Source organism: Strix aluco, chromosome 2 (genome assembly GCF_031877795.1).
Source record: "Strix aluco isolate bStrAlu1 chromosome 2, bStrAlu1.hap1, whole genome shotgun sequence".
Lineage (NCBI taxonomy): Eukaryota > Metazoa > Chordata > Aves > Strigiformes > Strigidae > Strix > Strix aluco.
Window position 1 is genome coordinate 137,737,094 of NC_133932.1, and position 138,808 is coordinate 137,875,901.

The window sequence follows — 138,808 nt, forward strand, 5'->3', positions numbered from 1 at the left end:
ATTCTATAACAGATAGTGGGGCTCTGCAGCCACCCTTGAGAAAGCAAATGCTTTTCTGCAATTGGGATAGTAAAAATAAAAAATAAAAATGCACTAGTTAAATTTATTACAGCGTACCAAGTTCCTGGATGTTTCTGAACTTCTTTTATTAAAGTGACAGTGTCTGGCACAGCTGCTGCAAGCGGTGCAGTATGTTTGTTTACTTCTCTAAAATCCACTGTCATTCTCTAGGATCCATCACTTTTCTTGACAGGCCACACCGGACTGCCACCTCAAAACTTCTACATCTAATAAATTTCTAATTGTCTGTGATATCTCTTCATGTCCTCCCAGAATTCTATATTGCCTCATTGTAACTAACTTAGTTGCAGCCAGGATCTGCTCAGGAGGCTTTTTTTTTTTTTTTTTTTTTTACTTTGCTGACCGTAACAGGTCTGGTAGTAATACAGGGTTTAACTCCAAATTGATACTGACTATCAGAAAGATTTAAAGTTAGTCTTCTTAGAATGTCTATATTGATTTTATATTCAGGAATGGGGACAATCATGACAGAATATAATAATTTTGGGAGGTTTCCTGTTTTCGTTTCCATTTGTGTTTGTACAGTTTTAATTTATTTTTCTCCCAAACCTGTAATAATTACAGGTTGTCTTTTAGATTTCCTGGGATTCCCATATATTAAGGAGGCCTCTGCTCCATCCTCAATTAGGGTATTTACAGTTTGTGGGAACTGGTTGTTCTAGATAAAAAACAAACAAACAACAACAAAAGAAAAAAAAAAAAATAAAAAAACCAAAACTTTAAGTTCTACATGGGGCCATCGGTCCTTCTGCACTCACTGCCCTAGAGCTTGGCCATTAATTCATATGTGCTGATTATAACATTGATTCCCCTCCCTTGCCTCCTGCAAAGGGTACAAGTCAGAAAATGCTGCCCAATCCTCTTTCACCCCCGGAACCAGTGATCCACTCACGGGGGGCCCTCCGTGGGCAGATGGAGGGTCCCGTTGAGGTTCGAGAAGGGGTGCCATAGGTTGAGTTGTCCCTGGATCCTTAGTTTTAGCACTCTGCACTCTCTTGCTAGGTTTATTCAGCCCTCTCTGTGTATATATTCGCCACGGCTCGTTAGTTGGAATACCATAAATTTTTTCATGAGACATGCTGTCTTTTAACAAAGCCGTAAACATTTCCGTACGAGAAATCCTGTTTTCACTGCCTTTAGGGCTGTCTCGAGTATCTCGATTCCCTGCACTCCCTCGGGGGCTCCACTCTTTAAGGTCACGTAACTGTTGCACTTTTTCTATTACTTCATCGAGGGGATCCCCCATTTCATTAATGCAAAGGGGCATAATTACATTTTTATATGCCAGTGGAATGGTTTTAATCACTCTGTTTCTCATAGTGACCGGCAAAGGATGCCACATCATAAAGTCAGCGTCTCCTACAAAAATAGCTGCTTTTATCCCTTCCTCTTTCATTTGCTGTATACAATCTCGCAAAGTATACCACTGACGGTCAGATGCCAGCCAGTCATTCTCTGTAGGATATTTGGTATTACATCCCAGAGCAGCCAGTGCTAACAAATTAATATCCTGAGTGTTGTTTTGAAATGCATCCTGCACAAAAGAATCTGAACTTAAAATCAAAAACTTTTTAGAATCTCCTGCGTCTAGGGTTACCCCTGCCACTCCCTGATCCTGCAAATGCACCATCCAAGAGAGCAAGGATTCCCCCGGTCTCTGCTTAAATCTTTCAATTATATCATTTACTTGATACTGTGTATAATCCTCTATCATATCCTTCCTCACAGCTTGCCCAATATTAGGATCTCTACCAGGATCCCACTGCACACTCGCTTCTGCAATCACTGCATGAACTTTCTTACACTTTCTCCTTTTCCTATACTTATATTGTGCTACTCGCACCGCAGCTTTCTCTGCCACTGTCTGATAAGTATCCAGCTTATCAGCAAACAACTTATTCTGGCATTGCAACATCACTATTTGACTCTTCAAATCACATATCTGTCGCTCCATCTGGGAGCGCTCTAACAACAGCCTCTCTTTACTCTGGTGTTGTTTTCTACATGCAGTTAACAAAATCCACCCTCGTTTACTTGAATTTGTAGTTTCTTTTCCTTTTTCAATAGGTACCTTTTCATACAATTTAAAACATCCAATGGTTACTTTAAATAATGGCATTTTTGTCGGATCCCACTTCTGACACCAATTTATGTTTTGCTGATCAGGGATATCAATTAAACTCAGACACCAGAGTGAAAAGAGCAGGCATATTTTACTAGAAATAACTAAATAATGTAACAGAATAATACAGAAAACATACAGTAAGAAAAGACAGAATAGTGCACTTAAACAAATAGGAAAATACAGGGTAATGCATCAAATCATTACTACTTGAGAGAGAAAGAGAATAGTGATTAAGAAAGATACATCACCACTTGCATACTTTACCATCATCCAGATCCGCAGTCGCTGGGGAGCCCCGGTTACAGCGAGGATTTGGAGAACCTTTCCCTGCAAGTGGGAAATCCTACGCGGTGCGTCCACCCGTAGGTGAGGCTTCCAAAGTCGCTGTGAGCGGGCCCAGCCTTATATACCTAAAAATCAGTAAGCCAGAATAGCTGACACCTTTGTTTTAAGCGGAAATATCTGGTTTTCATCTCAGTTAGGTTCCCCCCAGAGCCTGGCCAGGGCTTAAGGGAGAAGCTAAGGGAGTTTCCCTGCTTATCTAGTTAATTTATGAGCAAGGTCACAAGGCCAGACAACTGTTTCCGTGGCCTTGTTATCTTGCTCACACATAAAGAAATATAAGGATACATTCAGGATAGACATGTTTTATGCTGTTTAAACTACATCTTCTATGCATATTTCACTAATGACTACATACAGAGTTAGCAGTTTCAGTTCAGGGCCTGTTGCTCAGGCTTCAGTATTCCCACCTTTTACATCAGAACAGTTGGTTTGCTATAACTTAGTATAATACCTAATAGCACAATGGTTATCAGTTATAAAATGTACAGGATTCATCTATAGGTCAACTCTGGCTTGGGCTTATTGTCCAAGCCTTAGCACTTCAAGCTGCCTTTTCAGTTCTGATTGTCCTCGTGTGACTTGGACGCGATTTCTGTTGCCTGAGTTATTTATTGATGTGCTAAGCTGCCGTAGATCTGATTCATAGATCAGCACTGAAACACATCACAAAAAAAGAATGAAGTCCATAATATTTCTACTGAATTAATGTATCTACTTCCTTTATTTTCTCCAAGCCTTAAAATGAGAAATGTGTTTTGCTGCATAGCTGGCATATTTATAAAGCTGGACTATTACAAAAGGAGATGCCTATTCAGAGAGTCTCATGAATTTATGTGGCACACGAACAAAGTCTATTTTACTAGTCCATCTGTAGCTGTTGCATTCCTGACCTGGCTTTTGCAATCGCAGCCCAGCAGGTGAGACAGCCCCACATCCAGCCAGCTCATGCTGTATGCGGTGGCTCATCGCCCACATTCCCATGAGGGTCACAGGGTCTTGTGGGGTCTCTGCTTGCGTCCCCCAGGCTGTTCCCAGCGGTTCTACTGATCAGAGCTCTAGGGAAGGATGTGAATTGGGGTGTTATGAAGCTTTTTATGAAACAGTTATACCCAAAGTAGTAGAGATGAGGGATTAGGGATGAGGGATTATGCACTGGTGAGGCCACACCTGGAGGGTTGTGTCCAGTTTTGGGCACCTCAATACGAGAGAGATCTCGAGGGGCTGGAGCGAGTGCAGAGGAGGGCAACGAGCTGGGGAAGGGCCTGGAGAATAAATCCTGTGAGGAGCGATGGAAGGAGCTGGGGCTGTTCAGTGTGAGGAGGAGAAGGGGAGGGGAGACCTCATCACTCTCTACAGCTCCCTGAAAGGACGTTGTAGAGAGGTTGGTGCTGGTCTCTTCTCCCAGGGAATTAGTGACAGAACAAGAGGGAACGGCTTTAAACTGCAACAGGGGAGGTTCAGACTGGACAGGAGGAAAAAATGTTTCCCAGCAAGAGTGGTCAGAGAGTGGAATAGGCTGCCCAGGGAGGGGGTGGAGTCCCCATCCCTGGGTGTGTTTAAGGGCCGTTTGGATGAGCTGTGGGGGGATGTGGGGTAGGGGAGAACTTTGTAGAGTCGGGCTGAGGGTTGGACTCGATGATCCCGAGGGGCTTTTCCAACCTGAAGGATTCTGGGATTCTGTGAGAACTTCGCAAAGCTGAGTGATGAAGTGATTAACTGGACAGGAAAGTTCAGTACAGATTCATTAAAACTGAGGTGCTCTGGCAAAACACAGCCCTGGTTTTGCATTGACAATGTTGTGTTCCGAGCTATCCATCCCTGCTCAGAAATAGACATCTTGGGGCTATGACTGATGACTCCTCGAAAACATCAGTGGTACCATCACATCTTCAGTCCAGACTCCTCTCCTCGTTATCACCACAGGTTTCACTCGGTCCCCTCAGCGAGGGGGAGCTCAGGGCTGGTACGCAGCCGTTTCTTCCTTCTCACTCATTTCCAGTGCTCCAGTGTGGGCTGATCCATGGGCTGCAGTCTCTTTGGGGGTATCCGCTCTGGTGGGGCTCCTTCATGGGCCACAGTCCCTTCGGGGGCAGAGCTCCTACCACTGTGGAGCACCTCCTACTGCTCTGACTTTGCCATTCCCCTTGATGTTTCTCACTCTTTTTGTTCACTCCTCCTCTCTGCCTGGTATTTTCTGCCCTTTCTTAAATATGTTTTCACAGAGGCACCACAAACTCCCCTGGCTGGCTCAGCTTTGGTGCATGATGGGTCTGATCCAGCTGGAACCGTCGGCTCTGGCACTGGGCAGTGCTGGTCCTCCCTCCTGGCCACCCCTGCAGCCCACTCCAATACCCAAACCTTACCAGCTACACCCAGTACACTCGTCACAAATATCTTGAGCTGCCAGTTACAAATACTGGTTTGCTTTGTGCTGTGTGGATAACGAGTTATTTTTTTCCTAATTCAGGAATTGAAGCTCTTAATAAGATTTTTGCTAGAAATTCCTGCTTCCACAAAGTGGTATGTATCTGTTCCTACCAAACATATTTTTCTAAATTATAGCCAGTAAATAAATGCAAGAAAAAGAAGACACAGTGAAAAAGTTAATATTGGATGAAAATGTTTTATTCTGTCTGTCTCACTGCCCTTCTTGGACGTGCTGGGATGTGCTGCAAGGAAAGGAACAAGTCCCAGCTAAATGTTAACTCCTGAAGGGCTCTGACTACATCCATAAAGCCATCAACCTGCTGAGCTTGTGTAGCCTTTTATTACAGCACTAGTGCTTGTTGCACAAAGTATATTTGCTCGACAATTTGCAGTCATAAATTATTGTTATTTGTGTTGTGATAGTGACTGAGAGCCTGCCAAGGGCTCAGGCAGCACGCTGCATAGTCAGAGAAGAGGAGCACATTCCCCATCCCCAAAGCTAAGCTGAGAAAATACAAGAAAAGTCGAGCTGGGTGCAGTTAAGTGGGCAGGCCTGTCATTGGAAATTTAAATTGAAATCAGGATCCTCCTCTGTATCTGCTTGGTCCTCACCCCGTAGATGATGGGGTTGAGCACAGCGGGCACCAGGATGTAGATGTTGCCCATGATGATATGGACCAGTGGAGCCAGGTCCTTCCCAAACCTGTGCACCACGGACAGCCCAATCAGGGGCACGTAGAAGGCCAGGACCACGCAGATATGGGCAACGCAGGTGCTGAACACCTTGAGCCTCTCCTTCCACAACGCCAGCCGCAAGACAGCCTTGAGGATCAGGCGTAGGAGAGGCAGATGAGGATGGCGTCCAAGCCCATGACCAGCAGGATGGCGGTGAGGCCGTACACCACGCTGGGGGTGGTGTTGGCACAGGCCAGGTTCATCACGTCCTGGTGCAGGCAGAAGGAGTGTGACAGCACCCGGGAGCTGCAGAAGGGAAGGGGCAGAGCAGGACTTGGTTCTGTCCCTCCTCTGGAGCCAGGTGGTGTTCTGGCAGTCTTAGAATGTTAAGTGTGTTTATTTTTCATACTGAAAATATGTTACTAGCACAAGAGCTGCACTGTAGTACCACCAGAGCAGTGCTTTCAGTGTGAAACGTGCTACCCAGAGACAGAGTCACTGGGGCTGAGCAGGTTGCCCAGTACCGTGTACACCTCAGTTTTGTGTATCTCCAAGGATGGAGACTCTACAGCCTCTCCAGGCAGTCTGTGCTAGTGTTTGATTAACCTCATCATTAAAAAAAAAAAAAAGGTATTTGTTAGGTTTAAATGGAATTTCCTGGGTTTTCTAGTTTGTGCTCACTACCTCTTGTCCTTTCACTGGATACCACTAAGAACATGGTTTTGTCTTCTTTACTCCATCCCATCAGGTATTTACACACTTGGAGAAGACACACGCACAAAGAGAATCTCTTTGCCAAGGGAAATGTTCCTTCAACAGGGACAACGCCTCCCTTAAGGGGCTTGAGACTCAAAAATGACAATAGTTGGTGTTGGTAACTATTGATGCAGTATTGACTCACCTGTGGGACCACCAGCTGCCTGGGGCACCGAGCTGGGTCCTCACCCCTGTGCCCTGGGGGGACGTCAGTGATGTGGAGCCCAGACCCACCGCACCGGTGTGGAGCAGTGGGTGCATGCCTGCTTTTGAGGACTCATAAAGAGAAAGGAAAGGAAAGGAAAGGAAAGGAAAGGAAAGGAAAGGAAAGGAAAGGAAAGGAAAGGAAAGGAAAGGAAAGGAAAGGAAAGGAAAGGAAAGGAAAGGAAAGGAAAGGAAAGGAAAGGAAAGGAAAGGAAAGGAAAGGAAAGGAAAGGAAAGGAAAGGAAAGGAAAGGAAAGGAAAGGAAAGGAAAGGAAAGGAAAGGAAAGGAAAGGAAAGGAAAGGAAAGGAAAGGAAAGGAAAGGAAAGGAAAGAAGTTTCTGATTATGAAGCTATTGTCTGGTTCTTCTGGTTTGTGCTCTTTTTTTGGTAACCTTTTGGGGATTTTTGTTACTGTCCTTATTTCCTTGTATTTAACCTGTCTATCTATTTAAATGCAATATAAGTGCACATATTCACTTTATATATGTATATATAAATGCAATTCCTTGTATTTAACCTGCCTATTTAAATGCAATATGCACACATATACAAATATCCCTATATAAAGTGTAGCTATGTATAATGGGGGAGCTGCATGGAGGCACCCGGGGAGGTGGAAGATACAAGAGCTGGGTCTCTTCACATTCCAGAATGCAACAGTTGCACAGAGCAGGGTGAAACTGGGGAATTTTCTGAATACTCACTTTTTCTCATTTATTTTTCCACAGGCTGCCTTCACTCCCCTTTTTGCACTCTGCCATTTTTTTTTTCAGAGAAGACAGAAAAAAATCTACATGTGCACAGCCCTGTGGTGCTCACAGCCCCTGAGGAGCAAAGAAATCAGCTGTGAGTCCCTGGGCGAGACCCGTGGGGTTTGTTCCGTTTGGGTTAAATGCAGCTTCCCAGGTCTCTGCCCAGCGCCTGCCTGCAGCTCCCCAGCCCCGTCCCCTGCTGCCACCTGGGGTAAGTACAGGGGGGGTTGCCTGGGGATGACAGACTAGAGACGCTCTTCCCCCGCCAGGACAATTTGTTTGAGGGTTTGCACCAAAACAAGGATTTACAAAAGTCTCTGGCAGGAACAACAAAGCAGCATGTTAGAAAAGTGCTAAGATGGCAAATTGCTTCGCTAAATATTAGTTTTGATCTGATATATACAGATGGACTTTATATGAAAAGCCACCCTAAAAATTGATCTTGATCAATGATTAAAAAATGTCCTCATTCTCTCAAGTACTACACGAATGGGATGTGTAAGTTTATTTCTGTGATGACTTTGTTCCCCACAGGAGCTCCTCGGCTTTAGGTTCTTTACCCTCTCAGTTCCCTCTGTCGCTGTCCCAGTTCTCACTCTCCCACGTTGCTCGGGTCAGTCTCAGAGCTTTGTCCCCTCCACCCAGGGACAGTCAGCTCCATCTTTTGTCCCCGGGTGGCTCTTTCCCCTCCTGAGGGCAGCGGGTGTTTGAGGAGCAGCACCGCCCTGACCTGTGCTATTTGTGGGCACGACCGTTCTCCCACCGCCTGACCCTTTGGCCATGTGAAATCTTCGTTTATTTTTTTTTTTTTTTCCTGATAGCAGATGAGGTCTCAGCATGCACATGGGTGCGCAGACACAATCCGGGACAAATCTTAATCAGTTTGTGCTCTTCAGTTATGCAAAACGTATTTGTTTCCAGCTGAATAGAGACATTTTCCCTGCTCAGCCCTGGCAAGAGCTGAGGCTGTGCTGCTGTGGCCACCAGCTGTTCAGCTGGCGCTTTTAAGATGCGCTAGATTTAACTGCCTTTGCAGAGAAACCTGTCTGGAATATTTCTCTGGAAATCTGCCCCAGCCTCCCGTCTCTGAGCATCGCAGCTGATGGCCGTGAGGCTGCCCAGGAGAGCTGGCAGCTTCCAGAGCGCTAAATGGAGACCTGGTGTTTGCTCTTGGGTTTTCTAACGGCCTCAGGTAGACGAAACACCACTTCAGGTTCTCTGTCTTATTTGAGCCTCTGAATTTCTTCCTTTCCATTTAACCTTTTTGGCAGCTATAAAGCACAAATCCATTTTCCTTCCATCAGGGTCGGTTTGGTTAATTGACTTGCAGCTTTAGCTGATAAAGCTCCCTAAAACGTTATACATTTTGCCATACTTAAACAAAAAGGGAGGAAATCAATAGAGAGTCACATATAATGGGGCTACTTCTCAACTCAGAGTGAGCTGTTATCTCTTGTGGTCTGACCGCATTTGGTTCAGCACAAACACTGACCTTTCTCTGACTCTCTCCCCCTCCATCTCCCCTCTCCCGTCCGGGTGCTTCGGCCTCGCCGGGACCAACACGGCTAAGGCTGCCCTCCGGCTGCTGCCCTGGTCCCAGGGCTGACCTCCAGGTCCTGAGCCCACCTCTCCTCCTTCCCCAGGCAGGAGCAACCCAACCCCAGGCTGTCGTCCTGCCTGTGCTGCTGAGAAGCTTTAGGTGCCTCCCAAAGGGCTGAGCACCAAATATCCTGAAACTCTGGGTATTTAAAGGTTGGGGAGACACATTAAATGCCACACTGCTCTTTCCTTGTTATCTGCACAGCCCAGACAGTGACCCTGGGACTGGTCCCCTGGGTCGATGTGATGGTTATTCCTGAGGGCAGCTGCATGGGGGTTTTTTGGCCCATCCTCCCAAGACCATTGCAGCTGGGGTGCACGGGGTGTCTCACAGCAGGGCTTTTATTCCAAGACACTATTATTTCCAGACCCTCGGACCATCAGTGTGTGAGATGTCATCTTCCAATAGGACTGGGTCCAGTCCTCTGACCTTCATCCTCACCGGCATTCCCGGCCTGCCTGTGAGCAGCTACTGGCTGGCGTTGCCTCTCTGCTGCCTGTACCTCCTCATGCTCCTGGGGAACTGCTCCTTGCTGTGGATGATAGTGACAGACCACAGCCTCCATACCCCGATGTACTATTTCCTCTCCATGCTGTCCATGGCAGACCTGGGCTTGTCTCTCTCCACCCTGCCCACCATGTTGGCAATTTTCTGGTTCAAGTCCACCTCCCTCCGATTTGAGGCATGCGTTGCCCAGATGTACTTCATCCACTCCTTCTCTGCCATTGAGTCTGGGGTCCTGGTGGCCATGGCTTTTGACCGCTTCGTTGCTATTTGCTACCCTTTGCGCTACGCCTCTGTCCTGACGAGATCCCTGGTAATGAAGGTGGGGGGGGTGATCTTCACACGGGGCGTCTGTGTGGTGCTACCCGTCGCCATCCTTATTAAGAAGATGCCTTTTTGCAGGCCCCGTGTCCTGTCTCACTCATTCTGCCTGCACCAGGACATGCTGAGGCTGGTTTGTGGCGATGTCAGGGTCAACAGCTTGTACGGGCTGACTGCGGTGATCCTCACCAAGGGGCTGGACTCCCTGACCATCCTCCTGTCTTACATGATGATCATCAGGGCCATCTTGAGCAGCGTCTCCCAGGAAGCACGAGCCAAAGCCTTTAGCACGTGCATCTCCCACCTCTGTGCCGTCCTGATCTTCTACATCCCGCTCATTGGTTTGTCCATCATCCACAGGTTTGGGAAGCACCTGCCCCCCCTCACCCACACGCTCCTGGCCGATGCCTACCTCCTCGTGCCGCCTGTCCTGAACCCACTCGTGTACAGCTGGAAAACAACGCGGATCCGCAGGCGGATCCTCATCCTGCTCCGCCAGAGAGGGACCCAGCAGCGGGTCTAGGCCCAGAGCAGCAACGCCCCAAAGATCGTCTCCGTCCTTTCCTCTCCGGACTGGTTGCTCATGGGCAATATCATCTCCTGGAGAAAATCACTCATGCTCCTTCACTTCCCAGGAGAAACCTGTCACCTCTTCCACAGCACAGCTCTTTTCCTCTCCACGGAGGGGTGGATTATGGCAATTCACAGTATTCCACTTCCCATTTTGGGATGCCCGACTTCCCAGAAAGTCTGCAGGAGGGCAGAGCTGGTGTGGCAGGAAGGCAGAGCTGTCCTCCCTGCAGGTGGGAGAGAGAAGACAGCTGAGAGCAGACTTTTGTCAAAGAATTCACAGCTAACAGCCGTTTTGGTCTCTGAAGAAATATAAACAGTGTTGCCAGGCTTGTGCTTTTAATTACAATATCTCTATATTGGTTTATTATATGAAAATGTCAGCTCCCAGAGTTATGTGATTATATGAGACTCCTCAGCTTTCATTATACAAACAATGTGATTCACATCTTTACAGTTATGGAGACAGGAACTAGTGGCCTATGGACTGTGACCGAAGGACACAAACCCAGAAAACCAAGTCCCGTCTTGCTGCAGCGTCTGCAAAGGGAGTGTATGGTTTTACTGTCTCATGATACCATCTGCCCGGCCTATAACTCTGCTGGGAACGTCACAAAAATCTCTCCCCACCTCCCAGGTTAGGGTTCAAATGAGGGCAGGTTGGTCTGGTGTGGAGGCACAGGGTGTGATGGGTGTGCGACGGGTGTGCGATGCGATCTGAACTCACCCTGAGACTCCTGGTGCCGTTTCTATACTGCCACGGGTCCTTGTATAAGTGACATGTTCCATACGGGCGGGCTGAGCTGCCCCTCTTAGAGCATCAAGGCTGTCATTAGTGGAGCCTCCACCCCGTCCCAAGGCAATTCACCTCCTGACTAACACCCCCTGCAAGCCAAATCCTTGTGACTCTGTCACATCCGCAGGGTCATACCACACCTTTTGCTCCTTTCTGCCCCCAAATCAGTGCCTTGGGTCTTTTTCACGGGCTGGTCTCCTCCTCTGGGCTCCCTCAGCCCAGCCTTTGCCTCATCCCAGTAGCTGAGCGGTCAAGAAGGAGGGAGCAGGGTGAAAAGGAGAAAGAGAAGCCGCGACCTTGCACGTGAGAGCCCCCAGCTCATGGGAGAGAGCGTGCTGCAGGGATGCTGCGAGCAGCACTCGTGCCGGGGAGGGATGAAGGCAGAGGAAACCACCTATTTCAGTGCAGGCTCTTGGCAGGGTCAGTGTCCAGCCATGTGAAGAAGAGGCACAAGGTCAAGACTGGAGCTTGGGATGCCCTGGCCATCTGTCAGCAGGTTCCAGCAAACTGGGAGATGCTGCACGTAGCAGGGATGTGCTGGAGAGCTTTGCTAGGGAGAAAAAAAAAATGGTGTTTCTCTTTAGCTTTTTATTTGTTTCCCATCCACCCCACCCAGCTCCAAAAGCTGCTTTGGGAATTGCACTGAGAGCTTCCCCCAGCTCTCCTTGGTGCTGCTGTGGAGCATCCAAATGGCAAGGATCAGTGCCATGAAAGGGAGTTAGGTCCTTTTTTTTGGCAAGTGTGAGAGAGTTACAGGAAAATTGTACCTGGGTTTTTCTTTTTCATCAGGAGGAGGACATGCTCTGTCTCTTCCAGAGTCTGTTGGGTACCATCACTGGGAGGTGCCCAGCAGTAAATCCAGCAGGAACACATGGCTGCTGCTGTGCATGCTGCTTCCCAGATGCTGGGAAGGGACCAGTGTCTGCAGGAGGAAAGATGCACTCCGTGCAAAAATAAAGGTGGATGCAAGGCAAATGCCATTGTTTAACACGGAATCTCTGGGCTCGTGGCTGGGAAGTTGCCAGAAGTCTCTCCTGTGTTTTTCCAAGTGTCTGTAAAGTAGATGTCTGAAGACAGGGCATCTGTGTATGTCCGTGCTGAAACTGCTGGGCAGCTTCGATCTGCCAACAAGAGGTCAGAAGCCGGGGACCTCACCACGGCGACCTGAGCGCTCGGCGCTGTTACACCCTGCCGTGACCACAGGCGTGTCGCTGTGTGAGCTCAAGAAGGAGAAGTTTATTTCGTGCTTGAATGTTTTGCTAAATCCAGTGAGTCAGACTGAGCAAGCCCTGGGGAAGAGCAAGTGTTGCTGGAATCAGCTTGTGGACGGGAGAGAGCAGCTCCCTGAGGCGCAGAGCAGCTCCCCAGGAGGATAATGCAGCTGATGCATGTCAGCCACTGACAAATCTGGTGGCTGGTTTGGACTAGTTGCCTCACAGGCAAAGTCCACAACTGGGTTAAACCACCAGCACTTCACCCATTTGAGCCCAGCAGTGCTGACCAACCCCAGGCTCTGAGTCACCCAGTCCCAGAGAGCATCTCGCAGCCCCAGACAGCATCTCCTTCCAGGGACAGACGTGACATGACAGTTTGTCCATCTGGTGCTAATGGGGCTTCCCAGCCCTCCTGGAGGCGACTCTCACTCAGGAATAGAGCGCAGCTAATGCACTGCACTCCTGAAGGGCCTGTGTGATGCCGAGGAATGAAATTCATAGTAATTTTAGTTGGTATTTTACCTAAAAACACCTCCCCCACTTTACGGAGTAACGAGACCGGGTGCTGTGCTGGCTGTTGATTTAGGTTTGCAATCTGAAATCACAGAATCACAGAAATGTGCTGCCCTGAGGCCTGCAAGCATTCTCCGAACCTGCAGCTCCCGCTGAACCCGGCTGTTCTCCAGCTGTCTCCGAGTCACGGCGATTTGCCGGCTTCATTTAATAATTGACAGGACCGCGCGGCTTCCTAACGCTCGCTGTTTGCTTTTCTATGTTTGACTTTCCATCGACGGCGCCAAAAGCAATAATGTACATACCAATTTTTCTACAAGTGCTTTCCACCTGTCGATCCCTTTCTCTTATCTGCCTTTGCTCGGCCCTGTACCTACATCATACATTTGCCATCACAAAATTCCCTTTTGCCAGCAAACAGTGTAAGTTGTCAGCTTCTCCTTCCCACCAGCACCTGCACAGCCGGGTAAGCACAGTGGCTCTGATGATGCTACACAGGGATGTGAAAATAAACGAAGTCCAGACGCCGCCTCGCTTGCTTCTTATTCTGGTCAACATTTGTGTTTTGTACCAGTCTCACATTTCAGTCGTGTGTGCAACTTTCCTCCTGAAATAGCTGATCACACACAGCCCTCGCGACAGATTCGGCTGGTTTTGTCTTAACAGATTTCACAGGGTTTCTCTTCCAAGGAAGGGGGAAGGCTCCCTGCAGCAGCCCAGCTTTCTTACTGCTAAAACTTCATCTGCTCTGCAAGACATAAAAACCAGGCCCTAGCTATGAAGTTAAGGGAGTCTATAGACAAGCTCTGAAACTGGGTCAGATCTGGGATAATCTGATGCATACCACTGAGATGTTTTTTTCTGTTTATTATTTTTAGTAGCAACCATCCAACTCCTTATGCATCTTGGGATTTATCTGTTACAAAGTCCTGTTAAACTCCAGGGAACTTTGTAGTAAATCAACATGAATGAAGGTCCGAGAAGAGTTACATGTTCATTGGGAAAGTTTGTTTTATCTTTGGAATTGGACGTGGACTAATGTTCTGACCTACTTCAAGACCACAAAATCCTCTGTTTATGCCTCCATATCCGTATGTTTGCACATCTCCAGAAAGAGCGGCTTTTAGCTCCATGTAAACAGATTTCATACATTAATCTCAACCTTGAGAATGAAGTAGATCACGGTTGAGGCCAAAATGAATTGGACGTTTCAAGCAGACAAAGTGGAACACCATAAAAGGGTGTAGAGCTTTTCAAAGCACTGAGGTAAAACTCCAAAATCCAGCTTCTGGGTTTCCCTAGATGCAGTTCTGCATTCAGTGTCCCAAATTTGGGACTACGTGTGGGCCTGGGGTCCACAGTCCTGTGGGGTGGTGAGTCAGTGCAGCCGTGGAGCTGTGGAGCACATCTGCTCTAAGGCGAGCTGAGATGCTCTGTAGGTTCAAACAAGGAAAATTCAAACTAAAATCTACCCTTGAAACCACATCCTAGGTAACAAGCACTTCATCTTAAATCTCACCTGGTGGGTGTGACCCACTGGAGGTGTTTACAGCTCTGTAGGTCATGCATGAATAAACCCTCAGCTTTTTCCCCACAAGTGTCTTTGGAGAAGCTCAGGGTGGGTTACGTTGGGTGGGTTTCAGGATTTGCAGAATGATCCTGGTCTCCAGCTGTGGGAGAAAAATGAGGCATTGTGGCTGCAGAGGCTGATCTCATTGGATCATGCGAGGACCTGGCCAGCCCATGCCTGGGAGCTGCTGCCCGCTGTCACCAGGGGATGGCTCTCCAGTGTCCTCCTCCTCCTCCTCTTCCTCTCAGCACCTTGGTTAAGCAGGGTTAGTCTTGTGGCTCTCAGCCCTACTGTTGTGTTTCTTCTTGCAGAGAGAGAGAGTTTGTCCAGCCTCATTTAGAAATCCATGAACTCACTTCAGTGTGAGGGATGGACCAGATGACCTCTTCAAGCCCATTTTGATCGAACTGTCTATGATTTCTAGGATTAGGACAGAACGGACAGCACAAAACTGTACCATCATGGCTTTGATGGTGCTAAGGGCTCCTGGTTAGGTTTTCATCCCTGCTTCTGCTGTGGAGTGCTGCATTACTGACTTTGGCCTACGGTGTCCAGAAACCATCGCCCAACAACAGTGACATCTTTAATCACCAGACATCCATCCTGGTGGCTGGCAGTGACATTTCTGTCCAGCCTCTGTGCTCTAATCTCCTTGTACCCGCTAGAAACTATGCACCCTGTATTGCAAAGGTGAAGAGAAGCCTCCATGCACCCAGATATATTTTGTGTTTTGCGCAAGTCCTCACAGATCCAGTCCTACCCTTTCTGATACTGCCAGCCACACCGAGCCTGATTTGGTCTAATTTCATGGAAATTGCCTTCAATGCCTGCCCTCTCCATACCTTCTTCCTCAGTGAGGTTAGGCTGGGTGTGTGTCCCTATTGCAGTGCTCTCAGAGAAATACCTCATTCTTCCTAAACTTGATAATGGAGGAGGTAGGAGTCGTGTCTTTATCCAGAGATACTGCATTGTCCTCTCTTTGTTAAATACTTTTAAAAGCCTGAGGGCTGAGAAGATGGGGTCTCCAGGCATAAAGGCCAACAAGCTGTGGGACCTGAGTACGGTACCCTGTGGCTGGCTCTACAGTTCTTGGCTCATCTTCTGACCCCTGTGATGATGCTGGACATCACTGGACAAGTGCCTCAGACCCCTGAAATCAGCACCTCTCCCGTCATCCTTCCCAGATTCCCCCCTTCCTGCAGGGACTCGTGCTCGTGCACAACCTGGGGAATCACCTCCGTGTGCCCGGGGCTGCCAGCAGCAACACCAGGCAGCTCTGCAGGAGATCTGTAAACCAGTCTGCCCAAAAAGCAGAATTCTGGTCATAAAATTGCTTCCCAAGGGGACTTTATTCTCAAAGGAACTGGAAAATTCATAAGTGCAAATTCTAATGGAAAATTTCCCTGCAATCCTTCGAACGGCACCTCTGCTTACACTGGTATTTCTCCTTTGGCTGTTTGCTCTGCTCCCACCCCTCCTCTTTGAGACACCATTTCAGACATAAAACCCGTCTCTGAAACAAGAAAAAAAACCCTTGTGTATGCAGGAGCAGCAACAAGATTCTGACTTCACTCAACGTCAGAGTTACTCCTACGTCAATCACCAAATCCCCTTGATTCCTCACTTGGCCCCTTTCCAAAGCAGAGTCATCTGATAACATTTTCTCAATTCCTAGATTGAATTTCGACCATTTTGATGATGTCACAGTGATTTATTTTGAAGAAATCATTGCAGATGAGCAACGTAACCTCGTTACTGTCTCTCCTCACAGCTCTGCTCTCATTTTCTTGCTGCTGTTACTGAGATGCCCGTTGCGATATCTTAAAATTATGACATTATAAGAGACTGATAAAGGTGAATGGACACATCTGGCCTTACCAGTATGAAACTACTTTAGCCTACAGAATACAAAAATTAATATCCAAAGTATTTTCAACCTTTTCAAAATTATATTCTGGAATTTCAGTCTCTTTAAACCTTGCGAAACAGGGTGAAGACAAACATGAAATTCTTCCAGCCTGCGTGTGGCATGTATGCACCACGATCCGGCCACCTTGATCTGGATGGAGCCAGACAACCTGGAAACACTTCGGATTAATTAATTGGTGCCATTCTTCTCTTTCATTCTAAGCAGGAAATCCTCCCGCCTTGCAGACCACGGATTTTCCTGCCCCCAGCAAGCATTTGACCCCATTTTAGGTCTCTCAGGGATGCACGTGCATTTTTTTTTTGTCTTTTGCAAAACAGTGGTCTCTCTACAGCTAATGCCATTCCTGGTGGAGCTGTGCTGTGGACGGCGAGCACAAGGAGGTAGAAACCATGGAAAGAAGTCCCTAAGGAACGATGCTTGTCCAAGAGTCACGGCACACACCGCTGAGTTTGGGGATCTGGCACCGCTCTCACTGAGATCACACATCAGCAGCAAGTTTCACTGCTTTGTCTCGACATTCCTTCACCATCAGGGTAAATTTTTTGCATCCCAGCTGTTATTTACAGACTTTGGACAATGTTATCCTGGTGGTGGAGGTCTGGGACATGCTGTACATGATGTGCTTTGCGTTCATATTTTAGCAAATTAGAGACAGGTTGTGTTGACCTGCGTTCCCCTCTCAGTTGCCTCTGAATCACCTCTATCTACCAGCTTCACTTAATACAGGAAAATGAAATACAGGGGTTTTGCAATGTTTGCAGATTTCTCTGGGATTGTTTGATTTTCCAGCCCACACACTAAAAGCAGAGAGTCTGCTGCCTTCGTGAGAGGACTCCCTGTCCTTTCTGCATTTTCTGAATCCTCCCATTGTATTATTTACCTGATGTACCAAGTCAGGCATTAAATATGTCAATGTTTGCCCGTGAGCTCTTGTGAGCTCGTTCATTTCTGTAGGATGAAGCGCTGGTGACCGAGGATCTCCTGCGTGTCGCTCAGGGCAGCACAGGAAATTGGTTGACACCACTTCACTTTACCCAGGGTTTTTGTGATGATTTCAATTAAAGACACTATTTTTCTGCTGAAACAATCCAGGTGGGTTGGCCTCTGAACCAGCTGCAGCTGTACAGGCTTAAAAGTGCTCCACACAGGTTTAACTGCCCTGCTCCCTGCAGAAGACCTGCTGGAGTGGTATCTGCTTCTATAATTTCATCCGAGCCCTGTGTTGAGGTCACCATGTCATTCATAAAGTGGTGAAGTTAAAGTGGACCCACTTAGGCACAGGACCAGAGCCAGAGAGGGTTTCTGCAGGTTTGGAAGTTGCCCAGACGCCCAGCACAGGAATACATGAATGGAGTCACATCCGGGCTTCACCACAGCTTGATCCCACCTTTGACAGTTCAGACTACAAAAAGTCTTGCAGCCAGCTTAGATACCTCAGACAGAGTGCAGGAGAACCACTGTCGACATGAGGCACAGCAGCAGAAGGGAGGGACCTCCTGTCGACTTTCAAAGCTATTTCAACTTCCAGGGCTGAAGTGGTCGCAGTTGCAGAGGTTTCTGCAGCAGACGTTATTTCCAGGTCCAGACCTGGATCCAGGGCACTTGTCCATCCTCCCCTTTTCTGTGCACACGTACATCTGCCCCTGACTCCAGTCCTGCCCCATGAAAGTCCCTCACACACTTACTGCAACCCCAAACTGGTGCCAGACCAAAGCCTCCCTTCTCCAGCCCCCCTTCTTTATCCTTCCCCAGGACTTAGGGACATGGTTTAGTGGTGGACCTGGTAGTGTTAGGTTAATGGTTAGACTCGATGATCTTAAGGGCTTATTCCAACCTGATGACTCTATGCTTCTATGACGTCCCACTGCAATCAAAGCCTGGCCCATGTCACCAACCCCACCAGTTCCACCATCTTCAACCACAGCCCTCAACACACACCCGCCCCCCAGGGACACGCTACAACTGCCGCCTGCCAGGAGCTGCTGGATCTTGGGTGTCTGACCCATCACACCCTCCCCTGGGTCGTCAGCTGGTGCTACCAGCTCATCCCCAGAGCTCAGTGGGGAGGATTCCCCCTCACGCTAAGGCCCAAGGGATCCCAAAGCGGGAGAGCTGCCCAGCTCCAGGGTTATGTGGTCCTTTGGGGAATCTGTCATCAGAGCAGCTGGTGCCTGTCCAGGTTCTCCCGAGCTCTTTTCCTCGGTGTTATTTTTGAGCCTCGGTTGATGGCTGACTGGGAAAACTGTTGCGTCACTGCTGGTGACGTCAGAGCTGCTGCTGCCAATGTGGTCATCTGCTCCTTCGGTAGCAAGTGGGAGGGACGGCCTGCCAAGGAGAAGACATCCCTTCTGGTCTGCAATGTCTCCTTCCAGGCAGCTGGGATATTTTTGTCCAGCTCAACACAGCCGCTGCAGCCAAAGAAAACTGTGTATGATCAAACAGCCTTTGCATTTCTGAAACTTTTTGAAGGAGAGAAGGATGGGGGACGTGGCTGCCTTCCTCCCCTCTCCAAACTCTGGAGCAACCCTGAGGGACATGGCTGGGCCAGTGGGAAGTGAAACCTCCACAGCAGCCGCCTTTGAGTCTCACCTTTCAGTTCAGACCTTTGTGTGGACACACAGATGGTGGAAAAGAAAGAAGCCGGAATTGGTGCCAATGTGATGATTTCAGGTAGCAACGGTGGTCCTGTTCTCCTGGATCTTCCTAAACCCTTTCCTATTTGCATATGTCCAAGGAGCATTACCTTCCTAAAAGTTGTGAGCGTCCTCATTTTGAACTGGGTCTTGTAAAAGCTTTTACATGGGAAGACCAAGTCCCCCCTGCCCTTCCCTCCTCACCATCCCTTCTCACACTCCTATCAGTACTCACACAGTGAACTCTGGCCTGTACAGTAAATATGATTAGGACTGGCTTATGTTCAATTTATAAACATTTACACCAGACTGATGTGTGCCAAGTCGTGGCTGTGTTCCTCCTCAGCTGTGGTTCTGGGAAAGCTTTTTTTTTTAAGATGGGAAAATAGATTAACAGATCCTCACACTCCTTCCCATATACATGCAATACCTGTGCTTCTGGGAAAAGGGATTAAGCAGAAAACCATCAAGAATGACTTGGTGGGAACATCACTGCAGGAAGCTCAGTGCATGTGGGTGAGCCTTGAGACACAAATCAGAGGGAATTGTAAGATTTTGAGCATGTCTGGTACAAGATGAAATTATCTCACATTATACAATAGGTGTGGGGGTCATTCAGGCAAGATCGACATTTTATAGTGGCTGCTGGAAGCCTGAGCCCTTTTTCTCATTCAGCCATGGGCCTGCTGGATAACCCTGAGCAGACACTTTCACCTCCAAGCCATTCCCTTGCTCCAGCAGACCCTATGCAACCCCTCTCTGGGCCAAGCCTACAACCAGGTTGCTCGGCACGCTGGTCTTGAGAGGACCTCAAGCACGACACTCAGGCTAGAAATAGGTTATGATTTCAGCAGATGCCAGATAAGTAACCAGGGGGAAATTTTCTCTCTGGCGGTTCCTAGGGGTCATGCTGCAAGTTTGTAAACCAGATCGTTGCTCCCAGCTGCACAGACGCAGATTTGTCTGCAGCGTCTCAGTGCAGGAGCCTGGACAAGTGACGCTGGGAACTGCCTGATACGTAGAGGAAAATGGTGGCAGAGACACCCAGGGAAAAGAAACTTAATGTGCGTGAAAAATGAGCGTGTGCAGGCAGCTGGGCTGAGCAGAGCAGGGAAGGAGAGACCACGTCATTTCCACAGATGACGAGTCCAAAAAGATTCAAGGTTATACCTTTTCTGCAGATCTGTGGAAAAACAGGTCTGGAAGGGGCCTGGAGAAGGTGTTTATCTTGCCTGTGCCTTTGCCCTGAGACAGGATCAGCTCAGCTGAAACTGCCACAGAAAAACATACAGGAAAAATGTTCAGGAAAACCATCTGTGGTGGCCACTCCATGACCATGCCAACCTGCTCCCCGGCTTCACTGCCCACCCCTTGCCTAACCTCAGGTTTCCTTCCTGCCAGTTCAGCCCATGACACTTTGCCTTCGCCCCCCAGTCTGGTTATTCCCACCTCTGCAGCATCCTTCAGGACACTTTCCTCTCCCTGCTGCCTCCGAGGCCCTCTCCCATTTTCGCTCTGCACCGTGGCATCTCAGCTGCTCTAAACCCATCACACCACGTTTAAGTTTTGTGCTCGTCATGGCCAGCTGTGATGCAGCTTTCACTTCCAACGTAAAGACGTTGTTCTCCAGCTAAAGCTTGTTTGCTCTGAAGACCCTAAGAACTGTTCTACTAGACCAAACTAAAGGTCCATCCATCCTTCCATCCTGCCTTGAAGAGTGGCTATTAATGGCCATTTAGGAAGGTAATTCAGTTTATCCTTCCCTTGGCACATGTCCCAGCACCTAGCAATCAATTTAGAGGCTTCCTGAACAGAAGGCAGTGCCTTGGCCATTATGTTTAATAGAAATCAATTAATCTCTCACCTATGGGTTTGTCTAATACTTTCTTGAACTTATATATGTACTTTGGGGTCCCACAACAGCCAGCAGCAATGAGTACCATAATTCCATTATAAACTCTTTAAAAAAATGCTTTTTTATTTGTTTTAAATCTGCTTGATATTTTCAGGGTGTGTCCTCCCCCTCCTAGTGCACATGGTGTGAGGAAAGGTGAATAATCATTCCATACGTATTCTCTCCTCCCCACTCATTATCTTATTGACCTTTCCTGCACTGCTTTACTGTCTCTTCTTAAGGCTGAAGAGTCCTTTTATGATAATCCCCACCTCTACAAGAGCTTCCCTGAAGTGGTCAGGCTGTTGAACTAGATGATCGTTGTAGGTTCCTTCCAACTGAATTTTCCCTTCCCTTCCCTTCCCTTCCCTTCCCTTCCCTTCCCTTCCCTTCCCTTCCCTTCCCTTCCCTTCCCTTCCCTTCCCTTCCCTTCCCTTCCCTTCCCTTCCCTTCCCTTCCCTTCCCTTCCCTTCCCTTCCCTTCCCTTCCCTTCCCTTCCCTTCCCTTCCCTTCCCTTCCCTTCCCTTCCCTTCCCTCACTTTTGAGCATGTTTGCTCCAGGCCATTTGCTAGCTTCAGTGGTTCTTCTTCCTCTGTTTTTTTCACATCTGGCAGGTCTACAGATAAGAAACCTCTGCCAGGACCCTTCAGATGAGTGTCACCAAGGCTCAGTGTATTCAGCCATAAGCCTGGCTGTGAGGTTTAACAACCAGGTAGGAGCCGACAGCTGCCTTACTTAAAATTAATGCTTGTAAATTAATTGTTCTTTGGCTCTGGGGCCACCCAGCACCAGGTGGTCCAGGATCGTGCCAACAAACCCTTCAGCCTCTGAACTGAGGCAGCGACATCATTCAGGCTCCTGAGCCCCTGCCTGGGAGTTGCCGAGGGGCCAGTTGGCTCCGGTCAGCAACGTGCCAGGGGCCCTGATAACAATGTCCTGGTGTCCATTGTGGACAGCACCCCGGCACAGCCCGGTTTATGACTACAGAAATATCTCTGTATTTACTACAGACACCTCATGCGAGAATGGGCAAACCCATTGTCTTGGTTTGGCAGCCACAGAAATAGGGGTTAATAGCAATTTCCATGCCACAGCTGAGGTAGCAAAGATAAAATTATTACCATGAGACATCTAGGTACAACAGGCTTCTGGGCCATCTGAGAGGATATCCGCTAATGTGTCTGTGTTTGGCTTCGAAATATTTAGTTTGTTTTTATTGTGCAATATATTATGATTTTAATTAAACATTTTGTGTCTCACTGGTCACAGGGGGATAGCCAGAACTTCACCTCTGTTATTCCCTCAGAGAGATACAGCAAACACTCTTCTTGCAAAATTTATTATTATTTGCATTACGGATCCATTCTCACAATAAAAATTATGTGCATTGACAGCATGCTGCAGCATTGCCAGCCATAAATCACAGGGAGCTATAAACATGTCGCCCAATAAACTATCAGGAGAAAATCATGCCTGCTGGGGGAGCATCATAAATGGAAAAGATCGTTTACTTCACACACTGTTTTCACCGCTACGCCTCACGCTGTTTACGCATGGGGAGCTTGGGCTCCACACGGCTCCCGGGTGATTGGACGGGGTCAGTCCTCAGGGTGCGTTATAAGCACTGCCCTCCTGACACTGGGATGCGGATGCACGTTCTTCCTCCGCATCACAACGGGGTTGTGCTGTCTGCGCAGGTCGTAAAGCCCCTGGGCCTCCGCCGCCGCGCTCGGTAAGTACCTGGGGCAATTATCAGCCTCTCCATCCTTGCACTCCCGTTTACTGGTGCAGTGGCTGTGGTTTATGGAGCTGGACACCAACATGGGTGGGGACGTGCATCTCCAAAGCCCTGCTCAGGAGGTCCACGCCGCTCCACGGGACGCGCTGGGTTGGATGGACCAGAGGGAGTGGGCGGCTGTAATTTCAGGCACCGCCGGCACTGTGCTACAGCCGGGGAAGATCCAGCCGTCGTGGTGCCGACTGCTGTTGTGCTGTGAATTTTGTGCAAGAGTCAGCCTGCTCTTCCACCATCTGCTGGCCTGGCTCAGCTGGTGGGAATGGCACCTTCCTGTCCTTGCCTGGAAAGTCAACAAAAATTCATCTCTGTGGGTGCTGCATCTCCAGAGCTCCCTTGCTAATCTTCCTCCCTTCGCTGAGCGGCTGAGCCCTCGCTTGGATGCTTGAGTTGGCAGCGATGTAGTTGTGAAAATAACAAAACCTCCTCTTGGGAAAAAAGCAGATCTCTTGGTCTCATCCTTCACCAGTCCCTGCTCTTGCCTACGCTGAGAAGAACTCTTAAAGCACCAGTACTTTTCTTAAGTTATTGCTGAAAATCAAAGTCAGGGACAGGCAAGAAATCAGGAGGTGGCTTTTGAGGGCTGCAGAAGGAGGGATGTCACCGTGTCCTCCATGAGGCATCTGCATTCATGCCTGACCCCTTCCCCCAGGTGTCCAGGGTAGCTCCTGGGGAGCAGAAATGCCCTGGGCACTGATCGGGTGGATGGTTTTCTCTCTCTGAGGTAGGATGCTTTTCTAGGCTGGCAGCAAATGCTGCCCAGGTGCTGCCATTAATCTTTAAATTGATATCCTCCACTAACTGGGGGTTTGTTTCCTCGTCAGGGCTTGGCTGCAATGGGAAAGGTGTAACTGCTGTCCCAGTCAGCTGGGAGGTGTAACATATATATGTGTGTTATATATGCACATACATATGTATGTAAACATAAAAAAAATGCATGGGTGTTTATATATTTTTATAAATATATATATATTTTAAAAAATATATATTTTATATAGTCTATGTATTTTATATATTTTTTATATGTTATTTATAGACACACACATACATATATACACACACACATAAAACATGGAGAGGAAAAAGACCAGCTGGGAGTGGGATTCATATCTGTAACGTGTAGGAGCACACAACAAACCAGAGTAGCTCAGAGGGAAGCAGAGCTGGTAAAGCCCCTTCCTAAATAACTCACACAGAGTGGTAGGAGTTGCTTGTGTCTAACAGAGTCAGGTTTGCATGAAGGTTTTCTTGTAGGAGGAGCATCCCTTACAGACCCCAGTGAGTTCTCACCAGTCCTTTCTTTCCCACTGTGCTCTAACAGTCTCTCTTCTTTATCCACCTCCATATTCCTAAAAACCTCTTGAATCTCAGTACCTTTGAGAGTTGTGGATATCTGCCAGACGTGGCAGTAAGGGACGCCGTTAGACAGGCGAGCAGGCACGCACGCACTTGGTTTGTTCAGTTTTTTTAACCCATCCTCCAGATGAGAGTGAATCGCAGGAGTCTGCAGCTGAATGCTCACTGCCCGGATGCTGTTGGATTGACAGCTCTTACCTTTGGGGGGCTCCGAGCTGCTGTTTAGGACCAGAGGTACCTCCGGACAGTTTCCTTTTGCCAACGTCAACCACTGTCGATGTCTCAGGGAAGGCGCTGGCTGCCCATCCACATCTGTGCCATCTCACGGGCCAGCGAGGCTCCCAAAGAAGGGCTGTGACTTGTCCCTTCAGCAACTGACACCGGCCAAGGTGATTCCTGATACTAACATGCAACTTTGTAAGGAAGATAAAGTGGCCCTGCCTGGAGGAAATAAAATGACTTTGGGTCTTCCCCAGTGTTGCCCTGGAGCAGGAAGATGTTTATCCCGGCTAAGCCTGGGGATTTATTGCCACATTAGACTCTCAAGCAGGCTGAGAGTCTAATGGAGCAAAGTCATATTAGGAACATAAATACATCATGGAAGATACGTGTGTTTACTCAAAAATGAACTGTGTTGTAGTAAACCCTCTTGCTCACAATTCAGGCAGTCGTCAACCTGCTTGTTTTGTATCCCACAGAAAGTGCATTAAGACTTAAACCACAAGTATTTCTTTTCCTTTAACCAGCTCTTGTTCTGTACATTCCCTGCTTTCCCCCATCCACCCAGCCAGTTGTTCTGTCCCAGAAGGCACAGAGAGAGCTTGGGGACCCCGTCAGCCTCTCCAGCCTCTCTGCCAGGGCACATTGTCACGTGCCATGTAGGAATCTGGGTTGTGCTGAGGTGGCTGAATCCTCCAAGAGGACTGAAGCCGATGGTAAGATCACAGGCTCATAGGTTCATCGCATGATTCAGGTTGGAGAGACTTCAGAAGATCTCTAGTCCAACCTCCTGCTCAAAACAGGGCCAGCTATGAGGTCAGACAAGGCAGCTCACAGCTTTATCCAGTTGGGTCTTGAAAACTTCTGAGGATGGAGATGCACAACTTCTCTGGGCAACCTGCTCCAATGCTTGGTGGTGCTCATGGGGAACCATTTCTCATTATATCCAGTCTAAACCTCCCTTGTTTCAACGTATACCTGTTATCTCATCCTCCCACCAGGGACTGCTGTGAAGAGCTGGGCTCAGCCTTCTGGATGGCCTCCCTGTAGGTAGGGGCAGGCTGCTCTTGGGTCCCTGCAAAGCCACCTCTTCACCAGGCTGAACAAGCCTCTTTCCTTGCTCCCTTACCCTGGGGCACTTCTCCAACTCCCATCCATCTCAATGACCTTCTGCTGACCTCATGAGAGTAGACATCTGCTAGGTTTCTGGAAAGGCCTCACTCACCTGGTACTCTTGACCCCACCTGTGCCCCTCCCCCCTGATTCAGACCCAGAGACTTTCCGTGGATGCCTCCTCGGTGCTTCTAAACCTGCAACCTCTTGTGCTTTGGCTTGCATTTCCCTGTTATTAATAAAAGTCACAGGCACCACACCAGTGGGGTTTTGCTCATTTATTTCCCTTCACCTGATAGTAAGGTAGATTATGAAATGAGCCACAACTTGGCTGTGAGAGCCGCTGAAAATCCACCTTACCGTGGTGGCCATCTGAGGTGAGAGCAGTGGCATCTAAGTGCCTGATTCTCTGTTACATTTTGCATTATTTCCAATGTTGATTTCTTATCTAAGAAGTCAGAGTTAAACTTGCCCCATTTTCCTGTCCTTTGATCTCCAGTTAGCATCAAAAAGAAGCCAGCTGCTTAGCAAGTCTTGGTTGGGTTGGCTGTAGAAAAAGCATTTGCTCATTCAATTGAGCGTCTCAACCTGTGGAATTTGGGGAGAACTGTAAAACAGTAGTACTCACCAGGAATGTTTTGTCTTTCATTTTAAGAAAAAAATTTTTTTTTTCTTTTTTTTTTCTTTTTTAAGAAAAATTGTCCATTCTTTTCCTTCACTTCATAGTTTGATGGATAAACAAGAGTGGTAGTCATACGTGACATTATGGTTATTAGAGCGGTGTCCTAAACAGGATGGGGGCATCTGCACAGGTTGTTGGGGAGGTGGAGGGATGTGGCGCTTGTCGTTACCCACTTCTCTGTTCAGTGCAGAGTCCAACTACGTGGAGTTTCTGTTGATTTGTTTTAGGTAGAGGTCATGTGAGAGCTGAGCTGGGATGGAGCATGACTCACATACCACGTGGGAATTCAATGGCTCCTTCTATCAGCCTTCAGCTTTCCTCATGAGGGGCATCCCAGGCCTGGAAGCCCTTCACCACTGGATCTCCATCCCTTTCTGTGCACTGTACCTTATTGCTCTCTCGGGAAACTGCATGATCCTCTTCATCATAAAGAAGACCCAAAGTCTTCATGAACCAATGTATTACTTCCTCTCCATGCTGGCAGTCACTGACCTGGGCTTGGTTCTATGTACACTGCCTACCACTCTGGGCCTTTTTTGGTTTAATATGCGAAGGATTGGGTTCGATGCTTGCCTCACTCAGATGTATTTCATCCACATACTGTCCTTCATTGAATCCTCTGTGCTCCTGGCAATGGCATTTGACCGCTTCATTGCCATCTCCCACCCACTGAGACACCCATCCATACTGACCAAGACGACTGTCATAAAGATAGGTCTGGCAATTATACTGAGAGGGATGGTCTCCCTCCTCCCCATACCCTTCTTGCTCAAGAGACTAACCTATTGCGGGAAGACTGAGCTTTCTCATTCTTTTTGCTTCCATCCTGATATCATGAAACTAGCATGTGCAGATATAAAAGTCAATGTCTTCTACGGTATGATTATTCTCTTATCAACGGTGGGGATGGACTTCATCTTCATTGTGTTGTCCTACATCCTGATCATTAAAACTGTTATCAGTCTTGCAACCAAGGAGGAGTGTCTCAAGGCTTTGAATACGTGTGTCTCTCACATCTGTGCTGTTCTAGTGTTCTTCATCCCAATGATCGGACTGTCCATGATGCATCGTTTTGGAAAGAACGTTCCTCCTCTGGTTAACACTTTAGTGGCCTACACCTACCTTATAATCCCCCCTGCTCTCAACCCCATTATCTACAGCATAAAATCCAGCCACATCCGTGAGGCTTTGCTCAGGGCATTGCGGAGGAAGAGTGACTCTGACTGGTAGCTTTCTCCACCAGTTCTGCCAGAAAGTGCTAGTGGACTGGTTTCTTGGTCAGAGCTAGTGGACTGGTTTCTTGGCGCTCCATCCACATGAGTCACTGCCAGATGAAAGAACTGCAGATCCACTCGCAGGCTGTTCCTCAACCCAGAGCTGTTATCTTCCATGTTTTGTCCTAGCATGATGCTTTCGTCCCTTCCAGCAGCCTGTGAACACCCCAAGCATTAATGCAGTGATATATACAGATGGAAGCCCCAATTAGAGGGAGACAATTAAAGAAAAATGGGCTGCATGACTTTTTCTTTTCAAGTCATGCGATGAGGTGCATCAAGGAACCTCTGCAACGCATCTTATGTAAACCCTAGTAGCCACATAACAGTGTTTAAGCTTCACTCAGATTCCCTTGCATGGGGTCATCGGTCCCTTTCTGCATGTTACAGCACAGCTAAGCTCACCAGGACAGGGCTTGGGCCAAGGGTCTGGAGTCACTCTGAATATCCCAGGCATTAGTTATTCAACTGGAAACATCCCACAAGATGGAGCTCAGCTCCAGAGGCTGAGCACAGAGCATTTTCTGAAGATTAAGTCCTGTTAAGTGGGCCCACAGCACTCTCAGTCCTTTTAAAGAAAAGGCTCAGCCTTCATCTGTGTTTCTAAAGTGCCATACACATCTACAGCGATGGAACCACTCCTGCCTTTGCATCGCTCTTTGATGTCATTCAGTCTTACCATCCTGCCGAGTCTAATGTTCCAGCCATTGTTTTGCATTGAATGTAACGTATGTGTGCAATATTCTCAATAAAAGACATCTATTCGTCGTAAAAGGTCAAAAGACTTGATGAAGCCATTTTTTTTCTGTTTCTATGATGCCGAGATATTAGGTTGGAGTTTCTTAAAATCTTCAGGATTTGCTGTAGATGAGCACAGGATTGCATGAATTAGGTATGCATCAGGATGGTGCTTGGGGGTCTGGTGTGCCTAGCTCTCTTGCTGAAAAAAAAGAGGTTTAAAAATATAATAGGGATGGCTAAACTTCCTGACACTAAGGGCCACGTACTACAATCTTCCAGCTGAGATCTGCCCGGTAGTGACCGTACCCCTCAGAGGGATGGGAGGAGGAGATCTCCAGGGACAGTCCACAGATGGGGGGTGACAGTGTCTCCCAGCATCTTATTGCTCTGCTGTAGGAGGGGTCTCAGCCAGGCACGCAGAAAGGTTTCATGATTCTCCTGGCTTGCGTCCAGAATAAAATAGCCCAAAACCTTTCATGCCTTCAAATTATGGAGCTGTATTTTTGGTCGTAAGCCATATTTTGATTAGTCTTGACCATGGTGGAGAATAGGAAGAAATGGTCAATGTTCACCTCGGAAAGGTGAGGCAGCAGAAGGTGTTGGGACAGGATTACACTCCAGAACTGGCCTGTTCCTGCCTGCTGCTAAGCACTTCACACTTCAGACTAACCCAGGAGTAGTCTCCTTCTGTTCTGCTCTACACACGACGGTACGTGGAATAGAGAGAAAAGAGCAATGAGGGAACATCTCCATAATAAAATGCAAAGGGAGAAAGGAAGATTCCTGAGGGGAGGATTCGCAGGCCGTTGTTTGTTTTGTGCTGTGCTAGTTGTCTTGCTGAGGGTCTCTGTGGGCCCTTGCACAGGGTGAAATACTGTTCAGCAGACCACCCCCAGAACCTCTGCTTGAGCGCTGGCGCAGCGGGCCTGGGGGTGGGGGGCCCGTTTGCACTGAGGTAGCACCCAGTGGGAGCATTCTTTGCTTGAAATATCGAAGGTCTAACCCAGTGCCTGCAGCCAGCTACCATCAGAGGAAAGATTAACATAAGGGAACAAACACAACTTTCAGCAGAAAAGCCTTGAAAAGAGCTTTGCTGGAGAGACTCTTAGCTTGCAGTATCCTCCCATTCTGAAAACTTCCAGAGTTTGTCCCTGGACATCTGTGCTTCATCTGTGCTCCAGCCATTCTCCGAAACAGCAAAAGCCCAAGGAGCCTTTGCCACAGCAAGCAAACTTTCGGGGGGGAGGGCCAGGGAGGAAATGTGTGGGAGATTTATTAGTGTATTTATTAGCACAGCTGGAGACCACAGTGGAGCGAGACTCGCGGTGAGTTGGTGCATCTCCACCAGCCAGTCCAGCAGAGCTTCGTGTGCCGCCCTGTTTGCTTCCCAACCTGCGGAGCTGGAGGGTGCCAGGCAGACACTCAAGGTCTGGGAGCCTCTGTATAAGGTACTGTCTTTTAGGAACATCTCTTCAAAAACCTTCGTGGCTGCTTCTGGGAATGGGAAACTTAATTGTGGTTTAACATCTGCACGAGAAAAAAAGAGATGGATGTGTCACTTAAAGCTGCTAATTCCTGTTCTGTGGTGCCCTGAACTCTCTGCTTTGTACCATGGGATCACTTACAGTGCTTGCCTGTGGATTTATTTTCTATGAGGCACAGGAGGAGCAGTTTGAGACATATCAGAGGCATTTCTGGAGAGCAGAGGAGAAGGAGGAGAGAAGAATAGGAAGGGGAAGGGGAAGGGAAAGGAGGGAATAGGAGATAGAAAGAGGGAGAGACAAAGAGAGGGAGAGGGGGAAGGGGAAGGGGAAGAGGTAGGAGGAGAAAAAGAGAAGGAGAAGAGAAGAAGGAAGGAGAAAGAGAAAGAAGGAAGGAGAAGGAGAAGGAGAAAGAAGGAGAAGGAGAAGGAGAAGGAGAAGGAGAAGGAGAAGGAGAAGGAGAAGGAGAAGGAGAAGGAGAAGGAGAAGGAGAAGGAGAAGGAGAAGGAGAAGGAGAAGGAGAAGGAGAAGGAGAAGGAGAAGGAGAAGGAGAAGGAGAAGGAGAAGGAGAAGGAGAAGGAGAAGGAGAAGGAGAAGGAGAAGGAGAAGCTTCTCCTATCCTGAGCCCTCCCTGAGCCCTGCATTGTGCATCTCCTCTGCCCTGGGAAACTCTCCCGTTACCTCCTGCATGCAGAACCACACCACAGTCCCTGCTGCACTCTGTGGCTTTGTCCACATGATAATTAAAAGAGGGATAAGGACAGTTCTCTGTCCTGGAGACACCTGGTGCTTCTTGGCCACATCCATATCTACCCTTTTGTCCTTTCCTAACCAGGATGGCTTTAGTCCACAGCCCAGTGGCCATCATCCCCTGGCTAGTGCTACCCCTCACTCCTGCCTGGGCACTGCCTGAGGGCTGGCAGCAGCCAGGACTGTCCCTGGAAGCAAGGAATGGGTTAATGGTGTGGCTGGTGGTGGGGTGAGGCTCCAGCCATGTCCCGCTCACTTTCCTACAGGCGTAGCTTCTGTGACTCCAGATGCAGCAAGGGCCTGTCCACAGCAACTGACCTAGGCAGGACCTGGGCGCATTTATAAAATTTATAAAATAGCAGCAGGGTGACACGCAGATACAGCTTTTCTGCTTACAAGTGATGACAAACAGTTAGAGAAAAAAAACCACAAAAGGCATTTGATCAAGGCATCGATTAAGATGAAATTTAAGTATGGTTCCAAAATGCTTTGGATTTGAGCTTTGCCTTGTGTTTTTAATTTTTCTTTTCTCTTTTCCCTCTGAAGTAATATTTTGGCTTGATGTATACTTTTTTTTTTTCTGGTGAGATGGTATGGATAAATGGCTACATATTCAAAATGACTTAGAGGGCTTTTGAGTGGGTATATTTTATATATATATATATATATTCCCCTCTCACTGCCACATCGCAGGAGGGAGCAGTGGAGATGGATGCGGATGGTCCCATTGCCTGCTCCATCCTGGCAAGTTGGGCTCATACCAGTTTTGGGTCCATGGGGCAAGTCTGGTCAATGTTTATGAGCCTTTACTGCTGTGGCTGCTGCGAGTGGTCCTCCAGCTTGGATGGTTTTAGTGTCTGAATGTGCTTACCTCTTCTTGAATGCAGCTACTGGGGCTTGCTGGTGGCAGGATCATGCCAGGAAAATGCATTTACTGGTGTTTTTAAAGACAGGGATCCAGTTTTCATCTCGACAGAAAGCAAGGTCCTCGCAGTACCTGGTCTTCATCCCAGTAGCAAACCAAAATCATTAGTCACTTCTGAAAACGCCGGTGCATTTACTGACATCAAAAAACTAAAGATGGACTGAGGATTAATAATAATAATTAATGATAATCCAGGGATTATTTACTTTGTGTGTCTGTCTCTCGCAGTCACAATCTCTCAAAAGAAATGAATAGTGTGGCAGATATCTTACAGTGAGACTCACACTGTAATTACACCTCAGTGGCTGGCAGGTAACTTGGCTCAGATACTTGTTGGCAATTACTGAAGCGCCTTGTTCGTTCAGCTCGTGTCTCAATGCCAGCGGTTTGCTGAGGATCTCATCAGTAGAACAGCTTTTAGGCAACTCGACAGTAACAGTCCACCTACGCTGTTTGTAAATTGTGTATAAAAAGCTACAGTGTGGGTCTTATTTGTTATCAATTCAAGATGGAAAAACCCCACATCAGGAAAATAAATCGTGATTGCTATTTTAGGATAAGGACTTCACCACAGATGTGCAGTAAAAAACCCCACGTTTTCACAACTGCACGTTACTTGTAAAATAACTGTATTAACAGCCTGCAGAGCTTGCCACAAAACCATTTTGCATCCTTGTTTTGCATGGATAGGGCATGAAAGAGATACCGAGGCAGCTCAGTAACGCTGCGGATCGCTAATCCCTCTCTTCGGTCAGGGCTGGGGGCTGCGGGCGGGCAGGGGCTGCACCCCCGTCCCAAGCCCTCCCGCGCCGGGCTGGGCTGTGCAGCGCTGGGGCTCGCACCTTGCCCCTGCCCCAGCCTTTGGCACTCGCCCCAGCGCTTTTAAAATCTCAATATTTTAAAAAAATCTGTTCCCTGAGAATAGAAAGGCACCAAAAGCAAAGGCTTTTATGTATCTTCCTGGCCATTCTCCTTGGCTCACAGCACTCCTGGAAAGTTTACAGTGACAGAATAAGCTGACTAATCCGAATTCTTTTCTCTACAGATACTCTGGTATTTCCATATGTGTATTCAAGCAGAATGGATGCAAATCCAATTTGTGTGTGCAAACAAATAAACATGAGCGTCTCACTGTGCGTGTCTGCAGCACTTGGGAGTGGTGGATGGTGGGAGGCAGCACAGCCAGTTTCACAGAGCACGTTTCTGACAGGGCAGCACAGCACATATGGAAAAACTCAAAGAGAACTGAAGTTTAACAGGAAGCACTAAAAATCTGTTTGGGTTTTTTTAATTTTGCCCTTTAAAAATAAAAGGAAACAAGTTCAGCTGTTGGGTTTATAATTTAAAATGTTGATTTTACAGTGTTCTGCACTGAAGAGAACTCAAGCAATCCCTGTTCAAATTCAAATGCCACCATTCTGTGGCTGCATATGCTATTGTACGTAGCCATGGTGGGCTAAAGAAATGAGAGAGGGTCTCTCTGCATCAGTATGGCAGCTCTAAGATCCCTTTGCATTTCACAGCCGCAGCCCCATGGGATTCAGAGTCATGGGAAAGGATTCATAAAGCTGCTGTTTCTCTTTCCCTTACAGCAGGGGACGTGCCATGGCATAGCATGACTGCTCTCCAGCCCACATGCCATGCCCTTCCCCAACAGCTCTGACCTCAGCCCACCCTCCTTCATCCTGGCCAGCATCCCGGGGCTGGAGGCGGCCCATTTCTGGATGGCGATCCTTCTCTGCTCCATGTACATCTTGGCAGTCACAGGCAATTGCGCGGTGCTGTTCATTGTGAAGACGGAGCCCAGCCTGCACGCTCCCATGTACTTCTTCCTCTGCATGCTGGCTGCCATCGACCTGGCCTTGTCCACATCCACGGTGCCGCGTGCCCTCTCCTTCTACTGGTTCAACACCAGCGAGATCAGCTTCAGCGCTTGCCTTGTCCAGATGTTCCTCATCCACACCCTCTCGGCCATCGAGTCCACCATCCTCCTGGCCATGGCTGTGGACCGGTACGTGGCCATCTGCCACCCGTTGAGACACCCTGCCATCCTCACCAACGCCGCCACAGCGAAAATAGGGCTGGTAGCCATGGCCAGGGGAGTTCTCTTCTTCCTGCCTTTGCCTTTACTCCTCCTGCCCCTTCCCTTCTGCAGCTCCCGGATGCTGTCACACTCCTTCTGCCTGCACCAGGACGTGATGAACCTGGCCTGTGCCAACACCACCCCCAGCGTGGTGTACGGCCTCACCGCCATCCTGCTGGTCATGGGCTTGGACGCCATCCTCATCTGCCTCTCCTACGTCCTGATCCTCAAGGCTGTCTTGCGGCTGGCGTCGTGGAAGGAGAGGCTCAAGGTGTTCAGCACCTGCGTTGCCCATATCTGCGTGGTCCTGGCCTTCTACGTGCCCCTGATTGGGCTGTCCGTGGTGCACAGGTTTGGGAAGGACCTGGCTCCACTGGTCCATATCATCATGGGCAACATCTACATCCTGGTGCCCGCTGTGCTCAACCCCATCATCTACGGGGTGAGGACCAAGCAGATACAGAGGAGGATCCTGAATTTAATTCATATATACAGCGACAGAACTGCCCAGTGACCCATACTCAGCCGCTGCCTCCTGTATCCTGACACCAGCTCATCTTGTTTTACACTTAAAGTCTTTGGTGCAGGACTATTCCCCATGAAACAGACCACCTAACAGCCTTTCTTCTCTTTATTCTCATGAATCTTCTACTAGTGGGACACTACTACAAAACTCTTTTAATACAATGAAAGCCACCAAGCGTTTGGGCCAACCAAGAAGGTCTGAAAGCAAATTGTGTTTGCTTTCACACCATTGCAGGATCACAGAATGGTTGAGGCTGGAGGCACCTCTGAAGGACATCTTGTCCAGACCCCAGCTCAAGCAGGCCCAGCTAGAGCGGGCTGCCCAGGACTGTGTCCAGACAGCTTTTGAATGTCTGCACAGGTGGAAACACCACTTCATATTTTGGAAAAGGTTAAAGATCCTGGGAAAGGATGTACAATAGGATTTACAAAGAAACATACAGATTTGAAGAGTGTTCACTTCTAGTTTTTTTCCTAATGTTCTTTGCCTTTTTAAAAATAAATCTGTTTCTTTATAAATAGAAAGAAGCAACCTCTTCTTTTTCCTCCCAGTTTAAACTCTAACCTTGCTGTTGGTTGCCATGAATGGTCTTCATCCTTGAGGTGGCTGCACTGCCATGCACAGGGACATGTTGGTTGTTCCCACTGCAACAGCCCCTGGGATTCCTCCAGTGAGAGGTGCCAGGGGGTGTGATCTCTGCTTTGAACACTGGCTTTCACTCCACAAGGGAGTAGTGCACAAAGCCTCGCACAGCAGGACCCTCCACGGGACTAGAGCAGCACCAGATACTACTAAGAAGGCTGATCTATGCTCCATCAGGAGGCCCAGGTGCTCTTGAACACCGGTGTCTCCATCAGTAGGTGATTATCACAGAATCATGGGGTAATTCAGGTTGGAAGTGACCTCGGGACATCTCTAACCCAGCCTCCTGCTCAAAGCAGGGGCAGCTCCAGGGTCAGGCAAGGTTGCTCAGGACTTTATCCAGTTCGGTGTTGAAAGCTTGCAGGGATGGATGTTGCACAACTTCTCTGGGTCTCTATTACAGTGCTTGATTGTTCTTACTCTGAAAAAGCTTCTCTTTATACTCAGTTTAAACCTCTCTTGGTTCAACTTACACTTGTTTTCTCTCATTCTCCCACCATGCCACACTGTGAGGAACTTGGCTCCATCTTCTGGATAAGGGTAGAGGAAGGCTGATCTTCTGCTGTGGGCCCTCCCAAAACCTTTTCTTTTCCAGGCTGAACAAGCCCATTTTCCTAAGCCTCTCCTCATGGAACGTTGCTCCAACGCCAGCCACCCTGGGAGCCATCAGCTGAGCTTTGCTGATGCCTTTTTTGCGTGGGGGCCCAAACCCAGACGCAGTATCTAGGTGCGGTTTAGCAAGTGCTGAGTAGACTGTGGGATAATCCTTTGGGGGCATAGAACTCATTCTCCAGAAAGGTCAACCGAGAGCCCAAACCAGTGAATATCAGCAGGAACTGCTAGAGAAGGAGGGAAGAGAAAAATAAAAATTACAGAGCACATAAATTTACACTGATTCACACCATGCTTGCTGATCTGAGATTTGTAGGGAGGAATTTCAGTTAATTTTAGGCCAGTTTGCTGAGGGTTTATCCAGCTGGGTCCTAAACACCTTCAAGGATAGAAGCAGCACAGCCCCTCTGGGCAACGTTCCCTTGCTTGGCACGTGCTCCTGTTGCCCCTGTACACGCTGGCGAAAATATTGCAAGCCTAGCTGTGAAAAAGAAATAAATTATTTGAGAAAAACAGGGAAACGCATGGAAAGCAGGCAATGAACGATGAGCTCCATCAGGGAGGATAGAAGATAGGTCTAAGGGCTGCACTCAGGGGCTCTTGCATCTTGCCCAGAAGTTCTAGGAGCGCTGAAAGAGGTGTCTTAGCAAAGACACACGCTGCCTTGTATCGGGGCCTTCAAATGGCAGCAATATTTGCTGGAGTTGGGTGCAGCTTCCTTCAACTGCCAGCTAACGCTGAGAGTAAAATGGGGGTCCTTTTTGTAGTCTGTGCTTGCATAGCTTCAGTCTCCCTGAAACACTTCTTGTTATAATCTTTTCTGCTAAATTAAAGCACATTTTATTTCAAAATAAATACTTTCATTTAAGTGAGTTACAAGTAGTTTCCATCTGGGACTTAGAGGCAGTTTTGCCCCCTGCCATTTTGGTCATATTCTGTTTTATTACAGCTTAGAAGGGTAAAAAATTTTCATAAAAATGAAAACACTCTGTACCTGCCTAATGTGATTTGGGAAGCGTGAATGAATTTTTCAGAGGCATACTACGGATCTGAACTCTTTTCAGAGGGCTGTGACATTGAGAAATGACTCCTGCTCATTCTCCATATGTTCCTTTGTTGTTGGGTTGTGGTTTTTTTTCCTTTTGTGCTAGGAGAAAAATTAATAAAGAAAAATGAATGAACCATCCTGAAAATGCTCTATTATATTTCCCAGCCGCCTATTTCTCAGAAAGACAGTTATTAGAGCCTCAGAGCAGGGAGGCGTGATGAATTTCTCCCGGGTACAGATGAAAACTGTGTGGGATTCTCACTCTCCATCTTGTTTTCCAAACTTTAGTCCCAGAGCGTGGCTTTGCTGGGGAAGAGAGGAATCTGCCTTCCTCCTCAACGTGCACCCTTGCAACTGCTTGCCCGCTGAAATGTCCCTTGCTGAGGCCCCGGGTCACTTCTGTCCTGCAGCTGAAGGAAAACCCCAACCCGAGGATGGGGCGCCTGGACCCCCCCGCTCCTCCCTGAGGTTTGGAAAGCACTTCCTAATTCATGCTGCTGCAGTTTTAATTACAAACCCAGCCCTGTGAACAAACACGCTGCAAGCAAACAGACGCAAAGCTGGGCAAAATGCAGCTCTGTGTGCGAGGTCATCGGCACTGAGGGGGTTAAAACCTGCCTATTTGTCTCCCTCTAATTACCCGTTAAATAGCGGGGGGATGCCAAGCTCCCTGCTGGGGTTTATCTCCCGGTCTCTGCAGCGCAGAGTCCCTGCTTGGAAACTGGAGGGAGGGAGGCAGGTCAGTATTTAGGGCTCGGGCAGTAATTTGTTGCCCTGTAATTAGACCTTTTATGCCACCGCCCCGCTGGGCAGCGGCAGCCCCAGGCAGCGGAGCTCGCAGGCAGCTCCTGCCTCTCCCGTCGCCTTGGCCCGGGAAGCGCCTTCCCGTCCCGCCGCTCTCCGAGGCAGAATTGAGGTTTTAGGGACAGCAGCACCAACAGAGGCAGCTGGCAGGGAGGAGGTGGGATGAAGAAATAAAAATATCAGGGATTTCAATTCCCAGGATGTTTACAGCCACATGGAAAAAAAAAAACCAACACCCCAACAAAAACACAAACCAAAAACCGGGAAATCTCTCCCAGAGCGCAGGCGAGCCCCAGCCGTTTGTAAGGTTTCAAGCTCAGCCCCCCCAGCCCAGCTCTGGCGGGCGACTGGTGGCCGTGCTGGACTGGGCTGTGGTGGGTGGGGTGCGAGGTCCCACTCGGATGCTGCGGGAGCGTCCTCGGTCACCACTGGACCCTCGGAAGCTGCTGCTGTCCCCTCCGTCCCTCTGCGCCCTGCAGCTTGCCATCGGCCCCAGGAAGGTTTCTGAAGGGTCTTCTCAGGTCAGGAGCATTGGCCCGGTCTGTGCTGCGGGGCTCTGCAAGGAATCCTTTTTCCCAGGTATGAGGGAAAAGCCATGGGCTGAGCAACATGCAGGGGCTGAGCGAGCTGCAGGCTGTTGGGGGGAGAACGGGCATCGCTGGAGCACTGCGTTTGTAGGGCTGGGTTGCCAAATACTGTGCCACTGGCTCAGTTTTTTGCCCTGAAATTGGATGGTTTTTGACTGAGGCAACCACTTGTTGCCTCTCTTTACACTGGCCAGCAGCTCTGCGCTGTCAAAAGCTTCTGTAGAGCCGCAGGGCTGGTGCTAACGACTTTATATCCCCACTGCCCACATTGCAAGGTTTGCTTCAGACCAGCTTTCATCTGGTCCCCTGGGCTGGCCACCCGTTGGACACTGGAGAGTATCAGGGGTGCACCTCGGGAGTCCTTCCCGTTGAGAGGAATCCAGCCTGCGTGCTCCAGGATCGCTCCAGAGGTGGGGCAGGGTGCTTGTGGTGGGAATGGGCAGGACACTGGCTTCAGAAGCACTCTCCTGAACCAGAGCAAGCAGCACTCACCGGGATGGCTGGCTGGGGGCGGGACTGGGGCTCGTAGACTGTACCTCCTGTCAGCCTCTGTTTGCCACTGACCAGATCAGACCGAGGGTGTTTGTTGATTTTTTACAGGACACAAGACCCTTCAGTGCAGGCAAGACACAAGAAGGGTTTCACAGGATCACAGAATCATTCAGGTTGGAAAAGACCCTTGGGATCATCGAGTCCAACCAGTTTCATGTCTCTGAACTCCACCGCCTTCTCCCACCCTCCCTATTTCCTACTCGTTGGTATCCCCGGGCTGGAGAAGGAGCAGTTCTGGATTGCCTTCCCCTTCTGCATCATGTATGCCATTGCTGTGCTGGGGAACATCACCCTTCTCCTCATTATAAAGACAGAGCCGAGCCTGCACGAGCCCATGTATCTCTTCCTGGCCATGTTGGCCTTCACTGACCTGGTCCTATCAACATCCATGCTCCCCAAAATGCTTGGCATCTTCTGGCTGGGCTCTGGGGAGATTGGGTTTCTCTCCTGCCTCGCTCAGCTGTTCTTCATCCATACCTTCTCGTCGGTGGAGTCAGGCATGCTCATGGCCATGGCCTTGGATCGCTACATGGCTATTTGCCACCCGCTGCGGCACTCCAGCATCCTCTCTGTGCCAGCAGTGGTGGCCCTCGGGAGCCTGGTGCTGGTGCGTGGGGTCCTCCTGGTGAGTCCCTTCTGCTTCCTTCTCTGTAGGTTGCCCTTCTGCCAGCATCACGTCATCTCCCACTCCTACTGCGAGCACATGGCCGTGGTGAAGCTGGCCTGTGGGGACACCAGAGTCAATGTCATGTACGGCCTCTTTGCAGCTTTCATAGTGACAGGCTCGGACATGATCCTGATCTCTGTGTCCTACACCATGATCCTGCGGGTGGTAATGAGGCTGTCGTCCAGAGAGGCACAACTTAAATCCTTCAGCACTTGTACATCCCACGTCTGTGTCATCCTTGCCTTTTACGTCCCTGCCCTCTTCACGTTCCTCACCCACCGGTTTGGGAAGAGCATCCCTCCCCACGTCCATATAATGGTGGCAAATCTCTACCTGATAGTGCCCCCCATGTTAAACCCCATTGTTTATGGGGTGAGAAACAAGAAGCTCTGGGAGAGGGTGGTCCTCCTCTTCCAGCGAAAGGGAACCTGACCCATAGGTATGTGCTTCAAAACGTGCTCATAATTTACTGATGATGCTGGTAAATTTAATGAGAGTTAACGCTGTGACTATTTATTTGTTCAGGGAGGGGCTCTTCCTGAGTGCCTGGAGTTTGAGCTGCATTCTCACAGAAATCACTAGATTGTCTCTTCTGTTATCACTGTCCAGGACGTTTCATCTCTTGTGTGATGAAACTTGGCATAGAGACATTCAGTCCGGCTTCTACACCACTGGGAGACGGAGCATTCACCCCTCCCAGAAGTGAAACTCCTCACTGTTAAAATTCTTTCACTGTTAAAAATAATATCCTCTCATGATTAAAATATTTACACTGCAAGGCTGCGTATCTCCAAAAGATGTTCCTGCAGCAGCTCTCGTTTTATGAAGTGTTCCCTGGAGTGTGTGATGGTATTTAGAAGACCTGTAGATGTGGCACTCAGGGACGTGGGTCAGTGGTGGCCTTGGCAGTGTTGGGTTTATGGTTGGACTTGATGATCTTAAAGGTCTTTTCCAACCTAAATGATTCTGTGATTCAAAGGGAGGGTGCTCAGATGGGAGCGATGTCTGTCCTTGTAGAAGGAAATGGGTGGAAATCAATTTTAAGCATTAACATTTGTTTTGTAAGGAAGGCAAAACCTACAATAATCCCATGCTAGCAAATTCCAAAAGTCTTATGTAAATGTGAAGCTTTTCAAAAACATCAGAAATCGTTGCTGATGCAATTATTTGGAGTGACCTATCACAGGGAGATCGTTGCTAACAGGATTGCACTATATTAATGTAAATCAACTATAATCCTGGTTTTGGCTGGGGTAGAGTTAATTTTCTTCCTGGTAGCTGTGCTGAATTTCGGATTTAGTGTGAGAATAATGTTGGTAACACTCTGATGTTTTAGTCGTTGTTAGGTGGTGTGTATCCTGAGGTCAGGATTTTTCAGCTCCCCATGTTTTGCCAGCGAGCCGGTGCACAAGAAGCTGGGAGGGAAAGAAGCATGGCCAGGAGAGCTGACCTGAACTAGCCAAAGGGATATTCCATACCACAGAACATCCTGCCCAGTATAGAAACTGGGGGGGGGGGGGGTTGGCCAGGAGGGGCCGATCGCTGCTTGGGCATCGGTTGGTGGGTGGTGGGTGACTGCATTGTGCACCCCTTGGCTTGACTGGGTTTTATTTCTCTCTATTATATTCCTTTTCATTACTATTTTCATTACTATTATTATTATTATATTTTATTATTGTTATTATTATATTTTAGTTTAGTTTCATTATTAAACCGATCTTATCTCAACCCACGAGTTTTACTCTTTTTCCCGATTCCCCTCCCCATCGCAGTGGGAGGGGGGAGGCGTGAGCGAGCAGCTGCGCGGTGCTGGGTGACTGGCTGGGGTTAAACCACAACATATCCCCATAAACAGGCAAACCCGTTTTACAGAACCACTGCTCTATGTCTGAAAAATGTCGGCAGCATGACGAGGTGAAGGTCAGATGACCCAAACTCAGGTTATGAAACTCAAGCACGTTACGGACCTCTGCTCTATTTTTGGTGCAAACTGAAGGGCACTAATGGATGGAGAGGAGAGCTCTGACCTGGCCTGGCATTTCTTGGAGCTCTCTATCTTCCGGAGCAGCCCTGACTATCGTGGCCACCCACGAGGAGCCTTGGGCTTTGCTATCTCTCCGTGACCTGGATACCGGCGGGGAAGCAGGAGGGGGACCCCCAGGAAGAGAACATGTGCTTCTGCTGAAGCAAAGCAGATGTTAGGCTGCAGACAAAATGGGAAATGAGTATTTTTTGGCACCATTTCAGTAGAATACTTAAATTTCAACTCAGTTCATCCTTTTTCTTCAGATAAAACATAAGTAGCTTTTCAAGGACCGCAGGCAAGAGGCAGGGGAAGCCAAAGGAGGAGAGATAGGACTGCTGTTCATCTACCAGCCGGTCTCAGAGCACCCAATTCATAAAGCAGGGCTGCACCATTTCTTGTGACTGACTGCTCTGGTGAGGTAGAACCCCCATTTTTCTGCAGGCTCCACGAAAAATGTTGTTTTCATTTTCATTAAGAGCATGGAGCTGCCCTCATGACGAATGTCCATCCATTCCACCAGGCTGTCTCCTCCGGTGGCAATGGGAGACCTTTTCTAAGATGGGGTTTTCTTAAGTAAGAGATGACAGCAGGGGATCATTGCTGGTCAGATACGTGACTGGCTGACTCATAGAGCTCCTTGTGACCCACGGGATGTCTGCACACAAGCCATCACCTAATATCAGACACTCGGCACCAACAGCTTAGACTCCTCCTCTAGGATTCCCTTCTCTGCAAACAAAGCAAGCTGCCTGTGACATCTGGATCTGGGCTGGAGCGAGTGCAGAGGAGGGCAACGAAGCTGGGGAAGGGCCTGGAGAATAAATCCTGTGAGGAGCGATTGAAGGAGCTGGGACTGTTCAGTGTGAGGAGGAGAAGGTGAGGGGAGACCTCATCACTCTCTACAGCTCCCTGAAAGGACGTTGTAGAGAGGTTGGTGCTGGTCTCTTCTCCCAGGGAATTAGTGACAGAACAAGAGGGAACGGCTTTAAACTGCAACAGGGGAGGTTCAGACTGGGCATGAGGGAAAAATGTTTCCCAGCAAGAGTGGTCAGAGAGTGGAATAGGCTGCCCAGGGAGGGGGTGGAGTCCCCCTCCCTGGGTGTGTTTAAGGGCCGTTTGGATGAGCTGTTGGGGGATGTGGGGTAGGGGAGAACTTTGTAGAGTTGGGCTGAGGGTTGGACTCGATGATCCCGAGGGGCTTTTCCAACCTGAATGATTCTGAGTTTCTGTGATTCTGTGAAAGCCGAGGGGGTCTGTCCCCAAACCAGGGACACAGCCACTTTCACGGGTTGGGGATGCACAATTTCAGGGTGGTGCTTTGAAACCCAAGGGCAACAGATGGTCCCATTGCTGAAAAAGGCCAAACCTGAATGTTTTGGTGGGCAGCCCAGTGTTTTCAGGCATTTCATCTCCTGATGATGGTACCTGAGGCCACAGGAAAGGGGCACCTCGCCACCATCACTCTCTCCCCTTGGTAGGTTCACGTCTGACCTTCCCACCCCTACAGAGGGTCTCCCAGGAAAGTTTCCTCCTCTCTGGCATCTCCTTGTTGAAACCAGAAGCCAACACCACATTTCAGTCCCACTTTGACTTCACACCTAGTTTCTAGCCTTATTTAGCTCCTGGTGCTAACCCAAAGCATTTCCACAGTAGCCTCCCACTTGACACTGGCATTCACTCTTAATAGTATATTTGCATCATCTCCTTTGAGATCGTAGAGCAACAACAACAACAAAAAAAGCAGCAGAAGTATCCAGTGAGCCTGGGAGCCCTGGGGGATTTCGTGGAGTGGCTCTATGAAGATGTGTTCACTGGCAGCCTGGAGACAAGATCTCAGGCGGCTCATATTTGGGTATTGCTCTATATTTAAGGCAAAGTGATCTGCTTTTTCTGGGCTGCTTTTGACATGTCAGCTGTTAGATAATTTCAGAGAACTTTGTCGGTGTTACTGTAATATTCGCGTTCAAGAGATTATTAGTTTTAAAGGGAGGGTGCCCACGTCATGAAGAGCTTGTTACCCTCAGACCCTTCTCACGTCATGAGGGCAGTTTATCGCACCGGGGTGGGCATCGGGGTGCGACAAACTGCCTGTTCCCCAGGGTGATTGGTGGGGTCCAGACAACCAGCGGAGATGCTGCGCAGCAGGCACCTGCGCCCAGGTGAGGGGACAGTCCCCCATAAGGAGGGACAATCCCTGCCTGTGGTACAGCTTGGCAAGGTGGGTAAGTAGGACTCAGATCTTCTCTTCTCAGCGTGCAGAAGCAGTTCCTGTACACCACGGGGAGCTGCCAGAGCTCTCCTCCCTGCGACAGGGTGATTTGGCTATTGTTTGCTCCATTTGTGCTGGAAAACAGCACTTGCGTTCATAGGCACGAGAATATCCAAGTCTGAAATCCTTCGCTCTTGTGCTAGCAGATGTTAACAAGGCTGCTTTTTTGGCAGCGCGCGGGTGAATGCTTGTTGGCTGAATCCTGCAAAATGTTGCTGCACTATCTGAGTTCTCAGCTGTGCCCAGCTCTCAAAGATACAGAAATCACTTGGTGCAAAGGCACTCATATCAGGTCTTTGCTGTCAAGGTTATTTTTAGGGGAGGAAAAGATCAAGTCTGATATTCGTTCACAGAAAGGAAGAAAATAGAGGTGCAAAGAATTTTATTTAAAAAAAAAGTTCTAAAATGAGGATGAAGCTCACAACCAGCAGAGAGGATGTACTCTGCAACACCTGCACAGAAGGGATATGGGAATCTCATTTATAAAGCCCTGGAAGGCACCCTCAGACATCTGGCTGAGGGAGTCACCCAGCAGTGTTAGAGCGCGGGTCTGGGTATCTGCACGCTGCCCCTTCCCTTGCTCTTCTACAGGACAAGGAAAAGCCAGAGCAAGGGCCGGTGAACTCCGTCCTTGACTCCCAAGTCCAGAGATGGGCTTTCTGTACAAGATCCAGGTCTGCTTCCCCCCTTCATCCAGGATTCTGCCTCTCAAGTCTTTTTGCCCTCTGGTGCAACACAGTCAATGCAGTATCACATCCCCCAGTCCAGGAAACAGCTCCTGTGTCCTGGCACAGAGAAGCCCACAGCTGAGCCATCAGCTAGGTGCTGTGTGCCTCCATCTCCGTAAGCTTCTGGGAGCTGCAGTTCTCCATGCCAAGAACTGCTTACAAAGCTAAAATGCCCTCTTGCTGTCTCAGCAAACTCAGAAGTCTGGATCCCCATCACTGCAGCGAGAGACACGTGAAGGAAGCTTTGCTTTAAGGAACGATTTCTGTGATTTTCTGTGTATCATTTCACAATTTCTGTGAATTCTTTTGTAGGATGAGTGGGATCTGCTGCTTGATCTCTGACAGGAAGAAGGTGCTGCACTAGGAAAATGACCAACAGTAGCTTCCTTAGACCTTCTACCTTCCTTCTAACAGGAATCCCAGGAATGGGAAGTGGGACTGTGTGGATCACCATCCCTTTCTGCTGCACGTATGTTGTTTCCATCCTGGGAATCAGTGCAATCGCCTTTGTCGTCAAAGCAGACCACAGCCTCCATGAGCCCATGTCCCTCTTCCTGTGCATGCTGGCTGCAGCAGAGCTTGGCGTGTCTCTGGCTACGCTCCCCACGGTGCTGAGCGTGCTGCTCTTCGGTTTACGGGAGATCAGGTTTGACGCCTGCCTCACCCAGATGTTCTTCATTCACTGCTTCTCCATTCTGGACTCTGGGGTGCTGTGGGCCATGGCCTTCGACCACTTCATGGCCATCCACAACCCCTTGCGGTACGCCTCCATCCTGACCACCCCCCAGCATCAGTGGCATCGGGCTGGGGCTCGCAGTGAGGAGCATTGGCCTCCTGCTCCCCTTGCTGATACTTCTGAAGAAACCGTCCTTCTGCAGGGCCCACGTGCTGGCTCATGCCTTCTGTTTGCACCCCAACTTACTCCAGCTGCCCTGCGCAGATATCAAGGTGAATAGCATGTATGGCTTATTTATTGTCATGGTCACTTCTGGACTAGACTTGCTGTTTATCATCCTGTCCTATGTCATGATTGTTAAGACTATGCTGAGTATCGCATCCAAGGAGGAGCGTCTCAAGGCCCTGAACACCTGCGTCTCTCATATCTGTGCTGTTCTGATTTATTATTTTGGTCAGAGAGTGGAATAGGCTGCCCAGGGAGGGGGTGGAGTCCCCACCCCTGGGTGTGTTTAAGGGCCGTTTGGATGAGCTGTGGGGGGATGTGGGGTAGGGGAGAACTTTGTAGAGTCAGGCTGAGGGTTGGACTCGATGATCCCGATGGGCTTTTCCAACCTGCAGGATTCGGTGATTCTGTGATTATATCCCCATGATTGGCTTGTCCATGGTGTACAGGTTTGGGAAACCTGCTTCTCCTCTGATTCATGTCCTCATGGCCAATATCTACCTCCTTGTACCCCATTATTTACAGTGTAAAAACCAAACAGATCCGCAGAGGGATGCCCAAACTTCTCACCCCAAGAAGCTGCTGATGTAGGACACAGTTTTGCCTATGGTAGAACAGCTGGTGTATAATAGTTTCGATACTGCATCCTCTCATCCATTTGACTGCTGAGGATCCTGAACCTTTAAGCTCTTCTTGTGCAGCAGATGAAGTAGATACCCCTTTTCTAGGCCCGCAGCATTTTCTTTGCTGCATGAAGGGGTGTTGCAGTCTCTACGGTCTCCTGTACATTCCTGGTCAATAATGCAGCAGCTGTAACTGATTGAGGTTCCAAAGCTAATGGCCTTTCTTTTCAGACAAGGAGGACATAGCAATGGACATGTGGGGGTAAGAGTTTCCCACCTTCACCATGGCACTGGGTCAGCTGGACCCAGAGCTCCTGCCAGAACAAGGGAGTTGATCCTCCTGGCCAGCACCACCTGGACATGTATCTGCAGGGAAGATCTAACACTTCCTAGATGTGCTCAGCCACATGGTCTCTAGTGTGTCAGAGCGCACTAGAGCACAGATCTACCTATGTGCAACAGCTGTTTATTCAAGTCTTTTACACCTGCAGCCAGACTTGCTAAGACCATGAGGTGTCTAAGGACCTGGGCAAAGCCTTCTTGCTCCAGCCAGGTGACATTTCCAGCAGGACAAGACATGTCCAAAAGCTGTGACTGGTGCTGCGGGAGCTGAAGTCACCATGCGTTTCCCTTCCCAGGGATGGTGACCAGCCCGCCCTGGGGTGTTGCAGACTCACAGCATCGGGGGTGGTTCATCTGCTCTGCCTGGACCAGCCACTTCATGGTGGCAGCACCGGGCTCACAATACCATCAGGTCGCAATGGGAGCAGAATTATATGCGAAAAGGGTTCAGGTCAGATCCCCAGCTGAGTGGGTCCAGCTCAGCCACAGCAGCTCCACCCTCCTGTATCACAGCTCGCAGCGGGCACTCCTGAAGTGAGGTGCCTCCATGCACACTGGGTGTTTAAGCTCCTGTCACCCAGGAGGAGATCTAATCAAGGCAGGGCCTGGAGAAGAGTGGCTCAGATCACCCTAAAGCAGACAGTTTGAGTTGGTTTTACCCCAGAATATTCTGCCTGCTCCCCATACCTCCCTCTGCTTTGATGTCCATTTATTTGAATAGGATTGCTTTGGCACAAGCTTCAAAAGCAGAGGGGCGAAGCAGCGCTGCGCACTTAAAGCAAAACCAAATCACGGGTAGCAGCGCTGATGGCAGCCCTGCTGTGCACAGAAGGTCATTGCCTTCCCCACGGGTCTGCAGCATCCACCAGCCCAGGAGGGGCTAAGAAGGGCCAGAATAAATCCTGCCTCCTTTTTTTCCCTCACATAAAGCTGTCATTACTGAGAACAACCAAGCAACGTTGGTATTTACTGAAGCCTAAATGGGCACATGAACACCCAAGGGAAATTACAGAAAAATAACAAAAAATACCTTACGTATTCCAAGGCAGACTGAGAACTGCGTGGCTGTTGGTGCTTTACAGGTTACCTGATAAGATCTCACTGGGGTGACCCAAACAACAGAAGCCGCCTTCCTCAGGCTGAGCCCCCCTCCTTGGGCTTCAGGGCTGAGTGCCGGGTGTGACAAACCTTCATGCGGTTTCCCTGTCCCCCACGGCAGCCCAGGAGACCTGTCAACAGATATATTACATATCCCCACCACCATGCAGCCTCTTCAGACTCCGTGCTTTGAGAGCCACTTCTGTGGGCCTCATGTTCCAAACAACATCCTACCCCGTTCAGGTGTTACCACGTCTCGTAGTGGTTGTGTGTGTGTGTTGGGGCTGTGCTACACTCAAATGCTTGTTACAGCAGAAGGAAGCACACCTCCTGTGTGGAGCCAAGAATTTATTGTTGTTGCAATTAAAGTTCTAACAATCTTATAAAAACAGAGAAGAGCATTGCTATCAGTCCAGTGGCTGACCTAGTGTCATCTGCAAGCTCTGAGAGTTCCCTGTGCCCTCCCTTGTCCAGGGCACTGATGAGAGTGCGGAATAAAACGAGTCCCAGCAGAGATCCCTTGGGGAGGCCACTGCTGACTCTCCTCTGCACTGCAAATGACCTACTCTTACCGTAACCGACTTCCATCCCTAGAAGAGGGTTTCCTCCAATCCCCCTACAAATGAATTTCATTAAAAGCATTTAGTCAAAGGCTTTTGGGCATCCGTGTGTGTTACAGCCACGGGATCTCTCCGGCTGGACCCACTCTCTCAGAAGTCCAGCAGACTTCCAGACTGCCCCTTGCAGCAGCCTGGCTGACTCTGCAAGAGCTTTACCCATATGTGTTTGCCCATATGCTTGGTGACTTTATTCTTTATCAGAGCCTCTCCAGTCCCACCAGCCAGCAGGTCCCAGGAACCCCATGGAGCCCCTTTTGCAGGTGGAGTTGACAGGCTGATCCGCCCTGCAGCACCGTGACCATTTGCAATAGTGATGCCCCTTGCCCAGCATCGTCAGCTTCAGCCCTGAGCTCCTTCCAGACTCTCAGGTGAATGACATCTGGTCCCGTGAGTTAGTGCTATTTAACTGACATTTCTTTGATGCAACCCCTCCTCCATATTTACTTTGAACAGATCAAGATCCTCTGATCCATTTGCCATGACAACAGTGTGAAAGTGTAGAAGTGTAGGAATCTGATGCAGAGAATTCACTGAGCTTCTCTGCTATGGCCTGATCACCCCTGAGTCTGCTTCTCACCCTTGGCCACCAAGTGGTTGCCCTGTTTCCTAGCTGGATTCCTGCTTTTAATGCATTTAGGGTGTTCCGCTGACAGTTAGAGCATCCTTTGTAAGGTCCTCTTCCCATTAAGGTCTCTTTCTCTTAAATTCCTGCTTATGTTCGACCTGTCACCTTTTATGGGCATTTCATGTAGGCAAGATTCTCAGTGACTCCTGGGCTGCTGGCCATGGCCAGGCCAGGCCAGTCTTTGACACAGGAGCCTGAGGAGGCCTTTGCAAATGGGCTTGTTTTTCATGCTGTAGATGATGAGGTTCAACACAGGCGGGACACAAAGGTAGATGTTGTGGCTGAGGGGTGCAGCATTCTTCCCGTACCGGTGTATAATGGACAGGCCGACCATGGGGACGTAGAAGTTGAGGACAGCACACACGTGAGAGATGCAAGTGTTGAGGGCTTTGGTCTGCTCCTCTCTGGAGGTGGTACCCACCACGGCCTTAACGATCATGGCGTAGGACAAGGTGATGAGCACTGCGTCTGGGGTCATGAACAGCACCAGGATTAGGACATAGAGGCTGTTCAGGTGGAGTCTGTGCATGCCAGCCGTGCAGGCAATAGGAGTGGGACAGCACGTGGGACCTACAGAATGGCAACCGTGGGAGCAGGCAGATGAGCGGGAGCAGCGTCAGAGTCACAGACCATCCCCAGCCCAATCTTTGCAATCCTGGCGCTGGTGAGGGTGAGGAGTATCTCAGCAGGCAGCAGATGGCCACATAGCGATCAAAGGCCATGGCCAGGAGCACTGAGGGCTCCATGAAGGAGAAGGCACGGATGTAGAACATCTGGGTGAGGCAGACCGGGAAGCTGCCCTCTCCAGTGCCAAACCAGAAGACGCGCAATGCTGTGGGCAAGGTGGGCAGAGCCAGGCCCAGGTCCACTGCAACCAGCACCAAAAGTAAGTAGCACAGGGGCTGGTGGAGCCTTCGATTCACTCTCACCATGAGCAGGATGGTGCCATTTCCCAGCACTGTGACGAGATACATCAGACAGCAAGGGAAGAAAAGCCAGCGGTGGAAAGGAGCCATCCCGGGAATGCCGGTCAGCAGGGAAGCCAGGGCACAGCTGCTGTTCCTTGGGGACATGCTGCTGCACGCTGACGCCCTCCCTGCCATAAAAAAGTCCCTTTTCATTAGCAGTTCAAAGGTAACGCAGTATTAGATTTCGCAGGGCAATAAAAATGAACAGCCTGGTGTCTCGGTGTGCAGATCTCATTTCTTTTCTCCTCCTTGAAGATGTGCCAGGGCAGAGATGAGGACAGTGCCAGTTCAGTCCTTTCTTCTGCTTTATTTTCCCCGGGCTCCTCGCCTGTAAAGTCAATAATAACATCATTTATTGCACCAGGGCTACATCCCTCCCAGGACATTGCTGCAGCCTCTTCTCTCAGCTGCTGTAAGCAGCACTGCCATCCTTTCCCGGCACTCAGTTCTGCTTCCCTGTGGGTCCCTCTCCAGCTCCCTACATTGGGTTTGCAGCCCTTCCCGTTGCCCCCTGGCCTTTCTCACACCCCTGCTCTCAGGCTCTGAAGCATGCAACCTCACCCCACGCACTCCCATGTGGGACACTGTGGGGGGACGATGGTCCCTCTCACCATCCTCACTCCTCTGGGCAGCCCTCCCCTTGCCCGGGGGCTGTCACAGCAGGCCTGGGATGCCCGTTGCCCCTCCAGGCTCTTGTCTGTATGTCCTTGCTCACAGGTACCAGTCTGCCCAGTCAGCTCCCTCAGCTTGCTCGCTGGATTTTCAGATTTCCATCCCTGCCCCTGTGCAGGATGCCCTGTCTGGAGCTCTGCAAACCACCACCCCTTGCCCAGCTGCTGAGTTTGGACCGTGGCATTGGCAAGTTTAGAACATTATCATTTCCCTTCACTTCACAGATTATTTACTATTCTAATTGCTGTTGCCATTACTACAGTTCTTACTGACAGCCCATCAAGCTATTCAAAGCGACACGTATTTCAGTCGATATGTGCGTTAGTAATATACACAACAACTATAATTCTTAGCAGGAGTGTGTTATTACAGCTAACAGTTATGGGTAGAATTAAGCAATGTGTACACAAACCCAGCTCTCATTTCTTCTACAGAACTGTCAACCAAGAGCTTCCAATCCACAGCCCACAGATACCTCAGGGAAATACACTGCTGTGTGAAATACAAAGCATAAAAGAAAACCTCTGCTTAAAGGGCTTAAGCTTTGAATACAGGGATGGTAACTTTTGGGGTTGTAAGTAAAAAATATTAAAAAAAGTTATAAAATGCTCTTCTAACTTATGCTAATTTGCCTAGCTTGTCTGCTGCTCTTTCCAGGGGCTGCAGTGGCTGATGTGGAAGAAGTTGAACTTTTCCAGCCCTCAGCACTGAAGGAATTCACGCTCCATCTGCCTGTGTAAACAGGGAACAGGGCATTGTTTAATTGGAGGGCATGCGGCTAAACTCATTAGTTTAGCCACGAAAAATGGAATGAGTCTATTTCCAAGTGCCCCAGTTCTCAGACAAAGCTCCAGACATCTGTGCCTCCACTTTCTACTTTGCTAGTTAAATAATTAGCTTGATAAGTTAAATTAGCAGACAGCTTTCCAGGGTGCTCTAATTATCTTCAACGTGAAAATATGGATTTAAGTATTTGAATCTGGGTGTACAGACTTGAACGTGCGCCTTATCCTCATCATCTGTAAATGTGCTTTGGATGTCCCACAGAAATAAAAAAGATTGCTTTGTTCACTCTGTGCATCCTCAACTATTCTGGGCTGGGTAAATATTCATTAAACCGGGAAAAGTCCCACCCTCCACCTGTGGAGGAGAGCATCCTGCCCCCCCAGTGCCCCTCCACAAAGCTGTTCACCTTGACTGCTCCGCAGCGAGGCTGAGGAAGGAATATTCCTGGCCTGCTCCTCCCATCCTCCTTTTATTCTTGTCCTTGTCGAGACATGTAAGCAACGTGTCTGCACACAGGGAAAGGAAGAATTTCCACAGCCCAGCTGGGTGCTGTGCCACGGGGGAGGAGTGGGCGCTCTGCCGCCAGTGGATGCTCAGTTTCTGCCCAGAAGGATGAACACGGAGCCTGTCGCCACAGCGCGATCCTGCTCGGTCGCGCCTCATCGCACCATCTGTCAGGCTCTCGCTGAATACGGACCAGAGGAACTGGTTCGCCACCTCCGAGTGTGCTCAGCACCAACCACTTCAGAGGCAGGAGCAAAACATCATCCCATCAGCAGATGGGGTATAATCTGTGTTTTGTGAAAGACCCCATGAGAAAACACAGCTCTTAAAGCTTGACTTCGGGGCTTTAACTCCTGTCTGAAATATGCTGTTACAGCGCTGGCTGTTACTCTCGTTAGAAATGCCCCCTCCCTCCTCCACGACTCAGCAGTTGCATCCCTGCAGGGTCCCTGATTGCAGCAAGAGGCACCCGGGCTGTGGAAAACACCAAGAGGAGACAGTGTGATGGGGAAGAAATCAGGATAGATGATGGAGATGGGTGTGGATAGATGGAGAGGGAAACAGGCAGCCAAGGGGTGGGCTGGAATAGATGCCTGGGGGGGCGAGGTGACGGTTTTGGAGGGTGTGCTGATTTTGACTGGGATAGAGTTAATTTTCTTCATACTAGCTCATAAGCTGTAGTGGATTTGTGACCAAAACAGTGCTGAGAAAACACTGATGTTCGATTTATTTCTGAACAGCACTTACACAGCACCAGGGTCTCTTCTGTTGCTCACCCTGCCCCACCAGCGAGTAGGCTGGAGGTACACAGGGACTTGAGAGGGGACACAGCCAGGACCCTGGCTGAGCAAAGACGTGTTCCATACCACATGGCATCGTGCTCAGTAACAAAACTGGGGCAAGGAGGAAGGGGGGGCATTTGCTGAACATCGGTGGGGTTAAACCCAACAGAAGAAGATGAATGGATGGATGGATGGATGGATGGATGGATGGATGGATGGATGATGGATGGATGATGGATGGGTGAATGGATGGATGGATGGATGGAGGATGGATGGATGGGTGAGTGGATGGATGGATGACAGATGGATGGATGGATGGATGGATGGATGGATGGAGGATGGATGGATGGATGGATGGATGGATGGATGACAGATGGATGGATGGATGGATGGATGGATAGCATGAAACAGCTGCAGGAATGCACAGTGATAGATAAACAAGCCAGCTGTGAACTTAAGCTACCCCTTATCACAAAATCTGAATGGAAAATGACCCACCCAAAATTAAAACATGACTGATGAAGCAAGGCTGGCATGGAAGTGCATTGACCCTTCAGATGCCCTTACCTCTGTTTGGCTGAAGGCCTAGGAGGAAGATGCAGAGGGACAGGGAACCATGCTCCTGCCTGAGTGTTTCACATGCAGAGGAATGTGTTTTTATAATGCCTGTGTGAAATCTCAGCAGCAGCAACAGTCAGATGGGACCTGCTGTGGCGGCTGGGGCCACGAAATTCCAACCAACTATGGTCCAGGAAGGTGATGGTACTGCCCTTCGTACCTGGAGCTGCTCGAGGCAGCACAGGGGTGAACGCTGCAAGACCAAACACAAGGATCATAAAATGTGTATGAAATGCTGGTCAGAGCTGCAGAGCCGGAGGGACAGGTGGCTGAGCACCACAGCAGGCTTTGGGCAAGCTTAATCATCACTCTGCAACCCTGCGGTGAAGCTGTGTAGTCTCCAGAAGATGGTTCTTCTGTTTGTGGTCTGTCAGGTAAAAGGAGGGAACATGCCCTGCGGTGAGACGGCGCTCTGCTTTCTGGGGGCCAGCGTGCCCTCCCTGTCACTCACACAATGGTGGGGCTTCTCCAACATCTGCCAGCCGCTGCGGTTGGATAGTGTGGGTTTATCTAATCACATTAATTACCATGGTGCTTGTTACTGCGTAGTGAATACATGGGTCTCTAGCACAGGAATTCTTAATTTCTGTGGAGTGGAGCGTGGGGACCTGTGTGCACAGCAGCGGTCGTTTAGCCTGAGCAAAGAAAGATGGAAGGACACATGATAAAAGGCTGCCAGCAACAACAAAATTTGGTTTCTGAGTTCACTTTGTGCCAGACAGTGAAAACTCCTTCACTTCTAGCCAGATGAGTCTTTCGGATACAAAAGAGAAACTCATCATCATCTCAGAAACATTATCCCTGTCATTTCTGGTTTGGGATGGAAAACGAGCACATGTCTGGTTCTCTTATTGAAGAGAATTTGGGCTGTAAGGGCACTGAGCAGAGGTGGGAGGAGGTGAGGGGGAGGAAGAAAGAAAAGATGAGGCAGATCAGCTATGATAAATCATTCTGCAGTTTCAAACCTTTGTTTCTGCAAAGTTACCAAAGGGGATGGATCAAAAATCTGTTCATATCCAAATGGTATTGCTTGAGGTTTTTTGCTGTAGTACTGCAGTTGCCATGACATCATAATTTGCTAGTGACACAGGAAAAAAGTTGTGGTCCTGTTCCCAGCCAGTCCTTGCACAACGTGGCTCCTGGAAAACAGCCAGCAGAGCTGGCACAGCCCTCCAGCCTCACCCACGGGATTGCTTGTGGCCCTATAGCTTAAGCCCTCTCTTACGGGCTTGGCAAGCTGAAAAGGATCCCCCGTGTTTCACAGGCAGATAGATTTTCTGTCCAAATATCTCTATAATGTAATGTGCAGTGTGAAAAACTACCAGAAATGGTTGCTGCAGGAGCATGGAGCCATTAGGTAGCTTGGCTATTTCCATACTGTTTCTTGGAGAAAACAACGTCTTTATTTACTTCTCAAAAGCAATAAAGCATCTTTTGCTAAATCAGAACAAGTACATTACCATTCACCCTCATTTCAAGTAGTGTGGGAAAACACAACAAACATATCACATGGATGGCTGAATTTTGTTGTGATTACATCCCAATCCCACCAGCTGTAAGACCTGTCTTCTGAAATGCTCTGTTATGCTGACGTTCCTGACAGAGAATTCCCTCTAGAGCTATGAAATCGTGCCTTACACTATACATAACCCCAGGAGGGGCAGCACAGAGCCACTTAAAGAGTATTTTTGGCTTATGCTAAGTGAAGAGAACTGTTTGGTTTTTTTTTTCTGCTCCTGTTATTTTGATAAGCGTGGGGATCAGGACAGATAAAAATAATTTTACCTGATAGTCCTCTGGTTAGCCTGCTTCTTAGACTGACATTAAACGTCGAATAAGAATTCCTTAAAAGGCTCTGGAGTTTGATTAATTTGTTATATTTTTAAGCAGGAGTTTTTAAGGTTCCATTTCCAGGCAATATGCCACAGCAGTTAACAAGAGGGTTTCACCGTAAGAAAACACGAATGCTTCTCCCATAAGCACAGAACCCACCACCACATTTTTCATTGCACAGACTCCGTTAATTATCCTAGCACTGATATTTGACTGATTCTTTTTCTTAACACCTGCAAACAATGTCTATGATGAGATAAATAAGAAGTTTTATCTTCCATCCCCCCATTTGCACAGCTGGGGACTCCATTTTCACGGTGGATCTGCCGGAGGGCAGGCTCTGGGAGGAAAGGTGGCATCTCCCGATGGCTGAGGAAGAGCAACCACAGATCACAACTGTTTTCTGATTTATATAATTTAACGTTATTTACTGATGCCTTTTCCTACCAATCTTCACAAGAAGCAATCATCCTCTCATGAAATCTATTCAGTTATTATTCTGTGCTGTTGTTGTGGAAATTCCCTTCCTTTCTTTCCGAAGCAACGTGGTGTGCTCATTCATCAGAGGTTTGCTGTGGAAACCTGCTGCCTCTGGTTTGAGAGACTCTGCCATGAAAGAGGAGAACAATCCATCAACCTGCTCGTGTGAGCTTCCCATCAGTTCAGGGCTTCATGATGCAATTTGTAGGGATTTGGGAGGTTTCTATCATTCCTAAACTAGACCTGAACCAAACCTGGGCTGCACAGACTGCAATTCCAAAGTGAGAGGACACCAAGAGCACCTCATGGGGGTGAGCACTGGACCAGCCTCGTGGTCACAGCCTTTCTGCTAACCACATTCCCTGGGTGTGAAGGACATCCTACCCCAGATTTCCACCTCATTTTTTTTCTGTTCATCTCACAACGGCCATTGGAAATTGTGTTATTCTCTATGCTAGAAAAGCAGAACCAAAGCCTCCACCAGCCCTGCATCATGTCCCCTCGGTGTTGGCCCTCACCAACCTTGGGTTGTGTCTCTCTACCGTGCCAGGAGTGCTGCAGTCCTTGCTCACAGCGATTAGCCTGTACCCCGGCGTGTCTCAGCTCTTCCTGATCTGCTCCCTCACCTTTCAGGAGTCAACGGTGCTTTTTGCCATGCCCCTCACCAGGCTGGTGGCCCTCTGCCCCCCACAGAGCTGTATGACCATGCCAGCAGGCATAAAGGCAGACAAAATAGGGTCAATGCACCCACAGAGGAGCATAGTCCTGATTGTACCCAGGTCCTCCCTCTCCTCTGGCTGCCTGGTGACAGAGATGGGACAAGGGTGTCCCATCCCCTTTGTCTCATACCCCAGCGACCTGGCTGCCCTCAGAGAGGTGGCGTTCAACAGCATCTGTGCCCCAGACCTCATTTCCTTCACCGTGGGTTCAGATCTCCATTTTGTTGTACTCCATCGTGGTCCTCATGACATCTCTCAGCATTGCCTCCAAGAACAAGGGCCTGAAGGTTGTGCAGTCTCAGTCTTCTTCATCCCAGAACTTGGCTAGCCCATCCTGCACGGATCTGGGAAAGAGGCACCCCCATCTTCCACACCCTGATGGCACCCCATCCACACCTCCTCGCACCCATCTCCAATCCTGTCCTTTACAGCACCCAAAGCAGATTTATAAAGGCACCATCAACTTGTTTCTTTATGGGCCCCTTCAAAACAAGCCGTAGGTAAGAAGAGCAAGCAGATGCCTTGCAGACTGCAGAACCACAGGATAGTTTGGGCACTCCAGGAGTTCTTGACTGATGCCCCGCTCAAAGCAGGGCCGGTGCATTGGCTGCACTGCTGTTGGCTGCACAGACTTTCCAGGAGCTGCACTATTCTCTGTACCAAAACCTGCAGATCTGGCACCTGCTGAACCCAGGTGAGGTGAGGGGATGTTTTCAAAGATTATGACCCAAACCAGCTGTGTTCTCCCTGGTAACTCCAGAAACTTCCATCAGACTCTGCTGTGCCAGATGCTGTAAGCAGCACTGGTTGTCAGCCCCCTTGTGCAAGGAGTCTCCAGTCTTGGTTTAAGACAAGATTTAAGAGTAAGATAAACACAGCCCTTACCATTTCTATGTTTTTTCCTGTGTTAGATAATAAAATAGCTAAAAAAAATTGAACTTGTCACCTTTGTCCCAATGAACGAATAACGCAGCCTGACCAACAGCCTCGCCCCATGCACCATGAAGGCCCCTCGGATGGGAGGAGGAGGGCCGGACACAGCAAAGCCCCGATACCACTTAGTGTGGTGGGATTTGTTCGGTGGGTGAGGTTGGAACTGAACGCCCTCAGCCTGGGGAGAGGGGGCTCTTTGGGACCGTGGGTGCCTGGAGATGAGGCTCTGCTCTGTGCATCAGGATGACAAATGCCCCTTGGGGAAGCAGTGTCTCCTGTTGGGGCAGGTGAGAAGAAGGGACATCTCCTGAACCTCCCAAGAGTCAGAGTTCAAAGGTTTTCTCCTGTATCAGCTGCTCTAAAAGCAGATGGTGCCCCCCCAGCCCTAGAGCAGGGCAAGGTAGGTGCCAGCTCCCCAAGTGCAGCAAGGGCCAGGCTGGGAACTCTGTGCCCTGGGTAGTGGTGCCTTCGCCCTATTTCCCATTAATGTAGAGACAGGAGAACAGATGAGGGTTCTTTGCAATCCCTCATCGTTCCTACGACCCTCCCTGAAACATGCCCGGGTGTCAGGGCCCTTTGCGTGAGTTTTCTCTCCGCAGCCCCCGTGCACGCACTGGTAGGGAGTGCACATGAGAGAGCACTGTGGAGTTGAGGAAACTCTGTCTGCAGCAGCGCTTAGAAACAAGAAATATACCCACAGGCATTGCCCCCCGGCCCCCCTCCCTCCCCAGCACGGAGACAGTCAGGCTCTGCAGACGTGGTGCTGGGAGGCATTTATTGGGTGGTTACAGCCCGTCGATACCCAAAGGGCATCTCCTTGCGCTCAGAGTGGCGAAGTGGGGACTTGTCCTCGCGCGGCCGGGCCCAGGGTGCTCAGTGGTACTTGCGGGCCAGGGCGTGAGCCACAACACTGACCAGCTTTTGCCAGGCAAACTGGCAAGCGGGGGTGAAATCCCTGGCGAAGTGGGAAGCCAGGACAATGATTAGGATGTCTCCAAGGAGCTAGAGGAGAAAGAGGAAAACAGACAGGGTTAGCGCTGCTTGAACCGTTGTGCCGCGGCAGACCACAGAGCTGGGGCTGAGCTGGGGGACCCCCAACCTCTCGAAGAAGGCTCTGCGCTCTGCCACCTCTTCAGCTCTAAACAGCTTCTTCCTTTATGCAAGCTCTCTGTCTCCCTGATTTTCCTGGTGCAGACTTCCCTCTGGTCCCTCTCCTTCCCGTCCCCCACCCAGACACCACCCTGCAACCCACACACTGCGTTTCCTTTCTCCTGACTTCTCCCTGAATTCCCCTCCTGAAAGGACTTTCACATGCTGCACACTCCTCCTCCTCAGGCCCCTGCCTCATCTGAGTGGCTCTGGGGCTGCAGGGCTGGTTACGGTGGGCACTGACTCACTCCCCGTTCCCTGGGACTGTTACAACAAAATTCTGTCTTCCCATAGAAAGCTCTGGGTTTGAGGGAAACAATGTTTGCTTCATTCTTAAAAAAAAAAAAAGAAATAATGAAAGAAAGAATGTTGAAATTATATCCCCCCATTTTGGGGATGCTAAAGCAATTTGGCCTGAGAGCCACCCTGCAGAATGCTGTGGGCTTTTTTCTTTTTTCTGTTTAGATGTAAATGAAGGAAATGATCCATTTTTACTGAAAAGTATTGGAGGAGGGGGAAGTGTCCCGTCCAGACAGGCAGCCCGTGCTGGACAAGGCAGAAACCTGCTCTGTGGTTTTCGAGCACACCAGCTGCTTATCTTGCTACAGGACCTATGATTTCCTCAAATGCTCCCCTTGGCTTCCCTCTGCCTCTTCCTCCTCCAGCCACGCTGCACCTTCCCCTGGGTTTGTCTCTTTTGCCCCCAACCAGATCTCCTTCAGGTAACAATTTCCCAACACCATCTCCTCCTCCTTGCTGTGCTGGTACTAAAAATGGGACTTTTTAGTGTGAAAGTCACCCACACTCTTGCAAACAGTCCTGCACGAGCTGCCATCTCGCTTGGGTGCTACACAGGGACTCTGCCTCCACCAGCCAAAGAAAGTGCCCCTTGGCGGCGTTTTGGGGGGCAAAACCCCAGTTTCAAAGCAAAATCTGACTTTCCTCACATGACACAGGGAAGGGGCTGGGTCTGCAAACATGGCTCACCCTGAAGTTCTCGGGGTCCACATGCAGCTTCTCGCAGTGCAGCTCGGACAGCTTGGAGAAGGTCGCCTTAATGTTATCCAGGTTCTTGACGGCATCCCCGAAGGAGGTGAGCACTTTCCTGCCGTGGGCGCGGACCTTGGGGTTGCCGATGATGGCGGTGGGGCTGGAGAGGTTCCCGAAGGAAGAGAAGAACCTCTGGGTCCAGGGGTAGACGATCAGCAGCCTGGGGAGAGGCAGAGGGACACAAGCAGACACACAGACACGTTAACGCTTCCAAATGCAATCACCACAGTTTCTCTATCCCGGCTGCAGCCAAGCAGATGCCCCGGAGCGGGACCTACCTGGCCAGGGCCTCGGCACCGCATTCCTCCACGTTGACCTTGCCCCAGATGCTGGCGATGAGCTGCTTCTCCTCGGCTGTCCAGTGCACCATGGTGGCGGGTGGAGGCTTTGCTCGGCGTCGCAGGAGGACACAGACCCCGTAGCTGAGCTGCGGACCCCACGGAGGCTTTTATTCCCTGCCAGCAGCTCCTCCCCGTCCTGCGCAGGGGGGGTCATTGGCTGGGGCCGGCGGGGGGGTCCCCACCAGCGGGGGAGCAGAAGGGGGTGGCCAGGGTGTGGCACGCTGAGAAGGGGCCTCTGGTTATCCTGAGCTCAAGAGCTTTGTCCCTTCCCCTCTGTGCAGGCAGTTCTCCATCTCACCTACCAGACGTGGGCCCCTTGGCAGAGAAAGGGCTGCCCAAGCCATGGTGCAACAGTCCAACAGGATTTCACGTGCGCACGGGACTCAGTGGGGTGTGAGCCCTGCGCATGGCCTCTCCCAGGTGCTTTACAGCTCCTTGCCTCAGCCTCTATCAGCGAAATGAGGAGAGTCCCTGCCAAAATGCAGAGCAGCTCAGAGGGGTTTGCCACACCAGTCTTCTGGCACCCCTGGGAGCTGTGGGCAATGCTGGAGGTGTTCAGAGGATGCTCAGGCTTTGCAGCTGAAACCTGCATTAACCCTCTTGTCCTCCTGTAACACAACTTGACCCACTTGGTTCACTTGTCCCTTCTGGAGCAGGAAGAAGCTCACCCAAATGTTGTCCCCTCAGATGTAGGAGGACCAGCCAGACGCAGCGCTGCTGGACAGGGAGGATCAAACAGCATCACCCCTTTCATCCTTTTTCTGCCTCCATCCACATCCATAAAGGGCAGGTGAAATGGCTGTTGAGCACAAGGTTTGCCACTGCAGGATCTGCTGTGGGTGCAAAACACAGCAAAAGCTCATCTCAGGGATGCCCAGCCCCGGGGGGAGCCCAAGGCATTTCCCTCCCGATCCTGCCCTGCCAAGGTTGCCATATTTCACATTTTCCCCCACGTTCAGCCAGGCTGTGCCCAGCCTCCTCTGGCAGGGGCAGATGTTTGGGCTTCGTGTGAATTGTCCCCCCAGGACACCCCCGAGCACAGCAGGGGTGATGCACCCTCACCAGCAGCAACACCCTTGCATGGGGGGGGGGGGGGAATCTCCTCTTTTATTTGCTGCGTAAACCCCCAAGAAACACTGTCCCTACTGCAAACACAGGGGCTTTGAGCCTGATCCCAAGGCACCTGGGGCAATCCCCCATCCTCCTGTGCTTTTCCACAGGAGTTGGATCGGGCTGAATAAGAGGCACTGGGTCTTGGTGGACTAGTGATGGGGTAAGAGGTGGGGTGTTTGGGTTGCAGCAGAGGTAAAGAGCTGAGCAGGATTCTCTCCAGACATCAGGGCTTGCCTTTCTCCTCCATGGACCACCTCCTGCCTTCTTAACCTTTTACTGAAAATACAGGAATGGAAGGAAAATCCATTAAAAGAAAGAAAATTAAAAACTAAAATCATAGAATCACCGAATCATTCAGGTTGGAAAAGCCCCTCGGGATCATCGAGTCCAACCCTCAGCCCGACTCTACAAAGTTGTCCCCTACCCCACATCCCCCAACAGCTCATCCAAACGGCCCTTAAACACACCCAGGGATGGGGACTCCACCCCCTCCCTGGGCAGCCTATTCCACTCTCTGACCACTCTTGCTGGGAAACATTTTTCCCTCATGCCCAGTCTGAACCTCCCGTGTTGCAGTTTAAAGCCGTTCCCTCTTGTTCTGTCACTAATCACCTGTGAGACAAGAAAACAAGAAAACAAAGCAAGAAAACACTGAGGGACATTTTTGGCCTTATAATATCTCTTTCCCCCTTTAGATGTAGACTTTTTTCCAATGGACAGGGATGAATAATCTTCATTCAAGTTGCCTACATTTGCCTTTTCTCAAGAAAATCCAGTGCATGCGGGCTGGTGTGCTGGAGCATGATGAGGAACGAAGCCAAGCACTCCTGGGCGCATGCCTGGGGGAAGGAATGTGCAGGCAGAATGGTGCCAGTGCCAACCCCCTCCACCACCTTATCAGCCCCTCCGGGACCCGCCGTGCTGGCAGCGCCAGGCTGCACTGGGCATCGCCGGCGTTCTGCCATCACACGGGGGACAAAATGGGGGCAAAATGGGGACAGGTGAAGCAGCACAGGGAGAGGACACCCCACAGGATCTGTTTGCTGGGGGTGCAGGGGTGGAAAGCCTCGTCCCTGCTCCTGGGAGGGGGTACCCCAGCAGGAACCCTGGCACTGGGAAGAGCCCAGCCCTGCCCTGCTGTAGGGTCTAACCTGAGAGCTCTGCTCGGCTCGTTTCTACCCCAAAACCCCACTTGCAGGAGGAGACCTACTTGTTCAAATAACTCAGTCATGTCTACGAATATCTGTCATGAAACCTATGAAAAATCATGTACGAATCTGTTTTATTGTGACCCTGAACACCCGATCAAGACACTGTGTGCCTGCCCAGACCCCCTGCAGGGAGGAAACCACTTTTTGACTTACTACGAATCATCTTCTCACCTTCTCAGTGTCTGCCCTGACTCCAGAAACAAAATGCCTCTTCCCTCGAGTAATGTGTGTGAGAAGGGGCATTTATTTAATACCCTCGAGTGGCTCAGGGGCAGAGAGTGGGATGTCTGCAAATGTGGGTGAAGCAGGGGTTGGACACAGCACAAACAGGCTGTCAGAGATCCCGGGATATACAGCCATGCCCTCTTTTTTCCTTGTAAAAAGTAAGCCTGTCCTTCCAGCTAAGCTTTTACTGTGTCATGCTCCGTTCAGACGGGGCAGACGGTGCTTCCCACGCCAAGAACAAACTCTGCACCAGAGAGTCCTGCCCTGCAGTTAAACACCCAAAACACTCTGCGGGCACAGAGCCACGATTGATACATCCTGAAAATTATTGGTAGTCACCACCGTTAGCAGGGTTGGGACCCCATAACTGCAGAATGGACGGCACAGGGTGAAGAAGAAGTGCATAAACAAAGTCTGGACAGGTCTTGATAGCAAAATGTTTATCTAAAACCTACCCCCACCCAGCTGGCTGCTTGGCCAGTATGAGTCAGCTCATTTCTTACAGGCTTTACGCCAGGAATGAGCCAGGGTAGATTAGAGTTTTCACTTTATTTATCCTCTCTAAAAAATATGAATCCTCCAAGTTCCCCTTGCCTGCAAGAAAACACGCAGGTTTCAGAGTAAAATATTGTCTGGTTCCTCACAGCAAACCTCCCTGTGCGTGACCACAGAGGGAGCAGGGCTGTGTCTACCCAATGCTAAGTATGACTTGCAGAGGCAAATCCTACACAATCCCCCCAAAAACATACAGAATGAAGAAGGGAGGTGGCATTTTCTGGGAGCCAAACACTCGTCCTGCTCAAACTTACACCCCGATCCACCCGTCAGTGCCCCGGGTCCCTGTCCCCCCCAACCCCTCCATCTTCTCAGGGACACACAGCACAGAGGAGACTTCACAAGATGAGCTTTATTTGGGTGTTACAAGCTGTCAGCTCCAGCACAGCGTGTCAGACAGTGCACGACACACAGCTGGAGGATGCTGCCGGGGTTTTCCTGTTGATGCTTTAGTGGTACTTGCGGGCCAGAGCGTGGGCCACCACGCGGACCAGCTTTTGCCAGGCAGCCTGGCATTCAGGAGTGAAATCCTTGGCAAAGTGGGCGGCCAGGACGATGATCAGGATGTCACCCAGGAGCTGGGGGGACAAGAGGACACTTGGGTTAGCAGTGCCCGGGAGCCCACAAATCCCCACACAAGCACTCGCATTAGACCCAGGGAAACCCCGGGCAGTTTGTAGGCTTAGAAATCTCCCTGGAGTCCTTTTTAAGATGTACCTGAAACCTGTTCTCTGCCCTTGCTCTAAAGATTCAGGTTCTGCTACTGCTAGGGGAAGAGGAACCAAAAACTATCCAGAAATGTTGTTGATTAAATTTTTCTTTCTCCCTTCTGGCTTTCTTTGGGGGTTTCTCCCGAGCAGAAGACAAAGCTGAGCGTCTGCCGTGCAGCACAGAGCCGGCACTCAGCCCTGCAACGTGCCCTGGCAGGAGCACGAGCTCGTGCTGACAGGGGAGGAACTCTGCCAGTCGCCGTGGCAAATGTCGGGGTTTCTTCCCCTCTGGGAAACTCTCAGCTGCAGGGATGTGGGAGCCAAAGTTTTCTCTCCCTCTAGGTCCCACTCCTCTTCTGCTTTTGGCATCTAGCTGCCACCTCTTGCTCCTCACTCACCTTTCTCCTCCGTGCCAAGCTTCCCTCTTGCTCCTTCGTTTTCCCCTTGGCTCAAACCCCTTCCTGCTCAACAACTGCTTTTGCTTTACTCTCCCCTTCCCTTTCCGCACTGAAACCTCCTCCTCACCGCCTTCCCGTCTCCCGTGCATCCTCGCTTGCACCCATCAGACGGCCTCCCCGTAACCTCCACCCCTTAGCCCCTTCGATGCTTCCTCACCAAGCTGCAGGGTGGTCCCTTCCCTCCCTGTTCCTCTCCCATGTCTCCCCCTCGCCCCAACCACCAGCTCCTCTTCCTCCTGCACTGGCATGTCTGGGGTAAATCCCTCACGTGCTGGGGCTTGGGACTGGGGGAGAAACTGCCTGCAGGGACGCAGTGGGGGGAACACGGCTCACCCTGAAGTTCTCGGGGTCCACGTGCAGCTTGTCACAGTGCAGCTCGGACAGCTGGGCGAAGGTGTTCTTGATGTTGTCCAGGTTCTTGACGGCATCCCCGAAGGAGGTGAGCACTTTCTTGCCGTGGGCACGGACCATGGGGTTGCCAGAGATGGCGGTGGGGCTGGAGAGGTTCCCAAAGGAAGCGAAGAACCTCTGGGTCCAGGGGTAGACGATCAGCAGCCTGGGGAGAGGCGGAGGGACACAAGCAGACACACAGACACGTTAACGCTTCCAAACGCAATCACCACAGTTTCTCTATCCCGGCTGCAGCCGAACAGATGCCCCGGAGCGGGACCTACCTGGCCAGGGCCTCGGCACCGCATTCGGCCACGTTGACCTTGCCCCAGAGGCCGGTGATGAGCTGCTTCTCTTCAGCTGACCAGTGCACCATGGTGGCGGGTGGAGGGTGGCGTGTGGCTGCCGGCGGGTACAGAGGAAGTCTCGGCTCTTGCTCCCGAGGGGATCGCACACTGGCGAGTGGCTCTCCCCATCCCCATTTTTATACACTACGCTGGGCCCCTCCTCTTCCCTGTGCACCCCTCCATTGGCTGGGCACCCCAGGGGGGGGCCCCGCAGCCCTGGCACCCCAGGGGAGGGGACACAGCATCAGGGTGGGGCCCCAGGGCAAGATGCCCAGATGCACCGCTGGGACGGGCTGGCGAGCCGCCCTCCCCCCGGCCTTTGATTTCCAGCTCTGCACCTCCCTGATGAAGGGTGGCATTTATCTCCAAAGTCCGAGCACGGCACCGCTCAAGTCCCGTGTGGGCCCTCGGAGGAAGGTCCCTGCAAGGCTTGGTGCCCCTTGGATGGCACAAACCTCGGCGGACTGCGTGGTGACGAGGCAGAAGAGTCAGACCTGGGGCTGTTGGGTCACCCCTCTGAAGGCACCAGCCATGTGCAAGCAGTTTCTCTTTGTCATCCTCTTGCAGGACCTGTCTGGCTTTGGGTTCTCCCTGTTCTTTCCCATCAGCTCTTTAACAGTTTGCTGATTTTAGGGTAACACTAAGAAGACCATGGGAGCAAGAGCTCCTGTCTCAGAGAGAGTGTTAGTGAGGGTCAAGCAAGGCTGGAAGGGAAATGTTATAACACAGGGCACAGCAATTGTCTGCAGGGTGTCAGCTCGCCAGGGCCCCAGGAGAAGTGGGCAGACTGGGTGTACTGGGGTCCCTGGGGACACAGGGCAGTGTCATGTCCCGCTCAGATGAGGGAGACAAGGATTTTTCTCAGTTTTTCTCAGTCTGTGTTTCTCACAGGCCTGTTTTTTGTCTCTCACAGGCAGGATGCAGTGTGGGAGAGGCAGCCTTGTCTCCTGCTCCCAGCGGAGCGGGCTGGAGGTGCTGGGGTGGGATGCAGGGAGCTTGTGGGCCTGGGCTGCTCCGGAGGGGTCTGGATGACTGTGGAGCAAGGTGTTTGCACTAGCCATGGGCCACGGGCTGCCACCATTTCCCGTGGCTGCCCTGGGTCTCCTCTGCCTGCTGACTTCAGGGGCAGCCTTGGCTGAAGGAGCCTGGGGGTGACACTGCTCCCCAGCTCTCCATTGCAGGGTTTGTGGTGGATCTGCTCCGGAACCGCTCACTCCGTCTTCTCCCTGATAAGGGGAATTCACCACCCAGAAGCCCCAAATGTGTCCCTGAGCTGCTCTCGGTGCTGCGGGGATGCCATGAGCCTGAAAGGAGGACAGAAGGCTGGTGAAGGCCACAGGCCTCTGCGTGGCATGGAGGCTGTGCAGGGAATTTTGTTTTACTTGTGGAAAGTTAGATGTAGGGTGAAAGCAGATATTCTGTCCTTCCTGTACATGAAATTACCATTCTTGGCATGTTTTGTACCATAATAGATAATTGTGTCTATTACATTATGACTTTAATAACCTGAGAATTATAATAATTTAGATAAAAAAACCCAAAAAAAGCATTTTTCCTTCCATGAAGGAAGTTACAAACAATGGACCTAATCTCACTGCCACTCCTCCCACTGCATGTTTTTCACAAAGTTTTGTTCCACTTGATCTGTGAAAGACTTAAAACATTAAACCCAGCAATGTTTCCTGGTGTCTCAAAAAAACGCCGGAGTATTTCTGTTTGTATTTCGTAGTGTGTTTCTTTGGGTTTTGTCTTGAATGTTCCCTGGATTCTCCGGCTGAGACAAGTCTCACTTATGTGAATTCATAGACAAGACCGTGGCTCGTGTCACCCCGCATGTGTGAGCGTTCCCCTCCCGTTCCCCAGCACCCCATTCCCACAGAGAGGCAGACACCTCTTCACGGCTGAAGCAGTTGGTGTTTATTTGGCAATTAGAGACCAGCAGAACCAAAGGATGTTTCTCCAGGAGCATCTCCGGGCAGGAACGCTTGCAGGAGGCTCAGTGGTACTCATGGGCCAGCGCGTGGGCCACCACACGGACCATCTTCTGCCAGGCGGCCTGGCAGGCAGGGCTGAAGTCCTTGCCAAAGTGGGCAGCCAGGACAATGATGAGGATGTCACCCAGGAGCTGGCAATAGAGGGAGGAGAAGCTGTCAGCCCGGTGCTGCCTCCCACCTCCCTCCCCACCATCGCACCACCCAGGTGTTTGTGCGTGGACACGGGTTATTGGGGACTTCACCCCAAAGCAAGGAACGGATTTCTCACAGCCCTGTGCAGAGCACCAGGCTCCTTGCACAGTTGTGTCTCTGACAGGACTCACCAGGACACCTGGATGTGCCAGATCCTCCTCCCCAGATACCTGCCTGTGCCTCCCTCTGCTTCGACTGGGTTGATCCTTTCCTTTCATACCCCCACCCACCCTTGCTTTCTCTTGGCTCCCATCCCCTCCTTCTGCTGAAGGGGCTGTGTTTATTTTCTCTCCTGGTTTAACCACTCCACCACAGCCAAGCTCAGCTCTTCCCTCCAAACCCCGTCTCAGTGTCTTCCCTTCTGGTCTCTTGCTGCTCCAAGACAACGTTGCTTCCTCCTGGCATGTATCTGCGTTTCATCCCCATCCACCTCGCCAGCCTGGGTCCCTCCTCTCACAGATCCCAGCCTCATAATTCCTCTTTATTCCCCCCAGATATGCCTCATCACTCCCACTTCTGCTCCAACCGCCTCTGCCCTCAGCAGGCTCCCAGACTCCGGCAGCCTCAGGGTTTCTCTCCAGGTTTCACCAACTGTCAGACACCTCAGAGAATCCTAAATCCCTCCCCAGAGCACAGAAACCTCTGGCCAGCTGAGCCTGGACTCTGAGCACGGCTCACCCTGAAGTTCTCGGGGTCCACGTGCAGCTTGTCACAGTGGAGTTTGCTCAGCTGAGCAAAACATTTCTTGATGTTGTCCAGGTTCTTGACAGCTTCCCCGAAGGAGGTGAGCACTTTCTTGCCGTGGGCGCGGACCATGGGGTTGCCAGTGATGGCAGTGGGGCTGGAGAGGTTCCCGAAGGAAGCGAAGAACCTCTGGGTCCAGGGGTAGACGATCAGCAGCCTGGGGAGAGATGGAGGGACACAAGCAGACACCCAGACGCGTTAATGCTCCCGTGATTGGAGTGGTTTCTCTATCCTGGCTGCAGCCGAGCAGATGCCCCGGAGTGGGACCTACCTGGCCAGGGCCTCGGCACCTATTGCGGCCACATCGACCTTGCCCCAGAGGCCGGTGATGAGCTGCTTCTCTTCGGCTGTCCAGTGCACCATGGTGTCAAACAGGAGGGTTTGCCTGGGGCTTCCCTGAACAGTGATGAGGAAGTGGAGCCGCAGTCTGCCCCAGGGATTTTTATACAGTAGTAACGGCTTGTCCTAATCTCAGTTCACGTAGCTATTGGTTGGGGCTGGGGAGGGAGCTGGGCTGCACAAGGAAAGATAGCAATTTTGGATGCTGTCCAAGGGGAAAAGAGGCCCTTTCCCCCCTCCGTCTTTGAGTGGACAAGCATCATCTCATACCCATGCACTTGTACCCGCAGCCCCACGCGCAGGAGGAGCTGCCTGCACGGCTGTGGGCTCCCAGTGCCACAGAGGCAGCCGGAGGCTGGGGGCTGAACACGCGGGGCAGACCCAAGAAGACAGGCAGTGACATTTGAAGAGTTTGCAGTCTCTGCCTTGACCGTGTTTTCCCACCTCTTGACGGTGCATTGGTGCCCTGCACCCCTGGGGTTCATCCCGAACAGCTCTAGGCATCACCCACCCTAGCTCAAAGGGCCAGAGGCTTCCTGGGAAACAAGGATGGAATGATCACTCCCAAATCTAGGCTTCATGCTTTAAATGCAAGAGCCTCCTTTCTTGTTTGTCCTAACAAAGAGCTTCAGAGCTGTTGTCCATCGTCACCGTCCAGCATCACTGTCCACGCTGCTCCGAGCCTAAGCTCTCCTATTTGTCATCTCTAGTGCAATTCCCTGTCCTCAGAGAAAGTGGATCCACCTCGAAGGCACGATCCTGAGTCAGGGGTCTCAAGAGCACGGTGCTACCCCAGCCTTAGTCCTGCGAGGAAGCACAAGCCGGACACGTCACCCGCATGGTCAGGCCCACCTGATGCCCGCAGGGGTCTAGGACCAGGCGGTACTGAGCAAAACCAGGCCAATGTTGATCTTCTCTGCTGGCCTCCAGGAAGAGGACAACACAGCATCCATTTTATTTTACAGTCTGAACGCCTTATTACTCTATGGGGCTGACGACCGTCCCTTAGACTGATAACTGGGTGGCTTTGGGGCACAGTTCTGAGCCTGGCCAACCCAGAAATGGGGTGTACACCAAATAAAAGGCAGAACCAAATAGGGAACCATGCTTATTTTTTCAGACTGCTACCACAAATATGCAATAAAACCTTGTCTGCATGGCAAATGTTGAATGGTTTTGCTGTATCAGGCACCAGCACTGACAAACTCTTGAGCACAGATGCTGGAAAAAAGAATTATTTTGATACGTAGCATACGTCATACCCCAAAAGCAATAAGCTGTCCTGGCAAAGCAGCATTTCTACTGTTGGTAGAGCTGTCCTGATCAGATTACTTGTTCACATAAAATAATTCAGCCTTAAGAAAACGCCTTGCAGGGGTGATCTCTCACTGCATGCAGGATGAAGTCTGTCCCCTTGTCTTCTCAGCAACTGTCTTTACAAATCTGAAGAGCACTGTCTTGTCTCATATCTGCCTGCTGCAAATAAAACTGTCAGTAAGTTCTTCCAGCCTTACCTCTGGTCAACAGTCTGTGCTACAACCTCTGTGCTACAGCCAGCTACTGAGCTCTGCCTTCGGCTGTAACTGCTGACCCGACCTTAAAACTAAATTCTCTCATTGCAACTCTAGTTCTGCTGTGGGTGCAAATTGGTTCATGCATGTGCTTTCTTAGTTAATATAGACATGAGAAATGAGGAGGCTGCAACATCAGTAAATTGCTCTGCAGACACAGCTTCCAGATCCTTTATTAGCAGAGTGGACTGGTGAACTGGCAGCATCAGTCCTGCGGTACCTCAGCACTGGCACAGCTCAGCTGCACCATCCCACGAGGGCCATGAGCTGAGATGCTAAACCAAGAGAAGAGGCAAAGGATGAACTCCTGGGGCTTGCTGAGCTTCGCCTTACCTTTCCTTCCTTCTCCCTCCCCAGCTCCTCCTCGCTGACTGCAGTGGGCAGCAGCCTGTCCGGAGCTCGCCGTGTCCCTGCTGGAGAACATCCTCCCATCCTGGCAAATGAGTCCTTTCAAGTGCTTCTCACATCATCTCCAGCAATTGCATTAGCACCACAGGGCAGTTATCAGCTGACAGAAGGAGAAAGCATGAGATTAAACTCCCCGTGAAAAACTTCCAAAGGCTTTTTAGTTTTAACATTAGTCAGCCACAAAGACATTTTAAAGAAACTTGTTATGCTGGGCAGGCCCGGAGGTGGTTTCCCACTGCTGGGCAGTGGTCCGTAACATTGTCAGAGGCACGAGCTCACAGTGAAGCAGAATCGGCCCCGAAGGTGCCTGCAGGGTGATCTCGGCCGGGACACCACGAGCGTTTGCCGTGAGCAGCCCAATACGCTGTGAGACAGCACGGAGACACTTGGCAAACCACAAAGGCACCACAGCCCAGACAGTCCCAGACCTGTCCTCTGCTTGGGGCTTCTCCAGGGAATCCATCCATCTCATCCATTTTTATGAGAAAGGGTTCGTTTTAAGTACATTTTAAAATCGCCTGCTTTATGGCTTGGGGGAAGAGGCCTGGCTGGTAATTTTTGGATGCTCAGAGCTGCCAGCGCAGGGGTTGTCTGCTGAGGGGGCTGTTCGGTGGCACAGGGTCAGGGGGGAAATGCTCATTGTAACGTGCCAAGTAGAGGTAATTTCTGTAGCTTTTTTTGCAGTTCAGAGAGTCAAAGGGAGATGTTCTCTCCCAGTGCACCCACAGCAATGCCTTGCAGCATTCTTATCCCCAGAACTAAAAGCAGGGGCCCTTTTGCTCTGCCTGGGATGGGTTTCACTATGCTCAGGACTCTTTCCTCGAGCATCCTTCCAGCCAGCTGTTCCCTTTGGTGTGGGTGGAAGATCCCCTAAGCCACTCTTCATCTCTTGGCCCCACACTGGGCCATGCCCACTTCCATGGATGGGAACCTTCCCTTTTTATAGTTAAACCATCCTGACAGTGGCAAAAGACAGCTTCAGTGACAGCCTTTCTGAAACAAGCAGAATTTATTGGTCACTCTGATTGCAGCAGGCAGTGTCCCGCGCCAAGCTTTACCAGAGCCCTTATCAGCAGGAGTGGCAGCTGTACCCGGCCTCTGCCGCTCTGGATCCAGGCCAGCCCTCCTCCTCTCTCCTCCAGACATGCCATTTCTCGTGTCTTAAGCCAGCAGGTCTCGAGGGTGTCTTTGTTCCCAGTTTAGTTGTTGTGATTTTCCTTGCCCAGCTGAACAGCCCTGTCTGGGCTCCTCTCAGACTGTGCCAGCATCTCGTGGTCTCCCAGCTGAGGGCAGGAGCTCGCTCCTTCCCCCCAGCCTGAGTGGAAGCAGCAGAGAAACGGGGATGTGTGGCAGCTTGGCTGGGCCACGGAGGGCTGGAACCGCTTTGGAGGGACTCTGGGCTCCCAGAGGCTGTTTGCCCCCTGCAGAGATCCCGGGGCTCACTGGAACGGGCGTAACAGAGGGCAAGGCAGGAGGCAGGTCCTGAACACGAGCTGACTGCTGCCAGCCAGCTGCTAAGGACCAAGCTGGGGGGTCACCGTCCCCCGGGCATCGCGGGGCTCCCCAGTGTCCCGGCGTCACTCGGCAGAAACATCCCGAGGGCCGTTTGACCTCATGGCAAACCACCAGCACTGCTTTTTCCCCCCGCGGCTGCGCTGCTGAGGCTGGGCCCCCCTCCCCAAAGAGGCCAGTCTGCACAGGGGGATGGCCTCTGGAAAGACACGTTTCATTCCTGCTTTCCCACCAGCTCCTGGAGGTGCTTTGGTCAAGCCACTGCCCCTGTGCTGCAAAGGAAGGCAGCACAACTGATGCCGCTTCCTCCCTAAAGAGCTGTGAGAGCTGTTGAGGCAACACTGCTGGGACCAGGCAGCATCGCTCCCACACCAGGCTGGCCGTGGTGGTCATCCAGGGCTCGCCTCTACCCGCTTTGGGGCCAGACGGGCTGGTGGTCGTCGTAACTTTGCTCGTGCTTCACACGAGAGAGGGGCAGCTCTCACGGGGAGCCTGGCACGCTGGCTCTGCGCTGCCAGCACCGCGTCCTGCCCTTGCCCAGACCTCTAATTGCAGATTAAGGCTGACAGGACCATGCAGGCGCCAGCTGCAGCGCAGTCAGGGAGCAGGACACGCTCCGCATCACCACGGGGACGTGCCCATGGCACAGCGTGGGAGAGGAGCAGCAGAATGATAACAACAGTCCCAGACCGGGGCAAAAACATCTTGGTGAGGTCCACAGCCACTGCACAAACAAGCTGGTTTGGGACCCAGAGGTGGAAACACCTGAACAGAGTGTGTGCTGCTGGATGCACCTGCAGGCACTTCCCTAATGTTATGTCTGCCCGTGCTCCAAGCGCAGGAAAACTTTTCCTGTTTGGTGGCAACTTCCAGGGTTTTGAACTGCACTTTTGTGCTAACGGGAACAAGACACTGAGAACGGTCCCACCCCTGAAATCCTGCTGAAGTGCCCGTTTGCTGACTGAAAGAAGAGTGACGCGCTGTGGGAAAGCTGGGCTGGTTTCTGGGGTTTTTTAGTTTTCCTTTTCCCCAGCCCTGGTGTTCTTGGCACCGCTGGTGGGGCTGGATCCTTTGCCTGTGAGACAGGCTGTCTGTGTATATAGAGAGGCTGTAAGTGCAAATCCCTGCTTTATCAGAAGAAAGGCAGAAAATGTATTCCTAAATCATGCAAAGCAAGGAATTCATCGTTCTGAGACACCCACAGGTCTGTCCTTGTTGTTTTTTAAGTTATTCCTGGAAAAGTGTTGATGAAGCTGATGTGCTTACACAGAATCCTTCCATTGCAGTGAAAAAACATTCTTCCACTGAGCCAATCTGAGTTGAAAAAAAAGCCGTGGTTGGTCCTGTTTAAAAGCTGCCCTCATCCCCTCCTCTTGGGATCATACGCATTTTCTTTTAGATACCGTATTCTGATCAAAATGCACAAGAGTCATGGTAAGAGCCTTTTCATCGCTGATTCAGAAAATGCTTTTGATCAACTTCTTAAAAATACATCAGTACTAAAAAACAAAGGGCCACATTTCTGCCTAATCTAAGATAGCTTCAGTGAATCTCTACAAAATTACATCCTTGTATGTATTATGGGTGGAGAGGTTTAGGGCCAGAGGGGCCCTTGCTTGGCCTCTGCACAGAACAGGCCATAAATCTGCCCCCACCCCAGCAGTTTCAGCCAGCCCAGAGGTACTGGGTGGGCTGGGACATGCCCATCGCTGGTTTAGAGGCCGGTATCCCCCGATGTGCCACCGGAGCTCCCTGCGTGAGGGACACCCCAGCATCACTTTGTGTGTGGAGACCCAGGACCCCAGCGGGCAGGCAGGAAGGGGCAGCTCCAAGCAGGCTGATGCCTCTCAGGGAGACCCCAAATAGTCGGGAAAAGCAGCTCCCCTTTGGCCAGCCTGGCTGCCTTTCTGGAGGGGGATGCTCCCAGCAGCCCACAGCACATCTTCCCCCTTTCATGGCCCTTGCTCCCTCCCTCCCACCCCACAGGCAGCCACAAGACACAGAAGCACACTAAGGAGTCCAGAAAATGTGGGTTTTTATTGACTGTTACAGACACATCTCCCTCCCGAGTGTTTAATGGTACTTGTAGGCCAGAGCATGGGCCACCACGCCGACCAGCTTCTGCCAAGTGGCCTGGCAGGCAGGGGTGAAGTCCTTGGTGAAGTGCGCAGCCAGCACAATGATGAGGATGTCTCCCAGGAGCTGCAGAGGAGAAGGAAGGAAATCAGGTCAGCACGGTGCTGAGTAGCCCTTCGCCCTGCACAGGACCCGGGGACCAGGGGCTGGAGGGAACCCGGCTCTCTCCCGGCTCTCTGGAGGGTCCTGGAGGCTGTGACCCAGGGAAACTGAATTCTCTGTGCAGGAAAATAGTTCTGTGCTGACCATATGCAGCAGTATCCTCCTGCTCTGTCTCTGCTTCTTCTCACACCTGCTTTTTCCATCCTCTAGACCTTATTACCTTATTTCCAGACATTTTCTGCTTTTTTTTTTTTTTTTTTTGTGCTGTGAAAACACATGCCTACTTGAGGGCTAGGGTCAGTGTGAGGTCTACCTGCTACATCCCCCAAATCAGTCTTAAACAGAGACTGAAACAGAGGCCATCAGCCACATCCAGCCCTCTCAATCACTGAGCCTGAACTGCTCCCTCTCTTCACCCACAGTGACTTCTCACCCCCTGCACCCTGATCTCTTTTGCTTCATCTCCCTCCTGTTCCCCTCCCTCATCTGCTGACCTTGTCCCCCCGCTCAGACCTGTCCTCTCTGTCTCTAATCCCAGTCTGAAACTCTTCCTATCAGTGTCCGGCCTCTGAGCATCCCACATTTGTTTTTCCCTCTCCCCCCATGTCTGCCAGACTTGGAAAAAGGGGAGACGAAGTGGGCCCCATCCTTGGGGCCAGGAGGTGCCAGGGAGCGGCTGCCCGTGGCACCTACACAGCAGGACATCCCTCCCCGCTCTCCACCCTCAGCCTCACTCAGCCTCCCGGCATCCTTCTGCCACTTTTCTCAAGCCATGCACAAGCCCCCAGGCTTTCAGAGCATCTCCCATATTTGTCACCAAACCCCCCACGACCTGCAACCTAACCTTCCCCTCTCCCCCAACTTCCATCCAAGCTAGCCCCTTTCTGTTTGGTAACTAAAATACGTGTTATTGATGCTTGTTTGAAACCCCCCAGGCGCTGAGATATTCTGCAGGGTGGAAGGAGAGAGGGTCAAGCTCCGAGTGCAGCTCACCCTGAAGTTCTCGGGGTCCACGTGCAGCTTCTCGCAGTGCAGCTCGGACAGCTTGGAGAAGGTCGCCTTGAGGTTTTCCAGGTTCTTGACGGCATCCCCGAAGGAGGTGAGCACTTTCTTGCCGTGGGCGCGGACCTTGGGGTTGCCGATGATGGCGGTGGGGCTGGAGAGGTTCCCAAAGTTATCGAAGAACCTCTGGGTCCAGGGGTAGACGATCAGCAGCCTGGGGAGAGGCAGAGGGACACAAGCAGACACACAGACACATTAACACTTCCAAATGCAATCACCACAGTTTCTCTATCCCGGCTGCAGCCGAGCAGATGCCCCGGAGCGGGACCTACCTGGCCAGGGCCTCGGCACCGCATTCCTCCACGTTGACCTTGCCCCAGACGCTGGTGATGAGCTGCTTCTCCTCGGCTGTCCAGTGCACCATGGTGGCGGGTGGAGGCTTTGCTCGGCGTCGCAGGAGGACACAGACCCCGTAGCTGAGCTGCGGACCCCACGGAGGCTTTTATCCCCTGCCAGCAGCTCCTCCCCGTCCTGCGCAGGGGGGGTCATTGGCTGGGGCCGGTGGGGGGGGTCCCCATCAGTCAGTCTGTCCATGGAGTGGTCAGTCTGCAGCAAGGTGTGGTCTTCAAGGAAAAGGCCCTGGGACTTGCTTAACGGGCAGGCTCAGGACACAACACCCCCTTATCTCTGCCTCCTTTTGCCGTGACTGCCTGCTCACCACAGGCACGCACGTGCTGCCCCGTGCCCTGCAGACCGCACTGACCCACCTGCACGGTGTTTCACCACAGCTTCATGCCAGCAGCACCCAACCTTTGAGTCCTCTGCACTCTCCACTCGGCTCTCTAAACTCGAGGGGTATTTTTCTGATGGGACAGGTGACCTGATTTATGAACTTGGGCTCTTCACAGACCCCTCTGCACGGGAGCAGGCTCTCAGGGATGCCGAGTGCTGTTGCCCTTGGCCACAACTCTGCAGCTCTGGACACACAGACCCGCAGAGATGCTCCTGTAAGTTTTCCTAAGCCTGCGCCTTTCATCAGGCAAAAGGGTGGAAAATGTTGGCCTGCTAGCCCAGTTCCTCCACACCTGAACCACGTGTTGGAGACCCATGGAGGCGCAGCTGTGCTTGGTGTTCATGAAACAGAGATCACCCCCTCGTGCTCCAGGTTTCGGGGAATACCTGTGTGGGATGCCAGGGCAGGGGAGGTTGTGACTGGGGCAGAGGCTCCTCCACCCTTTTGGTGTGTGTACAGTATTACCAAGGCAGGCCCTTCCCTGGCCTCCCCCTGCCGCGACATTAAACGCTTTGCACAAGGACAGCAGGACCCACCATGTTACAACCATCCCCCCCAGCTCAGGGTCTGACCAAGGGCCTGTGGGTGACTCTGGGGGTCACTTTCCCATTGAACTACATGGGTGTTCCCCTGTTTTTCAGCCTTCAGGTGAAGCTCTGCTCCTGCATGTGGGAATTAAGACTTGGGGGTTAGCAAAATGTAAACTGACCTTGAGGTCAGAAGAATGATCGTGGGAAACTGAGGCAGCATTATGTAACACCGTGTTGTGTGAAAAACAGCAGTAAAAAACACCCCCTGCAGAGCGTGGTGAGCAGTAAAGAGGCAAAACCTGAAAGTCAGTAGGCTGTAAAAGTAAAAACGAACCTGTGTAAACAGGTGGGAATAAATTGGGAGCTTGTGCAGAGTGCAGCAGCATTTGCTCCTGGCAGTGCCCCCTCCTTCAACAAACTGGTGTGAGTTTGTCATGATTCGGTGCGTTGCCCCGATCCCGGCTGGTCCAAGACTGGCACCCATGCTCAGACAGGCAAAGCCAGGGTGCAGGAGGTGGGGGGTGTCCTGACAAGACCGTGGGCTTTGGGTCTGTCTGCAGGCAGTCTAGGAGTTTTCATCCAGACCTCTGACCCGCTCCAGTTACGGATCAATACTGGTCCATCGATCTCATCAGAGCCACGCTGAGCAGTGGCACAAGCCCATCACTACGATCCAGGCGGGATTCACCTCTGCGGTCACATTTCAGCTCCTTGCCGCAGGGTCCTGGGAGGAATTATTAATTTTTAAAATTTCTGGATCCCAGGCAAGGCCCACAGGCCCCTTCCAGCAGCGAGCGAGGCCCCGGAGTGGTCTGATAACACAATGTGGAGCGGAGGCTGCTCGGCACAGATAAATGTATCGTGCAGGTGGCCAGCGCTTGCTTTAGTTCCTTACCTAAAGAGCAGACACACAGTCAACACGCCCTTCGTTCTTAAGAAGATCTGAAGAGTTCAGAAGTTGTCAATTTTCAATAAGACAGGCCTCAAAGAGCGAAATCTAATATGTGCAATCCTAAATTCACGGCAGCTATTCCCACCATGGGCATCAGCCAACGCGCACAACCGAGCACAGAGCTGACCAGAACAGCTGTGCGCTCAGCTGGGGGATGAAAATAAATGGCCTAGCACGGCCTTTTCATGTATCACTTCTCTCATCCCCTAGTCCGCATTTCCTGGCAGACCCACATTGAAAATAAAATCCAAGCTACATCTGGGTATATTATTAGCAATGCATTTGCCTCGTCTGTGATAAGAGTCTCATTTTCAGCTCTGCAAAGCTGAACTTTAAAAGAGAAAAGATAATGATGCTTTTCTTCTGCATTTGAACCAGCAGCATGAAAAAGCTCGGGGAGGGGTGGCAGAGATCAGGAGAACTGTGAAGCTGGGACAAGCGGGACAACATCAAACCCAGAGGCTTGGAGGAGACTATTAACTGCAGTATTAATATTAGAAAACGTGGTTAATGAATGCTGTTTTTCTGGACTCTGCAGAAAAGCAGGCAGAGACGTGGCTTGTGGTGAGAAGCCTCGGGTCCTGGTCCCACGCCTGGACCCGTTCAGGGTCTGGTTTGCTGGTGCAGCTGTGGGAGCAGGGCCACGGCTTCCCAGGACCGGTAACGATGGTCACAAAGAGCTGGGGGAAGGGGGAAGGCAGAGGAAAGAGAGGAGGAAGAGAGGCTGAAGTCATCCCAGCTCATTTGGTGCCGTATTGATTCCGTTTAATGGCTTCTTTTACACTCACAGTAATTCTTTAAACTCTTTAAATGCCGTAGGATGGGCAGTGCAGAAAAGGAATAGCAGGTGAATCAGCCAGCTAATCAGGTCAGGGTCATATTGTAGACTTGTATGCCTCTGCATGTGGAAAGTCCATAACAGCAATGGCCTTTTACAGCCACTGTGGGCTGTAAATCCATATATCATGAATTCATGAGCTTCAGCCTCCTCCTGCCCCCCCCAGTTCCTTTGGCTGTGTCCAGTCTAGCACTGGTGCCTTGATCTCACTTGAAGGCCAGAGCTAACTTCCCCCCCCCGCCCCATTAATGTAAAGGGTTGCTCCAGAAAATGGTGCTTGGGGCAAAAGGGGACTTCAGGTGCCTGTCCAGGTGAGCCCCAAATTCAGGAGCAGAGCAAAGCCTTCCATAATGCTCAGACTGCAAGGAAAGGGGCAGAGCAGCTGCTGTAAACCTGGTCAGGATGTGGTCGGTGCCGAACTCAGCAGCAGCCTGCTCTGAAAGCACCATAACTTACACAGCTTTTCCTGACTGCGACTGGCTGGTTACTAGCCTGAACATGAAAGCCAAGGAGAATTTCTGAAAATGCAATTTTTTTCCGTAGGAGGGAAAGGGAAAATAAAAAAGACCATAAACAGAAGAGGTACCGGCGCACTGCGGTGGAGGTTCGGAGCAGATTGGGGTTTTACAGCAAACAGGCAGAGCCTGATGTTATTACCAAGGAGAATTATCGAATTTAGCTGTGGCTCACTGCCTGAGGCACTCTGCTTTCAACACAAAGACATTTCAAATTGTTTCTCTGCCGTAACAATAAACTAAGGGAAAATATAACTGCAGGTTAAATGAATGCCTCTCTGCCCCTAACAGGGATCTCTCCTTTCAGGATCCAGGTTTAACCCTTTGTACCCTCTAGGCCTAACTCCAAGAGGTGCAGAGCACCCCTTGCTCTGACTGCTCTGGCCTGAATTTCACGCCACATAACGACTTACTTATCATGCAAGTGTTTTTTAATTGGCTTAGAGCCTTTTACTGTATGGCTTTAATTTTGTAGGGAACCTCCTGGGTCTGAAATTTGGGTCTCAGGTGACACTGCCTGGAGGTTGGGGGTTGGTGGCCGCAGAAATGCACAAGGGACCCCCAGGGCACAGCAGGAGATGTTCACACATCCCTGTCCCTACCTCCCTGAAAAGGGATTCACCAGCACACACTCGGTCCTAAAGCCAGTCCAGTGTCATAGGTTGGGGGGGGGATTCAGAGCTGAGTGAGGTGAAGAGATGAGAGGCACGAGGTCAGGCCTAAGAGCCAGGAAAAGCTTCAGGGAAAAGCTAAAGATGTAATTAAACAGCTTCTGAGTTATCCCTCAGCACAAGAACTCAGGCAAAAGCAATCCAGAAATAGGCAAAAGCAGCTTTTTTATTCCTGACGAGCTGTCTCCAAGACACTCTCATTTCAGGCAGCGTTTTTCCTGCCTGTAACCGAGTTGGTGTTTGCTCTCAGCCCTCCCCCTCGCTGTGGTTTTCATCTGCTCAGCACAAGAAGGGCACAGGCCCCTGCCCCCTCTGCTCTGGGCTGGAGGGGACACCGAGGGGGACAGCTCGGGTGAGGGACATGGGGGATGCATCACTTCCCGGGGCCCAGAGGGGAAGAGTGACAGAGCAGGGGAGCCAGGTGGGGTTTTCCAGCTGCGAGCAGCTGTGTGATGAGCCTCCACCACAGCACGGTGGACCGTGCCGCACCGCTGCAGCACCGCTGCTCCCAGCGCAGGGCTCTGCCTTGTTTCACAGAATCCCAGAATGATCTCGGTTGGAAAAGCCCTTGAAGCTCCTCCAGTCCAACCATGAACCTCACCCTGACCGTTCCCAACTCCACCAGATCCCTCAGCGCTGGGTCAGCCCGACTCTTCAACCCCTCCAGGGATGGGGACTCCCCCCCTGCCCTGGGCAGCCCATTCCAACGCCCAACAACCCCTTCTGCAAAGAAATCCTTCCTAAGAGCCAGTCTGACCCTGCCCTGGCGCAGCTTGAGGCCATTCCCTCTTGGCCTGCCGCTGGTTCCTTGGCTCAAGAGACTCATCCCCCCTCTCTGCACCCTCCTCTCAGGGAGTTGGAGAGGGCCATGAGGTCTCCCCTCAGCCTTCTCTTCTCCAGACTAAACCCCCCCAGTTCCCTCAGCCGCTCCCCATAAGGAGGATTCCCTAGGCTCGGGCCGATGTGGCATCCCCAGCCCCAGCAATGTCGCACGACACTCAGCTATCGGCCTGACAGCGGGGGGTGGGGACCCCACCACCCTCACCGTGCCCCGCTCCCCCTCTATCGCCCACGGGCAGCCCATCACCGCCCACACCCTGTGAGCCCCGTGCCAGATAGCTCCTCACCACCCTCACTGCAACCCGAGATAAAAGCCAGCGCCCAGCCATGCTCAAGATGTGACAGCCTGTTTTCTGCCCCTGGATTTAGCAGAAATGGGGTGCATCATTAGTGGGGCTGGGGTCCAGCTCTGCTGCCTGCTGGCGTATGGACAGGCATGCCTCCATCCTCACATCAGCCCTAGTATCTATGGGGTACACTGAATTTTCCGATCATCTTTTCTCCTAGGGCAAGTGCGAGGTGTTACAGCACAGGATTCCAGACCTCCCCCCGACCTGGTGCCCAGAGGCAGCGCTCACAGCAGAGCAAAGTGTGCACCAACACAGCTGGTCAGGAGGATGGGAACTGACTCCCAGTCAGTGGTCTCTCCACTCTGCCCCTCTAGAGATGTGGGGATCCCCAAATGTGTGTTCCCCAAGGCCCCTGGGCTCTGCCAGAGCAGGAGGTGAGCAGAGGACAAAGGGATGGAAAATCAGACCCACAGCAAAGGTGCCTTCTAGGGTCTCCTGCCCATGTAGACAAAATAAATGATCGTGATACCACGGGATAACACAGTGCCATGAATTCTAGTGCCCCGGTTAGGAGACCTACAATGCAAAAAGCCCTCAGAGGGTGAGGGACCCTGTCCCTCTGCTCACGCATGGAAATCCTGCAGTGCCACCGCTCTGCTCTGGCAGTTCAGCTGAACCATGGCTAATCCAAAACTCCCGATCCTTGGCGGTTTGCAGTATCCCTGCGGGTCTGCAGGCACAAACACTGCCTGGAGCTGGGGGCTGCCCTGGTGCCGTCACCCTCCGGTGTCTCTGCACTCTGACAAGTCAGCAGGGAATTCCCCTGGACTCAGCTTTTTTTGCAAATGCAGCTCTGCTCGTGCAGGGCTCAAACTCAGATTTGTCAATTGAGGAGAGCAGAAAGTGGCCAGAAAGACCCATGGCCCAGGGCTGGACCCTGGTGCTTTACAGGCCTGGGAAGGGAAGAGCCACAGAGCTGAATAGGTGCTGGACAGACGGTCAGGATCAGCCCACGGAGCACGGAGGGTCTGGGCTGTGGGGCGGGCTGGGGATGGAGATCCCCACGGGAGGGAGCCCGCCTGTGCCAGGCAGGCTGGAGTCCATCCTCAGGACCTTAGGCAAGAGGCGTGAAACCTCTTCCTCTGAAAATCCTTTTGCAGTGCTCTCAAGGCACACGTGGCTCCAAACCTCAACAGCGGGCACCAGCGTGCGCCTTCGCTTGGCTGCTGAAGGCGTCTGATGCTGCCTTCCTCCACCTCTTCCCCCTGCCCCTGCCCATGTGCGTGTCCATGCCTTGGGGAGCACCTTGTACCTCAGAGGTAAGGCTGCTCTCCTCTCCCCCCCACACCTTCCCTCACCTGTGGTCCCGAAGGGAGCCCAGAGTTCCTGGGACAAACTGAGTCTTGCTGCAGGGAGAGCAGAGGAGTCCACTGCTTCGGGAAGAGGCTTGGTTGTACTCGTGCTGGGCAGAAGTACAGAATCCCAGAATGATCTCGGTTGGAAAAGCCCTTGAAGCTCCTCCAGTCCAACCATGAACCTCACCCTGACCGTTCCCAACTCCACCAGATCCCTCAGCGCTGGGTCAGCCCGACTCTTCAACCCCTCCAGGGATGGGGACTCCCCCCCTGCCCTGGGCAGCCCATTCCAACGCCCAACAACCCCTTCTGCAAAGAAATCCTTCCTAAGAGCCAGTCTGACCCTGCCCTGGCGCAGCTTGAGGCCATTCCCTCTTGGCCTGCCGCTGGTTCCTTGGCTCAAGAGACTCATCCCCCCTCTCTGCACCCTCCTTTCAGGGAGTTGCAGAGGGCCAGGAGGTCTCTCCCCTCAGCCTCCTCTTCTCCACACTAAACCCCCCAGTTCCCTCAGCCGCTCCCCATCACACCTGTGCTCCAGACCCTGCACCAGCTCCGTTGTCCTTCTCTGGACACACTCGAGTCATTCAACGGCCTTTTCAGAGTGAGGGTCCAAAACTAGTGTGCACTGATTTAATTAAATCAGTGTGGGGAGCAGGTAACCCTTCATACATTTAAACCCCAGAGACTTCAGAGGAAGGGCAAATGGCTTCACCCTCCCCCTAACAAGGCTCCGGAATCCTTTTTTTCTAACAGCAGGTTAGCCCCAGGGGACCTAGCAAGTCCTCCCAGCACTGCCCCTGCTGCAGGTCTGGCTGGCTCTGCCTCTCATCGCTTTGCAGAGGGCTCCATTAGCCACAGACCCCCCCAAAAACCCCCGGCACTGGATGGGAACCACGAGGCTGTGACCTGGATCTTACAGTCCCGGGGCACTCGCTAATGAAAATGACCCTGTGAGCCAGGAAGGCTCCCACAGGGCCAAGAAGTGCATGGCCGAGCTCAGACAAGGACTTTTCTCCTCCTGTTTGTGGCATAGGACCAGCTGGGCACATTTTCTGTGTGGGTTACGTTCCTCTGACGCCTTTCAAGCAGTTAGTGCTGGCAATGAGCAGAGCCAGGCCTGCTTCTGTGTTGGGACTTGGGTTTTGGAAGGCAGAAAGGGAGGCCTGTCTCCAACCTGGCACCACCCTTATTCAAGTAGCAAAAGCGGCTCTGAGGCGGGGGGGCAGCCTGGGCAACCCCTCTGTGGCCACTGCCCGAGGGCTGCCTGCGCCGTCAGCCCCTCACCTGGGAGCAGCCCCTTGCCTCGAGCGATGCTCCAAACCCCCAGGTGTTGGGGCAGAGCCTCTCCCCAGCTGCCCCACCAGAGGCCGAGGGGTCCACCCAGTGCTCCCAGGACTCGTGGGTGAATCAGGGACTGGCCTGAAGGCCGTTACTGGTTTTGCCCCGCTCCCCACAGCACCAAGCCACCATCCCAGCATCGTGCCCTTGGCGGATCCCCCCTCTCCCCGGGAGCCCCAGATAACAGCGTCGCTGTGGGGCTGAGCTGACGGCGGTCAGCAATCACCCCACAGACCCCGTTTCACCCCATTTCATTTTGGACACTTTATTTCGAGGATCTTTTTCAGAAAGGCAGCTCTGAGGCCAGCAGGGCCTGGCAGAGCTGGCCGGGGCTCTCACTCCCATGCCCAGCGCTCGAGCCCAGTTTCTGCCGGGGGATGTTTTAGCAGTTTCTGCCATACTGCTGGGGCTCTCCCATCACAAATTGAGCGCAATGAGCTTGCAGGGTGCTGAGTCACGGCAGCCTCTCCCAGCGCGGGGCTGCGGCGGGGCGATAACTCAGATGGCACAAACAGGAGCCCGGCTGGGCAGAGATAAGGCAGCCCCTGGCCCAGGAGCAGTGTTCCCCTTTATGCTGTGTCAGACTTCTGACACAGCAGAAAATATTTCTGCTGAGGCAGTGTGGCAACCAGCTGAAAAATATTCCGCTTTTTTTTTTCTTTTTTAGTTTTTCTTAGCAGGACCAGGAGCGAGAGGGCGGCCCTGGGTTGCTCACCCTGCGTGGTTTTCATGACTGCCCTCCGTCTCTCGGAGCCCATCGGGGGCTCAGGTGACTCATATTCCCAAAGGGACGGTGGGACGTGTCCTGATAACCACCCCCTCTTCTCCATCCTCCCCTCCTGCCCCGTTGCAAGTCTGTGTGTGGGGTGGTGGTGGGGAAATGTGCCAGCTGCTTTTGAAACCTTCCCTAATTCCATAGGAGGGGGAAGCACATCACCTTGCTCCCCCCCAAGAAAGGCTCTAAGGGGATCAGAGGGCTCCCCCACTTCCCCCTGGGAAGTTTCTCCTCGTGGGGAAACTGAGGCACTGAACAGGACAGCTGCTCGCCCAAAGTACCATGAAATGCTCATGGCAGGGCAGGATCCCCCTCAGGAAAGGGGGGTGTTTGCTGTCCCGTGCCCTCCTCCTCCCCCAGGGATACAAGATGATATAATCTTCCTTAGCCAGGCTCCCGTTAGCCGATGCCAGGCCAGGCTGGTGTTTGCGTAACGACTCCAGCCATGCTCTGGGCGAGCTCTCACGGGCGCTGTAAAGCTGGTCCCTTCCTCTGGGATCGGGCAGCTTTGGGGTAAATGTGGTTTAGGGCGAGCCACGGCACAAAACATTTGTGTTCGGAAGCATTAATCTGCCCAGACTGAGCTCAAAAAGTACAAAATCCACCTGAGATCTGTCATTTTGCACGAGCCCCTTCCCCACCACAGGCAGCGTGGGCGAGGGGACAGACAGGCCTTTGGGCTGGCACAAAGGAAAGCAAACTTCTCTTTCCAGGCAGGGAAACTTGGATTTAAGGAAGGGAGGGGGAAAGAAAAGCAAGGCTGGCCAAGCCACCCTGAAACAGTCTCTGGGGCAGACCCGGCTCGTTGCTCCAGCACCCCCCTGCCCCTGCCCAGTTTGGGTGCTGATTTTCCAGCCAGGCTGGGTTTGGTGCTGTTAATCTGGGGCTTAATCCAAAGCCGCTCTCAGAAGTACAACCCAGGTTTGGTTTTTCCAGAGCAGAGCAGAGCTGGGGAGAATGAGCTGCCCCCAGCCCCCCCAAGGCCTGACTGACCCCACTCTTTTTCAGAGGTGTGACCCAGCCCGAACAGCAGCAGGGCTGCTCCCCCGTGCTTTGCACTCTCATTTGCACACCAGCACGGCGTGTGAAAGCCCCTCGCACCCATCGCCGCTGCTGGGAGTCCCCAGCCTGCAGGGTCCATCCTCTCGTGGTGACAAACCATGGTCAGAAACCACCCGCAGGGGCCGGGGCAGGGGAACGGGGATCCTGGCGAGGGGCTCGTTGCTCCCTGTGCCCGCAGCGGAACGTCCCACCGGCGGTGGATTTTACTCCTGAGCTGACTTTAGTGATTAAAAAACACACCTTGGATGGCCACCAGCTGAGCAAAGGGGTGAGGACAGTGTCCCCCTGCCCCAGCAAATGTCCTGTTCTGTGTTGTTGCCTGCGTGTGCTGCTCCAGTGACCCCCCGCTCCCCATTCCAGCAAATCTCTCTGTTAGCAAAATCCAGTTTTGCCTCCCCAGCAGCTGCCTCCCAGGGGAGGCCTCACCCTGTCTCCATCAAGAGCAAGGCAGCCGGCGGCTGCATTTTCTGGCTTTTCTGGGCTGGGATCAAGTCCTCCCACACCTTTTGGGTCTGAAGAGGTGCACGAGGACAGACTGTGTGGGTGAATTTCCTAGTTGCTTCCTTTTCCTCCTCTGTACTCCTTTCCTCCTTTGTTCTGACCCCACAGCAGAGCCCAGGGACTCCCACATACGCCGCTTTTTAATGGAAATTAGCCACATGCACGGGCATTCGGGAGGCTGGTGGCTTCTCGTTGCATGTCTGGGCACAGCCCTTCGGAGCTGGTCTGGACTGGGAAGGCTCTAACATCACCTCCAGGTGCCTGGGTTTACAGAAACTGTCTCAGCTCTGCTCTGCTGTGGGAGGAACTTGGAGCAAGATCCACGCACTGGGAGGAGATCCTGGATCAGTGGAGTAACTTGTTCCCCAGGGTGGGTGAAGAGTCAGTGCTCGTGCTTGAGCAAAATCCCCCCTTGAGACCATCAGTTTTTGTGTGCAGCTGTGGAAATCAAACCCAGGTATCCCGAACGGGAATACGGTTTGCTTATCTCAGTTAAACTCTGAAAATAAGGACCCTGCCACCACTCCTGGGCCACCATCCCAGGCAGGACCCGCTGTGATCGTGGTCTCGGGGAGCTCAAGGCCGGTGCTCAAGCCGCTGCCTCCAGCCTGGCTTGTTCCCTGCCGCCAGCCGGGGGGTCGTGATGGCTGCGGTAACAAACCTCCATCAAAATGACTGCACAAGCACAAACGGTTTAGGTCTTTAAAGTTAACATTTCCCTAATGCAATTCCTCCCTGCAATAAAAATGCATTCACCATATCCCTGTGCACCATATTTCTTCATTACTGTTTTACCGGTGGGGGAAGACAGGTCCCAAAGAATACAGTAATAAATATAACTTTAGGAACTGAAATCTGACCATCTTCATCCACTCTGAGGCCCTTGAGCTACAACGTTCAGCACTAAATATTCCATTTCCCCCCCCTTACCAGCAATGGCCATTAAAGCATTTTGTTCTCATCATTTCCTCTAGTCAGATGAAATCCTCCCGTGGCATTTATTTTATTATTGTGTTGTTTTCAAAACGCTTCATCCATCAGTGCACCAAGCACTGCAGTAAAATCCATTCCCAGACTTAGAAAGACCCCCGTGAACCTTCTGCCTCTCGCAAGAACCTTTCTGAGGGCTGAGAGGGGATTTAAATCACACCGAGATGTGCTGCCGACCTGAATTAAAGCATCATTCCGACGCCGCAGGGCTGCCTGCCGTCACACAATAAGGGCGAGCAGGAGGTCTGTGCAGGGAAGACCCACGCAGAGCTGATGGGGATGGAGGTGGATGTCCTGGAGCATCTTCTCTGGTCAGGCCAAACAGCGTGTCACCCAGGGGCGTGCTCGTGCCCCGGTCCCTGAGGACCATCTCAGAGTGGTCACTCAAATCCCACCACTCCAGTGGCTGCACCTGGGGGCTCCACAACCCCAAAGCACCCCAACAGGAGGACTAAAAGATGTGCGAGTTACCGCGGGAGCTTGGAATGACCAGGGCAGCTGGAGGGGAGCTGGGATGTTCAGGGGGGGCATTTTGGGGACAGCTGGGGAGGGGGGGTGCTGCTGAGTCGAGGCTCATCCAGCCTTACCAGCCGGAGCAGTGCTGGGCTCCAGGCTGCGCTGCTTCTAACAGGGCAAGACAAACACCCATGCCCACATCTCCTTGGTCTTCACCCCATTCCCAGTGAGGCTGATGGTCTGGGTGGCCCAAGCTGGCCAGCAGGACGTGGACAGGGTGGCAGACAGTGGTCCTGAAACGGTGGATGAAGAAGAAGAAAGCTGGAAGGTGGGAGAGGGTAGAGATGCAGATGTGGGACCATTCAGATGAGGGTCCCACAGGGACCAAAGAGCTTGAGACAAGAGTTCCTGAAGGCAAACCCTGCACATCTTGGAGAACCAAGATCATAGAGTCATAGAATGGTTTGGATCGGAAGGGACCTTAAAGATCACAGAATCACGGAATCATCTAGGTTGGAAAAGACCTTGAAGATCACCTAGTCCAACCATTAACCTAACCAGATCATCTGGTCCCAACCCCACTGCCACGAGCAGGGACACCTTCCACTAAACCAGGTTGCCCAAAGCCCCGTCCAACCTGGCCTTGATGTATGACCTGACATTGAAGACATCACGCAGCACTGCAGGAAGGCAGCTGTGACACCATGGACACTGCTTGTGGCTCTGTCAGCACAAGCCACCTCTGAGGGACTCGAAGATGGGTGGCAGGGATCAGGTGTACACCAACTCTTCCAATACATGAATTAGGAGCCCTCCAAAGAAGCACGTTCAGAACAAGCATAAATTTGTGGCTCTAGATCTTCTTGCCATTGTGTGTTGCAGTTACCAAAATTAAAATTCAAATGAATGGTGGAAGAAAAAAGTCCTTCCTGGGCTATGATGTATATATGAACCAGTTCTGGCCGAGGAATCCTCTAGACCACACACTGCTGGAGACTGGGAAAGTGCTTGAGGAATTACTAAGTACACTTGCCCTGTTCTTACGTTCTTCTCTTGGCACCTGTTTAGGGCCACTTTTGGGTACAGGACACAAGGCCACATAGCTCCGGTCTAACCCAGAGACCAGGGACCTGTTCCAGGGTTTCCTTCCATGCTCACAGAACTGAAGTGGGGCTGGGAACAACCTTTAGGACTCATCTGTCCATTACCCCCCACAGAGCAGGAGCTCCTTTACCCAAACCATGCCTCTGCAGGGAGGGGGAGGCCAGGGGGAGGAGGGAGACATCTCAGGAAGGGGTCTGCAGGGTGCATCCCCTGCCTCCACCAGCAGCAGCACCGGTGGCATGGTGCAGAGCGGTGCCACATGCCAGGGCCGACCTGTGTCGTGATTTTAAACCCAACCGGCGGCCAAACACCACGTGGCCGCTTGCTCCCTTACCCCCGGGGGATGGGGGAGGGCCAGAGGGGTGAGGGTAAGGAGGCTCATAGATTGAGATAAAAACAGTTTAATAATTGAAAGAAAACAAAATTAAAGTAATAATGATAACAATAATAATAGTGATAATAGAAAGTACTAACAGGTAAAGCACAACGTGGTTGCTCACCACCTGCTGACCAGTGTCCAGCTTGTTCCCGGCCAGTGACCCCAGAGAAGAGACAAACCTGAAACCACCATCTCAAAAACCTGAGTGGAGCCTCCCGACCAACCCTCATCTATACCCTGAGCATGGTGCTGTATGATACAGAATATTTCCTTGGCCACTTTGGGTCCTCTGTGCCCCTGTGCGCAGGCAGGACATGGGAAGTTGAGAAGTGATTGATTTTTTAGCAACAGCAACAGCTAAAAACATCAGTGCGTTATCAACATTCTTCTATCAACTCCCATGCTGAGTGCAAAACACAGCACTATTCTAGCTACTAAGAAGGAAGGGGAAAAAAGCCTAATTAGCTCTATCCCAGCCAAAACCAGGACAACCCTGGTGCGGTGGGGTTAATGCATCTGCTCGAAGCTGAGAAACCAAGAGCCCTCCTGCTCCCACGGCGGCTGCTCGGGCTCTTCTATAAATCCTCCACCGCTGCAAGCCCCGAGGGTCAGGAGCAGGCTGTGCCCTTGCAGCGGAGTTGGTGGGGAGCGCGGGGCGGTGGCGAGTGAAGCAGGTGAGTGGGCTCTTTGCTCAGTGTGGAAGGTCGCCCCGTGCCACCGCTGAGGGCTCGGCCGGGCCCCGACCCCGACAGGGTCTGTGAGCATCTGCCAACACCCCCATCACCCTCCCGCAGGCCAGTTCCTTCCAGCTACCCCAGGTGGGTGTTGCGCCAAGGAGCTGTGCTCTGTCCCCTTTTCAGGGGGGTGGCACGGAGACGGGAGACCTCCCAGAGCCCCCAAACTCTCATGTGTCCCTGCTTGCAAAGGGGAATATGCAGCCCCGCGGCTGCCCTCACGCTAGAGCAGGGTACAGCCCCTTTTCCACTCACAGCTTCGGGAGGACACTCGCTCTCGGTGAAATCCTGAGGCACATCTGTGGAGTTTGTCATTTTCTGGAGCACCTCGGACTCCAGAAATTAAAATGAGTCATCACTTAGAAAAGCAACCAAAAGGATTCACCCTTCTTTTGGGCTCTTCCTGCCAGGCTGTGACATAGGGGAGCTTAGCAGGGACCTGGTCTCAAATTTGGGAGGGTCTTGCGTTCTGCCAGCCCAGCCCCAGCTCACACTCTGCCTGCCCCCTCGCCCCAGCGCTGCAGGGGGGAGCTGCTTTTTGTGCCATAAAAGGCAGACGAGACAAGTTCTCCGTGTACACACCCGATGCAGCACCCCTGTTAGCACAAAAGCACAGCCAGAGCTCTGGAGGAAGAGACGGGGCGAACCAGAAATTTAGGGCGATTAAAAACAACCTCTGAGAGGTCCTGTACTCTCAGGGTGGAGACTGAACTGGGAATTACAGCTGCTTTAACTGATGCTGTCAGACATTTGTGTCTGAAGATAACTCTCTCCCGTAGCTCGTCCTCCTTCCCCTCCATGTAATGTGGGGGATGATCTTTGATACGCTTCACTTGAGGGCTGGAGAAAACTCCCCCACACTAAAGTCTGCAGCTTTGTGCAAGCCCAGGTCAAACCATGGAACTTGTCCTGGTTTTCAGGTATCCAGGGGTGCTGCATGGGGCCAGAAACCTGCGCGCTGAGACAGGGAAGGGCAAAGAGATACGCGGTAGGTTAGAAGCCTTATGAATTTGAGGGAAGAATGGCAATATTTCTGCAATTTTCTGAAGAGATAGATAGATTAGATATTTTTAAATGCAATGGTTTTACAGTTTCAGAAACTTTTCTAGGCTTACAGGTGGATATTCCAGAGAAGGTGACATAAACCTCCACCACAGATCTCACTTGGCTGTCAAAACCAGTCATTTCCAGAGCAGTTTCTTAAAAACCCTCCTACGCACTCTTCCATCCCCCCCGTCTTCCTCCCCATGGCTTTCCGTGGGATGTCCTTACAGGAGAGGGTGGGGGTGAGACCTCTCTAGAAGATGTTAGAAAGCCGATGTGGACCACACAAAGCCGACTCGGGGCTGTGGACCCTCGGTGACCCCCACTGATACATGCTGAGGGTGCTTCGGCTTCACTCCCTACAGCCCCTGGACAAGCACCCAAGGGTGCAGGGGAAGGTCTGTGGCAGAGGGTCCTTCAGGGATAGATGTGAGGACCAGAGTTAGGCGGGCAGAGATGTCCCGGGGAGAGGACTCTAGAGATTACAGTCCTTGAGGCCTGTCCCCATCCTTCCTGGCAGAATGAGTTTACAGAAAGAAAACTTTCCAAAAAAGCAGTTCCATCTCCCCTCCCTGTATTTCTGGTGGGAGGATGTCCAGAGACACCCTGCTTTTATACGATGTCCTCGCAATTTCCAGCTTACATTTATCCGTGTACAGTTTACACACGTTGATTTGTGAGTAATCACAGTCCTGCAGCTTAAGTAGACCGTTTTTGCTCTGTGTGTTTGCAGATGGCCTGTGTTTTGTTGGTCTAAAAAGGCCAACTGGTCTCCATCCCCAAGAAAGTTGCTGTATTTCCCCAGGCAGACCAGTGTCTGAGCCGTTACCAGCTCCTCTTCTTTCACCGGAGACTCCCAGCAAAAGCAGAACATTCAAGAGCAGAGCTCATCGCAGCCCCCTCTAATTGCAATGTCACTTCTCTCTCTCACTTTTACATTTACATGAGCTCTCATGGATTTTTTTTTTTTTTTAAAATTTATTCATTCCCCTGCTATACCACACAGCCAGAAGTAGGACCTGCCTGCACTGTCACGCCACGCAAACACGCGGTTTCTGGGTCAGGGTGCAGCAGGGGCAGGTGAGCATGCTCAGACTGTTTCCATACAGCTCCTGGCGAGCGGGGCTGTAGCACGGCTCTGCCGGTCTCACTGACCCGGGGTTCACACTGGAGGGCCCCCGCTCTACCCCTATTTCTCACAGCCTGCCTGTGGTTTGTGACCCTGCTGGCTTTCGTTCCAGGGCAGCTCTTCAGGGATGAGATGGAGCATCCTTGTTTCACCCCAGTTGGGACCAACAGCAGCCAGAGCAGGACTCTGTCATTCTCTCTGGGTGGTTTTCCAGTGTGGGAAACCGCTCGGATGTGGTCTGCCATTCCTCTCTGCTCTGTGTACCTCCTGGCACTGCTGGGGAACTTGACCGTCCTTTCCGTCATCAAGGCAGAGCGGAGCCTCCATGCCCCCATGTATCTGCTCCTTGCTGCGCTGGCAGTGGCCGACCTGGGCTTGTCCACGTCCACCTTCCCAACCATGCTGAGGTTGCTGTGGCTGGGGGCCAGGGAGATCAGCTTTGGCGCCTGCCTTGCCCAGATGTTCTTCATTCACGCCTTTGCGGATGTCGAATCCGCTGTCATTCTGGCCATGGCATTCGACTGCTACGTGGCCATCTGCCACCCCCTGCGATATCCCTCCATCCTCACCAGCTCAGTGACCGCCAAGATATGCGTGGCCATCGTCGTGAGGAGCACCCTGGTCCAGTTCCCACTCCCAGTCCTGCTGACCCGGCTGTGCTTCACCAAGGTCAGCGAACTCTCCCATCCCTACTGCCTGCACCCAGACATCATCAAGCACGCAGGCTCGGACACAAGGATTAGCAGCACCTACGGCCTTTTTGTGCTACTCTCCACACTAGTTTTGGACTTGATCTTTGTCCTCCTGTCCTATTTCCTCATCCTGAAGACCATCCTGAACACTGTAACTTGGAGGGAGCGTCTCAAAGCCCTCAACACCTGCATCTCACATATCTGTGCTGTCCTAGTCTTCTTTATCCCCATGATCTGCCTGTCCATGATGCATCAGTTTGGCAAACACATGTCCCCCCAGGCCTACACTTTCACAGCCAACCTCCATTTCCTCGCCCCACCCATCCTGAATCCTATCGTTTACAGTGTGAAAACCAAAACCATCTGCAGACGGATACTGAGGATGCTCTGCCAGGGAGGGGGCCGCAAGTCCGGGGTTGCCATTTGCCAGTAAAGCCAACGTGGTGGCCACTGCCAACTGTCTTATGCAGGTTCAAACCCCAGGAAGACCAGCCAGGAGAGAGGAACATGCCAAACACTTCTGCTGGTGTAAGGATACGTGACAAGTAAGAATATAAGGAAAGGAAAAGGTATATGAGAGGTAAAGGATACATAGCTACCTGCAATGTAGGAGCCACGGTGTGTAAGGATTTCTGGTAAAGGGCTCTTCAACATATAAACAGAGGCCAAAGACAGGAAAAATAAACCACACCTACATACACAAACCCCAAACCCCAGGGGATAACAGAGGCAATAACTCAGACCACAACCTTCAGGTCAGTGGCTGAGGGGCAGCTGGAGGAGCCGGGAGGAAAGAGGTTCAAGCAGAACTGCTGAAAGGGGGAAAGAAAATTCACAGGGGTCCCCTGGGAAAGAGCAGACAGTGCTGGATATTCGATAGGGGTTGTGTAAAACTTTATGTGGGATGATTAAAGGGGCTTGTGGACATGTGCAAAATGTATTATGGGGTGTTTAGAGAAGGCCCAAAGGCAAGGGAAAGGAGGGGTCCAGGTGTGTCAGGAAGGAACCAGCATGGGAAAATGGAGGGGAACTGGTAAAGGGGCCAACTGAGTCAATGCACTCGCCTGGCCACGCACCTGATCACCGCAGCCTGTCCTGTCTGCTCATTAAACTCACTTCTGGCTCCTTTCTGAGTGGCCTCACTGTCTGCATACGGGGGTACATGGGTGAGATCTGGTGACAAACATTGAGCTGGACTAACTGATGGGTGGGAGGAGACTAGAACCTGGAAAGACCCAAGGCTGGAGCTGGAGCGTGGACAAACAGGGCCCAGGGGCTGGGCATGGATCTGGACAGGCTTCTGGTCTGCTCCAGGGTTTGAGGGACCCACAGACACAAGAGTGACTGTGAACCAAGCAGGTGAGGGTCGTGTCCTGTCCTGACCAGCCATCGGGGAGGAGCGGTGCTGGCTTGTGCTGGCCATGTCTACGTGAGCATTGCTGGTGTTGCTGTGGGTGCCAGGACAGGCACTGCCCTCTGTGACCGTCCTTTCGGCCACCTGGGACTGCGTGTGGCCCCAGGGAGGCCCAGCTGGCCACTGGCCGTTGGGCCTTGGCCCATTGTACGTGAGGGGGAGGATGAGTGTGGTCAGGAGCAGAGGGAGCCGGGGCCAGCAGGGTTCACCCTCCTCAGACACAGCTGGGCTGGTGTCCCAAACAGGGGGGTGCTAACAGAAGCAGCCCCCAAGGTCTGCAAGGGGAACCCTTTATACAAACCAATGACTTTTGGCCCCTCAGACATTAACCAAAAGTATTGTCTTCTCTTTAAAACACAAGTGCTTCCCTCCCTAGGCTTGTCTTTGTTTCACCTGGAGCATTTTGCCTGGGTTAGGCTACACCACCAGATTTGAAATAACTGTCATTCCTGAATTAGCATGCACTAATTAGCATGCTGGAGTTTCCATCGGGCACTGCAGCACAACGCCTCCTCAGACCAGCTCGTTTAGTCTTAGAAGGCTGATTTCTTTCCCCTTGAGCTGATGGGGCAGTGCTGTTCTCTTCCAGCTGCCCCAGAGGGGCAGCCCCTGTATAAACTGGCTGCCCTTGGAAGGATGTTTTAAACCAGTTTAAACATTTAAGAACTGTTTTTGTATTTCCTGACGGTGTCTATTAGGGACTGTGCACCCAGCACCCTAACAGGGAAGATCAGCATGTCTTTGGAGCACCGTTACTGGGAACTAGAAGTATTTTCAAAAGTGGTCCAGTGGATCCCCCCAGGCTTTCCAGGCTCAGACCCCTTGGCACCATCTATATGTCCCATGAAGACACTTACATGCATTCTCCCGTGTAAAATGAAATTACAAGCCCCAGCTAAACACCCTGGAGACCAGTAATTCTGCTTCTTCCAGTATCGAGGTTTTGGACCGTTCTCAATCTGCATGAGGATAGGGAGGCTCTACAGAGAGACCTGGATAGATTGGATCAGTGGCCAATGTTAAGGGGATGGGCTTCAACAAGACCAAGTGCCAGGTCCTGCACTTGGGCCACAACAACCCCCTGCATGGCTACAGGCTTGGGGAGGGGTGGCTGGAGCTGTCTGGAAGAGAAGGATCTGGGGGTTCTCACTGACAAGCAGCTGGATAGGAGCCAGCAGTGTGCCCAGGTGGCCAAGAAAGCCAACGGCATCCTGGCTTGGATGAGAAATAGTGTGACCAGCAGAAGCAGGGAGGTGACAGTCCCCCTGTGCTCTGCACTGGTGAGGCCACACCTGGAGGGTTGTGTCCAGTTTTGGGCACCTCAATCCGAGAGAGATCTCGAGGGGCTGGAGCGAGGGCAGAGGAGGGCAACGAGCTGGGGAAGGGCCTGGAGAATAAATCCTGTGAGGAGAGATTGAAGGAGCTGGGACTGTTCAGTGTGAGGAGGAGAAGGCTGAGGGGAGACCTCATCACTCTCTACAGCTCCCTGAAAGGACGTTGTAGAGAGGTTGGTGCTGGTCTCTTCTCCCAGGGAATTAGTGACAGAACAAGAGGGAACGGCTTTAAACTGCAACAGGGGAGGGTCAGACTGGGCATGAGGAAAAAATGTTTCCCAGCAAGAGTGGTCAGAGAGTGGAATAGGCTGCCCAGGGAGGGGGTGGAGTCCCCATCCCTGGGTGTGTTTAAGGGCCGTTTGGATGAGCTGTGGGGGGATGTGGGGTAGGGGAGAACTTTGTAGAGTCGGGCTGAGGGTTGGACTCGATGATCCCGAGGGGCTTTTCCAACCTGAAGGATTCTGGGATTCAGTCAGACAACCTCTGCCTGAGCTGCTTGGCAGAGCCCAGCCCACAGGTGAGAGCCGCTGTCCGCAGCCCCAGAGCCCTCCCCAGCCCCCCCTCCCCTGGGGCAGAGCTCTGCAGCACGTTGTGGACGGCGAAGGCTTCCACAAGCTCAAAAAGCAGCAAGAAAAATTCGCAGAAGAGCAATCCCTTGGTACCAAAGCCGGGGCAGCGCGGCTCGTTGCTTCCCTCTGCTGGGGGTGGGATGCGGGATCCGGGACGATGCTGCCGCTCCTGCCGCCCCCCCCAGACCCGACGGTCACAGCCCACGGGGGGGGGGGGGGTGGGGGGGTGGAGGGGGGGGGAGCTCCTCATGCAAACAAGGAGGGGGGGCACATCGCCACTTTGGAGGCCACAAATCCACAAACCCGTGGGGTCACACAGGTTGCCCCCAGACCAGACGCACCCCACAGGTTCTGTGTTCCATGTCAGGACCTTCACGGAAAGGTTGCATCTCCTTTTCTTCTTTCTTTTCTCATTTTCCTTCTTTTTCTGAAGCACGGAGTGTCCAGAAGTCAAGTCCCCAGGAGAGGGTCCTCACTTGAGCAGCTTACTGAAGGCATTTTGCAGAGGAAACCCCCTTAAGCCTCTGTCAGAGAAAGGATGCACGTGCACAGAGACCTCCCCCCCCTCCAAATACAGCTGCTGCATTCATTTGATTTTGAGACATTTAGGTTGAAAGCCCAAAAGCTGAGGAGATCAGCACCCCTGTCTGCTTTTCCAACCTGAGCTGTAGCTTCCCACCAGCGCGGGAGAGGAGAAGAGAGAGGAACCCCTGAAAGCTGCTGGACAATGACAAAATGCCCCAGGTTGGGGGAGAGAAATGAGGTGGGATCAGTCCCCCACCCTGAGACCCTGTGAGCGCGATGTGCCACTGGCTCCCACAGCGAAGGATGCCCAGATGGGGTGTGGGGCATAGGGAATCGCAGCTTTACCATCATAAAATGGATTTTCAGGCATTAGAAAGCATTAGTCTGCCTATGCCACAGATATGGCAAGGGGGTCACCGAGGCTTAAGGACCTTATTTAGTTAAAACCACGAATTCTTACACTAGAGTCAAGCTGAGCCAGGGGTTATGTGCTACAATACCTGTTCTGGGCTGAGCAGCCATAAGGCATGGACATGGCAAAGCTGGGGACAGAGACTTTTTGCGAATATCCCAATTTGGGGGCTTGAAAATCTAATCTTGAAATGTTGATTCCCAAGATATCGGGTCACAATTTTCCTGAGAAAGAAAAGGAAAAAGAAAGAAAGGGAAAAGAAAATATCTGGCTGAAAAATAAAATATCTGGCTGAAGTCAATCTGCCCGGTTTTATTTCAGCAACTACATCTAGATTTAGTGCTTCATTCAAGGTACCCAAGTTTGAGTTTCTTCATTCTTTCATTAATTTCCACTCCCCCACAACCTTTCTGCTCACTCACTCGTTGACCACTCCGTTTGCTAATATTGGATTTTCTTTTTATGCCCCCAAAGAGAGCCCTCGCAGTGTCCAGGCCGATGCTGAGCACACAGAGAGTGAGAGCTGCTGCAGCGAGCAGACACGTGGCCTCTATTAATCACCCTGGCGCCTGGTGCCACGGCGTTTGGACACCCGCAGAGGCCGGCAGAGCCCGGCTGGAGGCTGCAATCGCCGCAGACCCTGTGTCCTCCCCGTAGGGTTGGTGGGAGGGGGTCAGCATCGCTCACCCGAGTGTCTTCGGCCACCCCGCCTCATCCTCATCCCACTGGGAAGGAGGGGGTATGGCACCCCCATGGCTTTGTGCGCTCTGTCCCATGCCGTGATCCCAAAAGGGAAGGCAACCTCCCACTGGGCAGCTCACGTTAAAGGAGTTCCACTCCAAACCCCGATAATTTTGTACATTTTCCATCCCGTTTGTCCGAGCAGCACAGAGCAGAGCTCTGCCACTCCCAGCAACATGGGACCCCCATGGGATGTGGGGGGAGTGTATAAATATCGCCGCCCCTCTCTGCAGGTGTCCCCTCGCGTTCAGACACAGATATCCTCAGATATCCTCAGATATCCTCAGTCCTGGCTGCCACAGGAGCTGGTGAGTTGTTTGCACTAGCTGTCGTTCAGCAGGTTGCTGCGGCTGAGGTGCCTCGTTCGAACTAGAAGGTAAAATTCTACAGCTGGAAGAAACCCCCCTGGACCCCTCCAAGCTGCAGCTTTAGGCTCTGAGATGAGAAACACCATTTTTCACCATGTAAATGCTGCTACTTTGGCTCCAGGGTCCTTCCCTGGCCTGAAGGGTCTGGTAGCTGCGGGAGAGTTTCCCAGGCTCCACCTGAATCAATATTTCATGCAGGAGCTCACAGCCGGCCTCTAAAAAGCTGATAGTCTGCCTGATGACCTCATGCTGCCTTTCATGTATAATTCCCAATAAGGGGACTGGGATGCGCATTCAAAGAAGCAAAACCCTATCAGCAAAGCCTTCTGCTGTCACCACCAGGTTATTGCGAGTCAGAGCAGCTGGAGACCTGGCCTTCACCACGCATCGTCTGTGAGGGGTTCATGGCTTTTCTTCACATTTTAACTAGTTTGGCTGGTGCTGCCCTCATGGTCCGTGGTGTTATTTCACTGGAAATATCACAAATCTTCTTCTGGGTAGGGCTGAGCAACTTGCATAGGGAGGGGAAGCACAGACACAAGTCCCAAGGTAGCGGCAAGGCGAAAAGCTGCAGCAGTCCCCGGCGCACACAGAGGATTCCCCACACAAACCCGGTGCAGGTCGGGTCACCGGAGGGGCTGGGCCTGTTCAGTGCCCGTCTGGTGGCAGATGTGGCCAGCTGAGACCAGAAAAGGAAGATGTGACAGAGTACGGGGCTGACCTCCCTCTCGGCTTCGCTCGGCGCAGGTTCGTGGAGCATCCGATGCCTTGCAGTGGTGGGGGTCTGCCCTCCTGCAAACTGGGGTGTGAATGGGTGAGGAGGGAGGTGAGGCAGGTCCGGAAAGAAACGGCATGTTGTATAAAATCAGTGTCAGTCAGGCCCCCTCATAATCTTTTGGGTGCTGCAGAACAAAAGCACAATAAATAACAGCTGGACAGGATGGATTCCTGGGCCCTTTGCCAAGCTTCTGCACCGATTTGTGAATTTTGGTAAATCCCGTTGCTGCATTTCAATATCTGAGTCTATGAAACGCACTTTTTAATCAAATTTATTACTTGATTTGGCGTTGGTATCTCAGGCACACTCCCCCGATGTGTGGGGGGGTGATTTTTTGAAACACTTTGGGATGCAGAGAAATAAAGGTTAAAAGAGCTGGGACTGTTCAGTGTGAGGAGGAGAAGGTGAGGGGAGACCTCATCACTCTCTACAGCTCCCTGAAAGGACGTTGTAGAGAGGTTGGTGCTGGTCTCTTCTCCCAGGGAATTAGTGACAGAACAAGAGGGAACGGCTTTAAACTGCAACAGGGGAGGTTCAGACTGGACATGAGGAAAAAATGTTTCCCAGCAAGAGTGGTCAGAGAGTGGAATAGGCTGCCCAGGGAGGGGGTGGAGTCCCCATCCCTGGGTGTGTTTAAGGGCCGTTTGGATGAGCTGTGGGGGGATGTGGGGTAGGGGAGAACTTTGTAGAGTTGGGCTGAGGGTTGGACTCGATGATCCCAAGGGGCTTTTCCAACCTGAAGGATTCTGTGATTCTATGATTCTATGAAAGTGCTCTAAGGAAACTCAGGTGGGTTTTTTGGTATTATGAACTGTGCTCCCCACCTCTTCCCCTATTTCCGCTTCCAGGGAAAGGAGGCCAAACTAATTCAGAAATCATCCCTCCATGGCAGCTCTCAAGCCAACTGGCCTCCAGCCTGCTGCTGGGCATGGCCGGCCTGGAGGAGCTGCACCTGGGGCTCTCCATCCCTTTCTGCCCGATGTAGGTCGTGGTGCTCCTTGGCAACACCGTCCTCCTGTTTGTCACTGGGACGGAGCGAAGCCTCCGCGAGCCAACGCTCCCCTTCCCAGCCATGTTAGCGGGGGCAAATCTCGTGTTATCCCCCTCCACAGTGCCCAAAGTGTGTTCTGGGCCCTTTCCAAGGAGGATGTCTTTCCACGCCTGCCTTACTCGGAGGTTCCTCACACATGTGAGCTTCATTGCAGCATCAACCATCTTGCTGGCCACGGCATCTGACCAGCACGTGGCCATCTGCAACCCTCTGCAATATGCCACAGCATTCACGCACTCGGTGGTAGCCAAGGTGGGGCTGGCTGCACTAGCCAGGAGCTTTTGTGTGATGTTCCCAACGACATTCCTCCTTCAGAGGCTGCCATACTGCAGGCACCGCCTCACGCCACACACCTCCCTTGAGCACATGGGCATCACCCGCCTGGCCTGCACCAACATCTCCCTTAACATCTGGAACAGCTTTGCCACCACCCTCCCATCCCCAGGCGTGGATATCGTGCTCATCGGGGTGTTGTATGTCCTCATTCTCCAGGGTGTTTTCAGGCTCTCATCCACAGATGCCCAACTCAAGGCAGCTGGTGCCTGCAGCTCCCATGTTTGCGTTATATTAATGTCCTACACACTGGCATTTTTCTAATTTTTCACTCATTGGTTTGGCCACAACGTCCCCCAGCACATTCCCATCCTCTTGGCCAACCTCTATGTGCTCCTCCAACCCATCCACACTATGAAAACCGAACTAATTCTAGGAAAAGAGGACTCGGGACACTCAGGACTGGGCAAGTGCAGGGACAGGGATGCTGCTCCCTTGAAAGGAAAGCACGAACGCTCCGCACCAGCGAAGCAGAGCATATGCATGTGAAATCACCCAGTTAATACCTTTCTTAGGCTCAGCCCCACATCACTGCTGATCACATTTCCTGCTAGATGTTTCCTCAGACTAAATTGCATCACTAATGGAAAAGGAGAAATTAGTGGGGAACCAAAGACCAGAATTTGGGCTGATGCAATCTGGTGTTATCCCATTACTGCCAGAGCTTTATCAATGGGTTTGGCTGGACCTACATGGTGATGTTCTCTGCTTGGACTCTGCTATGTCCAGCTCCCCACTGAGTGCATGTTTCTATATTTTGTACCTCTAAGTTTTCAGAAAACATCAAACATTTTCCTAGGTGAGAAAAACATATTGTGTTGGACTAAATGCAGAAACTACCATTCAGGTTTCTCTGACCTTTTCAGTCCAAGCTAGATAAACATAATCAATCCTTTAAATTTTACTGGACCTTCCTACTGTGAAGAGCCAGCACTTCTCCCTTTGCACCACTGAATTTTTGCTTATTTGTAATAGTTGGAGATCTGCCCCCAAATGAGATCTTTTTCAGGAAAACAAAACCAAAACCAGAAGTTTTAATAAATGGGGTGAATTATTATAAGATGGTTTGTGGCTCAAGGCTCTGCATCTTCCCAAGAGCCGTACGGAAGGCCACGCAGGTGAGCACGTCACTCCGTGTGCAATGGGAGCATCAATGTCTGTCCTCCCCTGCTCTGCATCCCACAGGGTCCCGATGCTGAGCCCCTCCAGACCCTTCCCTCCTGCCTGTCACTGCCAGGATCTCCCTTCTCCAGAGACCTGACTGTTCTCGTGAAACCTGGAGGCTCTTGAGATCCCCAGGATTGTTCCACCTCTGTCAGACTTGGTAAAAAATAATCAGAAAACTAAGAGCTTATGTGGAAGCTGACAGACAGACACAGACACACACACCTTGCTTTGATTTACACAGGAAGGTGAATCAGCTGTGAAAAACAGGAAAACTCGAAGAAAGGGGAAGTTGATAGGGATTAGTATGAATACTAATGTAGGAAGTGAGGGAAATTCATACTGGTTTTTTTTTTTTCACACAGAAAAATCCGTAACTAAGAGAAAGAAGGACTTTAAGAGATAGTTTTTCTAAGCAATAACTGAAAAAAAGAGAAGAAATTACTCAGTCACTGTATGGACAGTGAAACTATGGGTCAGCGTGGAAACGCTCAGGAAATGTTTGCCCTGAGGAAAAAGCCAGATGCTAAAGCTTTAACATATGCAAATGATTAAATATTTTCCTTCCAGGAGTCTGAAAAGAAGACATTAAAACAATAAATACAGGACCTTTCTCAGATCTGCAGCTCCAGGGGACTGGTATTTAAGAGTTTTAAAAGATCTTGGGGCTTTCGCTGCCATGCAGGGCGTACGTGTTTCCACTTGCAGGGTGACCCACGTGGTCGAGTTGACGAGCAGAGATGTTGTCCAACAGACAAAAAAAAAAGGCAAAAAAACACGGTATAAATTCCTCCCATTTATGGGGCAGGAGTTGAAGCAGAGAATTACAGATAATTACGTAATGTCTGCAGGCGGTGGAGAGCTTCTGAGGAAAGCAGGTAGCTCTGGTAATTTTCTGGAGGTGTTGCAGCCTAGGGCTGGGTAGGTGGGAAGGAGAACATGGAACAGCGGGTCACAGGGCCAGGAGAAGGAGTTGGAGCAGAGGGTGCTGGGAGGGGAAGGTGGGAAACCCACACTTGGCACTACCAAGCATCCCTGGGCAGCCTAGATTTCCTAGAGACATTTTTGAAACTCTGCTGGGCTGGGAAAGGACTGGGACCAGACTCTGGTCAGAAAGTCTCTCCCACTTGTGGACCAGAAAATCCTTCATTTCACCATCCCCAACAGAAGCAGATCAAGAAACTGCCCAGTGACCATCAGCCTGGTCATAACAAATCTCAGGTTCAAACCACAACACCAGGACAAGCAGTACTGGTCACGTAAGGCAGAGTTATGTGATGAGTAGGGCTAGATCCCAGCAGGGAGCTTGGGGTGGTAAAACAACTCTCTGAAATCCATAGATCTGTGGGGATCAGCCAGAGACCTCTGTGTGTTGATCCCCCTCTGCCTTCAGCATCCAACCTGAGATGGATGGAAGCGCCACGAGCAACCAGAGCCCAAGGAATTCCTCCTTCCCTCGAAGGCATGCAATCAGCAGGCCACTAATGCTCTTCGAGGATGGGTCTTGACTGTGTATGTCTTGTCCTTACTACTGTCTCTGTCCCCCAAAGGGATGCATCAGCTCATCCTGTCAAGGTCTTGAGGGAAAAACCAGTGTGAAGGATGGTTCAGCCTTCCCACGGCACGTGCCAGGAGAAGGCGGGCGCCGAGCGTGTTCAGAAAGGTGTCTGGAGGCAAAACTGGGTGAGCTCACACCAGAGCGTAACGGCAGAAAATGCTGGTGGAATGGGACTTTTGAGTGCCTAGCAGCAAGACTAATGCCTCCCCTCTCCAAACCCTGTTTGTCTGTTTACGTGGAGGTAGAAACACACCATAAATTCATGGGTTAGAAACACGCGCGCCACCGAGGAGGGAAAACCCGCAGTTCTCTGCTCGTGGGCTGACAGGCAGCAGGGTTGGTGTGTGCTGGAAACACCCGGCTCACGGCGCAGACATAAACCTCTCCATTTGTGCAGAAAACCCTGCCTAGACCTATGGCAAAGCCATCCTCGTGGTGGGGCTCTTACCCGGGTCTCTCTGAGCTGATTCATCCCACCCCGAGGACCTGCCTTGTCAGCTCCTCTGCAGACCCACAGACCCGGTTCTTAAACCTGCCTATCTGGTGGGAGCCTGCGTTTGCTTTGGCTGGTTAATCTTTAACTCTCCTTTGTACCCGCTGAGAATAACTGTTCTTACTGATAACCCCTTTCCAACCCTGTGATTGCTGTGTTCCCTAATTAACAGATACAAATTGCCCTAGCATAATATTGATGGATATACCCAGTACTCTGCTGCAGCATTTTAAACTCTATTGAAGTATTTATTCCTTCTTTTTTTTCTTTTTTTCACCAAGGAAAGCAGACAGAACATCATTCTAGACATTATTGTAAGAGCAAAATCAATAGAGGAAATTGTGTTTGGTTAAAATATTTATGCAGTTACATCACTCAGAGTTATATGCATTTCTTCTAATTAATAACATCTTCTGTGTGCAATGCAAGAATCCGCATCCGACTATAAAACCAGCACACCTTTCAACTGGAATTTCATTGCCCAAGTCTCAGCAGTTATTCAAGCTGGCACTGGGTGATGAGTTTGCCCTTAAACTTTTAACCCAATTCCCATCGCCTGAGCTGTGGGACTCCAGTGACACCCGCGAGGCTTTGCCCCCCGACCCCTGCGATCACAGTCAGACCCCCCAGCCCCGACGCAGCTCACACCATGATGGTGGAGTCACATCTGGCTTCCTGCAGCTTTCTGGCGGGCCGGGTACGGGGCTGTTTGGTTTTCACACCGTACACAATCGTGTTCATCATGGTGGGGCAGCAAGCAGATGTTGGCCATGAGGGTGTGAACAGTGGGAGAAGCATTTTTTCCTGAACTTGTGAATCATAGACAGACCAGTCACTGGGATGTCAAAGATGAGGACAGCACAGATATGGGAGGTGCAAGAGTTCAAGGCCTGGGACTGCTCCTCCTTGACTGCAATATTCAAGACAGTCTTAAGGATCATGATGTACAACAGAACAAGTAACAGTGCGTCCAAAGCCACTGAGGAAAGAGCAATCACTTGAGCCATAAGTGCTGCTGTCTCATAAAAGTCACATAAATGTGATGGGGCCACACTGATGATACCCTGGTTAGACAGGAAAGAGTGCGAGAGACTGTTTAGCCAGTGATGTTGCAGCATCTTCAGGAGAAAGGCGGCCAGGAACACCAGAATCATGGCCTGGATGGTGGAGCCCACACCATTCTTGGTGCCACGGAGTGTCCCAGGAGGGGTGTATGCCTCGGGGGCTGCAGACCATGACAGCGAGGTCAGAAGCTATGTCCATGAGCATGGCAGATTTGAAGGTGGAGAAGCTGTGGGTGAAACACATCCAGTTGAGGTATGTGTCAAAGTGGACGGCTTGGTCATAAAACCAACACAGCCCCGGCTCCAGCATCTCCACTGTCTGCTGTACCGGGAGACCCAGACTGGGCCCAGTGCCCAGACACAGTCTCACCAGTGCTGAACTGTTGGGGAACCGCGGCCCCGCACAGCCTGTGTGCCCCAGCACCCCCAAAGACCCACCACTGGCCACCTTCGCTGCAAGGTCTCCTGGTGAGGTCGGGGTAACTCGTGCCCACCAGGACCCCCAGGCCCTTTGACCTTTTCCACAGATCTCCTTTCTGGCCACACAGTCCTCATCTAGAATAAAAGCACCAATTAAAATTAAATTTAAAACAAAACCTGTGGGACAAATCTATTCTGACCGAAGGCCAGCGGTGGCAACAGCACACTACATCCCCAAGCACTGTTTTTATTTGTGCTAATGACCGTTAATAATAACGACTGTTACGGCTCAGCTGTATATTTGAACTCTGGGGGATTTACTTTCTAAGCAACCTCACATTTCATAATCCTTGAAGTGTTCTGATTTCAGCAAGATTCAACTCACAACCACTTCTATTTACAATCCTACTATCTCAGCCATCCCCGGTAGCTCCGATGCCCACTTAGAGCCTCCTCTCTGGGAGCTGTGACCAGCATGAGCCACAGCTAGCAACCCTCTCACAGAAATGCCTCCCCCACTTCAGTTGGGAGCCCCTTTGTTACAGATAGGGAAGTGCTTTGGTTTTTTTCTTTTCTGGAATTTCCCATGGAACAAGAATAAAAGTCTGCTGCTGTATTGTCAATCAATTTTGAAAGCCTTTTTGTCAGAAGCGCGATATCCCTCCTTCCCCGAGAGGCAGACGTAGAGAACCATTCATAGCACTTCCAGCAGCACTCACAAAATTAATACAGCCAGCTGCTGCACTTCTCACCAAATCATACCGTTTGCACCTGAAGTAGAGTTGAAATCTAAACGCTTAGAGCTGAGTTTATCTTATAATCCATGAGGAAGTAAAACTGGAAAGGCTCAGGAGGCCAAAGGGGTCAGCGACCCGCTCACGCCTCTCGTAGCACAACGGCACGCGTCTCACAGGCGACGTCGCTCCGGATGCATCCCGGCGCCGCGTCCCTCCTCCCGGCACCGCAGCACCGGGCACTGCTGCACAGTGTACAAACACCCCTACAACCTCGCTGGTCTTTTCTGCTATCTACCTGCATTTTTCCCATCCTGAATGTGATTTTTATTCTATTAGGGGGAGTTTTTTCAGACCTTCCCTTCAATTTTTCAAAATTACCCTGGGTACTAATCCTTCCCTTTTCCGTGCTCTGGAAAAGCTGTGGATTTAATAAGTATTTTCTTTACTCTGCTACCCAGACTAATATAAGGTCCAGGACCCTCATTTAGATTCTCACTTCATCTTTCTTTGCAGTAGCACAAGAAATGGGATTTGAAACTTCCCCATAATGGTTCAAGCTCTGCAATATTCTCTGGCTCATTTATGAAAGCACTATGCAATATGCATGCTAATTCATCTCAAAAATTAAGTGAGATCTTCTTTCCCCCTATGTACAAACTTTGCTACCTTTCCACACAAGAGAAATTATCTGTTTGATATGATTTGTATTTGACAAATTCGCAAAAGTTCCTGCTTGTCTCATTACTTGCCAAACCCATTATTTGATCATTCATTTATGTATAAGTTTTCTAAGGACCATGACTAGATTTTTACCCCAGAGTCTAAACGCAAGAGCATGAACCTCCCAGGGACCCCCTGACCGGTGAGTTGCTGGGAGGGTTTTTGGGGAGCACCACGACCTTGGTGGTACAAGGACGCGTCTGCTCGTGCATGCTCCGCTGGGGCTGGCCCCCTTCCCATATTTTTCTACCGGCTGCTATCAGAGCATTCAGACTTCCTTTTTTTTTCCAATTTTAAAGACTTTTTTTTTTCTCACTTCTTTTTTCCAGGCTTCTGCTCTTCCCTCCCGCCCTCCCCGTGGTATCTGAACAGCAGTGACGAGGTAAAATTGTTTGTTTTAGTGCTGCTTGAGGCTGAGATGAGACCAGTCATCAACCTCGGTATACGACTGTAAAATAGAAATGGCACCGTTGCCCTGAACAGAGTCTCTCCAGACTCACCTTGGCTTCACTGAAGAATGTCAGGGTCTAAATGCAAATAAGGGAGGACAAGCTACGTGTCACTTCAGGCCCCACCAGGCGCAAACAACAGCATGCACTCCAAACTCTTGGAGTAATCGGAAACATTTTCAAGAGCGAGACATTAGTTTGTTTTCTATGGATGACTAAGAGCAAAGTGAAGAATCTGAAAGCTAAGACCCATCAATAGGGTGATTTTTAAGCAAACACCTGGATGGATGAATGTCTAGACAGATGTTTTCCTCAATGAATAATGGAGCGTTTGCGGCGGCCAGTGCGGCAGAGGCAAAGCCTTCTGCTTGTCATGATCCTTATGTAGCACTAAAAATCCCCTGAATGCATTTGATATGAGAGGTGTAGGGACTCCTGAGGGAGAATTTATCACGGAGCCTGGTGATCCGTGGAGCGACTGACTCAGCTGCGAGCCTCAGCTTTGAACTGCAGATCACCTCTAACGCTGCACAAGCAGGGAAACGCTCCTGCGTGTTCATTCAGCCTAGAATGGTCTTTGCCTCTTTCCACTTCTGTGCTTAACTTCTTTTCACCCTCACGGATTGCAAGAGAGAGAAGTGGATGAATCCACGTGACAACAGACTGTCGGTGGTTCACCAGCAGGCTCCAGCTGATGGGGGCTGTGGCAAGGCAAGACGGGCGCTGGCCCTGTTTAAACAGAAGAGCAAACATCGTTACACACTTACGCATCTTCCTGATGCAAACCTCCCCTGCGAGCAGTGTCAATGACACTAATAAATCCAAGCAGTGGAGGCTTCAGCTCTTCCAAGCCTTTTATATACATACATGGAAAGGCAGTGCTCGCATCACCAGCTAAAATTCTGTTCTTTATGGTATTTACAGATACAGTCCTTCTGCTGGACCTTGAATCACCACCACAGGGGCCAGCTTCCACTTTTAGAGGAATAAAGAATATATATTTTATAAACTGGCATAAAATTTATATATATTTTATAAGCTGGCAGCTACAGCTCCAGCTCACAGCAAGCAAACTGCTCCTGCCTGCGCATCAGGAGGCTGCTTTGCTGCGTGCAGGAGCTCTCCCCCACCATGCCCCTCCATTCCCTGGGGTGGGTGTCTCCAGCCTCCCTGCTCCTGTCTTTCGGGGAAACCAGCACCATGCAGCGGGTGGCCAAAGGCTGGGACGGCTGCACGTCGGCTTCCCAAGTGGAGCTCAACGCAATCCTTAAATCTAAAGCCAGGTTGCGAAGAACGACGCTGAGCTGAGTGGCTGGGTCGGTTGCTCCCACCCTGCCCCGTGGTGGGGTGCAGCACTCCACGGGCCGCACACCTCACCCCAGAGAGGCCCCCCCGGAGCTGGTCCCACCACTGTCCCACCTTCCCAAGGTGCAGCGGGCAGCGGGACCCCATCCCAGCACACAGCATTAGCAGCCAAAGTGACCCACGGCGACTGAGGTGGGATGGAGCGCAGCTCAAGTGGCCGAAATGGGAGAGGGAGAGACACAAAGCTGCAGGCTACGGCCGGGATGGCGGGGTGTGGAGGGAAGATGAGGCAGGACCTGTCCAGGGAGGGAGGAACATTTCTGCCGTTGCGTTTAATCACCTCGTGCTCAAAGCAAACGGAAAACCTGCAGCTCTGGTGACTGGCAGGCAGGGACAGGCACTGCGGCATTCCCGTGCGTGGCACCATGGCCACACCGCTGCCTGCAACCTCTGTGTGTTCGGGGTGGAGAAGGAGCCCGGCCATAGGTGGGTTACAGACTCCAGACATCCCGGTGCTGTCACAACTCACTGGGACACAGTGCCAAGTCAGGTGCCAGGGAGGGTGGTTGATGGTTTGGGTCTCTCCAGCAGTTCCTGCCTTGGGGATGGGTATTAAAGATGCTGGTGAGGCAGCGAGGATGAGCAGAAAAAGGTTTATTGTGTTGGAGCTGGAGCCATGGGGGGAGGACACGGTGTGGCAGCCTGGGAGGGCTCCTCGGCTGGCTCCTGGGATGTGGCCGGGTACCACGGGGCAGCTGTGTCCTCCAGAGCTTCTCACGCGTGTGCACAGGGCTCTGGAGGATGGAGGAGAGCCCAGATGCTGCCCCCAGATCCCTGGGGGGGGGGGGGGGGCGGGGGGCACACGTCTGCCCCACAGTCCCAAGGTCAGCTGTCCTGAACAGACGCTGGGAACCTCCCATCACCTCAGAGCTGGGTCTCAAGGCAACCAGCAGAACACCATAAAAATGCAGCCTCCCGATTCCACAATATGCTAAAAACAGGCATTAAACAAATGTGAGATGTGTGCCATAACTCCCAGAGCCGTTTTCTTAAGCTATATTTAGCTGTGAAGATTGCTACCTTTCAGACTGGAGGAACAGCTTGTGAGTTTGAAAGATTTTTATAGTTTTTCTGACTGCAAGTTCATCTAATAAAAGACAGCACCTCTCACCACAAACTATATTTGTCTGACATATTTGCAGCTACATACTTACAGTAGCTACGTATTTATAATGATATTTTTATAGCTACAACAAACACTACCTCTGCTAGCTCTACCCTCGGCGTTTCTGCCGTCCTGCCCAAAGTTTCCCAAAGGCCCCACAATCTTTCTGGGGGACTTGTGTCCAGCAGTTCTCTTCTCCCTTTTTGCAGGTGCAGGATGCTGCAGGTGGCATCAAGGATAAAGCGCGTCGACGGATGCTCAGGCAGGAGTCAGACGTGTTTCACATTCAGTTCAGTCAAGGACTGTTAGGGAGGGAAGGGATGCGTGTCTTTTATTTCCCAGATTCCTCCTAGCTTGGGATGTGCGGCCTCCTTGTGAAACAGGATTGGAGACCCGAGCAAACATGTAAACAGAGCTGGAGGAGATGAGGTTTAAAATCTTGGTAAGATGAGGTTTAAAATCTCGGTTTCAGTTGCGCCAGAGATGCAGGGAGTTCATTTTGCTTTAAAACACGGTGCTGAAAAATACTATTAATCACTATACAGGCTTTCCTCAGTGCATATATTTTCTAAAATGGCTAAAAACATCTAACATAAGGAGTTAGAACTATTCAAAAAGATAAGTATCGGTGGAAGAAGACGGTATTGCTGAAGGATAAAACCCTGGGGTTGCAATCAGAACATTCGTGACTGTGGAAGCATTTCCAGCAGGCAGAGGTGCTTTATCCCTCATGATTTTACCTGAGTGAATAATTTTTCAATAAAGCGTAGTGAAAAAAATCTATGTACTGTTCCAAATGTTGTGCTGCCGTTTCAGCGTGGTTCTAATAAGTCAGCAAAGGATAGCAATGAGGTATTTCTCCTTCTCGAGTGTGAGCGCGGGCGCAGGGCACCACGCCGCAGCGATGCGCTGACCTCCTCCTCCACGCGCTCCACCCCCCCAAGGATGATGGTTTCTGTCTCTTGTCTGCACCCAAGAGCACAGGCTGGAGTCCCGGCAGGATATCAAAGCCAGACGGGAGGTTCCTTGTCCTGGTGGGGCCACAGCTATTTCAAGGAGAGAAAAAATACAGATCTGTATCAGCAGGCAGGGGCAAACTCCCCGCTGAGTTCCCATCAGCCGGGCAAAGGAGCGATGAAGCGTGGTCATTGGTTCAGGGATTGCACAGCAAAACCAAGGCAGCCTTAAATCTGAAATTCTCACCAGGGTGAGCTGCAAGATGCAGGGGTGGTACAGACAGTGCTGTCCCCAGCCTGGAACCACCATCGCTGGGGGACAGGCAGAACGGAGAAGCACAGCAAGCTGCTCCCAGGAGCTTTGTCCGACGTGCAGCTTTCCCTTGTGCTTCCAGCCTTTGTGTGCTGAACAGAGCCACTCTGCTCATGTTTTACACTTAAGGGCTGGTGCCCATTTTCATGTAAGATGATGTTTTAACGTCGCCCGTTGGCAAATCCAAAATGGCTTTAGGATTTGCCTTCCAAGGCAAAATGAGGTGTGGTTTGTAACCGTGACTATAACTCACTGCTGGAACTAGTGACACCAGACGGTGGTGAACGTTGTCCCTGAAGGTGTTTCACCCAGAGTCTTCCTAACAGATCTCTGTGCCACGAAACAGTTTGTGTGGAGCACAGAACCTTCGGGGGAAATGTGAGAGACGACATCAGACCCATTGTCTCACCTGTCTTTAAACGCTGCGTCCTGCAAGTCAGAAGGAAAAAGCGTATCTAATACAGAGGAAAAGGAACAGAAAGAGGGGAAGCTGCTGAAAAACGCCTGCCCTAGGAACCCTCCCAGCCCCTCCACTCAGTTTTCCTGAACTTGGGGAAATCACTCTTCTGAAGCTCAGAATGGATGCATTATTAATAGGAAAAGTTTCCTGACTGCCTTGGCTGAATTTTAGAGATATTGAGAGTGTTTTGCAGCTGGCTGCACACAAGCTACACAGTGTGTCTGCTGCAGCTATGAAACACATAACCATGATAAATATAGTTGTCTCTTTTACTCAGTAATTCAGTATTTCTACAAGCCCTTTGTCGTGGTTTAAGCCCGACAGGCAGTTCAGCCCCACACAGCCGCTCGTTCACATACCCCCCCCCCCCCCCAGTGGGATGGGAGAGCACTGGATGGGTAAAGGAGTAAAATTCATGAGTTGAGATAAAGACAATTTAATAGATAGATTAAACCTGTGCTCCTTATTCTCTCATCTTTATTGCCAAGTGCGTGGTATGTTCTGGAATGTCCCCTGGGTCTGTTGGGGTCAGCTGTCCCGGCTGTGCCCCCTCCCCGCTCCTTGTGCACCCCAAGGCTGCCCGCGGGCAGGGTGGGGTGAGGAGCAGAAAAGGCCCTGAGGCTGTGCCAGCGCTGCTCAGCGACGCCTAAAACATCCCTGTGTTATCAGTCCACACTGCTTTCATCACAAATCCGAAACACGGCCCCATACAAGCTACTCTGGAGCAAACGGATTCTATCCCAGCCAAAACCACTGCACCCTTCCTTCTTATTTCTATCCACAAACAAAATTCCATAGGGAGACATTTGGACATGCAGTATTTTGCCAGAAATACCCTTATCGATGGGGTAAGTGCTTGGGTCCCTGCTGTAAAATGATCAGTAACACAAAATGGCATCAGAAAATACTGACTGGATTTTCCCAAGTGACAGAGCTGTCTCTGGACCGCAGACATCAAATAATTATTTCATTCATTGGACAGCACATGGCTGATCCATACAAATCAAGATATAGACATGCCATCGAAGTGGCACACAAGCCCAGCACTGATATTTATTTATCTGAAATTTTGCAAGTGAAGGTGTAATATTTTTTGCTGTTGTTATTTAGCATTTTTGTTGCTGTTTAGCATCTCAGTCATGTAGCCCAGGAAGAGAAGCAATTGGTAGCAGCAGTATTTAGTATCTTTGCTATACATCAAAGCACAGATCAGACACTTTAATATTGTATTAGAGGTGTAGAATGAAAAGACAATCCCTGCTACCACCAAGATCTTCAAATCTAAGGACAGGAGAAGAGAAGGAAAAGAGGGGAGAAAAAGAACCATAAACAGGGTGGGTCATCGTGAGAGGCTGCAGGAGTTGTGTGTATCACTGCACGATGCCAGGCAAACAAGAGGCTATATTGCAAATTATGGATTTCATTGACAGAATCAGCTGGAAAACGGAGGGGGTTGAGATTATTTAAATTTCCATTTTCATGTTGCTCCTCTTATCAAAATCACCTGAAATAGATGAAACTTCATCTGCAGTAAAACAGCAAGACAAAGCTCAAATAATCATCCATGATTGTTGTACTGCCACTGAAATTGGCTTGTGACTGATTGTGCAGCCTTTAGATGGAACGGAGCATTATTCAGGTACTCGGGGTGAAAAACATACGAAGGAGTCAGGGGACAGGGACAACTACAGGAAAGTGTGGGCTATAAAATGCTCTGATAGTCACCTAAAATCTGTGGACTTGAGAAATCTCCTGGCTGCCCCTCATCAGGGGCATGGGGACAGACCCAAGTGCCAGCCGTGACCCAGTCCACATGCTGGGATTTCTGATGAGTTGGTTTTAATGTATGGATGTCAACAGTAACTGTTAAGGCCTTCACTGAGTAGATGCCTCGCATGACTCAAAGCAAAGACACTTTCCAAATGAGGAACTGCCATCCGGATCGTGATGCCAAGCGAGTGTTTCCCAGAGCAGTGAGCTCTGCCAGGGACATCTCTCATGTCCCATCAGAGAAGCTTCTCCTTGGCAAGAGGACCCTGAGGACACACCCCTGCGGATCGGTTTAGTTCACGTGCTATAGAAGATGGGGTTCAGCATGGGGAGGGCCAGCAGGTAGACGTTGGCTGTGAAGATGTGAGTGAGAGGCCAAGCCCACCAGCCACGCTGGTGAACGTGGACGAGCCAGCCATGGGGATGTACAGGACTGCCAGGATATGTGACAGGCAGTTGTTCAAAGCTCGAGATGTTCCCTCTGGGATGCGATGCTCAGAACGGCCCTACAGTCGGTATCTATGGCACGAAGATGAGGATGAGGTCGAATGTCAGAGAGTGGCTGAAGCAGAGCCATGCCGGTTATTGAATGCAATGCCTGCACATCTGCTTGGTCAGACAGCAGGCGATGGCAGCCCTCCCAAGAGGTACCTGTTCAGAGCAGCCAGCCCGGTCCTGCCTATCCCGGCACTCGTGAGCATGGAGGAGTGTCTCCTCAGGTAGCAGATGGCCACTTAGCGATGGAAGACCATGGCCAGAAGCACCAAGGACTCCATGAAGGAGAAAGAATGAATAAAGTAAAGCTGAGCAAAACAGGCCCCGAAACTGATTTCCTTGTAGTTGACCCCAAAAACACTCATCACAGCTGGCACTGTAGAGAGAGACAAACCCAAACCGGTGATGGCCAGCATGGACAGGGACCAGCGCACAAGCTCGTGGGGCTCAGAGCAGTCCCAGTGGCAAAGAGGGTTGTGCAGTTCCCCACAAGTGACACAATGAAAATGCAAGTGAAAGGGATGGAGAGACAGACGTGGGAGACCTCCAACCCCTGGGTGCCCGTTGGGGCGAACAGCGTGAGAGGAATGAAAAAAATTGGTTCTGGTGCAACACGACACGATGAGCTAAAGCACAGAAAGGCAAGGTGAACCTGTAATCTGTGAACCAAAGGAAAAGGAACCAACTAGAAATGATCCCGTATCATAAATCTGCCAGATCCAAGCAAGCAGATTTATGTGATGTGCTCTGGCTCTCTCAGAGTTCTGCAGTACAAGCTCTTATTTAAATGAGGGTTGGATGATACAGAAACATGCCATTAAAGATGTGAACATTGCACTTTGCTATGGCAAGAATAAATACTGTATACCTACGAGCCCGACAACTTCTTCATTTACCTGTTACTGTGATAAATATCAACATGGGATGTTACCATTATTACAGACATCATCAATCTGAGGAAAAGGGAGGAAAGTTTGCAGCTATTCCCCAGATAAATAGTGACTAATCAAATGTCCTGGTGAAGCACAGACATTTGTGCCAATTTCCCATGCACCCGTGGCATCCCACGGCTTCTGCTTTATGGACGTGAGAGACCTTGAGTCATTGGTAGGTGTTCTTACTCCAGAAATACGCAGGAGTCTCTCCTCACATGATGAATTTGTCAGCGCTGCCGAGTTGTCTAGACTCTGCCCTGGCTGCTCCCAGTCCCACTGCTGGAGGAGACGCAGTTTTGCGCCAGCTGTGGCTCCACTCCCCTCTGCTCCCTCCTCCCACAGAGCGCGCTCCCACGCCTTGGTCTCAGCACAGCTTTGGGCCACAACAACCCCCTGCATGGCCACAGGCTTGGGGAGGGGTGGCTGGAGCTGTCTGGAAGAGAAGGATCTGGGGGTTCTCATTGACAAGCAGCTGAACATGAGCCAGCAGTGTGCCCAGGTGGCCAAGAAAGCCAACGGCATCCTGGCTTGGATCAGCAATAGTGTGACCAGCAGAAGCAGGGAGGTGACAGTCCCCCTGTGCTCTGCACTGGTGAGGCCACACCTGGAGTGTTGTGTCCAGTTTTGGGCACCTCAATCCGAGAGAGATCTCGGGGGGCTGGAGCGAGTGCAGAGGAGGGCAACGAGGCTGGGGAAGGGCCTGGAGAATAAATCCTGTGAGGAGCGATTGAAGGAGCTGGGGCTGTTCAGTGTGAGGAGGAGAAGGTGAGGGGAGACATCACTCTCTACAGCTCCCTGAAAGGACGTTGTAGAGAGGTTGGTGCTGGTCTCTTCTCCCAGGGAATTAGTGACAGAACAAGAGGGAACGGCTTTAAACTGCAACTAGACTAGATATTAGGAAGTATTTCTTTACAGAAGGGGTTGTTAGGCGTTGGAATGGGCTGCCCAGGGAGGTGGTGGAGTCCCCATTCCTGGAGGTGTTCAAGAGGTGGGTTGACATGGCGCTTGGGGATATGGAGTAGTTGGGATCTGTCAGTGCTAGGTTAACGGTTGGACTAGATGATCTTCAAGGTCCTTTCCAACCGAGATGATTCTGTGATTCTGCAACAGGGGAGGTTCAGACTGGACATGAGGAAATAATTTTTCACAGAATGTGACAGTGGAATAGGCTGCCCAGGGAGGGGGTGGAGTCCCCATCCCTGGGTGTGTTTAAGGGCCGTTTGGATGAGCTGTGGGGGGATGTGGGGTAGGGGAGAACTTTGTAGAGTCGGGCTGAGGGTTGGACTCGATGATCCCGAGGGGCTTTTCCAAACTGAAGGATTCGGTGATTCTGTGATTCAAGGAGCCCAACTCAGCCGAGGAACCGCATCCCCAGGTGCCACTACATCACCCACCCTCACCTGCCTAAAGGCAGCCAGGGAATATCCTCCAGGTCTTTACACCGACTGCCCGTGCTTTACTACAGACTCACAGAGAAACAGCTGACAGGAGAGCTGTGTTGCTTTTAAAACCATACAGTGCCTCCACTCTGAGACACCCCAGGAATGGTGTATGTTCATTTTATCTGTGGAGAATTCCCAAAGTACCTGGCCCATGCACAGGACTTCTAATCTGAATATGTTTTAAAGAGCAGGAAAGCATAATGAGACGTAACAATATAAATCTGAATAATTCATACTTGACACCAGGTTTGGATTTTATGCCGAGCAGCTAAAACTGATTTAAGAGAGGATTTGCCATTGTGGTTGGGGAGCAGCTTTCAGAAAACAGATCACGCTTTGAGGTAGCAGGGGAGGCATGAGGAGTTTTAGCTGCTGGAGGCAGAAAGGTTTAGTAGCTCAGTTAAAACCAGGAGCACATTTTCAGTCGTGATTTTGCATTATCCGGTGCCTGTTACCGATGTACTGACACAAGGCTCTGGGTCTCTCACCCGAGTCGAAGCCTGAGCTCTGGCTCTTGGTGTCCGGGAAGCGCTGCGGAGCACGAGAGGAGGCTGCGAGGCAGGGCCGGGGTTTGCACGGTGAACCTTCTCTTTCACTCCCTGCTCAGCAGCTGCATGGTTAGTGCTCAACAGGATTTAAAAGAAAACTCCCAGACTGAATACTAGTAGTGGTTGGGACAGGACTCAACCACAGGGACAGCCCTTATTGTGCTGCACGGACCTGACGTTCACTCAGACCTCGTGCGCTTCTGGCTCCTTCATCTCAAAAGGGGCCCAGGGACCTGGGATGTCCCGCGCTCTGGCTCGCTTACCAGAGATCCTGGGCACATGGCGTGGCAGGGGCAGGCGCTTCTGATTTCAGCTGGCTGGTTTCTTCCCCATTCCCTCAGTTATTCACTTCCAAACAGAACCGGACCATAGCAGCGAGTGTTAACTGCATGCCAGCTATCGCACCCGGTCCGAGCAGGGTGGACACCAGGAGAACCCTCCCAGTGCTTTGAGCGACTGCAGGTGTATTTCTCCCGTGCTTGGGCACTAGCTCCAGCTTCCTTCTGACCACATGCTTCCCTTCCTTGATCAAAATCACCCATTTTTCCGCTAGCTGTTCAAGCAACAATGACTCTGTCCGCCGAGACCCGAGGGACCATCGGCAGCAGGAATGTCCCCCTCCCTGGGTGCTGACCCACAGGACAGCACCGGTGCTGCTGGAGATGAGATAAACACGTGTTCCTGTCCCTGTGGAAGGGCGGCCAGGGGGTTTTCATGTACATCCGTGCTCACATAGCCTAATAATTGCAATACAGTGTAATCAGGCTGCATAAAGTAGCTTTGTGCTGATACTACCTTGGCCTTTTGTCTGGCAATCGGTCCCTTTGTCTGCAGACGTGGCAGTGGAAGGCTGCTGCTGGCCTGGCCTTGGTAGGAGACGTATGAGGCTATGAAATATGGGGCTGAATGCACAGCAGCCACTCACCAGTACTGAAACTACTTGAGACTAGTAGGCAAAGACACAGAGAACAACACTGCTTTTACTGTGAATTTTCTGGAGCTTGTTTTCAGAATCGGTTATGAAGGGGGACAGCATCAGGGGGTTTAAAAGGTGACTATAAAAATTAATGAATAGTGTGTCCATAAGCATGTATTCTAGTGAGTAGTCAGGGGTTATCAGTAATGAAGCAACAACGGAATGGAGTAGAATTAGAATAGAATAGAATTTTGTTAGGATTTTTTGTTGCAGCACAGCAGCAGCACAAATCCGTTTTGGCAGTCTCCCCACCTGTACCTGCCATCTCTCCACCATCACCTCCTCACCCCAAGGCACCCGAGTGCCCAGCAAAGAAAACTCCTTTTCTCATCTCAGCTACCCACCTACGCAGACCTGTATCGCTTTTTCTCCACGAGAAACACCAGCAACGTCCACTGACCTTGTTGAGAAATTCTTTTACCCAACAATGTTTAATTTTGTATTTAACAAGGCTGGAGTGATTAAAGTGTACAGAGAAGATATCCTGACCTTGAGAAGAGATCCATCCTGGCAGAATTGCTCAAACAAGGTGGATGAGGAAGAACAGCTTGGCTGGACAACAGAGTTGGGAAACATCCAAGGAGAAGAAACTGTCTTCAGAAAACTCATGAGCATTAAAGGGAAAAAGGAGGAGGGGGGTAACTCCCCAAACGACCACCTGAGACCCCCGTGCCCCATAGCGTAGTTTTGTAACGCCAGCATTATGTAAATGTAGTAGACAGGCAGAAAGGCAGAGACTTCTCAGAAATCCATGTTTTTCAGGTATATAAAGGATGAACTTCTGTTTTAGGGTGCGCATGTTAGGAGGAATGATCCCCCATGCACCCGGCGCCACATAAAGACATGCCTGCTCCTTAATGCTGCACTGGGGATAAGCGGCTTATTCCCCATTTTGGTGACAACCTGAGCAGTTCATCAGGTTGCCCAGGTGTGCGGCGGCCCAGAAAACTTCTCATTCCCTGTTACAAGATAAGAGTGATCCAAGAGTTGTGTCGTGTAATTTCTGATTTCAGTTTTAACTGAGACCCCCTTCAAAATCCTAAAACTTTTAGGCAACAAAGATTTTGACGGATGGAATAATCAAGTACTTGAAATGAAAATTCTGAAGAAACAATATCTGTCCAATGTAAAATATATCACCTTTTTTCCCTTTCCTTCTATGTGCATCAAGAGATCCCCTGCTCACGCTCACTTTTAAAGTGCATTTTAACCAATTTTTTTTGCAGGGAAAGGAAGAAAACATCAGATGTTGTCTCAGGGACCCTGGGTTTATCTCTGCTCTCCTGGTGCCAAACCTGGTTCACTCCTGAAGGGCTCCAGGACGGAGAGGCGGCTCCGGCGTGAGACGGTCAAACATCTCCTCGTGCTGGTGGCGGGGGTCCCTCCGCGGGGGTCCCCGTCCGCACGGGCTGTCCCAGCCCCTGGCAGTTGGTGGCGATCCAGGGCTCAGCTCGGTTGCCCCCCCCTTGGTGCTGAGTCCCGCTCGAGGTGTCCTCGGCACCCACCTGGCCGGCAGCTGTGGCACGGGTCCTGCACGCTGACCCCGTAGCCCAGTACCATGGCGTGGCCACTGCTGGCTACAGGCCTCAGGCTTTGTGCTGAGTTTGCAAGGTCTCAGGGGTGAGGCAAGCCAGGTTTGCTCTCTTTGAACCTGTCCTGACCCGCCTGGAGCTTTGCTTTTCCCACATTTAGCAGTAACGGTGACTGTGGCTATGGCTCTTCTGCTTATTGTTGTATGATGCAACCAGAGTTTCAGTTTTATACAGCTAGGAGTAAAAAGTAGCTGTTGTCTGCTGAATGAGATATTTATGACTTCAACATAATGGTATAGCGCTGAGAAATCCAGGTCTGGCAGGATGGCAGGGCCTTAGGAAGTGGGGACAGAGAATGCAGCACAGAGGAGCGCAGGCATGAGGTGACGAGAAACAGGGCACCTCATGGCTATAAACAACTCAGGAGTGGCCAGCTAAAGAAATGGAGGCTCAGAGCCAGACAAAAATGGTTTGGGGATGACAAAGAGAGCAAAGAATGAGTATCTAACATGTAAAATGCACCATATTTAGGAAATCTGCACAGACTTGCAGACCAATGAAGAGAAAGCAAAGTGTAAAAGCATGTTATCAAACATAAAAAAGACACAACGTGGACCCTGGAGTGAGGAAGAAGCAGCCATGAACACCAATATCATACTCCTCCCTGTGAGGGATTCCAGATTTTGATGACTTGATGTAACATCCAACACCATCACCAAACTGAAGTCACCAACCTTGGGACCCAGAGGAGCAGTGAAAGGGGAAACATGACCCCAGGGAAGAGGTAGAAACTGGGAAGTGTGGGTATAACAATTGTAATTGTAGTAGTAGTAGTAGTATTACTTCTTTTTCTGTAGAGAAATATTGATTTCTTTATTTTTCCTTTTTTTTTCTGTAATAACTAGATCTGAACTAACAATGATTCTTGTACTAGACTGTTTTCAATTACACTAACAATTAACTCTTGGATCTACACATAAAGTTCATTTGCTTTTTTGCCCGTAAATGAGATTCGGATCATAACACCACACACGGCCCTTTGTAGCAGCGGCAGTGGGAAGCCACGTGGGGCTGCATCAGGCATCTCCGACGAGATCCGTGGTCTCCAGTGGCACTGAGCAACGTGAGTGCACTGAGCTCCCGGCTAAGGCAGACCCTGGGGTGCCCAGAGGCACCCTGCACACCCTAAAGCAGTTACCCAGCAGCTGCTCACCCAAATCTGACCCCAGGGAAGAAGCGGGAAGAAGCAGACCCTGACCCCAGATCCTGGAGAGAGGCCGCTCAAGGCAACTCAGCCGGATGGAGCAAACGCAGCTGCACCCAGCCCCTGCCCATCCCATCGAGTACAGGGGTACGGGCAGGACTACAGGCAGAGGAGAGAGTTTCCCCATTTTCTGCGCTGCCCCGAGTACCTCCTGCGAGGACAAGGTCTACACGCTCACATGGGACACCTTCAAAGGCTTTCTGGAGAGATGGAGGGATCCACACAGCCACGAACGTGGTATCTGCGTGGGAAAAGGTCGCAGAAAATGTAATAGAGGGCTGAATCCGCAGGCAGGTGGGTAAGGACGCGTGGGAAAAGGGTCAGCATGGCTCTGCCAACCTGCAGACGAGACTCCCCAACGTATTGCAAGTCCGCCAAGGATTCTGCCTGGGACAGACCCAGGGGATAGAGTCAACCTGGATTCACAAGGGCCCTGAGCAAGGTCCCCTCTGAAGATCATCACATAAGCAGCCATGAAATGAGAGTTCCACACAGCACTGGGTAACTGAATCGTAAGACAAAGGTGCATGGCTACCCTTTACAGTGAACCCCCACAGGAATCTGCACTGGGATTTCTGCTTTTCGACGAATTTTCTCTGGGAAAGGAAGGGGAAAACAGCAAGGCAACCAAGTTTCTGATGATATTAGATTACTCCAGGAACAGGAGGCCCAGCTGTGAAAAACTGCAGAAGACCGTGGTAAGACTGAGTCACTGAACAATAAAACAACAGATTAAAAAAAAAAAAAGCAGTTGAGATAAACATACAGTGATGCACTTGGGGAAGAAACAGAACATTTCAGATAAAAAAAATGATAGGCTGGTGGCTAACAATTATCTCTCAGGAACAAGCTGTCACGGTTATGACAGTGTTACGACAACACAGTGCAGTGATCAGCAGTTCCAAAAACAAAGTAGGTATTAGAAATTCCTCAGCAAGGACCAGAAAACAAGGCCAGGACAGCGTTGTGCAGCTGAAACACTGCTGCCATCCTGATGCCTTGGGGAGCAAAACACTCGCTGGGGGAAATGGGTGAGCGGACTGGGCTGTGGTTGGAAAGAGGCAGTGGAGGGGAGCTATGACAGAGGTGTCAAAGGCTTGGGGGGGGGGGGGGGGGGGGCGGGAATCTGCTCGTTGTCTCTTCCAATACGAGATCTAGAAGCACGAGACACTAAAACAGCACGCGCCTGGTTCAGAGTGAACACACAGAGGTCGTTAGTCGTGCAGCGTGTCGTTAGGCTGTGGGAATCACTAAAGCAGGGTCTCCTGGAGCCTAAAGTGTCCATGCATTAAATTTAGGAAGATGAGCTCCTTAGGTGAGTGGGTTCATCACCAAAACATCAGTGATGTGATCCAAGAAAAGTGCAAAACAGCCCCAAAAGCTGTGCTGCTCCAGGAGGAAGACTCTGCCCCTCTGCAGAGGGTGAGGGCTTGTGAGCAAACCCTAGCTTTTAGCTTCAATTACTGTTCTCAGGTGTTTGCAACAAGGTGCACCGTTTCCCCTCATCAGCCAGCATTTCTTTTTTGTGCTGGGAGTTTCCTTCTGAGACAACAGCACTTTTTCCTGCATGTCATTTTTTTGTGATGAGCGTTACCCCTTTCACCTGTTCTTGGGGCATGGCAGAATCCTGGATCTGTCCCTCCTTGGCTTCTTCGTCTCATGCAGTGGTGCAAATCAAAACTGCCTGTGCAGGGCGAGTAGAGGAGAAAGGGTTTGTTATGAATGGCCACAGCTGATAAGAGACCTGCCTCTTGAAAAAACACTAGATGGTTTCCCAGGCAAGTTGTCACCAAAACAACTGCTTCTAAGGTAACAAATGCTGGCAGAAGTTAAACCTCCTTAAAGGTATTAAGAGGGCACTTCCAAGTGCCAGCACCTGTGTTAGAAGGCTTTCCTGTTAAAGCTGACCCCAGGAAGCTCCTGTGCTGAGTGTTCCCGCAGAAGATCTGGAGGCTTCCTGGGCTGGTAAGGGGAAGAGCTGGTTTTCAGGGGCTTTGTTGGTTATATAGAAAGAGCTATGATGTAGGGTAGCTGTTTTCTAATCCTCAGATTTATGTGTCTGCTTCCTTAGGTCTGTAATTGTGGTCTTCTGTGTTGTTTTATGCTACTTATTGTTGTAAAGGGTTTGTCTTGCTCCTGTGTTTTGCAATATCCTTCTTAAAAGGTGATTGGTTTAGACCCTTATGCTGTAGTGACAAGGTGGGTTTGGTTGGGTTTTGGGGTCTTTCTTGTTTTGTGGCTTTGTTTTGTTGGGGTTTGTTTGTTTTTAGTAAACAACTATAAAAGTCCTCTCAGCCTCTATGTGGGCAGAGGGGGCTGAGGCAGGGTTATGTGAAGCATCTTTATTGCTCGAGTCAGGTCTCCTTTGGAGACCTCAGGTGTGGGTCTCTAAAGGCCCAGATGTAGGTAAACCAAGCAAAATGCCTTCGTCTCTTAACGTACTCCTGAAAACAAGGTGGGCCTCCTGCAGCTCACGGGCCACACAAGATGTCAGCCTGACAGTGTGTTTGACTACCTGAATGGCTAAGGAGATCCCTTGACTAGCAACATCTGGTTGCAGGCCACTTGAGAGGTGAAAGCTCCGTACTGAAGCAGAGGGGGGCTTAATGCAAGAGGGCCCCAGTTTGGACAGGTCTCTCTGTCCCATTTCCAGCTGTGGATGTTTGAGGTTTGACTGTTGAACAGCCCGAGCCCTGAGGGCTCTTTGTCTCTGATGTGGCATCGCCCGGAGGATAACGTGTGGCTGACCCCGCAGCTCTGCCTGGGGGGGGGCTGCGCTTGTGCCCTTGGTGCTGGGAGCTGCTGGTAGTCTGCTGGCGTGTCCTCTGGAGCGCCTGGCCCTCATGGCACCCCAGTTACTGCTGTGCATGGCAAAACCCTTCCTGTGCTGTCCCCTCTCTGCACAGCTCCATCACCTCCCCGATCTGGCTGGGATGGGAGCGGGGCAGGTGCTGCTGGTGCTGCTGGCCGCCTGCGCAGCGACGCCTGCGAAGGACCCGCTGCTGAACATCTGCATGGATGCCAAACACCACAAAACCAAGCCTGGCCCCGAGGGGACGCTGCATGACCAGGTGTGGCTCTGCCAATGGGTTTCGTGGGATTGTTGGGGTCCCCTGTCCCTACCTCCCCAGATGATATGGGTCAGTTTGTGCTTTGGGCTTAGCAACTATTTGTCTGAGGAAGAAAACCTGTGCTGGCGATGAGGCCTGTTTGCTGTTTTCCTCCAGCAAATGGCTCGGGCAGACGCAGTGGTGGGAGGGTTTCTGTCAGCTCAGTGTCACTCCTCTTTAACCAGGAGGCCTCCCCTTCCCAAAGCTTAGGTACCCCAGAGCAGAACGAGGTAAAGGATGGTGAGGAAAGATGTTCTTACCTGCTCCCTCTCTGTGTTAGAGACTCTTCTTGCTCATTGAAGAGCTCTGCCCCCAAGGCCTTGGTGGGGATGGGGCTATGAGCAAGCCAGGGTGCAAGAGAAGGGAGTTTTTCTGTTCCTCTGGCTGACACTAACTCCTCGTGAGGCTCTAACCTTCAGAGTGCTCCTCCTGCTCTTTCTCCAACTCCACCTTGCTGCAGCCCTGACCTTTTCAGTCCAAAGTGCCCAAGGGTTTGCTGGAAGAGAGGCTGCTGAAGAGATTTTACTGTAGCATCCCCTGACTCCCTCGAGCTGCTGCCCGCCCTCCCTCACCAGCCAGTCTCTTGTTCTTGTTGTAGTGTGCTCCCTGGAAGGACAACGCCTGCTGCACCGCCAACACCAGTTCAGAAGCCCACAAGGACCAATCCAACCTGTACAACTTCAACTGGAACCACTGTGGGCTGATGCCACCCAAGTGCAAGCGCCACTTCATCCAGGACACGTGCTTGTACGAGTGCTCGCCCAACCTGGGGCCCTGGATTGACCAGGTAGGGTCAGATCTGCTGGGATTAAGACAACAGGGCTCATGCTGGCCACCTGATGTGTCCTGTGCTGGTCCCCCATGCAGTGTACCCCTGGCAGGGACGGGAATGTGCTTTCCAGGGACTCTGCAAGCTTTCCTGCTGGGTGGAAAGATAGAAAGGACTTTGCTAGGCTCTGCTTAGGTAGCCAGACAGGCTAACGGAAGAATGCTTGTTGTCAAGGGCATGTGCCTGCTGGGGCTGAAAGTCTTCTGAGATCAACTCTGGAGCCCAGTGGAAGGGGCTGGGCGGGGATCTGGGATGTGGCAGATCCTGCCTCTTGGCTTTCAAGGGCCACCACCAGTGCCCGTGGTCCTGTTCCCTTGCAGGTCGACAGCAGCTGGCGTCGGGAGAGGATTCTTCATGTGCCACTCTGCAAAGAGGACTGCGAGGAGTGGTGGGAGGACTGCAAGGACTTTGTCACGTGCAAAGAGAACTGGCACAAGGGCTGGAACTGGGCAACAGGTCAGTGGGGTGTGTGGAGCAAGCCTCTCCTTGCAGGAAAGCCCCTGGCAGTGCTGCTGCTGCCCGTCTGTGGGGTTGTGGAGTAGAAGGTGGCCAAGCCACCACCCATCAGCCAAGACGCGGTGATGGGCTGTGGGTGGGTGACCTGCTCCTCACGGGTGAAGGGACCTAAGCGTGCCAGCTCATGTTGTTTTCTGGTGCTGTCTGTCCTCAGGAACAAACCGCTGCCCGTGGGGCTCCATGTGCAGACCCTTCAGCCACGTCTTCCCCCAACCAAAAGACCTGTGTGAGAAAATCTGGTCCAACTCCTACAAATACACCACAGAGCACCGGGGCAGCGGACGCTGCATCCAGATGTGGTTTGACCCTGCCCAGGGAAACCCCAATGTGGTTGTGGCAAAGTACTACGCTTGGAAAAAGAGAACCTCCCCTTCTCGTGTGGAGAACGTGACTCCCGAGACGGGCAAAGCTGTGTGCGCTCTGCCGTGGCCTGTCCTAGTCCTGCTGCCTCTGGCCCTCGCAGTGGTCCCTGCGGGAGCTGGGGGCTGTGGATCCCATGGGTGGGGGCTCCTGTGACTGCTCCCTGGGGGACATGGCTCAGACTGCTGGGGCTGGTAGAGGTCACTTCGGCCTGTCTGTTCAAACTGGTCACACACCAGTACGTGCTCCACATGACTTACATGGTTGGGCCCTGGTACCTGCCTCTACTTGCAGCCACTGACAAAGGCAGTTATCTCCTCGCCATCCTCGGAAGGGCAGTACTACCCTTGCTCTGACGTAGGAGCCCCTCAATCTGTTCCCACCCCGTGGCTGTGGGCTGGGTTAGCAGCGCTTGTCCAAGGTCCCCAGCTGAGCCCTGGTGTTTGGTCTTTCAGGCTGTTCTGACTCCCTGAAGGGTGGCCATGATAATAAAATAATCCTCTGAATCAGCCTCGCTGTCCTGGCGTTAAGCACTCTTGAGGAGGTAGAAGTGCTCTGGGGGCGGGACAAGGCTGCTGGTCTGGACTGGGAGGTGGTGGGTGTGGGATCTGTAATGGCAGGGGTCTGCCTAGGGGTAGGGAAGATGTAGTGGATCTCCTGGTTCCTGAGGGCTCTGTAACCGCTGTCCTCTGCTCCACACTGCTGGAGGAGGTGCGGAGCTGCTGGGACTCCTGCTCGCCATGGGAGAAGAACCCGTAAGGTCTCCTCCCTCATCACAGTCCCCGTCCCTGCTGCCGTCGCTTCCCTCTGTGCCGGGCCCCTCCAAGCCGGCTGCAGGAGCAGCCCGACCTTCTGCGCACGGCTGGCCGGAGCTAAAGGCACATTCCTGCGAGGGGCACCTGCTTTTCCAGCCCAGCAAGTGCCTCTGAGGAGCATCTTGGCAGAGCTGCCCCTGTCCAGAAGTGGTCTGGGGAAAGCTCCCTCTGCTTCGCTACAGCTGGGGGGCACTGGTAGGGCTCCCCCCACCCCGCCTGGCCTGGTTGGGGCTGTATTTAATCTCTGTTGCCTCAAAACTTTCTCTCCCCCCAAGGACAATGGGTCAGTCTCCCACATGGGACTTGCAGAGTGCAAAGTCTCACTGTTCTGCTTATTTATTTTTTTTCTTCCTTGGAAGCGAAAGAAGCCTCCAGCAAAACTTTTGAAGGGAATGGCAAAGGGGAGAGAGCAATGGGGAAATGCACAGGGCTGCTCAGGTGAGGCAAAGTCTGCAGGGCTTCACAGGGCTTCAAATACTTGAAGGAGTCTTTAGATCAAAGCAGCGATTCCCAGAAGCTTTTCTGGTTTATTGGATTTTTAAAATGCTCCTAATGACACAGCCTCTACTGTAGCTGGTTACTTGCCCTTATATGAAATGCATAAGTGCTTTTCTTTCTTTCTCAAACTTCCATGTGTTGTCTGCAAAAGATGAAGCTGTCCTAGGACTGACAAATGTCTTGTAGCCCATGTGTGGGGCACAGGCTTGTCCTGCCTGATCCAGCGAGGGAAGGGGAAGCACCTGAAGCGCCAAGGCCTGGACAGCTGGCCCAAGCCAGAGCTGACCTGGAGATGAATCCTGTATATTTTATAACTGATAACCTTTGTGCTAGTAGGTATTATACTAATTTATAACAAACCACCTATTCTGATGGAAAAAGTGGAAGTATTGAAGCCTGAGCAACAGGCTCCGAGCCGAAACTCCTCAGTATGTAATTGTTAGTGAACCGCAGTGGGTGCGGAAGGACTGACGGCCCCATGTAGAGCTTAAAGTTTTTTTCTTTGGGTTTTTTTTTTTTTTTTTTGAACAACCAGTCCCCACAAACTGTAAATGCCCTAATTGACACAAGGCCGGACCCTCTTGCCATGACTCTGGATGCCTCAGCTACGGGTGGACGCCCCGCATAGGGCTCCCCACCCGCCGGGACAGGCTCTGCAAATCCTCACTGCACCCGGGGCTGCCCAGCGCCTGCGGGGCTGGATGGTTGGATCGTGTGCGAGTGGTGATGGGTCTCTCTTAATCGCTATTCCCTCTCTCTTATGCAGCAATGATTTGATGCATTACCTTGTATTTTCTTATTTAAGTGCACTATTCTGCCTTTTCTTACTGTATGCTTTCTGTGTTACTCTGTTACATTATTTAGTTATTTCCAGTAAAACACCCCTACTCTTCACTCTGCTGTCCGAGTTTAACTGGTATCCTTAATCAGCAAAACATAAATTGGTGTCAGAATTGGGATCCGACAAAAATGCCATTATTTAAAGTAATCATTGGATGTTTTAAATTGTATGAAAAGGTACCTCTTGAAAAAGGAAAAGGAAGTACAAATTCAAGTAAACGAGGGTGGATCTTGTTAACTGCATGCAAAAACCAACACCAGAGTGCAGAGAGGCTGTCGTTAGAGCGTTCCCAAATGGAGCAACGGATGTGTGACTTGCAGAGTCAAATAGTGGTGTTGCAATGCCAGAAGGAGTTGCTTGCTGATAAGCTGGACACTTATCAGACAGTGGCAGAGAAAGCTGCGGTGTGAGTAGCACAATGTAAGTAGAGGAGGAGGAGGGAGCGAATGAATTGTCAGAAAGTGCATGCGGTGATTGCAGGAGCGGGTGTGCAGTGGGACCCCGGTAGAGGGTCCCACCTGTGAGGAAGGATATGATAGAGGATTATACACAGGATGGAGTAAACGGTATTATTGAAAGATTTAAGCAGAGACCGGGGGAACCCCTGCTCTCTTGGATGGTGCGTTTGCACGATCAGGGGTAACCCCACACGCAGGAGATTCTAAAAGGTTTTTGATTTTAAGTTCAGATCCTTTTGTGCAGGATGCGTTTCAAAACAACACTCGGGATATTAATTTGTTAGCACTGGCTGCTCTGGGGCGTGATAGCAAATACCCTACAGAGAATGATTGGCCGGCACCTGACCATCGGTGGTTTGCTTTGCGAGACTGTGCACAGCGAGTGAGGGAGGAAGGATGAGAGCAGCTGGGTTTGTAGGAGACACTGGCCTTGTGATGTGGCATCCTTTGTCTGTCGCTGTGAGAAACAGGGTGATTAAAACCGCTCCACCGGCATATGAAAACGTAATTATGCCCCTCATTAATGAAACGGGGAATCCCCTCGATGAAGGAATTGGAAAAGTGCAACAGTTACGTGACCTTGATGAGTGGGGCCCCCGAGGGAGTGAAGGGAATGGAGATACTCAAGACAGCCCTAAAGGCAGCGAAAACAGGGTTTCTTGTAAGGAAATGTTCACTGCTTTCCTAGGGGATGGTATGCCCCGTGATAAAATTGGTGGAATTTCGACTACCAAATTGTGGAAAATATCTAAACAGAGAGCGCTGAATAAACCCAACAAAAAAGCACAAAACTCCCAGGCCAGGAAGGCAGGGAGCTCAGCCTGTGGAGCCACCGCTCGATGGGACCCTCCATCTGCTCACGGAGAGCCCCGGGAGTAGGTCACCGGCCCCGGGGCTGGAAGAGGATTGGGCACGTTTCTCTGACTTGTACCCTCTGTGGGAGGCCAGGGAGGGGAATCAATACTATAATCAACACATATGAATTAATGGCCAAGCTCCAGGGCAGTGGGTGCAGAAGGACCGACGGCCCCATGTAGAGCTTAAAGTTTTTTGTTTGGTTTGTTTTTAACAACCGGTCCCCACAAACTGTAAATGCCCTAATTGACACTGGAGCAGGGGCCTCCTTAATATACGGGAATCCCAGGAAATTTAAAGGACAACCTGTAATTATTACAGCTTTGGGAGGAAAATAAATTAAAGCTGTACAAGCACAAATGGAAATGAAAATATTATTTAGTTATCCCCAGTAAAATACAGCTACTCTCTTCACTCTGGTGTCCGAGTTTAATTGGCATCCTTAATCAGCAAAACATCACCTGGAGCTGATTCCTGCATAAAGGACAAAAATAAAACAACTCTAAAGGCTGCTTGAATTAAGGAAAATCCCACTCAGGCAGCTCCCACTGCCCACAGCTTTGCTGTCTATGGAGGTTCTGGTCAGCTCTGCCCGGCCTGACCTGTGACTGAATAATGCTCAGGTCCGTGTCCCCTGGAAGCATGTTGGGATCCCCCCAGGGCCAGCCTGAAGTCCCCTCCTGTCCCATGTCCATGTGAAAGCCCTGCCCGTGGGCCTGCGTCTGGAGCGAGGTCTGACCTCGCTGTTTCCAACCATTTACAGTTTTATCCTTCGCAAGTTGTTCCGGGATTTGCTGCAGGTGATGCTGCAGTCAGCATCTCTTCTTTATGAGACAATGCCCGTGGTGGACGTGCGCTCCCTGCACACTCACCAGTCCCTGGTACTGTTCCCATGCTTGGTGAGCTTAAAATAATTTCACCCGCAGCAAGCTGCTGCATGAGATCTGGGCAAACAGATCTGCAGCGACAATTGGTTCCTCTCTCCCTCTTTTTGCTGGAAGAGGATCGTGTTGCTGAGAGTGCCAGCAGCAGCATGATTGTTCTTGCTTTTCCAGGCTGGGCAACACCCTCACAGTTTTAGCGTGAGGTGGAGAAAGGGGCTCTTCCCACAGGGATGCCCCGCGGAGCATCGCCTGACAGCAGGACACGCCGAACACAGCGGCTCAGGAACCCTCCGAGTTAAGCCTGACGGGCGCTGCTGGGCTGAAAGATGGTTGTAGTTTGCTCCCATTTTCTTCTGCTTGTCTTCTGTCGCTTGCGGGGAACTGCACAACCCTGTTTGTCACCAGGACTGACTGACGTCCCCGTGAGCCCCTGCATCAATTCCTGTCTGTGCTGTCATCACCGGTTTGGATTTGTCTCTCAAATACCAACAGTAATGAGCGTTTTGTGGTTTGATGCCAGGCAGGACAGTCTTGATGCTTGGTTTGCTCACTCTTTTTTAACCCATTCCTTCTCCTTCATGGAGTTCTCTGTGCTTCCAGATCCTTTGATCACTACATGGCCGCCTACTACCTGCTGAGATACTCCTCCATGCTCACCAGTGCCAGGACAGGCAGGATCAGGCTGGTGTCCTGAGCTGGCCCAGGTGTCCCATCAAACATTCCTCCGCTTCTGGAATGAAGGCTACCATCGCTGTCTGCATGAGGACCTGACCAAGCTCGTGTGTATAGACATCGCGTTCCATAGCTGACACGGCTTTGCTGGAGCTCTTCTTTCTGACTCTTGGCCTCACCCTCATATTGCTGGGGCTGTTCTGAGCATCACATCCCAGAGGGAGCGTCTCGAGGCTTTGAACAACTGCCTGTCCTCACCCTGGTTGTCTTGTCTGTGGTTCAGTGGCATGGCAAGCGCGCTTCCCCCCTCCTTTGCATCATCATGGACAAGGTCTACGTGCTGATCCCCATCATCTACAGCATAAAAACTGAACAGGCCACAGGATGTGTCTCTGAGGCAGCAACATCTGACTGAGGGAGGGGTTGAGGGGATGGGGTGACTGCAGGCTAGAGGCAGCTTGTCTGTGTCATTGCTTTAGCATTTCCTTGTGTTTGGGGTATTTTGGGTGCAGATTTCTCCAGTTACATGGTAGCCATTGGGCTATAGCGAGGAGCTGTGTCTGGGAGGGCTCCTGTGTTGCAGGAGGGCTGAGGCTCCGCTTCAGTGAAGAGCTGTAATCAGTGTTGCAGATCATCAGCTCATTGATTTCACCTCCAGCCCTGCTCTGGGGCCTGTGCACGTCCCCTCACCTCGTCCTCTCCTTGCAGGAGTCATCCCTTTACCCGCGGCTGTGGATCACTTCTCTCCCCTGACTGATGCACTCACACTTGCCCAGCAGCTCTCGGAGCACTCAGGGGCTGAGGGCTTCTGCTGTCCCTGCGCTGGTCTCCTCAGGGTTTGCTGTGCCTGACTGCATCTTGCATGGAGTAGTTTGGTTGTTTCTTTAGTTTTGCAGCCACCAGCTTTCCCCTGGCTCTGTCCCAGGCTGTGTGCGTGGTGGGTGCCCTTCAGGTGGGACTCGCACCTCCATGCAATGAGTAACATTCATTTTCTTTCTGTACTCTCAAGGACCAAGATAAATTAGGGGAAGATTTGGGTGATGTTTCCTTTGCCACCACAAGTGAATTTGGATCACCCTGGATATCGTGGGGATGCTGGGCTGACAATTCCAAAAGATCCTGAGCAATGTTACCGTGTGGGTTGGGGCTCACTGGGGTCAGGAAGGGCTTCAGCTGTGGTGTGGGTCTCAGTCACACTGCAGAGAGGACAAGGACTGGCATCTCCTTTCTCCTCCACAGCCCTTCAGGGACTCCTTGGAAGAGCCTGTAAACACCTCCAGGTCTGCTCAGGCAGCAGGTCCTTCACCAGCAGCTCCCCGCCAGCCCCTCCAGCAGGGACCCTCCTTCCTCCCAGGAGGATCATAAAGTCAAAGAATCATGTAGGTTGGGAAGGGGGGTCTGCGGGCCTGTGGTCCAACACCCTGCTCAAGCCACAGTCCCTTGGAGTGAGATATTTAGCACACTTTTAACAACGTCCCTGATTTTTCCAGCACTGATACCTGTGTCTACAAAACCTATTCAGGCTCTTCACAAGTCATCGCTTTTAAAAAAAAAAAAAAAATTCATTTTCATGCCCTCTGCCAGCTCACCCGTCTGCCCGGGCCACCCAAGGGGGAGGTGGCAGGACCACGCTGGCCCCGTGGCTGCTGAACAGGGCGGTAGCAGCATGTCCCTCTGCTCAGCACGAGGCTGCCAACACCCACTCTACGCCCTCTGCTCCTACGGCTGTCAGAGGTGAGTGGTCCGGCCATTGTCCCTGTTTGGAAACTAGAGCAATTCATCACAAGAAACTCTCTCCAGGACACTACACAAATTCCTGGATTATTGCCTGAAGTGGTATAGGATTTTTGGGGGGTGCCTGCGGGAGAATTTGAGGATTGAACAAGAGAATTATAGAGCTGTACAGGATGTTTAGCGGAACGGCTAACAGCGGGAATTACTGCGAATTATTAAGGAATTATTAAAGGAATGCCTGTGTTTGCAGGTGTGTGCAATCCACCAGTGAACTTCTTGCCAAAGCAGGGAGGGTGAGGGGTCTGGGGTCTGGATCGGAGGGACCAGGGGTCTGGGGGACGGGTATAGGAGAGACCAAGGGTTGGGAGCAGCTTCCAGAGAGACCCGCTCTAAGGGCTCCCTGAGCTGCTCTCTGTAGAAACGGGTCTGAGCAATTGGGGCTGTCAGTGTGGGTCCACCCTGGCCCACCACCTCGGGGCACCCTGAAAATCCCGGCCTGGAGAATCCCTGAGCCAGCAGTCGGGCTGGAGTCGGGCAGTGTTTCGACAGAGAGCTCAGATGAAAAGGAAAAAGAAAAAAACCAGCATTTGCGGCAGTAAGACCATGTCTTAGGAGGGCAGCGGGGCAGCAAGCGGGTGTTGGGATGAGGTGGATGGGGGTCAGGAAAACAGGGGCTGCTTTTGCACGCTGACTCCTTTGGAAATGTCGAAATATTTAGGGAAATGCCAGTGCAGCGGAGATGTCAACGAAAGGTTTACTGAGGGCGAGGGGGAGACAGCAGGGCAGCCAGCACGTCCGCAGCAGTCTGGGCAGTGCGGGCGGGTGGGTGCCCCCCGCGCATCCTCCGGGAGCGGGGTGCAGCAGGCGACGTCCCTCTCGCCTCCGACTGCGACGAGCCACCAGTTCTCTGTCCACCCGGGAGAGCCAAAGTGCCCCAGGCTGGGGCGGAGCTGGAAAAACCTGGTTCTGTGGGTGATTCCGTGGGGTGTGGAGGGAGGAGGTCAGTGAATCTGGCTGTGCTGGAGGTTGTGCTTTGGTTTGTGCAGCTTTCTGAAAGGGTGGGACGGTCGCTGGAGACCTTGCGGGACAACGAATTGAGTATTTTCAACAATTTCTCCCAGAGCGATTGGTTTTCACCCCAGAAATGGTCGGGTTTAGTGCAGGTGGACGCTGCACACGCAGGATGTCCAGGAAAACATGACCCGGCTGAGGAAGGTTGTGCCCAAACAGACGGGTTGGAAAGGAGAAGGCAGCTGCTCTGCAAAAGGCTGCTGTGACCCGGGCCGTTGGGTGAGCGACGTTTTGGGGATGTTGTTGGAGCTGAGGAGGAGCCCGGCATCACGGAGGGATGATACGCGCAGCCTCGGGCAGGCGGCACCCACAGGGATCCCCAGGAGCGGAGCCGCGGCGGCAGCCAGGACCGCGCTGTGCCGGAGCAGGAGGGGATGGAGAATTTGGTAGCGAGAGGGAGAGAAACTCCTCGGTCTCAGCCCTGTCCCAAAATACCTTTCCCTCCCCTGTGATATTCAGCTTTTGTCCAAGGCTTATGGCAGTGCCCAAACAACAGCTCTAGAGGCACGTACAGGAATATTACATTTCCCACAGTGTCCGTGGTAATTATTTCAAGGAAAGAAGCAGAACTACGACTTTTTAAAGATCTTTATTCTGTAGGCGGTTTTATTTGCTTTTGTTGCTTGTTTGGTTGGTTTTTGTAATTGAAAGCCCTAGACTTCAGCAAAGTGGACTTGGTAAAACCGAGACAGCGATATCTCACAAGGAAAATGTCTAGGAGAGTGTTTTTCAGGAAGCTATGCAGTTCATTAAAGATGCAATAAAAAGAGCATGTTTTTCAAACCCCACCGATAGAATGAATAAGCAAGAAGGGCACTCAAAACCTTCATGCATAAATCAGCATCTTCGCAGTGATCCCTGGCATGAGAAAAAAACATGAGCTTTTGAGCTTGGTCAAACCAGTAATGATTTACAGAAAGAAACAGCAAGAGCATAAAAAGCAAAAACAGAAAGGAAGGGGAAGGCAAAAAGCAATTTGCATTTAGTTACACACAGATTAATGTAAGAGTTGCTTTGTTATTCAAATGCTAGGGAAGTGTATTGAATGATGAATGATATGATCGTGCATGACATTTATTTTTTTTAATTATAAATTATTTTCCCTGAACTAGCCTCACATCAGCAGCAGAGTAAGAAATCAGGGGAAACGGGGACAAAAAAAGTTAAAAAGTGAAGAAACCAGATGGCTTCAAATGCCAAGGGCGGTGTAAGGGCAGGGTGACGTTCCCCTCGGAGTACTTCGGGAGGGGGCAGGAGCAGTCCGAAGGTTGTTGCAGAAATCTTTGGGAATGAACAGAAGATAAATGGGAATGAAAACCAGACTGGAAGAAGGTAACCCTACGGCCTGACTTCAGAAAGGTGGAAAAGGGTAAAGAAGCGACAGGGAATTAGAAACCAGCCGGATTAACATTTATTTCCTGAAAAATCCTGAATCAGACAAACCGAATATTTATGGAGCACGCGTGGCGTATCAAGGAAACAAGCAGCAGTGACCACGAATTTCTTAGGAACAAAGTGTGACAAAGAAATCTAATTTTTCCTTCAGATGGGGTAACATGCCTTGCTGACAGGGAAGAAACAGAAAATTAAATCTGCCTTGACTGTAATTATGCATTTGACACGTTCCACATCTCGTATTCAGAAACAAGAAAGAGGAGAATGATCTAAATGAAACTACCACAAAGTGAAGGCGAAATTCATTGGAAAAAAGCCTTTTTCAAAGAGAAGTTATCAATTATTCATTGTCAAAGATGAAGCAAACAGGGATCTGAAGGAAGCTCTCTTATTTCTGCAGTTATTCACTATTTCCATTAATGAGCTCTTAAGGAAACAGCAGTTTCTTTGGCTCTGAATGCGGCCGTTGTCATGTCATTTGGGGTACCTAGATCTGAGCTTAAAAGATCTGGCCTTCAGTGGGTGTATTCCATGGGAAGGGACCAGACTGATGTCTTATTATTCTGCCTATTTAAAATTTTTGGTGTAAGTCCAGCATCCTTCTGGTGATTGGACAGGGAGACTGCTAATTAATTTGTCAGCAAGAACAGGGCGGAAGGACTGAAAGTACAACGGGGAGAAGGTGACGCCCAGAACTGACCTGACAGGCTGGATGTGAAACTAGAAAGGCAATTCCCGCTGTTGGGCGGTAGGAATGGGAGGATTTATGTCAGTAAATACTAGTATCAAACTGGTTAGTCTGGCAGTAATACTAACCTAGAGGGTTTTTTATATTATTTTTTCAAAATAGAAATAGAGTAGGCAGCACGTCTACAACAAAGCTTTGGGAAGTACCAAGCATGGCAAGGCAAACATTAGTCAACAATGTCACAGTTTGCTAAAATAAACGAGGAAATAAAACCTGAAGTGAAGACTATGTCAGAAAGCGTGAGTAGGAGTGTTGTACCCAGGGCACACGGAGTAACCTTCCTGTTCTCAGCACCAAACCCAGAGCTGGGGGCACCTTCTGTGAAGGAGCACAAAGGCCCATCAGCAGAAGGAGAGCCGCAAAACAATTAAAAGCCCACAGGATATGAAGCATGAGGGCTCCCTTCAGGCATGAGATTTTTTGGAGAGGTATGGAGATGCCATCCAGGAATGTGGGGACAGATTTACTAAATACCCTTCTGGCCTGGTTTGGGAAAGCTTTTAGGGCAGCAGAAGGACTACAAGATCTCTTGAGGTTCCTTCTATTCCTACTTTTCATATTTCCATCAAAAATCTCACATTAGATGTATATTTTCTAGCACTGTCCTCATTTGTTATACATGTATTTTGATATTCCTTATCTACCTACAGGATGGCGTCTTCTGCCTAGTGATCTTTTGATCTTCACTAAGCAGTGATATGGGGGGTTGAGTTCCTGGGTATTATTTCAGTAACAATAAATACTCGGGTCTTGGTAGAGACCCACCATCGCTCTTGACCTTCATGGATTTTTGTCAGCAAATTGCATAGGCAGATTGGATTTCTCAGCTATTAAACAGAAAGGTGTGCTTGTTTTTCTTGAACACCCTGGAGTTAAGCCAGACTTTGCGCCCCATGAGTCTCTCGTCCAGGCTCAGTCGGAGGCCCTGACTGACGTTGAGCAGAGATGTTATTGCAGTAGCACTGTGTGTTATTTCTGGATGCACACAGGGTTTCCCCTCAGAACCCTCCGTGCAGACGAGGTTTCCCCTCCTGACCCCTCTCTGTGTGAAGCCGTGAGGACCCCTAAAAACACAAGTGATAGTGCAGAGAGGGGTAGTGGCGAAGTGTGATCAGAGGCTGTTCTTTACATCAGCACATTTTGCAGAAAGAAGGCTCTTCTGCAAGCTGCATCTTCCAGCTACATCCTTCAGGCTAATAAAATAAATTATCTCTCTTCTGAAACAAAAGGCAGGGTCAGCCAGCTAACATCTGATAAAACCCCGTTTTTCAGAAAAATGCGTCATTAACGGTTGTTGTTTGCTGGAGGTACAAATGACCCAGCATTAAAGCAATTAGCTTTCCAAAAAATTATACGTGACCATTTTCTAATACTGAATCCATTGCTCCCAACAGCAAAACTGTGTCCTTCTGATGAATGAAGATGAAATAATTACTGCTGTGGAAGCTATCCTTCCCTAATGGGTGAGTCACCTTGAGCTGATGACTGTCGGTGTCGGGGGCACTGCCAGAGGTCAGCAATAAATGTCGCCGGGGCCCCATAAGGGTTTATTTCCTGGAATTTGGGGCAATTATGAGACAAGCTGGATAATAAGATCCCACATCATGCTGACCACTGGGGCACAGATCAGCCTTCACTGGAGCTGTCACTGCACCTGGAAGGAGGCAAAAATAGCAGTTAAGCACTGAATTTGAAAGTGGACAAAAGCAGGTTTTCTATACCCAGGGAAGTCCTCCAGAAAACTCACCCCACTATTTTAGACATGCTCTTACTATCCACTATCTCTTCTATTTTCTCATCGGATTGGTTCGCTTCAGCATTGCCTGTTTTTTGAGAGATACAATGCGTAGCAGCGGAACTTCTCCCTTGGTTCTGTCAACTGGCACCACCAACCCCAGTCTGGCTGTCAGAGAAAATTGCCCCAAGCACTCAGGTTATTGAATACAACCCAACTCTTAGTATCCCGTACGCAAAACGACTGCCATTCGTGCTCCAGGAGGGGCAATGCGCTCTGTGACTGCCCGCTTCAGTTTGGGTCACAGAACAGCCTTGAAGGGTGCAAATTCCAGCCCAGCAAAAGTCAAGTTCTTGATTTCTAAAATGGGAATGTGGTTAAAAGGAAAAGCCTGGGAACGATGTTTTTGAGATTCTTCCCTTGTGCCAGGTGCCGCCTGGGATTTTCCTGGAGGTTTCCCCAGTCCTGGATGCTGAGAGTCCAACTTCGCTGTGCTCCGCTTCCCAGCTTCTGCTTTTTAGAGCGGCTCCTCTCCCGGGTTACACCAGGGACTTATTTATCCAGTCGCAGCTGAATGCACCTCGAGCAGATTGTAAAAGTCACTGATTTGAACAAACAGGCTGAAAACAGGAACAAACAACAGATTCACAGTGCATAGACCCACTGCTGTCTATTAACTGTGCTTGGATGGAAGAGCTGGCTTGTGCCTCAGAGTGTGGCAGGTGCTGCACTCTCATTTTCCTGACAATAAATTATGCTAGAAATAACAATCAGAGCACAAAATGGAAAAAAGGGTTTTGGGAAAAACTCATTTGTTTGGGGCCAAATGCCATGAGCCTCTAAAAGCTGTGCATCTAGTTGCACATAGTCACCTATATAAGGACCCAGTGGGGGGTCAGACGCTGCCAGGAGCTGACCTGGTCCGTGCTCTGCCTCTTAGAATGGGACAAACAATCCCTCAGCAACGCTTATTTCTCCCCCATAACTGTAAAGGAGGCGGTCAGCCCCAGAGGAGTGATGTGGTTGATGCTGTTTTTCATAGAGATGTCATTTATGCCAGAGGAATGCGTATAAGATGCTAATATCCTTCCTGCCTTGGTGAGATAAGTTTAATGTGAAAAGGTTCCTAAATAGAACAGCTGCCCAAAAGAGCAGCTCTGGACCGAGATCTCCAGGTCACAAACTGCCCCATCTCTTCCCAGGAGGTGGCTGCAGCAGGCACAGACCTACCCGGCACCTCGCCTGCTCCCTGTGCCTCAAATGCTCGAAGGGTGCCCAGCAAGGGCCCCATCCTGCCCACTGCCAGCCGCCAAGCCCCCCGTCTACCTCTGCTCCTTAGCACAGGCGGGGCTGAACAGCGCTTTGTGCCAGCACGGAGCTCGCTGCCGGCAGAAAGTGTCTCCCCAGGAGCGGGGGGCACTCGGGCACTCAGCTCCCGTGAGCTGTTTTGTCCAGGCTAGACCCAAGCTGTCTGGTTTCTCCCATCTGTGCTGTGCAGAAGCTGCCCTCAGGCAGAAAGACACACAAACCAAAGAGGAGAGGGCTCAGCGGAATGGGAATCTGGTTTTCTTCATCTAATTTCAGTCCTAAGGTTCCCTCATTCCTCTGCGCAAAGGGACAAGATGTTTTCCCATGCGGTGCACCACACCAAACCCCAACGCTTCTCTCATTCCCATCACTGTGACTCCCAAACCCCACGGTAACTTCACTCCGTGTTTATACCCGTGCTGTGGGGATCGGCGCAACAGCTACTCCCTCCTCTGCAGAGCTCCAACCAACCCCCCGGGCAGGGATTTCGCTGGGTCCATTGGCTTTCCGCCCATTTCTAACACCAGTCCCAGGGTGGGGATCAACAAGGAGTTTTCTGCAGAGTCCATGTCAGCAGGTGCACGTTCTGCAGGGCTGATATTTAACCACCGTAAAAAAAGTTAGTGGAAGTGTTGGGAACATGCTCAATTCTGCAGCTTTTGAGTTTTTTAGAATTTGACTGAATAACTTTTTGGAAGATGCTTTGGAGAAAAACAAGCTGCTGGGTTCAATACGGTGTGTGTGTTAATAATCAGAGAGAGCATATGGGGTAACGACGAGCCGAGAAAGGTTTCTGGCACAGACCAAATGTGGTTTCCGCCTGTTTCCCTGTGCCTGTGAGCCAAGGGCCACTGAAAAACAGTATTGAAACTGCCTTTGGATGGGGGCCTAGGGCTTACGTGTGGCTTTAACAACAAAGGGAATGCTCAGGGAAATATTTCAGGAATAGCATGTTAAGAGTGGGTTAACAGTATGTTAAGAAGTAGCATTTTAAATATTCTCAGCGCTTTTTCCCAGCTCTGATTGGTTTTCACCCCAGAAATGGCGGGTTTAGTGCAGGTGGAAGCTGCACGTGCAGGTTGTCCAGGAAAAGGTGGAGCCGCTGCTGCCTGCGGGTGCCGGCCGCCTGCCGAGGGCTCTCGGGTGCCACCGAAACACGGGGCCAGCCAGACCCTGCAGCCTGCTCCGGTGTTTGGCCTTTATGCAGCTGCCATCAGCCCCTATTGTACCCCATCCCCTCCATTCCCGCCATCCCCATCCTCCCCAACACCCCTTTCCCACCTCTGACCCTTCTCCTGCGGGTTCCTTTATCAGTTTTGCGCAGTCCCTCGGGACCATCCAATATCCCGAATCCTCGTGTCCATCATTTGTCCCTTCTTATCAGCTGCAAAGGCCAGTCTGACCCTCTCCGGAGCTGAGCCTGGAGTTTCTTGATGGCCTGTCAACTAGTGGCTGAAGAGTTTCGGTCTTTGCTACTGTCTCCATTATCCATCAGGTTTATTCCTCTGGGTGTTTCGTGTCTCTCCCTGTTATTTATTCTTCTGTTGGAGCTGCAAAGGTCGTGATCTGACAACCTCAATGAAGCTCTCACCTTCCACATACCCCAGAGGGATTTTGGGAAGAGGCAACAAAAACAACCAAAGGCCTAAAATAATTTGCATGCAAGAAAGGGCTGGATGAACCCGGAGTTCCCAGTCTGGAAGAGGGAAGACTGAAGGGGTGGGGAAGGGCTCTGTAAAATCTTGAGTGACTTGAAGAGGACATTCAGGTGTAATTGCTCCCTGTCTCTTTTAATACAAGAACTAAAATGCATTAAATAAAATAGCAGGTGTCAAATTTAAAACCAATTACAGGAGGTGTTTTTCACTCAGCAGGATTCAGCTTTGGAACATTTTGTCAGTGAACTGCAAACGCCAGAAGTCTGCAGGGGCTCAACCGAGCAGCAAGACAAACCCACAGGAAAAAAAATAAATCCGTTAAAGAATATTCAACACAAAATGCTGCTCTTGGTTCAGGAAGTGCTGGAGCCTCAGATCAATAGAGGTTAGTGCGAAAATGATCCCCCCGTGCTTGCCATGCACTTATTCCTTTCCTGAGCACCGTTCAGGTCGCAGCATCGGCCGGCCGGACCTTCGAGCTCTCCCCAGCCAGCGCAGAGCTTCCCCAGGGGCTGCTCACCTCCCCGAGGAGCAGCCACACCACCCCCGTTCCAAACCCAGGACAGCGGGAGAAGCTGCCTGGAGCCTGGTGTGGGGTCCAGCCCCACGGAGCATCACTGGGCGTGCGGCAAGGAGGCAGGACCTCGGGTCCATGCAGGAGTCCCTGGAGTGTGGGAGGTGGGAGTCCTTGGCTGTCAACTCATCCTGGCCAGCCATGGTGAAACAGCTTCTTAGCTGCTGCAGCCTTACAGGGAGGAGTTTTGCACCAGGAGCTGCTGGTCTGTGGTGATCCCAGTGCCAGAAGGCACTCAGACCCTGTAAAGCATCACTCGAAATGCTATTTATTAGAGCTAACACTGTAAAGAGAGGAGGTATAGGTATATATCTTAGGTCCTCTCAGATCTTATCTTCAGTATCTTATACCTTAGGTCCTTTGAGATGCTGGGAACCCTACCGTTGTGCTGGTACACAGCTGATCTGTAGGTGATCAGGGCAGTTAAATACACCAGTCCCATCTGGCCACAACACATGAATGAACTTGAAATGCCAACCGGTCCCAGCTCTGCCCACCCCCGGCTCAGCTCCCGACCCCCAGCCGGTGCTGAGCCTGTTGCCAGTGCCCACAGAATCACAGAATCCTTCCAGGTGGGACAGCAAAGCCAGGGCTGAGAGCCTGGGTCAGACCCAGCGCTGCCTTG

At 51.1% G+C, this 138,808-nt stretch overlaps 12 protein-coding genes and 1 pseudogene across 20 annotated transcripts in view; 8 read left to right on the forward strand and 5 right to left on the reverse strand.

Moving 5' to 3' along the window:
* Positions 1 to 5,272: 5,272 nt before the first annotated feature.
* Positions 5,273 to 49,072, reverse strand: LOC141919986 (olfactory receptor 51E2-like). The gene is given in 3 exon segments (XM_074816666.1): positions 5,273 to 5,814; positions 5,817 to 5,959; positions 48,570 to 49,072. Coding segments are annotated over 3 exon segments (915 nt in total). The 3' UTR covers positions 5,273 to 5,545.
* On the forward strand, positions 9,357 to 10,440 carry LOC141919983 (olfactory receptor 51H1-like). The gene has a single exon (XM_074816662.1). It carries the CDS (start codon positions 9,357 to 9,359, stop codon positions 10,311 to 10,313), a length of 957 nt encoding a protein of 318 aa, XP_074672763.1. The 3' UTR covers positions 10,314 to 10,440.
* Positions 26,009 to 29,603, forward strand: LOC141920000 (olfactory receptor 51G2-like). The gene is made up of 2 exons (XM_074816687.1): positions 26,009 to 27,272; positions 29,553 to 29,603. The coding sequence occupies exons 1-2, from the start codon at positions 26,331 to 26,333 to the stop codon at positions 29,601 to 29,603; spliced, it is 993 nt and encodes a 330-aa protein (XP_074672788.1). The 5' UTR covers positions 26,009 to 26,330.
* LOC141919982 (olfactory receptor 51E2-like) lies at positions 32,887 to 33,850 on the forward strand. Its single transcript, XM_074816661.1, has one exon. The coding sequence runs from the start codon at positions 32,887 to 32,889 to the stop codon at positions 33,841 to 33,843; it is 957 nt and encodes a 318-aa protein (XP_074672762.1). The 3' UTR covers positions 33,844 to 33,850.
* On the forward strand, positions 38,255 to 39,199 carry LOC141919984 (olfactory receptor 52R1-like). The gene has a single exon (XM_074816663.1). It carries the CDS (start codon positions 38,255 to 38,257, stop codon positions 39,197 to 39,199), a length of 945 nt encoding a protein of 314 aa, XP_074672764.1.
* LOC141919985 (olfactory receptor 51G2-like) lies at positions 44,016 to 45,376 on the forward strand. Its single transcript, XM_074816664.1, is given in 3 exon segments — positions 44,016 to 44,572; positions 44,574 to 44,910; positions 45,104 to 45,376. Coding segments are annotated over 3 exon segments (930 nt in total). The 5' UTR covers positions 44,016 to 44,158; the 3' UTR covers positions 45,283 to 45,376.
* Positions 49,073 to 57,044: 7,972 nt separating the features above from the next.
* Positions 57,045 to 62,154, reverse strand: LOC141919987 (hemoglobin subunit epsilon). 2 transcript variants are annotated; one of them, XM_074816668.1, is made up of 3 exons: positions 58,772 to 62,154; positions 58,431 to 58,653; positions 57,045 to 57,296 (listed from the first exon to the last, which is right to left on the reverse strand). In XM_074816668.1, exons 1-3 carry the CDS (start codon positions 58,861 to 58,863, stop codon positions 57,168 to 57,170), a joined length of 444 nt encoding a protein of 147 aa, XP_074672769.1. In that variant the 5' UTR covers positions 58,864 to 62,154; the 3' UTR covers positions 57,045 to 57,167. The 2 variants fall into 2 exon arrangements, with proteins under 2 accessions (XP_074672769.1, XP_074672768.1); XM_074816667.1 differs by lacking the exon at positions 57,045 to 57,296 and adding an exon at positions 57,550 to 57,775 and having other exon boundaries at positions 58,772 to 58,905.
* A 121-nt stretch (positions 62,155 to 62,275) lies between these two features.
* Positions 62,276 to 63,969, reverse strand: LOC141919988 (hemoglobin subunit beta). The gene is made up of 3 exons (XM_074816669.1): positions 63,781 to 63,969; positions 63,440 to 63,662; positions 62,276 to 62,516 (listed from the first exon to the last, which is right to left on the reverse strand). The coding sequence occupies exons 1-3, from the start codon at positions 63,870 to 63,872 to the stop codon at positions 62,388 to 62,390; spliced, it is 444 nt and encodes a 147-aa protein (XP_074672770.1). The 5' UTR covers positions 63,873 to 63,969; the 3' UTR covers positions 62,276 to 62,387.
* Positions 63,970 to 65,737: 1,768 nt separating this feature from the next.
* On the reverse strand, positions 65,738 to 67,207 carry LOC141919989 (hemoglobin subunit beta-like). The gene is made up of 3 exons (XM_074816670.1): positions 67,045 to 67,207; positions 66,708 to 66,930; positions 65,738 to 65,968 (listed from the first exon to the last, which is right to left on the reverse strand). Exons 1-3 carry the CDS (start codon positions 67,134 to 67,136, stop codon positions 65,840 to 65,842), a joined length of 444 nt encoding a protein of 147 aa, XP_074672771.1. The 5' UTR covers positions 67,137 to 67,207; the 3' UTR covers positions 65,738 to 65,839.
* Positions 67,208 to 72,661: 5,454 nt separating this feature from the next.
* Positions 72,662 to 138,808, reverse strand: part of LOC141919976 (hemoglobin subunit rho) — a 118,228-nt gene continuing 52,081 nt past the window's right edge. Inside the window, exons 2-4 of the mRNA XM_074816640.1 lie at positions 74,176 to 74,282; positions 73,835 to 74,057; positions 72,662 to 72,805 (exon numbers count right to left, since the gene is read on the reverse strand). Coding sequence (XP_074672741.1) covers positions 72,677 to 72,805; positions 73,835 to 74,057; positions 74,176 to 74,267 — 444 coding nt within the window. The 5' untranslated portion in view covers positions 74,268 to 74,282 and the 3' untranslated portion in view covers positions 72,662 to 72,676. The remainder of the gene's footprint in view (positions 72,806 to 73,834; positions 74,058 to 74,175; positions 74,283 to 138,808) is intronic.
* Positions 81,151 to 93,380, forward strand: LOC141919975 (olfactory receptor 51L1-like). Of its 8 annotated transcripts, none has more exons than XM_074816634.1 (3): positions 81,151 to 88,886; positions 90,017 to 90,090; positions 90,252 to 93,380. In XM_074816634.1, exon 3 carries the CDS (start codon positions 90,272 to 90,274, stop codon positions 91,262 to 91,264), a length of 993 nt encoding a protein of 330 aa, XP_074672735.1. In that variant the 5' UTR covers positions 81,151 to 88,886; positions 90,017 to 90,090; positions 90,252 to 90,271; the 3' UTR covers positions 91,265 to 93,380. The 8 variants fall into 8 exon arrangements, with proteins under 8 accessions (XP_074672735.1, XP_074672737.1, XP_074672732.1 ...); XM_074816636.1 differs by having other exon boundaries at positions 81,151 to 87,906; positions 89,744 to 90,090; XM_074816631.1 differs by having other exon boundaries at positions 90,017 to 93,380.
* Positions 96,481 to 99,646, forward strand: LOC141920001 (olfactory receptor 52B2-like; annotated as a pseudogene).
* Positions 118,650 to 123,293, forward strand: LOC141920002 (uncharacterized). The gene is given in 10 exon segments (XM_074816689.1): positions 118,650 to 118,820; positions 119,421 to 119,437; positions 119,746 to 119,833; positions 120,287 to 120,321; positions 120,978 to 121,018; positions 121,021 to 121,193; positions 121,831 to 122,019; positions 122,382 to 122,517; positions 122,732 to 123,077; positions 123,119 to 123,293. Coding segments are annotated over 10 exon segments (1,371 nt in total).

Bases quoted from the DNA above. Each gene is read 5' to 3' on its own strand.
- LOC141919984 (XM_074816663.1), top strand. From the start codon at position 38,255: ATGTCTCTGAACTCCACCGCCTTCTCCCACCCTCCCTATTTCCTACTC.
- LOC141920000 (XM_074816687.1), top strand. From the start codon at position 26,331: ATGGAGCATGACTCACATACCACGTGGGAATTCAATGGCTCCTTCTAT. The intron at 27,273-29,552 runs GCATTGCGGAGG...ACTGTCTTTTAG, and splicing joins TCCGTGAGGCTTTGCTCAGG to GAACATCTCTTCAAAAACCT.
- LOC141919988 (XM_074816669.1), bottom strand. From the start codon at position 63,872: ATGGTGCACTGGTCAGCTGAAGAGAAGCAGCTCATCACCGGCCTCTGG. The intron at 63,663-63,780 runs GTAGGTCCCGCT...GCCTCTCCCCAG, and splicing joins GGTGCCGAGGCCCTGGCCAG to GCTGCTGATCGTCTACCCCT. The intron at 62,517-63,439 runs GTGAGCCGTGTT...TTGTCCCCCCAG, and splicing joins TGGACCCCGAGAACTTCAGG to CTCCTGGGTGACATCCTGAT.
- LOC141919989 (XM_074816670.1), bottom strand. From the start codon at position 67,136: ATGGTGCACTGGACAGCCGAAGAGAAGCAGCTCATCACCGGCCTCTGG. The intron at 66,931-67,044 runs GTAGGTCCCACT...ATCTCTCCCCAG, and splicing joins GGTGCCGAGGCCCTGGCCAG to GCTGCTGATCGTCTACCCCT. The intron at 65,969-66,707 runs GTGAGCCGTGCT...CTCTATTGCCAG, and splicing joins TGGACCCCGAGAACTTCAGG to CTCCTGGGTGACATCCTCAT.
- LOC141919983 (XM_074816662.1), top strand. From the start codon at position 9,357: ATGTCATCTTCCAATAGGACTGGGTCCAGTCCTCTGACCTTCATCCTC.
- LOC141919975 (XM_074816631.1), top strand. From the start codon at position 90,272: ATGGAGCATCCTTGTTTCACCCCAGTTGGGACCAACAGCAGCCAGAGC.
- LOC141919982 (XM_074816661.1), top strand. From the start codon at position 32,887: ATGCCCTTCCCCAACAGCTCTGACCTCAGCCCACCCTCCTTCATCCTG.
- LOC141919987 (XM_074816668.1), bottom strand. From the start codon at position 58,863: ATGGTGCACTGGACAGCCGAGGAGAAGCAGCTCATCGCCAGCATCTGG. The intron at 58,654-58,771 runs GTAGGTCCCGCT...GCCTCTCCCCAG, and splicing joins GGTGCCGAGGCCCTGGCCAG to GCTGCTGATCGTCTACCCCT. The intron at 57,297-58,430 runs GTGAGCCATGTT...TTTCTCCTCTAG, and splicing joins TGGACCCCGAGAACTTCAGG to CTCCTTGGAGACATCCTAAT.